Raw genomic sequence first — 144,179 nt, 5'->3', positions numbered from 1 at the left:
CAAGGCCATAAGGAGGCTGAAGAGCAATTTCTGCACACCGGAGTGCCTCGACCTAGCCCCTTCCAAGAGGGACCTGACAAAGTAAACCGGGTGCTACATCATTTTCTTCTTCTGCACCACCTCACTTGACTGCGCGGGTACTGCCTTGGTGGTATCAGACTTTGTCGGGGGCCTCACCTTGCCGGCACCAAGCCATGCTGGGGGAATCTTTGGCTTGCCATCCGCTAGTTCTGCTGCCGCCACTGCCTCCTCGTCAACCTCCCTCTGTGCCACCAATGCGGCGCTGACAACTTGATTCGTCGCCGCCAGATACAGCAGCAACGGCTCTTGTGGTTTAGGCGCAACCAGTATTGGCATGGAGGAAAGGTATTTCTTCAGATCCTGCAACGCTGCCTCGGCTTCTGGGGTCCACTCCATTGCGCTTGCCTTCTTCAAGATTTTGAAAAAGGGAAGGGCACGCTCGGCGGACTTGGAGATGAATCGGCTCATGGCGGCGACGCAGCCAGTGAGCCGACGCACATCTTTGATCCGCTTGGGTGCCTCAATCTGCTCAATAGCCTTGATTTTGTCTGGGTTTGCCTCGATCCCACGCTGCGACACAAAGAATCCGAGAAGCTTGCCGGACGGAACGCCGAAGACACACTTCTCAGGGTTCAGCTTAAGGTTGATCTTGCGCAGGGTGGCAAACGTCTCTTCTAGATCTTGCACAAGAGTTGCCCCGTCCTTGGTTTTGACCACTATGTCATCCATGTATGCTTCCATATTTCTATGGAGCTGGGGTTCAAAACAAATTTGGACTGCTCTCGCAAACGTCGAGCCAACACTCTTCAACCCGAAAGGCATCCGTAAAAACCAATACGTACCACATGTGGTGATGAATGTTGTCTTCTCTTCATCCTCTCTTGTCATGAAGATTTGGTGGTAGCCCGAGTAGGCATCGAGGAATGACAGCAGATCACACCCGGCCCTGGAGTCAACAATCTGGTCAATGCGCGGCAATGGGAAGGGGTCCTTAGGACAAGCCTTATTGATATTTGTGTAGTCAATACACAGCCTCCACTTTCCATTTGCCTTGCGCACCACTACCGGATTGGCCAACCACGTCGGGTGGAGCACTTCTTGACGGGCCGCACATGAGGACAGACAGCTAGGTGGTGCTCAATCACCTCCCGGGCCTGGGCCACACATAAGCGCGACACGTTGTTGGGCCAGGCCCAAAACGGTGCGCGGGCAGTCGGGGCGGGATTTTACCGTAGTAATTTTTCGTCCGCTGCGCTTCCCCATGACTTGCGCGCAAAGTGGAGGATCATGCGTGACATGGGGGTCAAGCGTGGGGCGGTTTCGGCATACATGCGTCACATCATGGTAAAGAGGCGGCTCGCGTCTTCCCCATAAAAAGAGGGAGGCGTGGAGGCGCGGCTCATTTACTGGGTGGACTCGGGTCACCGTCTTCAAGGCGCCCACGCCCCATGATCACGGGGCGGGGAACGGTCGCCTCACCCGTCCTTTTGATCCTGCTCGTTCACCACGCGTCCTCCATGCAAGTGGCGGGCGGTGGAGGCGGGAAACCGGGCCGTCACTGACTGGGGCAGCCGGTCGGTCCTGATTCCCTGCGCCTCCGATGGCTGGATTGGCTGAGTGGGGCGGCCGAACCTCGACCCCGCCCCTTTATATGGAGGGGGAGGTGGGGGGGCGTTATCCCACATTCCTCCAGTCTCCATCCTCCTCCACCTTCGCTCCTTTCTTTCACCTGCCATGGCGAGAGGAGGTGCTGGGCCTTCGACGGTGGCGGCGAGGGTTGCTGCTCGTCAGCGTGTCCCTCCTTCCCACGAGCCCGCGGCGGCGGAGCCGGTCGCGAGAGGAAGGGGGAGGGGGCGTGGCCGAGGTCGCCACGGCAGTCGGGGGAGAGGGGGACGAGCCGGCGCGATGGCCGTGCCTCCGCCAGCGGTGCCTCGCGCGACGGAGGGTCATGTCAGGGACCAGCCCCGTGAGTTCTTCATCAGGCTGCGCTGCCCACCGCATCGTCGTCTCCATCTCCCCACCCCCTTCGCTCGGGATATGGAGCTTGATCCGCCCCAGACCCTCAGGTTGCACATGAGGGGCTGCGGGACCGGCGGCACGTGGGTCGACGTCGACTTCCCCGCTCGTCATGTCATGTACCTCCGTCGCGGATGGAAGACATTTGCTCGCATCCATAGCCTGACGGTGGGGCTCGTCCTCTACTTCAAATTAATGGAGGGCGGCCTGCTCTCCGTCAAGGTCTTCGGAGATCTTTGAACTCGCCTGAAGTGCTGCGTGGAGAGCTCCTCCGACAATGAAGATTCCTCCTCAAGCGGGAGTGACAAGGAGGACAGCGACAGCGACGACGAGGGAGTCGAGCGGCAGGATGCCGACTCCGACTTCGACTGACCGCGCCGCCCCTTCCTCGGCCATGCGCCCTGCCGAGGGCCTTCCTTGTCAAGCTCTCCATCGGGGCACTCCCCGTCGTCTCCTTGGGCGGCTGGCGTAGGAGGGCTGGAGAAGGCGAAGAAGGCGGCCGGCGGCCGTCAAATCGGAGTACGCGGGTACCGACGCCTTCGTCGCGTATTGCCGGTCCGCTGCCTCGTCTTCCAGCTCTTCTCCCGGCACCAAGATGTTCTCTTGGTGCCTTCTGCTCATCGTACCTTGCCTAGGAGCTCTTTTTTCCCTCTTGCTGCCTTGTTCCACCTTCTGTCGAGAGGGACTAGAAAGGGATTATGGGCACCTTATCTTTTTTTAGTTTGTAAGCTTGCGGGCACTTGTTAATTTTAAGACTTGTAATCCCCTTGCTCATGTTTTTAATTCCATATGAACTATACCTGTATGGGATGTTTTTAATGAAAAAGGGTGCTTGCCGGGTTCTTTGTGTGTGAGCGAGGCCCATGCCAAGGATGAATCCTTGTTATTTTTTAAAATAAACATCGTCGCCCGGCAACAGGCCTTGCCGTCTCCCCACTTCAGTCGACCATTTTCGCGCTCTTGGCGGAGGCGGGAGTGAAGTAGAGTTAGGCCTCTCGTTCATCTCCTCGCCACCGCGACTACTACCAAATTCCGACCCAGGAGGTAGCTCTTGGGTACAGGAAAGGGGGAGCATGGTGGTTTTAAGGACATGAACGAGGTTTCACATGTCCCGATTCTATACGGAAACGCATAACAGGGGGATCAAAGAATTATCTGAATCCGCAGCCCCCGGCAACCTTGGCTTGCCGTGGTTGGATCCTTGTATCTTCAGCCCCCGGCATTCTTGGCCTACCGGGGCCGGAGCGCCGGTTCGTTCTCTTTTTCCCAAGCGGCTCAGCAGAAGTGTCCGCGTGCCCTGCGAACCAAAGAGAACAGAAAGACGCACACTCGACCTCTAGGCTGGGGGTTAGTCGCCGCTAAGCATTATCAACCCTAACTGAGGGAGACACTTAACCTAGCATCCATGCTATAACTTAGGGCGCAAGCGCTTCGTTTATTTATGCTCAGGGTCTGCGCCTAGCTTTGTACAGAGGGTTACATGCCTTGTCGGCAAAGCTTGTACAAAAGGTGGCTTGCCGGGAAGCCCGGCAAGCCGCGCCTCATAGGTAAAATTTGCGAAGATGCTCGATGTTCCAGGAGTTGCTCACTGGGACAGCACCTTCGGTCTCCAGGCGGACTGCGCCGGGCCTGGTGACTCGTATTACCCGCTAAGGCCTTCCCGCTTCAGCGTCAACTTGTTGGAATTCTTGGCCGACTGAACGCGCCGAAAAACAAGGTCTCCTTCCTCAAAGCTTCGGGCATGAACCTTGCGGCTATGGTAGCGGCGCAAGGCTTGCTGGTAGCGTGCTGCTCTCACAGCCACCCGAAGACGATCTTCCTCAAGGAGCATTGCGTCATCTTGCCGCAATTGCTCTTGCTCAAGCTCGTCATAAGCGAGCACTCGAGGTGACCCGTATGTGAGTTCTGTGGGGAGCACTGCTTCTGCCCCGTAAACCAGGGCAAAGGGTGTCTGGCCGGTGGCTCGATTTGGTGTCGTTCTGATCGACCAAAGAACCACCGGCAACTCATCAATCCAGCGCCTTCCGCTCTTGTGTAGCCTGTCAAAAGTATTCGTTCTCAGGCCTCGCAATACTTCAGCATTTGCCCTCTCCGCCTGGACATTGCTCCGGGGGTGTGCCACGGAAGCGAAACAGACCTTGCTGCCGAGGTCTTGGATGTATTGCATGAAGGTGTGGCTTGTGAACTGCGTGCCGTTGTCGGTGATGATTCTGTTCGGTACACCAAAATGGCAGACTAGCCCCTTGAAGAACTTGATGGTTGACTGTGTTGTAACCTTCCTCACTGCCTCCACCTCTGGCCACTTTGTGAACTTGTCGATTGCAACGTACAAGTACTCAAAGCCCCCGACAGCGCGAGGGAAAGGGCCCAGTATGTCGAGCCCCCAGGCCAAAAACGGCCAGGAGAGAGGGATTGTTTGTAGGGCTTGAGCTGGTTAATGAAGCTTCTTTGAATGGAACTGGCACGCTTCACACCTGGTTACTAGCACCATCGCATCCTGGAGGGCAGTGGGCCAGAAGAAGCCTTGCCGGAATGCCTTGCCGGCAAGGGCCCTTGGCCCTATGTGGGAGGCACATATGCCTCCATGTATCTCTGCCAACAGCTCCAGTCCTTCCTCCCGGGGGATGCACTTCAATTTCACAACGTTCGGTCTTTTCCTGTACATGATGTCATCGACGAACTGGTACAAGGCAGACCGACGGGCTACTTTTTCCGCTTCTTCCTGCTCCTCAGGAAGTTCCCCTGTCTGGAGGAAACAGACGGTATGTTGTGCCCATGCCGGAGCCTGGGGCTCGACGGCAAGGACCAAAGGCATCTCTTCCACCATGGGGGCAGCCGTCTCTACGGCCAGGGCTTGGCACCCTGCCGGGGTCAGCTGCCCCTTGGCGGGCTCGGAATCCGCGGCAACACCCTTGCCGGCGGCCCCTGGGGGCTCGGCGGGAAAGTACTTGCCGGGGCCTTATTTCCTCTGCTTGTTCTGCTCCGTCGATGGTTCGACGGATGGTTGAGTTAACCGAAGCAAAAAGGTACCTGGTTCCACAGGTAGCTTGAATGCAGCGCGCTTTGAAAGGTAGTCAGCGATGTCGTTCTCTGCTCGGGGAACGTGCTCCGCTTGTATACCGTTGAAGCGCTCCTACAGCTTCCTCACCTCATCTACGTAGGCCTCCATCAATGCACTCTTGTAATCTTTGTTGACTTGCCTGGCGACAACCTGCGAATCACCCCTGACGATGAGCTTCTTCACCCCGAGGTCTGCCGCGATCCTAAGAACGGCAAGCAGCCCCTCGTACTCAGCAGTGTTGTTTGTGGACATCTCCCTGGGAAAGTGCATCTGGATCAGATACTTGAGGTGCTCTCCGGTGGGTGCGACAAGCAGCACACCGGCACCGGCGCCTTGCAGCGAGAAAGCCCCATCGAAGTACATGATCCAGTCACGACTCGCTTCCTTGCCGGGGAGAGCGGTCTCCTGGATTTCTTCGTCGGGCGTTGAGGTCCATTCCGCAATGAACTCCGCCAAGACTCTGCTCTGGATTGTCGAAGTACTTTCAAACTTCAACCCAAAGCTCGACAACTCGAAGGCCCACTCCACAATCCTTCGGGTTGCATCTGCATTGTGCAGTATCCGTTGCAACGGGAGGCGGGTGACGACAGTGATCTCGTGGGCTTGGAAGTAATGACGCAGCTTCCTCGAGGCCATAAGGAGGCCAAAGAGCAATTTCTGCACACCGGAGTAGCTTGACCTAGCACCCTGCAAGAGGGAGCTGACAAAGTAAACCGGGTGCTGCATCATCTTCTTCCTCTGCACCACTTCACTTGGCTGTGCGGGCCCGGTCCAGATGGCGTCAGACTCACCCCGGGGCCTTGCCTTGCCGGCACCAGGCCCTGCCGGGGGAATTTCTGACTTGCCATCCGCCGGTCCTGCCTTTGCCACTGCCTCTTCGTCGACCTCCCTCTGTGCCACTAGTGCGGCGCTGACCACTTGATTCGTTGCCGCCAGGTACAGCAGCAGCGGCTCTCGTGGTTTAGGCGCAACCAATATTGGCGTAGAGGAAAGGTATTTTTCAGATCTTGCAATGCTGCCTCGGCCTCTGTGGTCCAGTCCATTGGGCCTTCCTTCTTCAAGATTTTGAAAAAGGGAAGGGCACGTTCAGCGGACTTGGAGATGAATCTGCTCATGGCGGCAACACAGCCAGTGAGCCGGCGCACATCCTTGATCCGCTTGGGTGCCTCAATCTGCTCAATAGCCTTGATCTTGTCCGGGTTTGCCTCAATCCCACGCTCCGACACAAAGAACCTGAGAAGTTTTCCAGATGGAACGACAAAAACACACTTCTCAGGGTTCAGCTTGTGGTTGATCTTGCGTAGGTTGGTAAACGTCTCTTCTAAGTCTTGTACAAGGGTCGCCTTGTCCTTGGTTTTGACCACTATGTCATCCATATAAGCTTCCATATTTCTATGTACCTGGGGCTCAAAACCAATCTGGACCGCCCTTGCGAATGTTGAGCCAGCACTCTTCAACCTGAAAGGCATCCACAAAAAGCAATACGTACCACATGGGGTGATAAATGTTGTCTTCTCTTCATCTTCTCTTGTCTTGAAGATCTGGTGGTAGCCCGAGTAGGCATCAAGGAATGACAACAGATCACACACGGCCGTGGAATCAACAATCTGGTCGATGCGCGGCAACGGGAAGGGGTCCTTAGGACAAGCCTTATTGATATCTGTGAAGTCAATACATAGCCTCCACTTCCCATTTGCCTTGCGCACCACCACCGGATTGGCCAACCACGTCGGATGGAGCACTCCTCTCACCAAACCCGCCACTTCCAGTTTTCTGATCTCCTCTGTGATGAACTCCTGCCATTCCAAAGCTTCCTTCCTGACCTTCTGCTTGACGGGTCGCGCATGGGGACATGCGGCAAGGTGGTGCTCAATCACTTCCCTGGGAACGCAGGGGATGTCGGATGCTTGCCACGCTAACAGATCGACATTCGCCCGCAGGAAAGTGACGAGCGCGCTTTCCTATTTGCCGTCAAGGGTGGAGCTTATGGTGAAAGCCCCTCCCGTGCCATCCTCCTTGACGGACACCCTCTTGGTCTATGGTGGTGCAGCTCTGGATTTCTTGCTCTTGCCGGTGGAGCTCTCTGGCACGTCCTCGATGGTAGCACAGCACTCCGAACAGGTGCGCTTGCCGGAGTGGGTGCAAGAGGCCTTGCCGGGCTTCTTCTTCCCTCCCGGGGCTTCAGCGGCAAGAGCAAGTGCCTTGGCGGCAGCCGCTGCAACTGCTTCCCGGTAGAGTAGGTCGGCGCAGATCAATGCATCCTTCTTCTCGCAGGGGACGGTGATGACGGTCATCGGCCCAGGCATCTTCAGCGTGTTGTAGGCGTAATGCGACGCCGCCATGAACTTGGCTAGTGCCGGGTGGCCGAGGATTTCGTTGTAGGGCAAGGGGATCTTGGCTACATCAAAGACAATCCTCTCCGTCCTGTAGTTCAACTCGACTACAAACATCACAGGCAAAGTGGTCTTCCCCTTCGGCTGGCTTCTTCTCGGGTTGACCCCTTGAAACGTGCCCATCTCCTCGAGGTCTCCATCTGGAATTTGCAGCCTTTTAATCACGACGGGCGAGATCAAGTTCAGGCCGGCCCCACCGTCAACCAGCATCTTGTTCACCTTGAGGTTGCGTATTGTTGGCTAGACCAACAACGGCAAACACCCGACCGCAATTGTGCGGTCAGGGTGGTCCTCGGTGTCAAAGATGAGGGGCGTGCTGGACCACTTCAGTGGCTTCTGAGCGTCGAACGATGGCTCTGCTACTGTAATCTCACGCGCCCGCTGGCGGCGAGAAGTGTGCAGCGAGGTGCCACCATCGACGCACATGGCCTCTGTACCCTTCTGAAACACTTGCTCACCGGACTCATCATCCTCATCATGATCATCGTCTTCCTGCTTCTTATCGCGGCCCCGAGCGGGCCTCTCTTGGTGGTTATCCTTGCCGCCGTGGCCTCCTTGCCCGCCATGCTTCTTGCCGGATCCTTTGGCACCATCCTGACCCTTCTCCTTGTCCCGCCTCTCATACTCGGCCTTTTGCTATTCGGCAAGCAGCTCGACCTATCGGCAGTTCTGGAGGTCGTGGCACTAGGTGCGATGGATCTTGCAGTACTGCTTGTCGGAGCCCCCTAGCTTGTCGGCAGCCGCCAAGGCCCGGCAGGCGGCGCACCTGGCAATTTCCTTGCCGGGGTCGTCTGCCTTGGCCTTCTTGGTGGCGCCGGTGTCGTCGGATCCCTTGACGGCAAGCACGGTCTTGCCCTTGCGTTTCCTGGTGCGACACCGGCCCTTCTTCGTCGAGGCGGCGGTGTCTTCATCAGTAGAGTCGGTTTCCACACCGGCGTCCTCGTCGGGGTACTTCCGTCCCTCTTCAGCCCGAGCACACCTATCGGCTAGAACATAAAGTTCGGCCACATCCTTAACCTTGTTCATCGCCAGCTCTTCGCGCATCTTGCGGTTGCGCACATTCTGATGGAACGCGCTAATCACGGCGGCGGGATGAACATCGGGGATGTTGTATTGCACCTGGCTGAACCTCTGGATGTGCTTGCGCAGGGTTTCCCCTTCCTTCTTGGGAATGATATGCAAATCACAGGCCTGGCCATGAGCTTGGTGGCCTCCTGTGAAGGCACCAACGAACTCGTGGCATAGATCCGACCAAGAGGAGATGGAATCCGTCGGCAAGTGCATCAACCAAGACATGACGTTGGGTTTCAGTGCCAACAGGAAGTAATTGGCAAGCACCTTGTCGTCGCGAGCTCCAGCAGCTTGCATCGCGATGGTGTAGATGCTAAGGAACTCTGACGGATGGGTCTTGCCGTTGTACTTCTCGCCTACGTCGGGCTTGAACATGTGGTGGGACGGCCACTGGAACTGCCGCAGCTCATGGGTAAAGATTGGGCAACCCACCTCGTAAGGTAGGCGCCGGAGCCCCCCGATGCCGGGTGGTGCATAGCGGGTCCCGCCCGCTTATCCGACTGGTGGCGTGTATCGCGCCGTCGCTCGATAGTGGTTTGAGCATCTTCATGGGCTCGTTCTCGAAGAACTTGGCGCTGGTCGCGGTGGGTCTGTGGGTCGGAGGACGCTATGGAAATGTTATCACATGCGTCGTCACGACGGACAGGCACCGGCGGCAACTGGCGCAGGGGAGGAGAGTGTACTGTGGCTGCAGCTCCCCAGGTTCTCCCACCGCTGACATGTGGTGGCTCGACGGAGCGCCGGCCCGAGGGCCCCGCCGGTTGCGGATCATCTTTATTGGCGACGGCGACGAGGCTCCAGATGGTGGCTCTGCACTCGTCGAGCTTCTCCGTAGCAGGAGGAAAGTCGAGGAGCAGCTGCGCCCGCGCTAAAGCTTCTACTGGCGTGGGTGGTGGCGACAGCTGCGTGGACTGTGGTGCGCTTTGACTTCTAACCACGTTAGAAGGAGCTCTATCACGGCCCAGCGGCTGCGTGCCATTTTCGCCAGCACTTCGGCAGGCATGCCGGACTCCTTCGTCCCGCGGACGATGCACAGGGCTCTTCCCACGGCGCTGTCCAGGGTCACCGGCGTGGTGATGCTACTCGTCTTGCACACCATCTGGAGACGACGGGGAGCGGCCCGATGGAGAGCTTGGCAAGGAAGGCCCTCGGCAGGGCGCGTGGCCGAGGAAGGGGCGGCATGGTCAGTCAAAGTCGGAGTCCGCATCCTGCCGCTTGACTCCCTCGTCGTCGCTGTCGCTGTCCTCCTCGTCACTCCCGCTTGAGGAGGAATCTTCATCGTCGTAGGAGCTCTCCACGCAGCACTTCAGGCAAGTTCCAAGATCTCTGAAGACCTTGACGGACAGCAGGCCGCCCTCCATTAATTTGAAGTAGACGACGAGTCCCACCGTCAGGCTATGGATACGAGCAAATGTCTTCCATCCGCGACGGAGGAACATGACATGAGGAGCGGGCAAGTCGACGTCGACCCGCGTGCCGCCGGTCCCGCAGCCCCTCATGTGCAACCTGAGGGTCTGGGGTGGATCGTGCTCCATCTCCTGAACGAAGGGGTGGGGAGACGGAGATGACGACGCGGTGGCCGGCGCAGCCTGATGAAGAACTCGCGGGGCTGGTCCCCGACGTGACCCTCCGTCACGGGAGGCACCACTGGCGGAGGCACGGTCATCGTGCCGCCTCGTCCCCTCTCCCCCAACCGCCGCGGCGACCTCGGCCACGCCCCCTCCCCCTTCCTCTCGCAGCCGGCTCCGCCGCCGCGGGCTCGTGGGAAGGAGGGACGCACTAACGAGCAGCAACCCTCGCCGCCATCGTCGAAGGCCCAGCACCTCCTCTCTCCATGGTAGGTGAAAGAAAGGAGCGAAGGTGGAGGAGGATGGAGACTGAAGGAATGTGGGATGATGCCCCCTCCCCCTCCATATAAAGGAGCGGGGTCGAGGCTCGGCCGCCCCACTCAGCCAATCCAGCCATCGGAGGCACAGGGAATCAGGACCGACCCGCTGCCCCAATCAGCGACGGCCCGGTTTCCCGCCTCCACCGCCCGCCACTTGCATGGAGGACGCGTGGCGAATGAGCAGGATCGAAAGGACGGGTGAGGCGACCGTTCCCCACCCAGTGATCGTGGGGCGTGGGCGCCTTGAAGACTACGACCCGAGTCCACCCAGTAAATGAGCGGCGCCTCCACTCCTCCCTCTTTTTATGGGGAAGGCGTGAGCCGCCTCTTTACCATGATGTGACGCATGCATGGAACCTCCCCACGCATGACCCCCCATGTCACGCACGACCCTCCATGTCGTGCGTAGGTCGTGGGGAAGCGCAGCGGATGAAAAATTACTGCGGTAAAATCCCACCCCGCCCGTGCACCGTTTTGGGCCTGGCCCAACAACGTGTTGCACTTATGTGTGGCCCAGGCCCGGGGGCTCCTGTCGGTGTACAAAAGTAGGGGCGCTCCTTTTTATCCCTTTACTTGTGCACGGACAGTCGGAGCCGCGCACACGGCCACCCTAAGCAGGGCAGGAGAGGGATGCCGGGAAGAAGCCAAAGGCATAAGGCGATCAGAGGCCACGCCAAGATTAGCAACCATGAAGAGCAAAGGAGGGCAAGGTGGACTCCCCCAGCAGGACCCTTGTCGGGGCAGCCTCCGCGGCCCCGGCAAGAGCCTTGCCGGGGCAACTTGCCCAACGCCAACAGAGTGAGCCACCCTTGAGCCCACGGGTTCCAACCCAACAAACTACATTGGGGCCAGGGCTCGGGAGGCACCTCCATGGTGGCATGCAGATCTTTGTCAAGACCATAGATATATGAGATAAGATGAGGATCAGAAGACGGGGACCCTCGGCGGGATCCTAGCCGAGGAGATCCACAAGACCCCCGGCAAGCGCCTTGCCGGGGGCGACTGCGACGCCACGGCAAGGCCCTTGCCGAGAGGCGCCAGCAGGGCCACTGCCAGGCCCGCACCAACCAAGGCTCCACCACCGTTCGCATACAGCTGCCAGCCCAACCAGCTGGGCAGGCACCTGCGTGGCAACACGCGGCTTCCAGACCAACTCAACAAGCACCTGCGTGGTGGCATGCAGATCTTCGTGAAGACCCTGCCACCGCGCCACCTCAGCAGTCCGCCTGCCTACATGGCACTACATGCATCGCTGGCCTGGGCGCGTGTCGAAGCAAGGAGGAGCGGCGACGGATGGGACGTGCCTCGTTCCCATCCCTGATAAAGCTAATGGACACCTAAGTAACGCATTTAATGCACTTTGTCCCATAATGTTGTGCGATAAGCTCGTGCACTGTAGGCCTTTCCACCTCCTGTGTGCCACTGTGGCAACCCCTTTTCCCTATAAAAGGAGGCCCGAGGCGACCAGGAGAGGGATTAGGCTTTTCGAAGCTACACAACGACCGTAGCTAGTTGGAAAGCTCAAGAACACTCAATACACCCACCAAAGCAGGACTAGGGTTTTACGCATCCTCGCGGCCCGAACCTGGGTAAAAAATCCGTGTGCTTGCTCCTAAACCTGCTCTTCTCACGACCTCGCGCCCGCCGACCGTAGAAGGGATCCCTGTGATCATATAGGTGTCATTCCCACTGACATCTTTGGCGCGCCAGGTAGGGGGCGCAGTTGTGAGAATCTAGTCTAGCAGTTAGCCCAGCAGTTCTTCGTCGCCATGGACGAAGAACTGCTGGGCTAACTGCTAGACTAGATTCTCACAACTGCGCCCCCTACCTGGCGCGCCAAAGATGTAGGTGGGAACGACACCTATGGGATCACAGGGATCCCTTCTACGGTCGGCGAGCGAGGGGTTGTGAGAAAAGCAGGTCTAGGAGCAAGCACACGGATCGTTTAACCAGGTTCGGGTCGCGAGGATGTGTCAAACCCTAGTCCTGCCTAAGTGGATGTATTACGTGTTCTTGAGCTTTCCAACTAGCTACGGTCGCTGTGGAGCTTCAAAAAGCCGAATCCCTCTCCTGGTCGCCTCGGGCCTCCTTTTATAGGTAAAAGGGGTTGCCATAGTGCCACACAGGAGGTGGAAAGGCCTACAGTGCGCGAGCTTATCGCATGGCATTACGGGACAAAGTTCATTAAATGCATGACTTAGGTGTCCATTAGCTTTATCGGGGATGGGAACGAGGCCCGTCCCGTCTGTCACCGCTCCTCCTTGCTTCGACACGCGCCCAGGCCAGCGATGCATGCAGTGCCATGTAGGCAGGCAGACTGCTGAGGTGGCGCGGTGGTAGGGTCTTCATGAATATCTGCATGCCACCACGCAGGTGCTTGCTGAGTTGGTCTGGAAGCCACGTTTTGCCACGCAGGTGCCTGCCCAGCTGGTTGGGCTGGGAGCTGCATGCGAACGGTGGTGGAGCCTTGGTTGGTGCGGGCCTGGCAGTGGCCCTGCTGGTGCCTCTCGGCAAGGGCCTTGCCGGGTACCCGGCAAGGGTCTTGCCGTGGCGTCGCAGTCGCCCCCGGCAAGGCGCTTGCCGGGGGTCTTGTGGATCTCCTCGGCCAGGATCCCGCAGAGGGTCGCCATCTTCTTATCCTCATCTGATCTCATATATCTATGGTCTTGACAAAGATCTGCATGCCACCACGGAGGTGCCTCCCGAGCCCTAGCCCCAACGTAGTTGGTTGTGTTGGAACCCGTGGGCTCAAGGGTGGCTCGGTCTGTTGGCGTTGGGCAAGTTGCCCCGGCAAGGCTCTTGCCGGGGCCGCGGAGGACGCCTCGGCAAGGCTCTTGCCGGGGCCGCAGAGGCCGCCCCGGCAAGGGTCCTGCCGGGGGAGTCCACCTTGCCCTCCTTTGCTCTTCGTGTTTTCTTGTCTTGGCGTGGCCTCTGATCGCCTTATGCCTATGGCTTCTTCCCGGCCTCCCTCTCCTGCCCTGCTTAGTGTGGCCGTGGGCGCGGCTCCGACTGTCCATGCACAAGTAAAGGGGTAAAAAGGAGCGCCCCTACTTTTGTACACCGACACACATCAAAGTTGCATTTGGTATTATGAAAATCAAACCACCCTTTTGATACATAAATTTGGTCCACATGCAAGTGTGTTCATGTTCTGACCCTCTCCCGCGTCATTTTTCGCCAAATTGATGAACATTAGATAAGTCGGATGACACAACACACACGGTTAACTCAAACTAACCATGTGCCGCGCCGGTGCACCTGTCACGCACACATCCGCACAGTACATTGGGCTCCACGAGGCTCCCCCTCTCAAAAATATCTGGCTGCTTTGAGGGTTTTTCTGTTTCATAACACACGGTTGTTATCTCCGGACCGTGTGCGATGTTTCTTGTTCCCAATCCCACCTGCATCGAAAATATCTGCCCGCCTCGAGGGTTTTTCTTTTTCATAACACACGGTTGTTATCTCCGTACCGTGTGCGATGCACTATCATCAAAATTTTCAATAGCCTGGCATTTCACTCCCGCGTTTGACTCCCGCATAGTAAAATTTTCAGTACCCGCGTCATTTCCTCAAACACCCCGCTTCGCCCCCTCCACACACACACACCAAAACCTCCTCGAGCGTGCGCGCGCACACAGACACACACCCCTCCCTCGCTCGAAACCCTAGCAAAGTCCCCGCCGCCGCCGCTGCAAGGCCTCCATTGTCAACATCTGCCGGTTTGCCCGTGCAGCTTACCCACCGATCTCCATACCCAGGCCGCCCTGAGTTTCTTAGATGACGCCTGGCAAACGCCCCCTTTCCCACAGATCCCCATCCCGCACTCTAGAGCGTCGCAGCCTAAGCCGGCTACACTTCCCGTGGAGCTCGAGAAGCGACTGGCCCAAAAGAGGTGTATAGCGGTCTCTTCGTCCGACGTCGCCGAGGAAGCTACCGACCATCACTAGCGGCAGGCACTCAAGCAGCGGGCTAGAGTATGCGGGCATGTCTCGTCCGCCGGCTATGACATCGAGGTCATCGATAGCGACGCCCTGAGGCGGGCTGTGTCACAGGTTAAGTGGCCCACCCCCAACCCCTCGGGTTCAACCGCCGTTGATCTCATCCATGGCCCCGCCGCTGATCTCCTCTGGCTCGTTGTCAACAATTTTCCATTCTACATCGCCATCGAGCCCCCTTGTCATTTCTCAAGGACACGTTCTGCGACGCTGGCTTGGGATCCACAGCTTCCAAGTCAAACCTCATCGATGGCGACCATGAGGAGGGCACCCTCTCTAGCTCTTCCAAGGGGAAAGAGCCCATCTGCTCTTCCAAGGGGAAAGCGCCCGTCTGCGACATCAGGGAGGGCACCCTACTGCCGTGCTCTTCCAAGGGGAAGGAGCCCATCTGCGACAACATGGAGCGCATCCATGGTCCGTGCTCTTCCCACGGGAACGAGCCCATCTGTGACAAGTGAGGAAACCCATGATTTGTTTATTTCAGTTGTTCACAATCTGATGCTCTATATGTGCAATTATTTACTGTGCAGTACATTTCATCAATCCAGTTTTAAACATACCGATAGGAATGCATATATTTGCTTGCTGTTAAGCCTGTTATAGCTAGCATGTGCCTCTTTTAAACTTTTTTGATTGTTCGGTTGTTTGTAGTTAGCATACGTTCAGTTTCAAATGCTATCTTTGGTTGTTCGTAGTATGCCTTGTTTATTCCAGTTATTAACAACGTGATGTTCTTTATGTGAAAGTATGAACTGTGCCGTTCAATTTCATCAGTACCAATTTAAACAATACCACTATGAATGACTACATTTGGTTGCTGGATCTTGTAGTTAACACGCCTTTCCATAACCATAACCAGTGTACTTAGACCGGCACAATACCAGTTTGAATGACCATGTTCGCTTGTTGTTAAATGTTAGGCCTGTTGTAGTTAGTACACCTTTCCACTTGTTTTGCTTTACTAGCATGCTTAAACCTGCACACTAAAGCTATCTTTTGGATATTATTTTGTCTGCCATGTTTAATTTTGGTTGATGTTTAGCCTGTTGTGCTTAACATGCTTCTTGATGTACCTACACAGGACAATTTTGGGAACGACTGATGTTTTCCATCGAGGTTAGTTTCATCCCATGGCTTATATCTACTCACTGTTCAGGATATCTGTAGCTGGTACCATATAGGTCGGCGCCTGATAAGGGACTAATCGGTAAATCAGACTTTTAACTGAATATATCTGTAACCCATTTTTCCTTAGGTTAACTAGGGCCATATGTAATATATCTGAGGCTACATAGCAACATGCACTATACTTAATGTCTAAATATGCAATCCTAGGCTACATAGCAATAAGGAAGAGTGTTACATTAATGTTTTAATGATGTCTAGATATACGTAGAAGAGCAGCAGCAGCAACATCAACAACACAGCCCTGTTTGATACTCAACTTAGCTAGAGGTTAGAGTTAGTTTCTAGCTCATTACTAACCCTGAACTAACTCCATCCAAAGAGTTGTTCTGATGGCAGGGTTAGATTGACAATAAATGCACTAGGAGAACTAGCTCCAATTAGCACCTCTTTGGTTGGATACTAGTTTTTTTGGGTGGGTTATAGATGCAACTAGCTCAAACTAGCCCTCATGTTTAGATATACTTTAGGGCTATTTGAGCCCGAACTAGCTCAAACTAACTGTAACCCGTGGATACAGCAACAGATAATTTTTAAGAATGAACTAAACTCCTTCCGGCCCATAATATAAGATGTTAATTCATCTAATATGTGAGTATATTGGATGTTATAAGATACTCCCTCCGTTCCTAAATATTTTTCTTTTTAGAGATTTCAAATGGACTACCACATACGGATGTATATAGACATATTATAAATGAGTGTTGTACTACATCATTGTGCCATTGCTGTTTAGCTTATAATATTAACTTGGTGCTTTTAGGTACATATGTCATTGGTAAAGATCCGCGTTTCGACCCTTTCTGCGTATGGGGCAATGAGATATCAATGAACCAGCATCAAGTGAGGAAGTTGATAAAGATTCTTAGTAAAATGGGTCCAAAGATGGCAATTAAACTATTTGTTTACACTTTATCCAAGACAACAGTGAACTGCAGGATGGTAAGTAAGAACTCTGCAGCCTTCTTTTTACTACCCATAATGAGTTGTGTTAGATGACAATGTCTGAAATCTTATTCCTTTGCAGTGGTTACCAAAGGAGTTTACTCAAGATTACCTCTCAAACTACATGATTGGTGGGCATGCAAATGTTAAAGTATTTCTACCAGAACACGATGATTATCTAGATATTTTCATGAAGACAGTGAAGGATGGGCGGTTAGCCATCACAAGGGGTTGGACTAGAGTCGTGCGTGCCTTCTATATTGAGGAGGGCACAATATGGGCATTCCGCTTCACCTTGTTCAGCAACCAGAATATATTTTGCCTCTTTCTTTACCGTATTTAATAGTACAAGTATACAATTGTGGTTCATCATTCTTTATTTGGTTCTTATGTAATTCTTGAACGTACCTATGAATCGAATAATGCATTGGTTGTTTGAACCTGATGGATATGAATAAAGCTATAGCATACATTCAAATTGAAATCCAAATCTGGTACAATTTGGAAAAGCAGCAATTAAATTACGGTGCAATTACGCTCTCCAGGTTTTTACAGCACACACGGTTGGTAAAACACAAACGTTTGCGATATGCACCATATTCCAAGATGGTTCACAGAAAGGAAACATGTGCAAGCATGCACACAGTTGCCGTTTGCAAAGCGTGTGCGATGTCAGACAATATCACAAACGGTGCGGGCAAACTTGGGTTAGTTGCCTCATCGTACATGATTCGCAACCATGAGCTGTTCCTGATGAAGTATGCATCATAAACGTTGCACCACAGAATAGCGTGTGCGATAGTTGTCGTGTACGACGATGTTACGACGGTCCGACGTTTTGTAATCCTGTCCGACACTCGTATGACGATTAGCTAATCTTCTTAACGGTGAATCGTTTGTGATGGGCCGCGCATCATACACGTTCTATAATAGTGAACTGTGATGGGTCGTGCATCGTAAACGTAGCACCACATAATACCGACTGCGATGGCAATGCGAGCAGAAACGAGTAGGAGTACTATAGGGGCCCTATCACCGACGGTTTCTGGGTCGTGTGGGAAGGACCCCCCTATCGCCCACACTCACTTGGCGACGGTTCCAAATGCCGTCGCGAAAACGGGTTTTAAGCCGTTTGTTTAGCACCGACGCGCACCAGTGTGGGAAGGGGCGGGGAGACCTATCCCCCGCGCCAGACCGATCTCCTCCGTGTCCTCTCTGATGACGACGACGCCGGCGAACACCCAGTCAGGGAGTCTCCATGCTCCGCTGGGGTCACCATGAGGTCCTGGGGCACCCCTCCAAAGAAGCTGAAGCTGGGGGTCCCGAAGAAGGGTAGGTCGGCGCTGCTCTCCCGAGGTGACGCCTCTGCCTCATCGCCAGCCGCCACCATTTCAGAGTCGGCTGTGCGCCCGTCTGCCCCTGAGGGCATGACGGCTCCCATGCCTGCAAAGCCTGCATGCCTTGCGCTCCTGAAGAGGATGAGGGATTATGTCGCCACGGACCAGTAAGCGCGCCATCTTGTCTTTGCTTCCTGCTCTTGTTGTATTGTCTTGATGTGTGCCTCCTCAACGGCCAGGCCAACGCCGGCGGCGAAGAAGAAGGAGGAGGGGGCCAGGACCACCAAGGCGAAGCAGCTTGCCGCGGCCGCACCACCTCCAGCGCAGAAGGATGGGGCCGGCCCACGCGCTCTCGCGGCTGGGTCGTCCTCCTGAGGCTCGGAGGCCCATCCTCGGGAGGAGGCGATCTCTACAGCCCGGCCGGCTCCGGAGGCGCCCGCCCTCAGCTCGCCTGTCGAGGCTACGAAGGCTTCGGAGCCCCCGACCCTCTCTGTCGCTGCTGCCTCGCCGGTCCTGGCACTGGCGCCGTCTCCTCCCCTGTCCGTCACGCCACTGGGCCGTGATTCTTCCGCCGCACCCAACGTCCTGGAGGAGGCCCTCTCCGCGCTGGATTAGCTTCATGGCGACCTTCAGGGGCCTGGCCGACGTAGGCCGTCGGAGCGCCTAGAGCTGATCTCAGGATGGCTCCGGGCCAACGCGTTCGTGAGGGCGGCCTGGGGCCAGGCCATGGCAGCCTCAGAGGAGGGCGAGTGTCGGTGTCAAAACCGGCGGATCTCGGGTAGGGGTCCCGAACTGTTCGTCTAAGGCGGATGGTAACAGGAGGCGGGGGACACGATGTTTACCCAGGTTCGGGCCCTCTCGATGGAGGTAATACCCTACTTCCTGCTTGATTGATCTTGATGATATGAGTATTACAAGAGTTGATCTACCACGAGATCGTAGAGGCTAAACCCTAGAAGCTAGCCTATTGTATGATTGTTCTTGTCCTACGGACTAAACCCTCCGGTTTATATAGACACCGGAGGGGGCTAGGGTTACACAGAGTTGGTTACAAGGGAGGAGATCTACATATCCGTATTGCCAAGCTTGCCTTCCACGCCAAGGAGAGTCCCATCCGGACACGGGACGAAGTCTTCAATCTTGTATCTTCATAGTCCAACAGTCCGGCTGAAGTATATAGAACGGCCGTCCGAGGACCCCCTAATCCAGGACTCCCTCAGTAGCCCCTGAACCAGGCTTCAATGACGACGAGTCCGGCACGCAGATTTGTCTTCGACATTGCAAGGCGGGTTGTTTCTCCGAATACTCCATAGAAGATCTTGAACACAAGGATAGTGTCCGGCTCTGCAAAACGAATTCCACATACCATCATAGAGAGAATAATATTTCCACAAATCTAATCTGCTGACATGTTCGGCAGCATGACATCATACCACGGCCCAGTCATTATTCGAACTGTTTTTCTCAACCAGCTACTGCACATATTGCGAGGCAGTTTTCTTTGCACGTCTTGTCGAAGCAGAGATCGTGTCCCCTTATCACGGGATTCTCATCAATACGGGTGTGGGTAACCCAATAGTGCCTGTTGGTATGACTCCTCGATTTTAGGCAAGTTCCAAACGGCCACGCGGAGGACGCTTGATATTCACCCTCTTTATAAAGAGGCCAAGGCCTGTCCTTTTCTTCTCGCACTCAATCGAACCCTTCCCCCACCTCGAGTTCCAACACCCAAGGCTCAGGCTAGGCGCTTCGAACCTATAATCATGTCCGGATCCAACCTTCAAGGTCGGTGGATGCCCTCCTCTGTCACAGAGGAGGACATCAAGAAGCTAAGAGAAGCCAGGTATCTGACCACCGAAATCTCGCATAGGCTACCTGCTCGAGGGCAGGTCGTTCCCACTCCCGAACCCGGCGAGAGCGTCGTGTTCGTCTCCCACTTCCTCCGAGGGCTTGGCCTTAGTCTAGATCCATTTGTTAGGGGGCTCATGTTCTATTACGGGCTGGATTTCCATGACCTGGCCCCGGATTCCATCCTTCACATCTCGTTGTTCATCGTCGTGTGTGAGGCCTTCCTCCACGTCACCCCGCACTTCGTCTTGTTGCTCAAGACCTTTAATGTGGAGCCGAAGATGATTGATGGGCGACACGCAGAATGCGGAGGTGCCGTAATAAGCAAAGGCACTGATGTTCCATGGCCAGAGGGTTCCTTCCCGGAGGTCTCCAGCTTATGGCAACGGGAGTGGTTTTACATCACAGCTCCCCGCGGTACTAAGTGGGTAGCCGCCCCTGCCTTCCGCTCGGGCCCCCCGCCACAACTGATGTTGTGGATCAACAAGGGGCTGGACTGGGGGCCAGTAAATGATGTGCCGACATTGCAGAGTCGCATCCGAGATCTCCTCGAGAGAGATGTTAGCCTTGTCAAGGTAATGCAAGTCATGCTAGTTCGTCGAGTCCTACCTTGCAAGCGTCGACCTCTCCGTATGTGGGAGTTCAACCCGGAAGGACCGCGAGCTATTCAGCACTTCTTCGGCATGATGCTCGAAGAGATGTACAAATTGTTCTTTGGATCACAAATAAAGTGTCCGGACACCACCGAGGATGCGGGTCTGAGCTGCAATCGTCCAGATACCCAAGTAATTAGTTCTTTGGCCGAACATGCTGTCTCTTTATTTATCACAACATAATTCTGACCAGGTGTTCGGCCCCCCTTTCCGAAGGCTCTCCGGACCGTGTATTAGCCAGGATGCTTGAGCTTGCGCCTTATCAAGCGCCCTCAGGGGAAGATAAAGGGGGGAATAAAGAGGCTGAAAGCGGGCCTCACTCATTATTCGTCCAAACCGGGGGAATTAGTGCCTCCGCAAAGGAGGATAACCGGGGAGAAAAATCTGAAATTCCCTCTCCTCGGGGAAGGAAGAGGACCGTCTCTGAAGTCTTGGAAACAATGGTTTCCAAACGAGGGAAGAAATCTTCGCCAGAGGGACCTGCCCCGGAGGCTGTCCTTACCGCACAGTGCCCGCAAGGGGACCAGCCCTCCACCGAGCTGTAAGTAAACAAAAGTACTCCATAGTAAAAATATCCTGCTTTATTTCTAAGGACAATAACCGAAGTGTATGTCTTGTAGTTCGGATCGTAGCCCTTCTCGACAGAGTTCGTCTTCGGGAGATATTCTTCCGGAGATGATGGAGAGCGAAACACCTCCCCATGCCTCCCCGCCTCATGAGGCGGGCGACCCTGAGGTGACGTCATGGAGGATTTCTCCTAATCCTCCAAGGCCAGAGGGTAACCCTTCGGCCACCCGAAGTCCGGAGTATTCGGCTCCTAAGGAGAGCAATAGAAAGAGGTCGGGACTGTCCGGTGCGCGACCCGACGCACTGATGAATCTTTTGGGGCAAGCGGCTATCTCAGAAGCGCATCGTACGCTAATGGGTACGGTGGTTGAGAGCATTTCATCCGCTGAAAGCGGGTTGCATGAAGCTTTTATGAGCCTGCTGAGAGGCTTTGAGGTACGCAATGTAATATATATTTTTGACGGTACCGCACACGCTAGGTGTGCCCTATGCAGATAGTAGCCCCTGAGACTCTGGTTGCTGTCGAAAACGGCGGCAAACAGAGGATCCTAGTCCTAGGTAATAATCATGCCGCCTTCATTTGCAGGTGGCTGAAGGTCCGGTGGCTAGCCGGACTGGTGAGTTTGCCGAACTGAAGCGGCAACTTGATGTGGCAGATGCCGACATCGTTCTTGTAAACAGACAGCTTGACGAAGCACATGCTATGTATTCTCCGATGGTCAACATAGATTTAAGAGGAGAATAATGCCAGTATCTATAGTATGCTATGACTGCAGATGGAGCTGCCGCCGTGGAGACCCTTCGGGCGGAACTTGCCCGAGCCAAGTAACAAGCCAGGATAAGTGATGCGGCCGCCCTAAAGGCGGTCGAAGAGTTAAGAGCCGAACAGGCTGCACATTGCGAGAGCAAAGAAAAAATAGCCAAGATGGCTATTGAGTTGAAAGATGCCGCCGACTGTTATGAGCTTCTTGAAAAGGGAAGCCAAATGACGACGGCGGACCTGGAGAAAGCCATGGTGGCAGCCAAGGAAGCCCGGTCGAAAATCAGAGCGGCGAAGGACGAGCTACGTCAAGCGGGAGATATTGCGGGTGGGAAGCACTTTTTGTTGCGGACGAAGTTCGGAGATCCTAAGTATGCCCCTCTTGATCAATTATGGAGTTCTGCAAACGCGTACATGGATTTGGCAGCGAGTGCTGCTGATGCGACCGAGTTTTTCAAGGATCAAAAAGATCATGAAGTGGAAAAGCTGTTCTGGTCGCAGTTCAATGTTCCGGTGCGTCCGCTGCTATTAAATGAGCGAATGGCCGAGTGGGCCGAGCTCCATAGATTGTCCGGGCTTGCCATGAGGTCTGTTGTGGATCACCTTTGGACGGAAGGACCAAGGCCAAATAGTTATTTTGGCTTAGTGCAACGATTCCTTGGTGCTGTGCCGCATATCGAAGCTATGAATAGGTCGGCGTGCATAGAGGGTGCGCGGATGGCTCTTGCTCGTATCAATACATACTGGGCGGAGATGGAGGCCACCGCTATTGCAACCCAGAGTTCGGCGGTAGGCCGAGTATCGGCCGAGCACTATTTTGAAGAAGTCCTCGTAGGCGCTTGTTTGATAGAGGCTCAGTGCTCGAAGAGTGTCATATTCTAGTGACATGTATCCCCATTGTAAGAACAATGTTATTTGAATTATAAACATTGTGTTTATACTTTTGCCTGAAAGTATTATTATGCCTCCTGTGCGGTCGTTTATGTATATATATATATCCTGAAAGTTTGCAGTCGTCGGCTTCAGCCCCCACGAATATAATGTGGGGGTGTTCGCAAAAGCGCGTCTTCACACTTGATCCAACGTCTTGGTCCATTAAGGAGGTGGTAGCGCGGCGAACGAGGCAATCAGACTATATTGCTTTAACACTTTCACTTAACCATAGGAGTTTGACAGTGGGGCTACTATATAGCCCCTGGTATTTCCGTGGCTATCCGAAGACGGTCCGCGTACGTACATGACCGGGAAAACCGGTCCTTCGTTAATGCGGAGGAATCCCGAAGATTCTGATGAGTCTTCGAGTGGTTGACCAGTCTCACGCTTTATCATGACAGTCAGTTTTTGGCTTTCTCTACTAAGGTGCTTGTCCGGATGAACCAGGGCACAATCGCAGTACTTCTCCCGGTGCCACCTTAGCCGATAGAGCGGAACGTAAGGTAGCAAAACATGGGAGCCGGGCAAACCCAACATTTGACCAAACACATGATTCGGAGCTGATGCATATAAGGCTAAACTCACGATGCCGAACACTCCCTAAGGTATTCGGTCTTTATAACATATACCGGGCTGAGCAACGCCCTTGATAATGAACCCCGTGTGTCCAGGTACGTGCAATATTCTGACATGGTGAAATGCCAATAACGTCAGCATCCTTCTCGGTTATACTTAGTATCCGGAGGATGTGAAGCAACAAAAGACAGTAAAAAGGTTTACACAGGGTCTTAATCTAAAAAGAATCCTTTGAGCGGGTCCCTGCTGCACGTCTGCGCCTGTGTCTCTGTTGTGCCGTATTCTGGAAGGGTGTAGCACGATTGTCATTTGTAAAAGAGAAGAACTTAGGTGAAAGTTGTCGTGCGAAAAATTGGTTATTCTCAATAAACCATTAAAATTCAAGATAAGTAAAGTCGAGCCAAACTAGTCCTTTTTACATGCGGGAAGCCCCTGGTACCGCCTATGGGGGTATAATCATCAAACCAATCTCAGGTTTATCTAAGCTGTTACAGCTAGTAATGCGACGAACTCGTCTAGCCTTGTCCGCGGTCTTGACGACGGATCATTTATTCTGGTTGGAGGGGTCGTTTAGTGTTCGGCTGTTAAAGCCGCCACACGTTCTTCCACGTGTAAGGAACGCTCAATATTCCTCTAACTGTAATGATGCCGCGGGGACCGGGCATCTTAAGCTTAAGAGAATCGTAATGCGGCACTGCATGAAAATGAGCGAAAGCTGTTCTTCCGAGTAGTGCTTGATAGCCGCTTCGGAATGGAGCGATGTCAAAGGTTAGTTTTTCATTTCGGAAGTTGTCGGGAGAACCGAATACAACCTCTAGTACTAGAGAGCCCGTACAGCGGGCCTCTGGGCCTGGTATTACCCCTTTAAAGGTAGTAGTACTTTGGTAGATTCTTATCGGGTCTATCCCCATTTTGCGGACTGTGTCCTTATATATCAGATTAAGACTACTGCTGCCGTCCATAAGGACTTGGGTGAGATGGTATCCGTCGATAATTGGGTCTAGCACCAAAGCAGCCAATCCTCCGTGCCGGATACTGCTCAGGTGATCCCTGCGATCGAAGGTGATTGGGCGGGCCGACCAAGGGTTGAACTTAGGGGTGACGGGCTCTACGGCGCATGTGTCTTGGAGTGCATGTTTGCTCCTTCTTTTTGTTATGTGAATCATGTTCACCGTTTTGACCTCTGGTGGGAATTTTTTCTGTCCCCCAGTGCTTTGCTGACGAGGCTCATCCTCATCTTCACTTGGTGTTTCCCTCCCCTTGTGTTCGGCATTTAGCTTGCCGGCCTACTTGAAGACCCAGCATTCTCTATGGGTGTGATTTGCAAGTTTATCGGAGGTGCCGTGAATCTTACATAATTTGTCTAGAATCTTGTTGAGGCTGGACGGTCCATCTCTGTTGCCTTTGAAAGGCTTCTTCCACTGACCAGGTCGAGAGCCCGTGAATCAGGCGTTTACCGCCGTGTTGGCTGGGCTGTCTTCGTTATTTTGATGCTTGCTTTTACTGCGTCGTGGTTTTCCATTACCATCCCTGACTTCAGATGTGCCTGGGTCGCTGGTGCTACTACGGGGCAGCCAACTATCTTCGCCCGCGCAAAAGCGGGTCATGAGGCTTGTTAGGGCTGCCATTGTCCTTGGTTTTTCTTGGCCGAGGTGTCTGGCGAGCCATTCGTCGCGATCGCTGTGTTTGGAAGCTGCTAAGGCTTCGGCATTCGGGCTGTCGACGATTTGGTTCTTCTTAGTGAGAAATCTGTTCCAAAGCTTTCGGGCGGACTCTCTGGGCTGTTGAATTATATGACTTAAATCGTCAGCGTCCGGAGGTCGGACATAAGTCCCTTGAAAATTGGCCCTAAAAGCATCCTCAAGCTCCTCCCAACTTCCAATTGAAATTTCGGGGAGGCTCTTCAGCCAGTGCCGAGCTGGTCCTTTCAGCTTGAGGGGCAGGTATTTAATGGCGTGGAGATCGTCTCCGCGAGCCATATGGATATGGAGGATGAAGTCCTCAATCCAGACCCCAGGGTCTGTCGTTCCGTCGTACGCCTCTATGTTCACGGGCTTGAATCCCTCTGGAAATTCATGATCCAGTACCTCATCGGTGAAGCATAGGGGGTGTGCGGCACCCATGTATTTGGATGTATCGTGGCGTTCGGACGGTTGTAGTATTCAGTTTTTATTTTGTGCCGGAGCGCGCTTCTTAGATCCATAGATGGACCTGGTCATATCGGATTTTTGGCGCAAGTCCTCATGTAAATCGTGTGTTGACTTATGTGCGGCCTCGTTGGCCGCCCTATCGCGGCCATGAGGTTGTCGATCCGGTTGATCGGCCGTTTTATTCTTCGGCTGTGTAGGCTCTACGGCCTCATCATCGAACTCAGGCAATAGCTTGCGCTTTGGTTAGCTCTTTGTATGGCAACTACCACCATACTTTTCTTTAGTGTCGAGCACTTTGTTCCATCTACAGTTGAGTGTATTCTGTGCGGCCTTAAGCCTTTGCTTCTGCTTCTTCAGACTCCTCGTGGTGGCTATAAGCCTTCTATGGAGGTTCTCTTGTTCCAAGTGCCTTTCCGGGATGATGTGTGCGTCGTCGTCCGGACTGTTTTCCTCTCCGGAGAGAGGTTGATGAGCTTTATCCTCGGCGTCGACGTGTTCGGACAGCTCCTCCATACTATGTTTGCCGTTCGCTGGTTCATCTTGCTCTATCGCTGGGTCAATGTTGTCGTCTCCTCTGGAGTCGACCGGGGTGTTATTTTCTCTTGCGCTGTTATCGTTGTTTTTGCCGAGGCGGGAATTGGAGCGGCGCCTACGCCGTCGCTTTGGTTGCTTCTCGAGGGAGCTATCCTTCGCTGCATCCTTCCGTTCCTCGTCATTGTTTTCTTTAGGTGTATCCACCATGTATATATCGTGTGATGAGGTGGCTGTCCAGCGCCCTGTAGGCGGTGGTTCCTGCTCGTCTCCTGCATCGTCGTCCATACCGTTGATGTTTTCGGAGTCGAAATCGAGCATGTCGGTTAAATCGTCGACAGTGGCTACTAAGTGGGTGGTGGGTGGGGAGCGAATTTCTTCGCCGTCCGCATCCCATTCTAGCCGGACATAGTTCGGCCAAGGTTCTCCTGACAAGGAGAGAGACCTTAATGAATTTAGCACATCGCCGAAAGGCGAGTGCTGAAAGATATCCGCGGAGGTAAACTCCATGATCGGTGCCCGATCAGATTCGATAGGCACAGACGTAAGCGGCTCGGAGCCCGTGGCCGGGGACGATTTCAATGGTTCAGCAACGTGGCTCTCGTAGGATGTGAAGTCAGTATTCGGCTCAATCGCCACTAGGAGTGCAGCCTCCGTGGCGGGGTCTATCTACCCGTCCTCATATGGCGCAATTTGTTCCAGATTGAGGGCCAGAGTAGTTGCAGGTGTGATCTCCCGAACACTGTCCGACGGCAGAGTTAAGTCATGCTCGTCGTGATTGTCCGGCGCACTTGACATGGGCTCGGATCCGTCGAAGATCAAGTCTCCGCGGATGTCGGCAGTATAGTTCAAGTTTCCGAACCTGACCTAATGGCCAGGGGCGTAGCTCTCGATCTGCTCCAGATGGCCAAGCGAGTTGGCCCGCAGTACGAAGCCGCCGAATACGAAGATCTGTCCGGGGAGGAAAACATCACCCTGGATCGCATCGTTGCCGATGATCGAAGGAGCCATCAAGCCTTACGGTGACGGCATAGTGGAACTCTCAATGAAAGCACCAATGTCGGTGTCAAAACCGGGGGATCTCGGGTAGGGGGTCCCGAACTTTGCGTCTAAGGCGGATGGTAACAGGAGGCGGGGGACACGATGTTTACCCAGGTTCGGTCCCTCTCGATGGAGGTAATACCCTACTTCCTGCTTGATTGATCTTTATGATATGAGTATTACAAGAGTTGATCTACCACGAGATCGTAGAGGCTAAACCCTAGAAGCTAGCCTATGGTATGATTGTTGTTGTCCTATGGACTAAACCCTCCGGTTTATATAGACACCGGAGGGGGCTAGGGTTACACAGAGTCGGTTACAAGGGAGAAGATCTACATATCCGTATTGCCAAGCTTGCCTTCCACGCCAAGGAGAGTCCCATCCGGACACGGGACGAAGTCTTCAATCTTGTATCTTCATAGTCCAATAGTCCGGCTAAAGTATATAGTCCGGCCGTCCGAGGGCCCCCTAATCCAGGACTCCCTCAGCCAGCATGTAGTCGGCCTAGCCGCGGCCGCCTGTGACATGGCGGTGAAGGACGCCAAGGCCACCGAGGAGCGCTGTTAAACAGTGGAGGCCGAGCTAAAAAGCCTTCGTGACATGCAGGCCACCAAGGCCCGCCAGCTCGAGGTGCGGGAGGGGGAGCTGAAGGCCCTCGAAGTTGGAGTCGCTGATCGGGACACCAAGCTGGAGCAGGCGGCCCAGAAACAGGCCGTGGAGCGCGGCCGCCTGGAGAAGTTGCAGGAGGAGGTGGAGGCGGAGAATGCCCAGCTGAAGACCAAGGCAAAACTTCTTGCCGAGGGGCGTGCCACCTTCGAATCCCTCGAGCAGAGGTCCCGCAAGGCACTGCGGGATCTCTACGGGAGGGGGTTGAAGGAGCCGTTGGTGACTACGGAGGAAGGCCCTGCTGAGCTGCTCCCCCAGCTTGTCATGATGCTCGAGGCGTTATCGTCGGTGTTGGCCACATGGTGGAAGGAGAAGCCCGCACGCTCTCCACCTCGGCTGTGACGCGCGTCTTCAGCCATCTTCATCTTTGCGACCCCAGCTTCGACTTTGGTACCTTGCTTGAGCCTGTGGACCCGGAGCGCTGTGCGGCCCCTACCGAAGCCGTGGAGGACCAGGTGGAGGCCCTGCTGCGAAAGTTCCTCGTTGTCGACCCCGCGACCACGGCTGATGGCGCCACCGACCACCAGACCACGGCGGACGGCACGGGCGACGGCGACGTCGTCGATGACAAGGCTCCCCTCGCAGGCGGTGGCGGTACCCAAGGCTGAAAAAGAGCCTCGATGGTGGCACTCCCCTCCCTTTAACTCCTACAACATGATTCGTGCCTCGTGGAGGCGTAAAGACTTATGTTTGGTACACCTTAAGAGACAGTATGTTTTGTAATAATTTGCTAGGACTCTGTTATTTCCTTCTCGTTTGCTTTAATGTTCTGCGTCGGTAGGGCCCGGCCCCGCGCATGCCTCCACCGCCGTTGGGTCGTCTGGATCACTAGGACGAGACCAAGAGGTGAGGGGCTACATGACTAGTTAGGCTCCTAAGTCGCGATGCTCAGGAGTCCCCCTTGACGTAGGAACAACCCTCGGGAAGGAGATGTGAGAATGGGCCTTAGCGTTCTGCGTCGGTAGGGCCCGGCCCCCCGCATACCTCAGCTGCCGTTGGGTCGTCCGGATCACCAGGACGAGACCAAGGGGTGGGGCTACGTTACCAGTTAGGCTCCTGAGTCGTGATGCTCAGGAGTCCCCCTTGACGCACAAATAGACCTCCATACCTTTCCTCGCCGAGGTCCTGCTCGGGAGGGGCGCGCGAAGACCAGGTCTGAGGGACCTGGCAGGGTGGCATACACTAGGCATAACCTGAGCGTAGCCCCCCGTGCCCAACCCCCTCGCGCGACTCTCCTGAAGGGAAAGTGTTGCGGTGAGGCTCAACACTGAGCCTGGGGCTCCCTGAGGTTATTGCGGCCATTGGGCCGCCCTTAGTTGTTTATCACCAGCGCGGAGCATGGCGCTTCCGCACTTGCATGGCATAGCCGCTCCTCGACCGTGTCGACTGCCAGCGCGGAGCATGGTGCTTCCACTGGTGCGTTGGTGGGGGCTCCCTCTGAGTGGAGCCCCCGCGCCGTGTACAGCCCCGCCCAGACATGTGGCTTCCACGACAGGGCTAGAGGAGGTGTGTCTGGGCACTCGTGAGCTAGCGCGGGACGCACCAGGCCCTACCTCAAGGCAGGTTGTGCCTGAATTTGGTTCGGAACACTTTTGATGGCCCTGCTAGATGGTAAGGCGGCATGCGCCAATGAATCTCCTGAGGTTGTCACATGAGAAGGCCAAACACCAGCGATCCTAGGAGGTGACGTGAAAAGGACCGGCCTGCCAGACAGAGCTCAGTCACTGGTTTTATCGACGCTGCAGGGACGACCTGAGCACAGACGCCGTGCCATGTCTTCTCATGCGAAAATCCTGAAGAAAGACAACCGGCGCACAGCTCCCATGATGACGAGGCACCAGGTCGCGCACCCTAGCTCATCCGCCCGCGATTAGCTCATGCGAGAACAAGGCACCAAGGACCATGGGAGGTGGCGTGCATGGTAGCTAGCCCGCGCGCCAGAATTTAACCTCTTGGGTTTAGCGACGCTGCAGGGATGGACCCGAGCACAGACGCCGTGCCCGCCCTTAATCATGAGGCGGTCGTGGGTGGGTGTACAAGGTCATACGATGTTCATGGCAGCGAAGTGCCTGACAGGCAGATGATAATCATAAAGCAACTCATGGAAGGAGGTAAGCCAGCTCTAAATAGATGCGGAAAACGATACGTGCCACAGGGACAGACCCATGCGACCTGGGGATGATGCAGCCCGAGGGGCGCCCCCAACAGAGTGAATCAAAGACACAAAAGGATACATGCCGTAGGGACAGGCCCATGCGGTCTGGGGATAATGCAGCCCGAGGGGCACCCCCAACTGAACAAACCAACATATATCACCTAGCACCGTTGCTGAAGAGATGTTGAAGTAGCTGAAGACGCTGCTGAAGAAGTCGCTCCTCATGAGCCACCTGGGCCCTGAACCTCATGACGCTCCGGAGACCCGGGAGGCTCGTGAAGAACCGTCACCATCCCGGCCAGGACCGCCTGGTACCTGGCTTCCTGAGCCGCCAGGACGCTCCGAATGTGGTGCCGGGATGCAACAACCATGTTCGGCAAACCAAAAGGCATGCGAACTTAGCTATGGGGGGACCCTCGCACCGGCCGACGCGGGGCGGCCAGAAGCACTCCTGAGATGCGGCTCTGTTGAGCCCAGGGATGTTGACGCAGGCGCGCAGCTCGCTGTCCTCACTAGGACAAGGAGTTGCGCCGGGTGGTGGGCAGCGGTTGCCACGCATGGCTCTCGCCTCTTGAAGCTCCTCGATTGCCTTGGTGATGAACTCCTGAGCACCTAGCACCCCATGCCCTGTGCCTTCCTGGCGGAAGCGCACGCTAAAGCACGCCTCCACATGGTGCCCGAGCACCTTCCTCGTGACGTTGGCTAGGTCAGAGGCCCTCCAGAAGAGAGCCCCCAAGCCCAACCTGAGAGGGGCACCGGGCGCGCCTTCCTATGCAAGAGAGGGAGGCGCCCCATCGGTGGGCGGAGGTCCTAAGGTGGTGCCGCTGGACACCCCGCTCTCCTGACGTTCTTTACAGAGCAGTTGCTTCTTCTTCTTGTGAACAGCCTCAGGAGGGCGGATGGCGCCGTCATCGTATGGATTCTCGAGCGCCGCAGCCTAGTAGGCGTGCTCGAGAGAGCACACTGCGTCCTTCTCCTCACAGGCGACCATGATGACATCGCGGCTCCCTGGCAGCTTGAGGACATTGTAACCATGGTGAGTCACCGTCATGAACTTGGCCAGGGCCGGATATCCAAGGATGGCGTTGTAAGGAAGACAGAGTGGGCGACGTCAAAGTCGATGAGCTCTGTGTGGTAGTCACTACTACAGGATACTGCTAACGCGACACTACGATCAGAGACCCTTCGACGAAACTGTGTGCGATGCAATAATTGCAAATGGTGGTGTAAAATAACCGTCAAAAAAGGTGCAAACCGTTTGCAATGGCGAGCATATCAAACACGGTTCAGATTTTAGTTGCGTGTGCGATGCTGAGCATACGGTTGATCCATATGAACTGTTTACGATTAGTTAGAACAGCAGAAATGGGCAGCCATATCAATGTGTTTGCAACATACAACTTGCTCTGATGAACTGTTTGCGATGATCGAGGTGAACAGAAATGATTCGGCGTAACAAGATGTGTGGGATACCCGGCAAATAGGTCGGTAATTAGAATTGTGTGCGATCATTATAGACAGCACATACGGTCTTTGTTTGTGAATTGTGTGCTCGTCAGGGCACACCGTTCAACAAACCAACCCATGGGCGATAATGTAGAAGATTTCTGCTGAATACTTATTACTAACCGTCTGCGATGAGGCTGATTGGATAAACAGAGATAACAAATTAATATGAGCGAACGGAAATAGATATATGTACAGTCTACTTAATTTAGTCCTTCTTCTTCTTGTTGTTGTTGGATGGCCCCGCGACATCGTCTTGGCGAGGACGCTTCTTGCCGCTGACGGTTGGCTTTTCATCACCGCCACCGCCGTCATCATCGTCATTGTTGTCATCGTCGTCCTCCTCCTTGTTCGGCCATTCCCCCTCATCATCATCATTGTCCTCTTCTCCGTCCTCCGACGGCTCCTCGCCCGTCTGGTTGTCGTCTGACGACTCCGGAGGCGGCGTCCCTTCCATGATCCAGATATAGTCGAGGTCTCGGCTCGACGCCGGACTCATGGAAGATGATCGGGATGATTCCGATGTTGACCTATTACCGGCACCAAACTACTGGCCGAACTGTCGTCCTCGCTGTCGCTCGACATGGTTGCAGAGTGTGTGCCAGTGTGGAGCGCGGCCTGCCGGGGACGATGAAGATGGTGGACACTTAAGCGGGGTATGCAGAGAAGAGGAAATGCCAATTGAAGCGGGGGTTGATGTATTATCTAACGACTGATATAATCAACCACAATTATTTGTACCCAGTCGCTCCAAATTCCCGGGGTTGCGCGGGAATCCTATTGGCTAGTTTATTTTTTAGGACAGAAAGAAGGAACGAGTTTTGGGATTATGCACCGGTACCGGTACGAATGGAGTAGGACAGTTGGCAAGCAATACATTGAGCTCTTCTTATTGATAAAGCTAGTAATAATCAAACTACAAAGCAAAGGAAAAAAGACAAAGGAAAATATCTGCATGAATCTTCGCGTAACATCAATGGCATAGGACCTAAATGTGCATTACTTAGAGCACATCTAGATGTGCTTTAGCAATACTATCAAAAAAAAACCCTAATCATCATTGCAAACAGCGCATAGAACATGGCTAATGCGACAACCAGAACTACACATGCTAGTTCCTTCTTGTCTCTTGATTTCATCTGTTGCGTATGATTGATTCTTTCTTGCTTCATCATACTGATTGTACATTCCAGATCAGCCAGTTTCTTCTTCAGCTTTACGTTATCTTCTGCGAGCTTGGTGATAACACTCCGAGCCCTGCCATGCCATTTTTCATCCAGCCAGTTAACAAAGGCACAAGCCTCATATCCCTGCCAATGTTAAATAGTATTCAGGATGAGCGGTGGCATTAACTGAAGTAAAATGATGAACTTAGCACTAACCTCTAAGGGGGAACTGAGAAACCACCTGAAAATGTCGAATCCATCCGTGCATACACGTCGAGCGGGAGTGTGCCTGTGCACACAACTCAGCTTTTGGTACTTCTCGGCGGCGCAAAACTCGGAGTCGAACTCGTGTTGCGGGAGTCTGGACTCATGCTTTGGATCCGGCGACAGATCGCTTTCCTTTGGGGAGGGGGTGTCATTCAGGACGGATTCACCAAGGAGCTATACTTTGGACATGCTAAAAAAGATCGAGATAGATTGGAACCTGACAGGACAATTCGGATCCGTAGTACACCTACCTTCTGATGACTTTAGGCAAGTGCTCGGCGGCGACCGCCGTCGTAGCGGTGATACGAGCAGGAGCAGCCGCACTGAAACCATCAGCACCACTCGTCCGCATTCCCCCAATGTCAGTGCCACGCGAGGGAATTTGGAGGCTATGTAGGGATCTGGGGGAAATGGGGAAATTGTGGGGATAAGCTAACGGTCGGGAACTACTTATGGCACTATATGTTGTATACGGCACACTGTTTATACATGTCGTTTGTGTTAGGTATTACAACGTCACACACGATTTCCACACCAAACCATGTGAGAAGACAACATAGGTTAGACACGGTTGTCGTTACATAACCGTATGTGATGTACTACCCTGTCCATATAATTGAGTTATAGTGATACCATGTAAACAGCCGCTTTGCATATAGAGATGGTGGCGGCGGCCTAGGCAGTGGCTACCGGAGAAGAGATCAATCCTCGATCGGTGGTCGGTGGCGGCGTCATAGGAGGTCAATCCTCGGTCTACGGCGGGAGATAGGAGGACCTCAACCATCGAGGTCGGCGGCGGGGTGATTCGAGCACATCCATCACGGTTGATGGTGGGATAGTGGAGGTCGAACTTCAGGTAGCAGCCTCACTAAGCTTTGCTCCTCGACCCTGCTGTCTCGGCGCGCCGCTGCATCGCGCTTCTCTGTCTGCTGGGTGGTGGTCGCCGCGCGGCTAATTAATTAAGGTATTCTTTTCATGAGTGGCTTAATTAAGGTATTCAATTCCTAAGGGTTGTGTTGTACTAGTACTCTATGTGTAAATTGACTGGCCATTAATTTTTGTCATTGCACGTCTGGATAACAAAATGGAGTGCCCTCAGTAATTATGAAAATAAAACCTTGTGATTTATGCACGCATCTTTGGGCAGCAGTTAATCCATGTATTAATGTTGTTGTTTTGTTTTTAATTACCATTTGTGTGGTGCAGATGGAACGATGTCGATGGATGAAGAATCGGAAAACCGCATATTTATCAGTGGCGTGACAGAGTTCATGAATTTGGCTGAAAGTACAAAGAGGAGAATTGGTGATGCGGATTACATCCTATGTCCATGTACTGATTGTGCCAATACAGAGTCACATGAAGTTGCAGATTTCCAGTTGCACTTAGTCTCTAGGGGATTCATGGATGGATATACACGTTGGACCAGACACGGTGAAGAGGAGGTCATGGATGAAGATACCCAGGGCAGCGAGATGCCAAACCCCGATCAGTGTCACATGGATGTTGAATCTAACATCGGGGCAGAGGCATCAAGCTACCAATGGAACACCGGAAAGCCGAAACGCCCACTGGAAAACCAAGATGTCGATGCAGATGACGACGATCATCATATGCCAGACTTTGCTGCTATGATGGAAGATTTTGAGGGCCCAAAAAAGGATATGATTGGGTACAAGGATCTGCCAACCATTGATGCGGACTCCAAGAAAGAATTGTATCCAGGTTGCAAAAAGAAATATTCCAAGTTGAGTGCCACCCTGGCGCTTCTCGGATTTAAAGCAAAAAATGATCTATCAAACAAGGGCTTTCACAGAGATGTTAGGTCTTTTCAAAGAAATTCTTCCGGAAGATAATGTGCTCCCAGAAGCATGAATGAAGCGAAGAAAATTGTTTGCCCATTGGAACTTGAAGTACAGAAGATACACGCTTGTGTGAATGATTGTATATTGTACCGTGGTGAGTACAAAGATTTGCGTGCATGTCCCACATGCAAGCATGCATGATACAAACGTAGGAGAGCAAAGGACAAGTACAAATTGGAGGATGAGATCAAGACAGGAATCCCGTTCAAGGTTGTTTGGTACTTGCATTTAATTCCAAGGTTGAGGCGTTTGTTTGCAAACCCTAGAGAGACAAAGAGGTTGAGGTGGCATCATGATGAGCGAATTGCGGATAAGCTTATGAGGCACCTGAAAGATGGGGTTCAGTGAGAATTAATCGACAACAAGTATTTACACTTTGCCAAGGATCCTAGAAGTATAAGGCTCGGGAAGTGTACTGATAGGATGAATCCTTTAGGCGATATGAGCACCAATCACAGCACATGGCCGGTGCTTCTGTGCATATATAACCTAGCTCCTTGGTTGTGTATGAAGAAAAAATACATTATGATGTCAATGATTATCCAAGGCCCGAAGCAACCTGGAAATGACATCAACATTTACTTTCAGATACTGATAGAAGAACTACTGACAGTGTGGATAGATGCGCCTGCTGTAAAATGTTATGATGCTTACAGAAAGGAGATTTTCAATCTACATGCGATGTTGGTGCACACCATTCAAGATATGTCAGCATTAGGCAACACATCGGGGCAGAAAACAAAGGGAGATGTAGGGTGTGTCACATGCATGGATAGGACAGCTAGCACAAGACTGCCCAACTTGCACAAAACCGTGTATTTGCGTCATCGTAGGTTCTTACGGAAAACTCACCCATACCAAAAGGTGAAAGCTGAATTTGATGGTACGGCAGAGGCAGGTGTGGGCCCAAGACCCTATGAAGGGGAGGTGGTCCACAACATGGCTAAAAAAATTAATGTGGTGCTTGGCAAGAACCACCCTTTGACGGTGAAACAAACACCCAAGGGTCAAGTGTTTAAGAAGAAATCGGTGTTCTAGAAATTACCTTACTGGGAGATTCTACATGTACGTCACTACATCGATGTCATGCACATATATAGAGAAGAACGTATGTGAAAGCATCCTTGGTACTCTGCTCGAGATTAAAGGTAAAAGAAAGGTTGGTGACAATTCACGGCTCGATATACTTGCTGATCAATCAAAACACAAGAGTAAAGCAGAGGATGATGACAAATTCATCAAAGCTCGCCAGAGTTACAATTTTAGTACAAAAGAAGCAACACAGTTCTTCACCTATTTGTTGTCAGTTAAGACACCCTCTTCCTACTGCGCAAACATCATAAGTCTCATGGATGTGAGCTCAGGTAAAATGAAGTTGGGACACATGAAGTCAAATGATTGCCACGTAATGTTGACACAAATCCTCCCGGTGGCCATCAGGAATCTGGTGGACAAAGATATAAGAAACACACTCATTGACCTCTGTGATTTCTTCAACCAAGTATGGCAGAAAGTTGTAGATCCTGAAGAGTTGGATCATATGCAAGATTATATTGCAAGAATATTGTCCAACTTAGAGATGTTTTTTCCATCGTCATTCTTTGATGTCATGGTCCATCTCATTGTGCACCTTCTTGACGAGATAAAGTATTGTGGTCCTGTGTTTCTTCGCAACATGTATCCCTTCGAGCAGTTCATGGGAATACTGAAGCGCTTTTGTCCGAACCAAAACCATCCAGAGGCAAGCATCCCACAAGGTTATACCGCGGAGGAGGTGGTTGAGTTTTGCACCAAATACATGAAACAAAGACCTATAGGTTTGCCCTCTCTCGCCACGAGGGAAGGTTGAAAGGTAAGCCGGTCCTTGCTGGCACGCAAATGGCTGCACCCGGAGAATTGGCAGAGAAAGCCCATTTGACGGTACTGCTTAACAGCCCGGTTCTCAGCGCTTATGCCGAAGAACACTTGGCAGAGATACGCAAAAGCTTCTTACCAATGGTGCCGTCATCAGATGTGGAGATGAAGGAGCACACTAAGAACTACGTCGAATGGCTGAAGAATCATTTGGCACAAGGATCCATCAATGACATTGCTTGTGGTTGGCAGAAAAGCCATCACCTACGGTGTTGACGTACCAAGCATATGACATAAATGGATACACGTTCTACACCGAGGAAGATGATCAGAAGACCTCATATCAGAACAACTCTGTTCGAATAGAATGCATGACTATAAATGAAGCAGATAAAAGGGTATATATGGAACCATCAAAGATATTTGGGAGCTTGACTATGTGAAAGTTAAGGTTGCATTATTCAGGTGCGCATGGATCCCTCTTGGTCAGGTAAGGATTGATGAGTACAGAAAGACCAGTGTTAACAGGATAACAATTGCATATCACGCGGACCCATTCATTCTTGCCAGCGATGCTACCCAGATTTTCTTTGTGGAAGACCCCTTGCATAAGAATTGCCAGGTAGTGATGCATGGGAAGAGAAGGGTACTGGGTGTCGACGATGTTGCCGATGAGGACGAGTACGATGAATTTGATGAGTTGCCAGCCAAGAGATCACGCATCCTGTCATAGACAAGCGTAAAATCATCAGAAAACTCAAGTACATTCGGGGTCAACGTAATGATCCTAGTTCCCACATGTACATGGGAATTAAGCCGTAAGACTAGTCTTTATGCCTACCCTACAACTTAATTCATTCAATTTAGAACTGTCGCGAGTACTGAATTTGTGAGTTATGCCCAGTTTTCTGTTGATGTAAGAACCGTTAATATCTTTGCCTTAATATGCTGTCAGCTCAGGCAATGAATATGAACTTATTATTATTATTAATATTATTATTATTATGATTATATCATAGAGCTAGCACACTCAATTGATCTCACTACAGTATGTGTGAACAAAAATATGCAATCTAGTTTGCGAATGGTACACGGTTCGTTGATGAAAGCCGTGTGCCGACCAAACCCCGCCCATGATCTGAGTCGTGCTTTCTGATTGTCCACAACCCAAACCCCATGGATCGTACGTCGGCACCATTGGACGCTCCCAGATCGAACGACGGTCCTCATCCCTTTTGACAGCACATGCAGTCCCGGTTGTAATTTTATTTTTATACACAAAATGCACGTAAATCCTAAAAATGTCTTAAATATAGCTAACGATACCTGAAATGCGCCAGAAAATCAAATCCGTGGTATAATGGTGATTGCGTACCGTGGAAATTTTTATGAGGCCAAACGATGAAGCCACCGGCCACAGGAATTTGAATTGACACATCTCCTTTTGGAAACCATGATCCTTCATGTGAGATGCTCCGGTTTGGAAGGAGCGGTCATCAAAACTTGTGCCAAACTTTACCATTTTTTTCCATGGGGTCATGAGAGCATGCCAGGGCACACATCAATTTTGATGATGTCCGAACTCCATCTGAATTTCCTGGAATTAAAATACCAACTAGGCCTACGCCAGTGGCCGCACCTCGCGGTCGAAATGTTTGAAACTTCTCCCCGGTTCTCGAACAAACGGATGAAAAGACACAAAGTGACGCACAAATGATCTGTACACCTTCTTTGCTAGGCTGATAGTAAGGGGGTATGATAGCTAGTATCATGCATGACAACTAGGCAATTTTGATGAGTTGTCATAGAATTAAATGAAAGAGAGGGTTAAGTATCATATCATGAAACTGTATCATAATAAATGCTATGCTACTATGTGTCATGCATGACAATAAATGAAGTACTACATATGATACTACTCTATGATACTATGCATTAAGACTAGCCATAGTGGGAGTAACTTCAGCAGTAACATCGAGTCCAGCTCAACAAATTTGCTTATGTGGGAATGAGTTAATGAGGAGAGAGGTAGTTTGAGTAACTTAGCTAGTTACTGTAACATCAAATGTCCCAATGCAATATGAGTCTACAACCTAATAAATGAGGCTTTGCATGTTACCATACTTATGTTACTACCCACTATGAAAGGTAGTAATATAGTCTAGGGATATGCGTATGTTACTAGTGTATGTTACTCTCCATTGTGGCTAGTCTTAGAGCAAGTACAATAGAGTGACATAAGCAGGCTATAAGGAATAGAATAATATATATGTGCTTATTAGTTGGAGGAAAGAGAAGAGTAGAGAGAAGAGAAGCGGGCTCTTGGTTAGTAGAGCCAGCTGGAACACGAGACCCAAGACACTTTGTGAGGATGTAATGTGGGCCAACTATTGACAAACTAGTACGTATTTAAAACTTATTATTGTACATGCCGACTAAGAGGTTGGCTGTATATGACATGGCAACTTCTTATAGCCGACCGTTGGGTGTATTATTAACCATGCTCTTAGTGAGGTAGCTAGTATATCATAGACTAGCTAGTATCATACTCCCTCCTTTCCGGTTTATAGGGCTCAATTCAAAAATCTCACCAACCAAGGTAGATGGTGAGTGGTGGAATACTTGTTGTAGTTTGCAAAAACACCCAATTAATGCTTTTGTTCCTCAAAAACTTATGTTTACCAATGTATTAATTGCAATACATGCATGCATAAAGTACATGCATTGGTCAATTTTCTCTTAATAATTGCATGCAATGATTTAATGCACCTTGGAATCTGAACATGTGATGGGGAACAACCAAATTGAGCCTTATAAAATGGAAAAGCTAAAATTTTGAGATAAGCCTATAAACCGGAAAGGAGGGCGTATATATGCATGATACTAGTATACGACCGGTAATACCTCCGTAATGCGCGCATGCATAGTATCATAAGTATATCTTAGGTTGCCTTATTAATTGCCATGCATTACACAAAGTAGTACAACCTTTAATATGATACGGTATCATGATATGATACCACACCCTCTCTTTCCTCATTTAACTGTGTGCCACATCATCCAAAAAGTCTAGTTGGCATGCATGATACACCCTCCCATATTATGACCAGCCTAAGGGTGGCCATAGTGGGGGTATCATAGCCGGTATCATGCACTCGGGAATAGCAAATATGGTGATGTGGCAAAGAAGCAGTAACATAGGTAGATACCGTAACATATATAATAAATGCTATACTACTTTGTGTCATGCATGGCCATAAATACGGTCATCTCTGATATATACTACGTACTCTATGATACTATATATGCACTATGAAGGTACGTACGTAGTATCATACACTAGTATCATATGCATGATACTATATATAGTATATGATACTCCCCACTATATAAGGCTGGCCATAGTGGTGGTATCATGGCCGACGATATAATGCACTCGGAAATAGCATGTATGCTGATGTGGCAAAGAATTAAATATATATAGAGAGGGTTAGAGCAACATATAGGTAGATACCGTATCATGTTAAATGCGATGCTAATTTGTGTCATGCATGGCAATAAATATGATCTATGATACTATACTCTATGTATTATACTATGCGCTATAATTAATTAAAGGTAGTATCATACACTAGTATCATATATATATATATATATATGCATGATATATACTAGTATATGACACTCTCCACTATGAGTAGCCTAAGTATATATAGCCTAACTAAAACACCCACATGTAGTTGTAGTAGGGTTTTTGACTTTAATTAATTATATGCACTAAAATGCAATGCAAGGTAAGTGCAAAGAATGACTTAAACATAGCAGACGACCTGAAATGGCCGGCACGATGTAGCTAGTAACTAACGATTTGTAGTCCGAAGTGCCGCATCTCCTTTTGGAAACTATGATCCTTCTTGTGAGATGCTCCGGTATGGAAGGTTGATACGTATCCAACGTATATATAATTTTTTTATTGTTCCATCCTATTATATTATCCATCTTGGATGTTTTATATGCATTTATATGTTGTTTTATATAATTTTTGGGGCTAGCCTATTAACCTAGAGCCCAGTGCCAGTTTTGGTTTTTTTCCTTGTTTTTGAGTTTTACAAAAAAGGAATACCAAACGGAGTCCAATTGATGTGCCAATTTTTGATGATTTTTTATGGACCAAAAGAAGCCCCCGTAGTAAAAGGGCTGGGCCAGAAGAGTCCCGAGCCATCCACGAGGGTGGAGGGCGCGCCCTACCCCCCTGGGCGTGCCCCCTATCTCGTGGATGACTTGGAGACCCCCCCTGACATGAGACCGACGCCAAAATTACAATAAATACAGAAACCCCCGAAAAGAAACCTAGATGGGGAATTTCGCCGCCGCAAGCCTCTGTAGCCACCAAAAACCAATCAAGACCTTGTTCTGGCACCCTTCCGGAGGGGGGAATCATCACCGGTGGCCATCTTCATCATCCCGGCGCTCTCCATGACGAGGAGGGAGTAGTTCACCCTCGGGGTTGAGGGTATGTACTAGTAGCTATGTGTTTGATCTCTCTCTCTCTCGTGTTCTTGATATGGCATGATCTTGATGTATCGCGAGCTTTGCTATTATAGTTGGATCTTATGATGTTTCTCCCCTCTACTCTCTTGTAATGGATTGAGTTTTCCCTTTGAAGTTATCTTATCGGATTGAGTCTTTAAGGATTTGAGAACACTTGATGTATGTTTTGGTGATCAACTTGTGAGTTCCGCGACCTTGGGAATCTATGCATAGGGGTTGGCACACGTTTTCGCCTTGACTCTCCGGTAGAAACTTGGGGGCACTCCTTGAAGTTCTTTGTGTTGGTTGAATAGATGAATCTGAGATTGTGTGATGCATATCGTATAATCATACCCACAGATACTTGAGGTGACATTGGAGTATCTAGGTGACATTAGGGTTTTGGTTGAATTGTGTCTTAAGGTGTTATTTTACTACGAACTCTAGGGCTGTTTGTGACACTTATAGGAATAGCCCAATGGATTGATCGGAAAGAATAACTTTGAGGTGGTTTCCTACCCTACAATAATCTCTTCGTTTGTTCTCCGCTATTATTGACTTTGGAGTGACTCTTTGTTGCATGTTGAGGGATTGTTATATGATATAATTATGTTATCATTGTTGAGAGAACTTGCACTAGTGAAAGTATGAACCCTAGGCCTTGTTTCCTAGCATTGCAATACTGTTTACGCTCACTTTTACCACTTGCTACCTTGCTGTTTTTATATTTTCAGATTACAAAAACCTATATCTACCATCCATATTGCACTTGTATCACCATCTCTTCGCCGAACTAGTGCACCTATACAATTTACCATTGTATGGTGTGTTGGGGACACAAGAGACTCTTTGTTATTTGGTTGCAGGGTTGCTTGAGAGAGACCATCTTCATCCTATGCCTCCCACGGATTGATAAACCTTAAGTCATCCACTTGATGGAAATTTGCTACTGTCCTACAAACCTCTGCACTTGGAGGCCCAACAACGTCTACAAGAAGAAGGTTGTGTAGTAGACATCAAAGGTGCGAGCACCAAAACTTGTTTCAAACTTTACCAAAAAATTTCCATGCGATCGTGAGAGCACGCGACAGTGACACAATGATTTTTGTTATTATCCGGACTCTATATGCATTTCTTGGAATTAAAATACCAACAAGTCCTACACCTCTAGCCGCACCCTGCAGCCAAACTGTTTGAAGTTTTTTCCCATTTCTCGCACAATGAATGAAAACTCGCAAAGCGACACACAGATGATCTTGCTAACACGCACGTGTAGTTGCAACTATATACATACATACATACATAAATAAATACATACATGCATGCATACATACATACAAACGAGATCTATTTTTTTGCATATTCAAAGTTTGAGATTACTAGCGAGGCATGCCGCCTGGTAAAATGTACAAGAAAATCAAACCATAGGGTACAATCGTGATTTCTTACCGTGGAAAATAATTGGAGGCGAAACGATGAACTCATGTTTTCATTCAAACAAAAATATGATGTTAGTTAATGTAAATGTTTTCAAATAGCACACGGTTCACTCACGAAATCCGTGTGTCCACTAAACCATGGCTCATGCCCCCCCCCTGCCACGTGCGCGATCTGAGTCGTGCGTTCTGATTGGCCAGAACCCAAACCCCACGGATCGTACGTCTGCACCGTTGGATTCTCCTGGATCGAACGGCGATCCTCATCCCTTTCGACACCACATGTAAATGTTTTCAAATAGCCCCTCACAAAAAAATGTTTTCAAATAGCACACGGTTAACTCACAAAAGCCATGTGCCTACGAAACCGTGGCCGATGCCCCCCCTTTGCTGCGCGCACGATCTGAGTCATGCGTTCTGATTGGCTAGAACCCAAACCCCACGGATCATATGTCTGCACAATTGGATGCTCCCAGATCGAACGGCAATCCTCATCCCTTTCGACAGGAAATACAGTCCGGCTAGGAATTGATTTATATGCCAAAATGCACAGTAAATGCCAAAAAATGTCTTACATATAGCACACGAGACCTGAAATGCACCAGCAAATCAAACCCGTGGTATAATTGTGATTGCTTTACGTGGGAAAAATTTAGAGGCGAAACGATGAACTCACGTCTTCATTTCAAAATTAGTATGTCTTCATTTCAAACGAAATTATTCTCTTTGTGCGCACGAGCGCTTAGAGGCAACCATTTGCATAGGCCTTTCCGCGCGGCGACCGAGGATATTTTTCGCCCTTTTCACCTAGGCCGCCAAAACACCCCCCACCATCCGCCCGCGTTTCACTCAACTAGTCCACCCAATCTCTATCGCTAGCTCCCGCCTCCCCCAGATCCACAGCAGAACCCTCTCCGGCGCCGCCGTGCTCACCCCGGCCGTGTGCCTGCTCTTCGGAGTCAAGCCTACCTCCACTTCCGTTCCCAACACGCGGTGGCCCGTGCCTCGCCGTCTTCGTTTGCTCGCCCGCCACCCTCGATCATATCGATGCAGTAACCCTCGCCTGTCCTCTGGTCCGGCTGGGTTTGCATTAAGAAGCCTATTAGTTACTGATCTCCATCGCGGTGAGGCATATTTCCTCGCAATCCCTCTTCCTATTTCATTCCGTATGTTCCCAAATTGGCTATAAAATAACGGAGAGTGTATATATGTTCATTATCTACCTTCCTTACTACATATAAGTTGTATTTGTTCCAATAAGTTACTGCCTATTTACAGATCACGGGCGCCCGAGTCACGCAAACTTAACAAATTAGCCGTACAATTTCTAAATTATTGCATGGCATGTTTAGAAAGCTTGATACCAAGTTGTTACTTTTATGCTTATCCTCCTTTCCTGAGTTTCGCATGTGTTCTCTGTGGATGCCGAGTTGCAGCGACCACACTCATGCTTCAGGCGATGTATCTTAATCTGATTCGGACAACCCTAGGTCTTCAGCAGATTGTGAGGGATCAAGTAATCTTGAACGGGAAAGAGCTACAGCAATTACCCTTCCGGTCAGGACACGGAGGAACGCTCCAAGGAAGCCCACACACCAGCCTAATGGTGTATATGAAGTAACCGAGATTGATTTAAAGTCTTGCGCTCCAACTAAACCAGATAAAGCACGCACGAGGTTCAGGAGTGTGTGTGGATTTGTTGGCTGGGAAAGGCTCAACATTAATCTGCCGGGGTTTCGGAAGGCTGACACATAAACACGGCGAAGGATAGTCCGGGAGATCATGGATCACATCAACGTTCCAGAGCAGTGGAGAATGCAGGTCGAACACACTGCACTGAAGAAGGCTAGGGATGCTTGGAGAAACTGGAAGCACGTGTTGTACAAGGAGTACTTGAGTGAAGGCAAGGACCCAATCCCCGCATACCCCCAAATTAAAGGTAGACTGGGCAGAATTCCAAAGGGTCAGGGCAACTAAAGAGTTTGTTGAGAAGAGTTTCAAGCAATCAGAACATCAGAATAAGAACATACACCCCCACTGTATGGGTGTGGCAGGATACTACGGCATGAAACTGATATGGGACCAGGAGGACAAAGAAGCAGTAGCGGCGGGTGGGAATCCGGCCTTTAGTGAAATCAGGGGTGTCGGTGGGAACGACACCTATGGGATCACAGGGATCCCTTCTACGGTCAGCGGGCGCGCGGTCGTGAGAAGAGCAGGTTTAGGAGCAAGCACGCGGATTATTTACCCAGGTTCGGGCTGCGAGGATGCGTCAAACCCTAGTCCTGCTTTGATGGATGTATTGAGTGTTCTTGAGCTTTCCAACTAGCTACGGTCACTGTGTAGCTTCAAAAAGCCGAATCCCTCTCCTGGTCACCTCGGGCCTCCTTTTATAGGGAAAAGGGGTTGCCACAGTGGCACACAAGAGGTGGAAAGGCCTACAGTGCGCGAGCTTATCGCACGACATTATGGGACAAAGTGCATTAAATGCATGACTTAGGTGTCCATTAGCTTTATCGGGGACGGGAACGAGGCCCGTCTCGTCCGTCGCCGCTCCTCCTTGCTTCGACACGCGCCCAGGCCAGTAATGCATGCAGCGGCATGTAGGCAGGCAGACTGCTAAGGTGGCGCGGTGGCAAGGTCTTCACGAAGATCTGCATGCCACCACGCAGGTTCTTGCTGAGTTGGTCTAGAAGCCGCGTGTTGCCACAGAGGTACCTGCCCACTTGGTTGGGCTGGCAGCTGCATGCGAACGGTGGTGGAGCCTTGGTTGGTGCGGGCCTGGCAGTGGCCCTGCTGGCGCCTCTCGGCAAGGGCCTTGCCCGGGGCCCGGCAAGGGTCTTGCCGTGGCGTCGCAGTCTCCCCTGGCAAGGCGCTTGCCGGGGGTCTTGTGGATCTCCTCGGCTAGGATCCCGCCGAGGATCGCCGTCTTCTGATCCTCATATGATCTCATATATCTATGGTCTTGACAAAGATCTGCATGCCACCACGGAGGTGCCTCCCGAGCCCTGGCCCCAACGTCGTTAGTTGGATTGGAACCCGTGGGCTCAAGGGTGGCTCGGTGTGTTGGCGTTGGGCAAGTTGCCCCGGCAAGGCTCTTGCCGGGGCCGTGGAGGCCGCCCCGGCAAGGGTCCTGCCAGGGTAGTCCACCTTGCCTTCCTTTGCTCTTCATGTTTTCTGGTCTTGGCGTGGCCTCTGATCGCCTTATGCCATTGGCTTCTTCCCGGCCTCCCTCTCCTGCCCTGCTTAGTGTGGCTGTGGGCGCGGCTCCGACTGTCCGTGCACAAGTAAAGGGGTAAAAAGGAGCGCCCCTACTTTTGTACACTGACAGGAGCCCCCGGGCCTGGGCCACACATAAGCGCGACACGTTGTTGGGCCAGGCCCAAAACGATGCGCGGGCAGTCGGGGCGGGATTTTACCGCAGTAATTTTTCGTCCGCTATGCTTCCCCACGACCTGCGCGCAACGTGGAGGGTCGTGCGTGACGTGGGGGTCATGCGTGGGGCGGTTTCCGCATGCATGCATCACATCGTGGTAAAGAGGCGGCTCGCGCCTTCCCCATAAAAAGAGGGAGGCATGGATGTCGGTGTCAAAACCGGCGGATCTCGGGTAGGGGGTCCCGAACTATGCGTCTAGGGTCGAGGGTTACAGGAGACAGGGGACATGATGTTTACCCAGGTTCGGGCCCTCTCTATGGTGCTAATACCCTACTTCCTGCTTGATTGATCTTGATGAATATGAGTATTACAAGAGTTGATCTACCACGAGATCGTAATTGCTAAACCCTAGAAGTCTAGCCTGTATGACTATGGTAATGAGTATCTGCCATCCGGACTATGCCCTCCGGTTTATATAGACACCGGAGGGATCTAGGGTTCCATAGAGTCAGTTACATAAGAAGGAATCTTCACGGCTGGTCGCCAAGCTTGCCTTCCACGCCAAGGAGAGTCCAATCCGGACACGGGTACAGTCTTCGGCCTTCATGTCTTCACAGCCCATCAGTCCGGCCCATGGATAACAGGCCGGACGCCCGAGGACCCCTTAGTCCAGGACTCCCTCAGTAGCCCCTGAACCTTGCTTCAATGACAAGGAGTCCGGCGCGCAGATTGTCTTCGGCATTGCAAGGCGGGTTCCCTTCTTTCCGAACTCCAAGATAGTCTTCAGATGTAATGATTGTATCCGGACTTGTATACACAACTACAGAGGATATAATATTTCATGAGTTCAATCCGCTGACAACTTTTTGGTAATATAACATCACGCCTGCTCGGCCATTATTTTCGAACCGTTAGCTGGCCCGTCGTCCCACGTCTCAAGATGTGGTTTTATTGGCACGTCTTATCCAAGCGGAGATCGTGTCTCCCATTTTTGAAGGGATTCTTGTCAACCCGGACATGGGTAACCCAACCATCGTTTGGGTACAACTCCTTCGGAATAGGCAAGTTTTGACGCCCATGAGGAGACGTTTGATATTCGCACCATTTATATAGGGGTACAGACCCGACTTTTTCTTTCACGCTTGCTTCCTCCTCAACCCTTACTCCCCTGAGTTCCAACACCCGGGTCTCAGTTGCCACAAACCCCAATCATGTCCGGATCCAGCGGTCAAGGCCGGTGGGTAGCTTCTTCTGTCTCGGAGGGAGATATTGCAAAGCTTCGGGCGGCGAGGTATCTGACCGAAGAAATCCATCATCGGCTTCCTGCCGAGGGGCAGGTTATTCCCACCCCCAGATTCGGCGAGAGGGTCGTGTTCGTGTCCCACTTCCTCCGCGGGTTAGGCTTTGCACTTAACCCCTTCGTCTGAGGGCTCATGTTCTATTACGGGCTAGATTTTCACGATCTGGCCCCGGACTCTATTCTTCTTATCTCAGCGTTTATTGTCACGTGCGAAGCCTTCCTCCGAACTCCTCCGCACTTCGGCTTGTGGCTCAAGACCTTCGATGAGAAGCCGCAAGTGATAGAGGGGGAGCAAGCTGAGTGCGGTGGTGCTACAGTGAGAAAGCTTGCTAGCGCTGTTTGGCTGAAAGGATCCTTCGCCAAATCTTCCGATTTGTGCCAGCAGGGGTGGTTCTATATCACCACGCCCCGTGGCTACAAGTGGGCAGCTGCGCCTTCATTTCGATCCAGTCCCCCAATTTAGCTTGCATCGTGGATTAATAAGGGGCTGGACAGGGGATCAACGGACGAGGTGCGAACTCTGCAAAGTCGCATCCGAAGCCTCATTGAGAGGAACATCAATATCGTCAATGTTGTTCAAGTAATGCTAGTTCGTCGGACCCTGCCGTGCCAGCGACGGCCTCTCCGTCTGTGGGAGTTCAATCCAGAAGGGACGCGAACTCTTCAGCACTTCTTCGGCATTACACACGAAGGAATGTGGAGATTATTCTTCGGGAAACGAAGGCAATGGCCGGACACCACCGAAGATGTCGGCCTAGACTGTAACCATCCGGATACCCTGGTAAGTACCCGTTTGCTGAATACCTCATAATCAGATACCCAGTGGCAAGATACTGACAGAATCATCCTTTTCAGGGCTGGATAAAGAAGGTAGAACGGATTAGGTGTCCGGCTCCCCTTCCCGAAGACTCAACTATTCCTGTGCTAACAAGGATGCTGGCCTCGGCACCATATCAGGCGCTGGTAAGGGAGGGCAAAGAGGAGAGCGAGAAGACCCGGGTTGACCTTTGTTCCGGAAGTAAGTCGGATATTGAGTCTGGAGAAAGCGACCTTTCCTCGCCAGAAGATAGAGGCGAAAGAGGAGCCAGCATCCCTTCTTCGAGTAGGAGGAAAAGGGCTGCCTCCAAAGGTTGGGAGGGGCGATCCCCCAAAAGGGGCAAGATGCCACCGTTGAGCGGCTTGGGTTTGGAGAGCGACGCTGTTGAACAGCTCCGACAAGGGGACAAGCCCTCAACCAAACCGTAAGTGAATCCGGAATACTTTGATAGCATCCCGCTCCTTTGCAATTACCGAAAATATACGTAACACGTCCACGAATTTTTACAGGTCGGCGCAGAATGTTTCTGGGCAATCCTCTTCTTCGGGAGGTCTCCTCCCCGAGATGATGGAGAGCGAGACGCCTCCCCCAACCTCCTCACCCAATAAGGCGGACGACTCTGAAGTCTCGTCGCGGAGGGTTCTTCTTGATCAACAAGCTACACAGGGGATAAAAGAGATAGTACCCGAAGGTGGATCTCTGACCGTCCGAGATTCTGGGGCTGATAATAAAGGCCCCGAACTGTCTAGCTCGCAGCCGACGGTGATTTTGGGGACGGGTGAACAGATTCATTCAAAGGATGGTGGTGCTCCTAGAGCTGCTTCCGGAGATCCGGAGGCTCCGGATATATTGCGGGACATGTTGCGAAAAGCATCTATCTCGGGGGAACAGCGTACCTTGATGGGTATAGTGGTTGAGAAGATTTTGTCCGCGAAGAGCGGATTGAATGAAACCTTCTTGAGCCTGCTAAAAGGCTTCGAGGTTTGTGATATAGTATTTTTAGCTATGTTTTATTTGCAAATATGCACCTGTGTATAGGTAGTAGCCCCTGAGACTCGGGTTGGCTTCCACTGGGAAGCGAATCGGAGGATCAAAAAGGATTACTCAAGGACTGATCTGATGAACTTGAACGCAGGCTGTTTCCCCCTTAGCTACTTCCCAGACTATGGATATTGCCGAGCTGCAGCGGAAGCTTGATGTAGCAGGGGATGACCTTGTGTTAATCAATATGCGTCTTGACGAGTCGCAAGGTATGTAATTGGGGCAATCCCCATACATTTTTTGTGGTATAAGCATGATACTAAAATCTATATGCTGGAATATGCGTGGCTGCAGATAGTGTTGCCGCCGTTGAAGTTCTTCGAGCGGAGCTGGCCCGGGCCAAGGAGCTGGCCCGGTGTAGCGATGTGTCTGCCGAAAAGGCATCGGCTGAGTTAAAATCCGAACAAGCTGCACGGCACCAAGACAAGAAGAAGATATCCACGATGATGCTCGAACTGGAGAATGCTACTGGCCGCTGTGAATTTCTAGAGAAGAAGAATAAAGCCTTAACGGCTGAACTGGACAAGACCTTACAAGAGGCGAGAGAAGCGCAGTCGGAATCCAGAGTAGCCCGTGAGGAGGTTCGGCAGGTGAGGGAGATTGCGGCTGGAAAGCCCTTTCTGCTGCAAACTAAGTTCGGTGACCCGAACTATGCTCAGCTTAACCAAGTGTGGAGTCCTCCAGACGAGTTCTTGGACTTGCCAAAGAGTTCTTCCGATGTGGCGCGGTATTACCAGGTGCGAGATGGGTATGCAACGGAGAAGCTTTTTTGGTCGCAGTTTGGCGCATCAAAGCGCCCTCTGTTGCTCAACGAACAGATGTCCCAATGGGCCGAACTTCATAGGATATGCGGCACTGCCATGAAGGATGTCATAATCCGGTTGTGGCCAACCCAGCCTGTTCCGAATAGCTATTTCGTTTTGGTGCAGAGGCTTGTTGACGCGGTGCCGCGTATCGATGCTGTGAAGTGGTTAGCGTGCATTGAGGGTGCACGGATGGCTTTTGCCCGAGTCAAGACATTCTGGGGGAAGATGAAGGCCATCGATGTTGCGACGAAGAGTCCACCCAAAGGCAAGGATCTTCCAGAACAGGGGCATTATTTTGAAGACGTCCTAGCAGCCGCCCGCTTGATAGAGGGTCAGTGCTCGAAAGACATAATGTTCAAGTGAGGTGTATGAGAATTGTAAAAGACAATTTTATAGTTAATCTATTTTTATGTTTTGCTCGAAAGCTTGAATTCCTCCTGTGCGGCCGTTTTAATATAATCTGAAAGATTTCCAGTCGTCGGCTTCAGCCCCCTCGTAGGAAGTATGGGGGTGTTCGGAAAAGCATTTAATCACTCTTTATCCAACGTCTTGGTCCATGAAGGAGGTGATAATGCGGCGAACCAGGCAATCGGACTATAGGACGTTAACACTTTCACTTAGCCATAGGAGTTTTATGGTGGGACTACGACATAGCCCCTGGTATGTATGCGGCGTATGGTGCCTTGCATATTTGATCTGAAAAAGATCCCTCGTGTGACACGGAGAATCGCTAAAGATTCCAGTAAGTCGTCAAGTGGTTGACCAGCTCACGCCGCATCATGACAGTCAGTTTTCGGCTTTCTCTACCGAGGTACTTGACCAGATGAACAGGAAGCACAATCGCAGTAGTTCTCCCTTTACTACCCTAGCCGATAAAGCGGAACGTAGGGTAGCAAGCACAGGAGCCAGGCAACCCAACTATTGACCCAAGACAATGATTCGGAGCTGATGCATATAAGGCCAAACATGCGACGCCGAAGTACGCTGTAGAGCTGTTCGGGCTTTTGCTGGCAACTCATTTGTTCCCATACCGAGCCCTTGGCAGGTTATGCCAAGGTATATCTGTGAAACAACCATGGGAGCCGTTTTTAATGGCGAAACAACACGGATGATTAATTCAGATATTGTTTACTGGGAGCTGAGCGATATGCCAATGATTACTTATTATATATAAAAGCCGCCCTCCCAGCTATTTGACATGCTCGGGGTCGAGGGCGGAGGAACAGGCATAGTACAGGCTCAAAATAGAGAGTGCCGTCTACAAAAAGTTATTTTCGACCTCCTGTCACACGTCTGCGCCGCCAGTCCTCGGCGGGGGGAATCCTTGATGGAAATAGCCCCTTAGGTGAGTGTACGGATCCAAACTCCGATAGAGCCAGTTTCAGATGTTTGTCCTGTTCGTCACCTATTTCTAAGGGATAGTGAAGGAAGAAATAAAAAGAAAATGGATAAAAAAATGTTACGGGGATGCTTGCAGGTTTGTCCATAGTGTGCTTCCGCCAATGCCCATGGTATTTTGAGTGCGTAGTGATGTATGCGCGGCACAAATTTTGCAGGTGTACGAGGTGGGCGGCGGAAGCCGGACTGCTATTTTCGCTCCGGGAGTAGTTGATCCTTGTGTGGAAATTGCTTCTGACCCCCGGTATTTCGTTGGTGAATCTCTCCGTCATCCATGTCGCCTGGCAGCTTCCTCCCCTTGTGTTCGGCGTTGAGCTTGCCGGCCTGTTTAAAGACCCAGCAGTTTCTGTTAGTATGATTAGCTGGTTTATTGGGGTGGCCGTGAATCTGACAGGGTCGGTCCAATATCCTGTCTAGGTTGGATGGTTCGTCTCGTTTCGCCATGAATGGCTTCTTCCGTTGGCCGGGCTTGAGATTGCTGAATCCGGCGTTGACCGCTGTGTCGCGTGATCTTTCATTATCATTGCGACTGTTGTATTTGCTTCGTCGTGGCTTGTCGTTGTCGTCTCGGATTTCGGAAGTGCCCGGGTCGCTGGCGCTGTTGGTTCTACGAGCGAGCCAGCTCTCTTCTCCCGCGCAAAAGTGGGTCATCAGAGCAGTGAGGGTTGTCATGGATTTAGGTCCTTCTTGGCCAAGGTGGCGTGCAAGCCATTCGTCCCGGACACTGTGTCTGAAAGCCGCAAGGGCTTCCGCGTCCGGACAGTCGACGATTTGGTTCTTTTTGACTAAGAACCGAGTCTAGAGCTTCCTGGCTGACTCTCCGGGCTGCTGGACAATGTGACTTAGGTCATCGGCATCTGGTGGCCGGACATATGTTCCTCGGAAGTTATCGAGGAAGGACTCTTCCAAGTCCTCCCAGCTGCCTATGGAATTTTCAGGCAGGCTGTTTAACCAGTGCCGAGCTGGCCCTTTTAGCTTTAGTGGGAGGTATTTAATGGCGTGGAGGTCGTCCCCATGGGCCATATGGATTTGGTGGATAAAATCTTCTATCCATACCGCGGTATCGGTTGTTCCGTCATATGATTCAATATTGACGGGTTTGAATCCTTCGGGGAATTCATGATCCATTACTTCATCGGTGAAGCAAAGCGGGTGTGCGGTGCCTCTATGTTGGGCCACACTGCGACGTAACTCCGAAGGAGCCCATTTGCAGTTTTCGGCTCGGGCGTGGCTAGGTTTGTCACGTCCGAATAGGTAGCCATCGTCGCGTGTCGAGGCATGCCTTCGCGATCTGTAGATCGATCTTGCGTGTCCTGCTCTATTGTCCAAGTCCCGCTTCAGGTCATCTGGACAATCGTGAGTTGTGTTATTCTTGCCTTTACGGCGAGGTGGGGTGGTCTGGTGTTCGGCTTGAGTTGCCTCTTTATCCGGACAGAGTTGTCGGCGACCTGCCGCATTGTGTGATGATGGTATGGGCTCCAACGCCTCGTCGTCGAACTAATGTAGCAATCTATGCTTCAGGTAGCTTTTGGCTAAGCCGCTAAGGCTGTATTCTTCGGCGACCATGACTTCGTTCCATCTATCGTTGAGTAGGTCTTGGTCAGCTTGAAGCTGCTGCTGCTTCTTTTTCAGGATCCTTGTAGTAGCTATTAGCCTTCGCTTGAAGCGCTCCTGCTCGAGGGCCTCTTCGGGTATGATGAAGTCTTCGTCGCCGAGGCTTACCTCATCTTCGGAGAGCGGAAGGTAGTTGTCGTCCTCCGAATTGTCGCTGGGCAGGGCCTGTTCATCGGGGCTGGCTTGCCCGTTTTCCTGTTCCTCCTGTTCGGATCTTGCTCCAACAGGGTCTTCATTGTTTTCGGCGTCGTCCGGAGTACTATTTTCTCCGGTGCCAGCGTTGCTGCTATGTGACTTGGAGCGGTGTTTAGGACGCCGGTACTTAGATTGTGTCTCAGGAGGTTTATTCTCAACCGGATCTCCTTTGTCATCGTCGCGAGCTTTTTTAAGCGTATCGACCATGTACACGTCGTCCGAATGGGTGGCCGTCCCACGTCCGGTGACTGGCGGGTCTTGGCCTTGCTCCTTGTCAGCATCGTCGTCTATACCGTCAATGTCTTCGGAGCCATAACCAGGCATGTCGGTTAAGTCCTCAATAGTGGCTATGAAGTGGGTGGCGAGTGGGAAGCGAAATTCTCCATTATCAGCCTCTAGCCCGAACCGGACATAGTTCGGCTGTGAGTCTTGGCCCGTACTTCTCTGCTTGTCCGGCTGCGAGTCCCTCGCCAGGGACAGGTTTTTTTAATGGATTTAGCACATCGTCGAAGGGGGAGAGTTGGAAGATATCTGCGGCGCTGAACTCGAAGATCGATAACCGATCCAACTCGATGTCCGCGGGCGTGCGCGGTTTGGAACTTATAGCCGGAGACGAGTCCGGAATTCTGTTGACGCTGATCTTGCGAGGTGCTGAGTCCGTGTGCGGCTCCAACGCCGCAGATTCTGTGGTTTCGGATGGTGCGATCTGCCCCGGATCTAAGGCCGTGGCAGTTACAGAAACCATCTCCTGAATCAGGTCCGATGAATGATTTACGTCATGTTCATCGGTGTCACATCCCTAGCTTCTCGTATTCCACTAGGCTAGCCTCATGTGTGCATCATGTTTGAATTTTGCAGAAAATTGAAATGGGGATTGCCTAAACCCTAGCATCAAAGGAATTCACTAGGTTCAACTAAAATATTCTCGGTGTTTCCAAATGGCTTTTAAAAATGTTCATCCTTTCTGGAAAATGCTGGAAACAATAACCAGAGGTGCTGCACATTTTTCCATGACATATTTGGGCTCTGAATTAAATCATATAGTATTTGAATTTGGGCATTTAAATGCTCAAATAATCATAAACTAAAATGTTTACTGTTGGATATATTCTAAACAGTAGCCATGATTAGTTTCATGATTTTTGGAAATGCCCTGGCATTTTTAATAAAGCCCAGAACAAAATAACAAAATAGAAAACAGGAATTAAAAGAGAACAAAAAAAGCGAGGACTTACCTGCACCCATCTGTGGCCTGCTACTCTAGCCACCTGGCTGGCCCAAGAGCTGGCCCAGCCCACCACAGCCAGCCCACCGCAGCCGCCACCGTCTTCAACCTCCTGCCAGTAGGCAGGAGGGTGTGTGCCCGACCCACGCGTGCATGCGTCGGCCACCTCCTGCTTGCCTGCTCGCCCTGGATCTCTCCCTCGTTGCCACGCACCCCCCTGGACCGCTCTCACTCTCTCCCGTGCTTCTCCCCTCCTCTGCTCTCTCTCCCTCTCGCCACCGAACGCGCCCGTCGCCGCCGCTCGCCACCACCGCGGCCACCGCCATCCCGACGACACCCCGAGCAGTCTACGTGCTCCGCCCCGATGCCCTCTTCCTCCTCACCAATCCTCACGACGCCGGAAGCCCCTGGACGCCGCCAACACCGCCGTTTCCCTCGTCGGCCACCGGAGATCGCCGGCGACCTCCCGTCGTCACCAGCCCCTCCCCGACCACGCCGAGGCCTCCGTTCAACTTGTTGTGAGCTCCTCTACCCAACCCCTCTCTCCCCGCCGTCGATTTCTTCCTCTAGCCCCACTAACCACCGCGGCTGAAGCTCGCCGCCGCCGTGCCTCATCGCCGACGTGGCTAGAGCCACAGTGGCTCGAAGCCAAGCTCACCACTGTGCTCAACGCAGCACCAGGAGCCCCGTAGCCACCACCATGTCCTCCTCCCGTGCACCGTCGCGTCGAACCCAACCCCGTCCGAACTCCAGCCGCCGCCACGAGCTCGACTCCGGCAAGCTCGCTCCACCCCAGCACCTCCCGCTTGCCCTACCAGATGCGCGCGAGCCCCAGATACGCATAGGACCAAACCACGGTCGATTTGGTCGACCGTGGGCAAAACCCGAGCGCCTCCGCCGTCCCTGGCCTCGCCGGCGACGAGCCGCGGGTCAACTCCGGTGAGTTGGACCCGGGGTTGACCACAGTTTGACCGCCTGAGTCACTGACGTGTGGGGGCCACCTTTTTAACTAATCTGGCTTAGTGCTAATTAACTCGGTTAACTAGTGTTGTCACTGACCAAAGGGTCCCCCAGGTCAGGTTTGACCTGGCCGACCCAGTTGACCTGCTACAGCCCGGATTCCCGGAGTCCTGTTAGCCCAGTGCTACAGCCCGGATTCACACGCTGCTGACCGACATGCTCGATGTTGATTCATGTATGCCTGTCCCCGTAAGTTAGTGCCACTTTGGGTTCACGACTAGCCATGTCGGCCCGGGTTCTCTATCATATGGATGCTAGTGACACTATCATATACGTGAGCCAAAAGGCGCAAACGGTCTCGGGCCATGGTAAGGCGACACCCGTGGGAATACCGTGCGTGAGGCCGCAAAGTGATATGAGGTGTTACAGGCTAGATCGGTGTGACTTAGAATCGGGGTCCTGACAGCGTTGGTATCACAGCCTGACTGCCTGTAGGATTACCAAGCCAAACTGGTCGAAGTTGTGTCTAGAAATGCTTTAGTTATATAAGGCAATTGATTGCGGGAGGGAACGTAGGGCTCTTTTTACTCCTTATACCTCATGCCCTCTGATCCGAGTCATCTTATCTTTCCTACGAGGATTTAGAACTAGGCCTTCTCATCTATCTATCAGGATGACGTGTTACTAATCCCGAGGCTTAGAAGATTGTTGGATTTAAGCTCCAGTTCAGTTTCTACTACTTCTATGTGTTCATAGTTGGTCTCGGAACCTTGATATTGTGCTTCTGAGTGGTTATGCCACCATTTCTTGCAGGATGTCTCAAATCCATGAGCATTTACAGCCGTTATGCTGTCTGAGTCATCCCAGGTTTCTAAATAGTCTGATGCATTTGCAAATCCCTTCTTTCCATTTCCGATGTTCCTTTGGGCCAAATTAACCACACTAATCGCTGAGTTGAGGTACTCCATTGCCTCGACATATATGTTGGAGCTAGTATTATGACCCTAGGTGTCTTAGAAGATTACCTAGTAATATAGCCATGTCTTGTGTTTCCAGTGTGATGATTCTGGCCACCATTCTTGAAAGCATCCCGTGATGCCATTTAGTAGTAGGTATTCTAGTCCTGGGTTCTTGACCCAAGATTCGTTCTACTTAACTCGTGTAGCTAGTGTTTGCTCGTTCCTTTAGGATATTAGTGACCTTTGTGATAGTCTTCGAGGTCCGTGGTATATCACTCTTCCAAATACCATGAACCATCCTTGGCAGAAGTTCCTCGTTGAACTAAAGGATCACAATAAGAGTGCTCTTAATGGGTTCTCCCTTGAAGAATTGTGAATGTGCCGGTCCTTCCTCTTCTGCATGGGTTATCCGGAAGAAACATGTTGAACTTGGTTCGAAATACTAATCCATGCATCCACAACTCAAAATTTTATATGTTCCTTGAGTTTACCCTCCTCAGTTGTATTCTGACCCCAGTCTATCAATTGATAGTCAGGAATAGTTGGCATTCATGTTCATCGATGCGTATTATTCTTGTGGTCCGTCAAGCCGTTCTATTCAGAATGACTAGGAGAAACAAACTCCAGTACCTCGTCCATCTATGGGATTGGGTCAAAGTAGTTGTATTCCGCAGATCAAATGCCTAACCAGCTTTTGTTCTGTTCTAGAATTGCACCACCTTTTGTGAATTCTTGACGCGGTGATACTCCTCGCCATCATCATTCATTTCTCGGTCCCGTGTTATTGTAACCGGAACACCGACAGGTGATCTATGATGTGTGAAATCTATACTCCTAGCAAATCTGTTGCTTGGTAGTTAAAGGACAATAATTTCATCCTTAGCATGTTGGTTACTGAATCACATCCTAAGGTTGATCGTGCTACCCAGTCCTTATTTCTGGTGCACTCTTCGATCAATGAGTTAGGATTATTCAATCCCTTGCTTATTTGATCATATCGTCTTGCCCTGAAAAGCAAGATTGTTCTCGAGCTTAGCAACATATCGGTGGTACGTGATTTTCCGAATATCTTCTCGGAAGTATCACCAGGTTGTCACCTGACCGCTATGTTGAATTCGTGATCAAGTTGGTTTCCAATAAACCACTCTTTCTCCAAGAATTTGTCTTGGATACCCCTGAGCTAGTTGGTTAAGCCAAACGACAACTTGGAGAGTTGGAAGATAAAAGCTTGCCTGGCTTAGTTCATTTTAAGGGATATCTTTTGTGTGTGTGTGTGTGTTGAAGAAAGATGATATCTCCATCGATTGGTCCTCGTGATCAGTTGTTGGATCTATTGCCTTTTCAAAACTTTGACTTGAGTATGGGCTATCGTCAAGTCAAATCAGAACCAACGATATTCGTAATGTTGTCTTACTCGTGGTTGAACCCTCGAGCATACACCATTACATCTTTTGGTCTGACCAGTGCTATCACCGTGTTCACATGATGGTGGAAGTCCAGTGATATGAAAATTCCGTTGAGTTGTTGTTGAGCCCATCAGCAGCATTTTGTCTCCCCCATGTTTCATGTGGAACATTAAAGCTAGCATTGGAAACTTTGTAAGCATTGCCTTCATGTTCCGATCATGAGGTATACGTTTGGATGAAAGAAGTGACTTCCTCTAACTCACGTGCATTTGATGTAAGTTGTCGCCGTGGATCCGAGAAAGTTTGTTTTTGCTTCCTCTGGAATCATCCCAAGCCATTCATGCATATGTGCGAAGTATCATGTGGTTTGGAGACTTGCAACCTTCATTCCATATGTTCCCTAGCACCCTAAGCCACTGATTGACTTGTTCAAGGAAAAGAAGTCTAGCGCGCGTAAAGACTTCGAAATCCTTGATGATGGATCCTAACCTGAACACGATAGTGTTTTATTATAAGACTACTATGTGGTCATTCTTGTCTTGGACAACATGTTCACATGTATGTAGCAGAACCAGCTCATATTTTGGAGCTTGCTATCGTAGTTCACTCCCCGAGAATCTCGCAACGTCATCTCGTCGATTTGTGTTGCAAACTTTCATTTTTCTTTCTAGACTTGATGAGTCTGGAATATCCTGACACCAACCAGATCTGAATCTCAGGCAGATATGATGGTTGGAACATTCCCGACATTTGCATTTTGTTCCTAGCTTGCGCCACCTTGTGCCAATTTCCCATGGGCTGCCCTTCTCAGCCATTGCTGCTCAGGATCTTCTTCAAAAGTGGTCCTACCATGGGTCCCATCCATTTCTGATGATAAGCAAAAATCATTCCTTACGTTGTCTTCAACAAGGTAGTCCACATCATCCATTTTAATCCGGATATGCCATTCCATTGGACTCCACCAAACGATCGATTGTGATTGCCTTAGGCTGGTATAAAGAGTTTCAATGATCTTTGTATCAAAAGTAATTCTTTTTGCCACTTAAGGGAAGAATTCTACGAGTCACCTTTCCTAAGGTGCCCCGTTATGGAGTCATGGCAATTAACTCCTCGCTGCTTTGGAACCCATGCACCATATTATCTAAGCGTGGGATTGTTGCCCACCAAATCAAACCTCATCGTTTGTTCTTCCATCCCTCTCGATGTGTTTTGTGTCTCAACTCGAGATGTTTCAACATCTCATTCCGTGAGTTGATCGTGAGTTGCTCGATCTTTAAGAAGATCGATTCCTATAGAGTTTCTTCTGTCGTCATCATGTTGGATGAAGATCCCGAAAGCAAAGACGACAAGATCAATTTGAAGCAATGAGTCAACATCTTCGATGAGGGTATTGGATCGAGAAGATTGTGTTAGATTTTGTGTCCCCCTTTCCTCTTACCCTACGCTTGAATCTCGGGACGAGATTCTTGTTTAGTGGGGGCGAGTTGTCACATCCCTAGCTTCTCGTATTGCACTAGGCTAGCCTCATGTGTGCATCATGTTTAAATTTTGCAGAAAATTGAAATGGGGATTGCCTAAACCCTAGCATCAAAGGAATTCACTAGGTTCAACTAAAATATTCTCGGTGTTTCCAAATGGCTTTTAAAAATGTTCATCCTTTCTGGAAAATGCTGGAAACAATAACCAGAGGTGCTGCACATTTTTCCATGACATATCTGGGCTCTGAATTAAATCATATAGTATTTGCATTTGGGCATTTAAATGCTATTAAATATTTTAAATGCTCAACTAATCATAAACTAAAATGTTTACAGTTGGATATATTCTAAACAGTAGCCATGATTAGTTTCATGATTTTTGGAAATACCCTGGCATTTTTAATAAAGCCCAGAACAAAATAACAAAATAGAAAACAGGAATTAAAAGAGAAGAAAAAAAGCGAGGACTTACCTGCACCCACCTGTGGCCTGCTACTGTAGCCACCTGGCTGGCCCAGGAGCTGGCCCGGCCCACCAGAGCCAGCCCACCGCAGCCGCCACCGTCTTCAACCTCCTGCGAGTAGGCAGGAGGGCGTGTGCCCGACCCGCGCGTGCACGCGCCGGCCACCTCCTGCTTGCCTGCTCGCCCTGGATCTCTCCCTCGTCGCCACGCACCCCCTGGACCGCTCTCACTCTCTCCCGTGCTTCTCTCCTCCTCTGCTCTCTCTCCCTCTCGCCACCGAATGCGCCCGTCGCCGCCGCTCGCCACCACCGCGGCCACCGCCGTCCCGATGACACCCCGAGCAGTCTACGAGCTCCGCCCCGATGCCCTCTTCCTCCTCACCAATCCTCACGATGCCGAAAGCCCCTGGACGCCGCCAACACCACCGTTTCCCTCGTCGGCCACCGGAGATCGCTGGCGACCTCCCGTCGTCACCAGCCCCTCCCCGAGCACGCCGAGGCCTCCGTTCAACTCGTTGTGAGCTCCTCTACCCAACCCCTCTCTCCCCGCCCTCGATTTCATCCTCTAGCCCCACTAACCACCGCGGCCGAAGCTCGCCGCCGCCGTGCCTCGTCGCCGACGTGGCTAGAGCCACAGTGGCTCAAAGCCAAGCTCACCGCTGTGCTCAACGCAGCACCAGGAGCCCCGTAGGCACCACCATGTCCTCCTCCTGTGCACCATAGTGCCGAACCCAACCCCGTCCGAACTCCGGCCGCCGCCACGAGCTCGACTCCGGCGAGCTCGCTCCACCCCAGCCCCTCCCGCTTGCCCTACCAAATGCGTGCGAGCCCCAGATACGCGTAGGACCAAACCACGGTCGACCGTGGGCAAAACCCGAGCGCCTCCGCTGTCCCTGGCCTCGCCGGCGACGAGCCGCGGGTCAACTCCGGTGAGTTGGACCCGGAGTTGACCACAGTTTGACCGCCTGAGTCACTGACGTGTGGGGGCCACCTCGCTAACTAATCTGGCTTAGTGCTAATTAACTCGGTTAACTAGTGTTGTCACTGACCAGTGGGTCCCCCAGGTCAGGTTTGACCTGGCAGACCCAGTTGACCTGCTGACATCATACCGATGTCATGCTGACGCAGTAAATAGTTTATGTATTTAAAACAATTCAGAAAATCCAGAAAAAGGCTTAAACTTCTAAAAAATCATATAAATTCAACCGTAGCTCCAAATGAAACAAATTATATATGAAAAATGATCAGAAAAATCCAATCTATCCATCTGCACTGGTTTCATGCATGATAAAGCAACTTAAACCTTCTGTTTATATCAAAACATGTTAATGCACTTTATAAACCCTTAACTTGAGTTTGTATTTGAATCTTTGATTCAAATGAGCTCAAACCACCCTGGTTGTAGATGCATTATCCCAACACACTCATCTCGCCATGTAATATTCATGCATCATATTGTTGCATTGCATTGATTGTGTTTTCTCTCTGTTGCCGGTAATTGTCCCCTCCCGATAGACGTGATTCCGACGATGAGTTCGATGACACCGATGAAGAACTATAATATCTTCAGAAGTGCCAGGCAAGCAAAAACCCCTTGTTCATTCCGATACAATCCCATTCTCTCGCTCCTTCTCTCTTCTACTGCATTAGGACAACATCGATTCAACTGTTACATGTTGTGGTAGTTGAACCCCTTTTCCTCTGCATGACCTGTCATTGCCACAGTAAATAGATGAAACCCACTAGCATGAGTAGGAGTTGTTTGAGCCCTGATGTGCCTACTCATTCATGCTTGTTTGTCATGCCTGCTACTGCTTAGAGTTGAGTCGGGTCTGACTCATCAGGGATGAATTGGAATGGTGATGAACATGTCCTACTGTGTGTGTGAGCTAAGTGTGTGAACACGATTTGGTAAAGGTAGCGGTGAGAGGCCATGTAGGAGTACATGGTGGGTTGTCTCATTGCAGCCGTCCTCAGGAACTGAGTTCTGTGTTTGTGATCCATGAAACAGTTACTACCACGCATTGGGCCCGAAACCAATGGACCCTCTCGGCTTCTTAATCACCCGTGTCCTCTGTCCAGGAGTTGCAAGTAGTTTCTGGTGTTTGTAGTATGCTGGAGGCCGTGGACAGCGCTGACCCGAGGGGTGGGCTGTGATGCGGTAGGCACGTGGCACGGTGTACCGGGCGCCCGTTTGGTGTCTTGGGAACCCTGCACACATCGTTCGGAGCCGTATGTGGAAACCTCGGCCGGACTCCCTGCGGATGGAACCTGAATAGGCGATAAACCTGGACTAGAGACTTGAGTATTTAGGTAGGCTGTGGCCGACACCCTCGCTGGGCTTCCGCTTGAAGGTTGCCGAGTACATGCTGTGTAAACGGCGGTAAGTGGTGAGAGCGTGTGTGATGAAGTACACCCCTGCAGGGTTAATATGATCTATTCGAATAGCCGTGTCCGCGGTAAAGGACTTCTGGGTTGCCTATAACAGTTCATAGTCAAGTGAAAGTGGATACTCTAAAATACGCGAGATAAGCGTGAGTGCTATGGATGGCGTTCTCGTAGGGAAACGGGAGCGAATCCATAGTGGTGTATTGGTATGGTGAAAATGTGGACTCGTGTGCGCCACCTCAAAAGAGCTACTTGCAGTCGTAGTTAGGATAGCCACCAAGTCAAAGCTGGCTTGCTGTAGTTAAACTCCACCACCCCCTTTGTTGATACCGATGCATATGTAGATAGTTCTGATGTAAGTCTTGCTGGGTACATTTGTACTCACGTTTGCTTATTTTATGTTTTGCAGAGAGACGTCAGTCTCGCTAGTAGTTCCGTGTGGACTTCGATGTTTAGCTTGATACCTCAGCTACGATCTTGTGCCCTCGGCAGGATCTAGTAAATAGTCAGGCTTCTCAGCCTTTTTTATTTGTAGATGTCTGTACTCAGACATGTTAAGCTTCCGCATGTGTTTGACTTGTATGCTCTGAATGTTGGGTCATGAGACCTATGTTTGTAATATCTCGCTCCTCGGAGCCTAATGAATAAATACTTGAGTCGTAGAGTTATGTTGTGATGCCATGTTGTATTTACACATATCGGGCATATTGTGTGTATGATTGAAATGCTTGGTATGTGTGGGATCCGACAACCTAGTTGTTTATCCTTGGTAGCCTCTCTTATGGGGAAATGTAGTCTTGTGCTTCCATGAGCCATAGTAGTCCGCTACTGCCCGGTTCACCGGAGTCCTGCTAGCCCAGCACTACTGCTCCGGAAGACTTGACTGGCCGGCATGTGTTTCACTTCGCTCCTGTGTCTGTCCCTTCGGGGAAATGTCACACGGTGACATCCGGAGTCCTGCCTAGCCTGCTACAGCCCGGATTTCCCGGAGTCCTGTTAGCCCAGTGCTACAGCCCGGATTCACACGCTGCTGACCGACATGCTCGATGTTGATTCATGTATGCCTGTCCCCGTAAGTTAATGCCACTTTGGGTTCACGACTAGCCATGTCGGCCCGGGTTCTCTGTCATATGGATGCTAGCGACACTATCATATACGTGAGCCAAAAGGCACAAACGGTCCCAGGCCATGGTAAGGCGACACCCGTGGGAATACCGTGCGTGAGGCCGCAAAGTGATATGAGGTGTTACAGGCTAGATCGGTGTGACTTAGAATCGGGGTCCTGACAATCGGAGTGAGGGGAGCGATCGCCGCGGTCTCAAATCCATTGAAGATCAAGTCTCCACGGATATCCGCGACATAGTTCAAGCTTCCAAATCTAACCTGGTGGCCAGGGGCGTAGCTATCGATCTGCTCTTGATGGCCAAGCGAGTTGGCCTGCAGTACGAAGCCGCCGAACACGAAGATCTATCCGGGGAGGAAGGTTTCTCCTTGGACAGCGTCATTATAGACGATTGAAGGGGCCATCGAACCTTTCGTCGACGACACAGTGGAACTTTCAATGAAAGCACCAATGTCAGTGTCAAAACTGGGGGATCTCGGGTAGGGGGTCCCGAACTGTGTGTCTAGGATCGATGGGTACAGGAGACAGGGGACATGATGTTTACCCAGGTTCGGGCCCTCTCTATGGAGGTAATACCCTATTTTCTGCTTGATTGATCTTGATGAATATGAGTATTAAAAGTGTTGATGTACCACGAGATCGTAATGGCTAAACCCTAGAAGTCTAGCCTGTATGACTATGGTAATGAGTATCTGCCATCCGGACTACGCCCTCCTGTTTATATAGACACCGGAGGGATCTAGGGTTACATAGAGTCGGTTAAATAAGAAGGAATCTTCACGGCTGGTCGCCAAGCTTTCCTTCCACGCCAAGGAGAGTCCAATCCGGACACGGGTACAGACTTCGGCCTTCATGTCTTCATAGCCCATCAATCCGGCCCATGGATAACAGGTCGGACGCCTAAGGACCCCTTAGTCCAGGACTCCCTCAGTGGAGGCGCGACTCATTTACTGGGTGGACTCGGGTCGCGGTCTTCAAGGCGCCCACGCCCCACGATCACGGGGCGGGGAACAGTCCTCCATGCAAGTGGCGGGCGGTAGAGGTGGGAAACCGGGCCATCGCTGATTGGGGCAGCGGTTCGGTCCTGATTCCCTGCGCCTCCGATGGCTGGATTGGCTGAGTGGGGCGGCCGAGCCTCGACCCCGCCCCTTTATATGGAGGGGGAGGGGAGCGTCATCCCACATTCCTTCAGTCTCCATCCTCCTCCACCTTCGCTCCTTTCTTTCACCTGCCATGGCGAGAGGAGGTGCTGGGCCTTCGACGGTGGCGGCAAGGGTTGCTGCTCGTCAGCGCGTCCTTCCTTCCCACTAGCCCAAGGCGGTGGAGCCGGCCGCGAGAGGAAGGGGGAGGGGGCGTGCCCGAGGTCGCCGCGGCGGTCGGGGGAGAGGGGGACGAGGCGGCGCGATGGCCGTGCCTCCGCCAGCGATGCCTCCCGCGACGGAGGGTCACGTCGGGAACCAGCCCCGCGAGTTCTTCATCAGGGTGCGCCGGCCACCGTGTCGTTGTCTCCGTCTCCCCACCCCCCTTCGCTCAGGAGGCGGAGCTCAATCCGCCCCAGACCCTCAGGTTGCACATGAGGGGATGCGGGACCGGCGGCACGCGGGTTGACATCGACTTCCCCACTCTGCATGTCATGTACCTCCGTCGCGGATGGAAGACATTTGCTCGCATCCATAGCCTGATGGTGGGGCTAGTCCTCTACTTCAAATTAATGGAGGGCGGCCTGCTCTCCGTCAAGGTCTTTGGACATCTTGGAACTCGCCTGAAGTGCTGCATGGAGAGCTCCTCCGATGATGAAGATTCCTCCGCAAGCGGGAGTGACGAGGAGGACAGCGACAGCGACGATGAGGGAGTCGAGCTGGAGGATGCCGACTCCGACTGACCGTGCCGCCCCTTCCTTGGCCACGCGCCCCGCCGAGGGCCTTCCTTGCCAAGCTCTCCATCAGGGCACTCCCTGTCGACTCCTTCGGCGGCTGGCGTAGGAGGGCCGGAGAAGGCGAAGAAGGCGGGCGGCGGCCATCAAATCGGAGTACGCGGGTACCGACGCCTTCATCGCGTATTGTCGGTCCGCTGCCTCGTCTTCCAGGTCTGCTCCCGGCACCAAGATGTTCTGTTTGTGCCTTCTGCTCCTCGTACCTTGCCTAGGCGCTCTTTTTGCCCTCCCGTTGCCTTGTTCCACCATCTGTGGAGAGGGACAAGAAAGGGATTATGGGCACCTTATCTTTTTTTAGTCTGTAAGCCTACGGGCACTTGTTAATTTTAAGACTTGTAATCCCCTTGCTCATGTTTTTAATTCCGTATGAACTGTACCTGTATGGGATGTTTTTAATGAAAAAGGGTGCTAGCCGGGTTCTTTGTGCATGAGCGAGGCCCATGCCAAGGATGAATCCTTGTTATTTTTTAAAATAAACATCGTCGCACGGTAACTGGCCTTGCCGTCTCCCCACTTCAGTCGACCATTCTCGCGCTCTTGGTGGAGGCGGGAGCGAAGTAGAGTTAGGCCTCTCGTTCATCTCCTCACCACCGCGACTACTACCAAATTCTGACCCAGGAGGTAGCTCTTGGGTACAGGAAAGGGGGAGCACGGTGGTTTTAAGGACATGGACGAGGTTTCACATGTCCCAGTTCTACACAGAAACGCATAACAGGGGGATGAAAGACTTCTCTGAATCCGCAGCCCTCGGCAACCTTGGCTTGCCGTGGTTGGATCCTTGTACCTTCAGCCCCCGGCAGTCTTGGCCTGCCGGGGCCGGAGCGTTGGTTCGTTCTCTTTTTCCCAAGCGGCTCAGCAGAAGTGTCCGCGTGCCCTGTGAACCAAAGAGAACAGAAAGACACACACTCGACCTGTAGGCTAGGGGTTAGTCGCCGCTAAGCACTATCAACCATAACCGAGGGAGAGACTTAACCTAGCATGCATGCTATAACTTAGGGCGCCAGCACTTCGTTTATTTATGCTCAGGGTCTGCGCCTGGCTTTGTATAGAGGGTTACATGCCTTGTCGGCAAAGCTTGTACAAAAGGTGGCTTGCCGGGAAGCCCGGCAAGCCGCGCCTCACGGGTAAAATTTGCGAAGATGCTCGATGTTCCAGGAGTTTCTCACTGGGACAGCATCCTCGGTCTCCCGACGGACTGCGCCGGGCCTGGTGACTCATATTACCCAATAAGGGCCTTCCCACTTCGGCGTCAACTTGTTGGAATTCTTGGCCGACTGAGCGCACGGAATAACAAGGTCACCTTCCTCAAAGCTTCGGGCATGAACCTTGCGGCTATGGTAGCGGCGCAAGGCTTGCTGGTAGCATGCTGCTCTCATAGCCGCCCGAAGACGATCTTCCTCAAGGAGCGTTGCGTCATCTTGCCGCAATTGCTCTTGCTCAAGCTCGTCATATGCGAGCACTCGAGGTGACCCGTATGTGAGTTCTATGGGGAGAACTGCTTCTGCCCCGTAAACCAGGGCAAAGGGTGTCTGGCCGGTGGCTCGATTTGGCGTCGTTCTGATCGACCAAAGAACCACCGGAAACTCATCAATCCAGCACCTTCCGCTCTTGTGCATCCTGTCAAAAGTCTTCGTTCTCAGGCCTCACAATACTTCAACATTTGCCCTCTCCGCCTGGCCATTGCTCCGGGGGTGTGCCACGGAAGCGAAACAGACCTTGCTGCCGAGGTCTTGGATGTATTGGATAAAGGTGTGGCTTGTGAACTGCGTGCCCCTTGAAGAACTTAACGGCTGACTGTGCTGTAACCTTCCTCACTGCCTCCACCTCCGGCCACTTTGTGAACTTGTCGATTGCAACGTACAAGTACTCAAAGCCCCTGACAGCGCGAGGGAAAGGGCCAAGTATGTCGAGCCCCCAGGCCAAAAACGGCCAGGAGAGAGGGATTATTTGAAGGGCTTGAGCTGGTTGATGAAGCTTCTTCGAATGGAACAGGCACGCTTCGCACCTGGTTACTAGCACCGTCGCATCGAGGAGGGCGGTGGGCCAGAAGAAGCCTTGCCCGAATGCCTTGCCGGCAAGGGCCCTCGACCCTATGTGGGAGCCACATATGCCTCCATGTATCTCTGCCAACAGCTCCAGTCCTTCCTCCCGGGGGATGCACTTCAATTTCACACCGTTCGGTCTTTTTCTGTACAGGACGTCATCGACGAACTGGTACAAGGCAGACCGACGGGCTACTTTTGCCGCTTCTTCCTGCTCCTTAGGAAGTTCCCCTGTCTGGAGGAAACGGATGGTATGTTGTGCCCATGCCGGAGCCTGGGGCTAGACGGCAAGGACCAAAGGCATCTCTTCCACCATGGGGGCAGCCGTCTCTACGGCCAGGGCTTGGCGCCCTGCCGGGGTCAGCTACCCCTCGGCAGGCTCGGAATCCGTGGCAACACCCTTGCCGGCGGCCCCTGGGGGCTCGGCGGGAAAGTACTTGCCGGGACCAGATTTCCTCCGCTTGTTCTGCTCCGTTGATGGTTCGGCGGATGGTTGAGTTAACTGAAGCAAGAAGGTACCTGGTTCCACAGGTAGCTTGAGTGCAGCGCGCTTTGACAGGTAGTCAACGATGTCGTTCTCCGCTCGGGGAACATGCTCTGCTTGTATACCGTCGAAGCGCTCCTCCAGATTCCTCACCTCATCTACGTAGGCCTCCATCAACGTACTCTGGTAATCTTTGTTGGCTTGCTTGACGACAAGCTGCAAATCACCCCTGACGATGAACTTCTTCACCCCGAGGTCTGCCGCGATCCTGAGACCGGCAAGCAGCCCCTCGTACTCAGCAGTGTTGTTTGTGGACATCTCCCTGGGAAAGTGCATCTGGATCACATACTTGAGGTGCTCTCCGGTGGGTGCGAAAAGCAACACACCGGCACCGGCGCCTTGCAGCGAGAAAGCCCCATCGAACTACATGATCCAGTCGCGACTCGCTTCCTTGCCGGGGAGAGCGATCTCCTAGATTTCTTCGTCGGGTGTTGAGGTCCATTCTACAATGAACTCCTCCAAGACTCTGCTCTGGATTGTCGAAGTACTTTCAAACTTCAACCCAAAGCTCGACAACTCCAAGCCCCACTCCACAATCCTTTCGGTTGCATCTGGGTTGTGCAGTATCCATTGCAACGGGAGGCGGGTGACGACAGTGATCTTGTGGTCTTGGAAGTAATGACGCAGCTTCCTCGAGGCCATAAGGAGGCCGAAGAGCAATTTTTGCACACCGGAGTACCTTGACCTAGCCCCCTGCAAGAGGGAGCTGACAAAGTAAACCGGGTGCTGCATCATCTTCTTCCTCTGCACCACTTCACTTGGCTGCGAGGGCCGGATCCCGATTGCGTCAGACTCTGCCGGGGGCCTTGCCTGGCTGGCACCAGGCCCTGCCGGGGGAATTTCTGACTTGCCATCCGCCGGTCCTGCTGTTGCCACTGCGTCTTCGTCGACCTTCCTCTGTGCCACTAGTGCGGCGCTGACCACTTGATTCGTTGCCGCCAGGTATAGCAGCAGTGGCTCTTCTGGTTTAGGCGCAACAAGTATTGGCGTAGAGGAAAGGTATTTCTTCAAATCCTGCAACGCTGCCTCGGCCTCTGGGGTCCACTCCATTGGGCCTACCTTCTTCAAGATTTTGAAAAAGGGAAGGGCGCGTTCAGCGGACTTGGAGATGAATCTGCTCATGGCGGCAACGCAGCCAGTGAGCCAGCGCACATCCTTGATCCGCTTGGGTGCCTCAATCTTCCCAATAGCCTTGATCTTGTCCAGGTTTGCCTCAATCCATGCTGCGACACAAATAACCCGAGAAGTTTTCCAGATGGAATGCCAAAGACACACTTCTCAGGGTTCAGCTTGAGGTTGATCTTGCTTAGGTTGGCAAACGTCTCTTCTAAGTCTTGTACAAGGGTCGCCTTGTCCTTGGTTTTGACCACTATGTCATCCATATAAGCTTCCATATTTCTATGTAGCTGGGGCTCAAAACCAATCTAGACCGTCCTTGCGAATGTTGAGCCAGCACTCTTCAACCCGAAAGGCATCCGTAAAAAGCAATACGTACCACATGGGGTGATAAATGTTCTCTTCTCTTCATCTTGTCTTGTCATCAAGATCTGGTGGTTGCCCGAGTAGGCATCGAGGAATGACAACAGATCACACCCGGCCGTGGAATCAACAATCTGGTCGATGCGCGGCAACGGGAAGGGGTCCTTAGGACAAGCCTTATTGATATCTGTGTAGTCAATACACGGCCTCCACTTCCCAGTTTCCTTGCGCACCACCACCGGATTGGCCAACCATGTCGGATGAAGCAGTCCTCTCACCAAACCTGCCGCTTCCAATTTTCTGATCTCCTTTGTGATGAACTCCTACCGTTCCAAAGCTTGCTTCCTGACCTTCTGCTTGACGGGTCGCGCATGGGGACAGACGGCAAGGTGGTGCTCAATCACTTCCCTGGGAAAGCCGGGGATGTCGGATGCTTGCCACGCAAACACATCGACATTCGCCCGCAGCAAAGTGACGAGCGTGCTTTCCTATTTGCTGTCGAGGGTGGAGCTTATGGTGAAAACCCCTCCCGTGCCATCCTCCTTGACGGACACCCTCTTGGTATCTGGTGGTGCAGCTCTGGATTTCTTGCTCTTGCCGGTGGAGCTCTCTGGCACGTCCTCGACGGTAGCACAGCACTCCGAAGAGGTGCGCTTGCCAGAGTGGGTGCGAGAGGCCTTGCCGGGCTTCTTCTTCCCTCCCGGGGCTTCAGCGGAGGAGCAAGTGCCTTGGCGGCAGCCGCTGCAACTCCTTCTCGGTAGAGTAGGTCGGCGCAGATCAGCGCATCTTTCTTGTCGCAGGGGATGGTGATGACGGTCATCGGCCCAGGCATCTTCAACGTGTTGTAGGCGTAATGCGACGCCGCCATGAACTTGGCTAGTGCCGGGCGGCCGAGGATCCCGTTGTAGGGCAAGGGGATCTCGGCTACATCAAAGACAATCCTCTCCGTTCTGTAGTTCAACTCGCCTCCGAACGTCACAGGCAAAGTGATCTTCCCCTTCGGCTGGCTTCTTCCCGGGTTGACCCCTTGAAACGTGCCCGTCTCCTCGAGGTCTCCGTCAAGAATTTGCAGCCTTTTGATCACGATGGGTGAGATCAAGTTCAGGCCGGCCCCGCCGTCAACCAGCATCTTGTTCACCTTGAGGTTGTCTATCGTTGGCGAGACCAACAACGTTAAACACCCGACCGCAGTTGTGCGGTCAGGGTGGTCCTCAGCGTCAAAGATGAGGGGCGTGCTGGACCACTTCAGTGGCTTCTGAGCATCAAACGATGGCTCTGCTGTTGTAATCTCACGCGCCCACTGCTTGAGCTGGCGGTGAGAAGTGTGCAGCGAGGCGCCGCCATCGATGCACATGGCCTCCGTAGCCTTTTGAAACTCTTGCCCGCCGGACTCGTCATCCTCATCATGATCATCGTCTTCCTGCTTCTTGTCGCGGCCCCGAGCGGGCATCTCTTGCTGGTTATCCTTGCCGCCGCGGCATCCTTGCCTACCATGCTTCTTGCCAGATCCTTCGGCACCATCTTGACCCTTCTCCTTGTCCCGCCTCTCATACTCGGCCTTTTGCTTTTCGGCAAGCAGCTCGACCTGTCGGCAGTTCAGCATGTCATGGCCCTTGGTGGGATGGATCTTGCAATACTGCTTGTCGGAGCCCCCTGGCTTGTCGACAGCCGCCAAGGCTCGACAGGCGGCGCACCCGTCAATTTCCTTGCCGGGGTCGTCTGCCTTGGCCTTCTTGGCGGCGCCGGTGTCGTCGGATCCCTCGACAGAAAGCACGGTCTTGCCCTTGCGTTTCCTGTTGCGACGCCGGCCCTTCTTCGTCGGGGCGGCGGTGTCTTCATTAGTAGAGTCGGTTTCCACGCCGGCGTCCTCGCCGGGGTACATCCTTCCCTCTTCAGCCCGAGCGCACCTATCAGCCAGAACATAAAGTTCGGCCACATCCTTAACCTTGTTCATCGCCAGCTCTTCGCGCATCTTGCGGATGCGCATGTTCTGATGGAACGCGCTAATCACGACGGCGGGATGAACGTCGGGGATGTTGTATTGCACCCGGCTGAACCTCTGGATGTACTTGCACAGGGTTTCCCCTTCCTTTTGGGGAATGATATGCAAATCATTGGCCTGGCCATGAGCTTGGTGGCCTCCTATGAAGGCACCAACGAACTCGTGGCACAGATCTGACCAAGAGGAAATGGAATCTGCCGGCAAGTGCATCAACCAAGACATGACGTTTGCCTTCAGTGCCAACGGGAAGTAATTGGCGAGCACCTTGTCGTCGCGAGCTCCAGAAGCTTGCATCACGATGGTGTAGATGCTGAGGAACTCTGACAGATGGGTCTTGCCATTGTACTTCTCGCCGACGTCGGGCTTGAACGTGCGGTGGGACGGCCACTGGAACTGCCGCAGCTCACGGGTAAAGGCTGGGCAACCCACCTCGTAAGGTAGGCCGCCGGAGCCCCCCGTGCCGGGTGGTCCATAGCGGGTCCCGCCCGCTTATCCGACTGGTGGCATGTATCGCGCCGGCGCTCGATAGTGGTTCGAGCATCTTCATGGGCTCGTTCTCGAAGAACTTGGCGCTGGTCGCGGTGGGTCCGTGGGTCTGACGACGCTATGGAAATGTTATCACATGGATCGTCACGACGGACCGGCACCGGCGGCAACTGGTGCGGGGGGGGGGAGAGTGTACTGTGGCTGCACCTCCCCCGGTTCTCCCACTGCTGACATGTGGTGGCTCGACGGAGCGCCGGCCCAAGGGCCGCACCGGTTGCGGATCATCTTTATTGCCGACGGTGACGAGGCTCCGGATGGTGGCTCTCCACTCGTCGAGCTTCTCCGCAGCAGGAGGAAAGTCGAGGAGCAGCTGCGCGCGCGCCAAAGCTTCTGCTTGCGTGGGTGGTGGCGACAGCTGCGTGGACCGTGGCGCGCTTCGACATCTAACCATGTTAAAAGGAGCTCTATCACGGCCCAGCGGCTGCGTGCCATTTTCGCGAGCACTTCGGCGGGCATGCTGGACTCCTTCGTCCCGCGGATGATGCACAGGGCTCTTCTCACGGCTGTGTCCAGGGTCACCAGCGTGGTGACGCTGCTCGTCTCCCACACCATGGGAAAAGCGCACTGTGGGCGCCGGGGTGGGCGTCTTGGAGGTCGCTGCACCGCCCATAGGGGGTACAGCGACGCCCCTGGAGGGCCGCGCGCCACCCGCGGGGGGCCCAGCCCCGTCTTTGGACCTGGCGGCGTGCGGCTCATCGTCTGGCGCTCAAACGATACCGCTCGCCAGGCTCTGACTGTCGGGGCGATGCTGGTGCTCGCGGGACACGGCTCGGGTTCTATCCGCGACCGGCCCGCTGTTCGCCCGCACTGGCGCGAGCCGATCGCCGTGATCGTCTTATTCTTGGGAGCCATGGCGACGAAGAACTACTGGGCTAACTGCTAGACCAGATTCTCACAACCCAGCCCCTACCTGGCGCGCCAAAGATGTCGGTGGGAACGGCACCTATGGGATCTCAGGGATCCCTTCTACGGTCGGCGGGCGCGGGGTCGTCAGAAGAGCAGGTTTGGGAGCAAGCATGCGGATCGTTTACCCAGGTTCAGGCTGCGAGGATGCATAAAACCCTATTCCCGCTTTGGTGGATGTATTGAGTGTTCTTGAGCTTTCCAACTAGCTACGGTCGCTGTGTAGCTTCAAAAATCCTAATCCCTCTCCTGGTCGCCTCGGGCCTCCTTTTATAGGGAAAAGGGGTTGCCACAGTGGCACACAGGAGGTGGAAAGGCCTACAGTGCGCGAGCTTATCGCACGGCATTACGGGACAAAGTGCATTAAATGTGTGACTTAGGTGTCCATTAGCTTTATCGGGGATGGGAACGAGGCATGTCCCATCCGTCGCCGCTCCTCCTTGCTTCGACATGCGCCCAGGCTAGTAATGCATGTAGTGCCATGTAGGCAGGCAGACTGCTGAGGTGGTGCGGCGGAAGGGTCTTCACGAAGATCTGCATGCCACCACGCAGGTGCTTGCTGAGTTGGTCTGGAAGCCGCGTGTTGCCACGCAGGTGCCTGCCCAGCTGGTTGGGCTGGCAGCTGCATGCGAACGGTGGTGGAGCCTTGGTTGGTGCGGGCCTGGTAGTGGCCCTACTGGCGCCTCTCAGCAAGGGCCTTGCCGGGGGCCCGGCAAGGGTCTTGCCGTGGCGTCGCAGTCGCCCCCGGCAAGGCGCTTGTCGGGGGTCTTGTGGATCTCCTCGGCTAGGATCCCGCCTAGGATCGCCGTCTTCTGATCCTCATCTGATCTCATATATCTATGGTCTTGACAAAGATCTGCATGCCACCATGGAGGTGCCTCCCGAGTCCTGTTCCCAATGTAGTTGGTTGGGTTGGAACCCGTGGGCTCAAGGGTGGCTCGCTCTGTTGGCGTTGGGCAAGTTGCCCCAGCAAGGCTCTTGCCGGGGCTGTGGAGGCCACCCCGGCAAGGGTCCTGCCAGGGGAGTCCACCTTGCCCTCCTTTGCTCTTCGTGTTTTCTGGTCTTGGCGTGGCCTCTGATCACCTTATGCCTTGGCTTCTTCCCGGCCTCCCTCTCCTTCCCTGCTTAGTGTGGCTGTGGGCGCGGCTCCGACTATCCGTGCACAAGTAAAGGGGTAAAAAGGAGCGCCCCTACTTTTGTACATCGACAAGGGGCCAACTCCCTAGAGACTACTTGTGGGCACGTGCAAAGAGGTGTGATGACGAAACTTATTACTTTGAAAACTCACGTGACACTGAACTGTATCAAGTGATGTTAGAGGCTTCCAAGATCCCTGGAAGGTTCTACAAGAACTCAGTGCCATGTGACATTCTGTTTGTTGCTCTAGAAACAAAATAGCCCCCTGGTCGTGCAAGTGGTATAGGTGTTAATGTCCCGCACAAGAGGGCTTTCACACTCAGCAAATAAGAGAGGTTCGGCATGAAAAAAGTGAGGAGTGAAATGAAGCAGAATGCATTGTATGAAAGGTTGAGGAAGGAGATTTATCCGGCTATTCGAAAGGATGTTGAGGAGTCAATCATGATGCAGAAGACTCTAACACTAACAGATAGCCAGCTGATGGGAGGGGAGGCAGGCATGGAGGATGCTGCTTATTGTGCAACAACACTGCACAAGAGTAGCTGTGCATCAGCTAACCCCAGCGACACTGAGACTGCAGCTGCTCGTGATGATGCTATATCTGATCTATCTGGAATGAAAAATAGACTAAAGGGCATGCTTACACATTATGAAGGTACATTAAAATGTGCAATAGCTTGGGTTTGCCCACCCTTCTTGAAAGATGGCCTCTTGTTGGACAATGTGCCATTGAAGCCGGGCTATGTGAAGTGCTACGTGATTGAAGTAAAGCCCGGATTCAATGAATTTGCCCTGAAAAATGTCCTAGGAGACTTCGATGAGCAAAGGACCTTGGGAGAAACACTGTTACATCACATCCGGTGGCCATGAAAGGAAATAGAGTTCATCGATGAGATCCCTGAAGCCCCACAAAGACCAACCACTGTCGCCCCTCAACCAGTGACGCTCTCCTTGCCACAGCAGCTCTCGCGGGGTGATGCATCAACCTGTGATTAGCCGTCCCGACTTTGTGGCGTACAGGCCATGTCATCCTCCACCCCAAAGCAGCCGGTGACAAGGCCTACAGCTGGTAAGGATGCACCACCGGTTCAGATGCCGGCCGTTGAAGCAGCGGGGGGAGACCCTGCTGCAGCACATGCTCAGCAGACCAACCTGGTGGAACGGACTGCTAAGCCGTCTGATGCTTCGGAACCGCCTGCTAAGCAGTCTGTAGGTCCAGAACCGACTGCTCATCAGTCCATCGGTCCGTAGTCGCGTGATCAGCATACCAATACGTCAGCACTTCCTGCTCAGCAAACCAACGCGTTGGCACGATCTCCTCAGCACACCGACAAGTTGGCACCACCTGCGTAGAAACCCGACATAACTTCAATGCATGGTCAGCAGTCTGGTGCCTCTGCTCCTACAGCCCAGTTGTCCGTCACAGTAGCACCGCCAGCTCAGCAGTCCGGCATAGATAAACCCTCTGCTAAGCAGTCCGTCCAAGCTTCACCGTCTACTCGGCAGTCTACCTTGCAGGCAACCAGACGTTCTGCCAGAAATGCTTCAAGTACCAAGAACTAAGTGGCCAAAGAGGCTTCACCACCGAGGAAGCGCAGCGGGAAAGTGAAGAGGAAAGAGAACGATTGCCTCTTACTTAAAGCACACATTGCCCAGAACCAAATTAATAGTAGGTTGTTCGAATCTGGGAGTAATATTATTTCTGACGGCATGGATGATGAAGAAGTACGTTTGTTGCTTGCTAAAAGTAAAGCAGGCGTACTTGAAGCACGCAATTACGTCCATGGCTAGCCATTTCTTGTTGGCGAATACTTTAATGAGTGCAGCTCCAGTTGACGCGAGTTACATGAATATTGCATGGATCAAATGTCAGCAGGTCTTCATGGTTTGCTAGTCCACTACAATAGAGATCATTTCCAACATGATGCTGGTCCCATCAATGTGAGTTTCGAGGACTTACATCTCTTCTTCAACTTCAACATGCTCGATGCCACTCTTGTTAGATGCCTGATTTTGTAAGTACTTAACAAACTCCGATCAACTTCTCCATACAAGGTTGTAAATGATAAACAGCTAACTGCATTTTATTCCTATCAGGGGATTGAACAAGCAGAGAAGAAGAAGGGAGAGTGTGTATTTCATAGATCCTGAATTAGCAAATGGCACAACAATACATGGTAAGGACCTACGGGACTGGGCCGTTAACACGGTCGTCCGTCTCTTCAAAAACACGTCCCGTGCGGAATCATTTCTCTGGGCATATCATGAATGGTAAGTCAAGTAAGCAACCACGCATACACTGATTGTCTTTCATATTTTGACATAATTCATAAGTTCATAGATTTCTTAATACGTAGCAATCACTGGATATTGGTATTCATTGTTCCAAACAAGAACATAGTTTACTACATCGATTCTCTTAGAGAGTCAACAAACGCTCAGGATCTGACGCATCTAAAGCAATTCATGGATATGTATTGAATTCTATTATGTTGAAATTAATTTGCATTCATATTTGGGTCAATAATTGACGTTGTCAAAATTCATCATCATTCGCAGTGTACTCGCATTGTGGAAAACTAAACCAGGGAACCTGTTCAAGAGGGAACTACCTCTACAGCACGAGATCGTTTCTCCGATAACACACCGAAATCCGTTATTTTCAAAAAAAATATCCAACAGTCTGCAAATACCTTTTCTTACGCTAGTCAAATGTTCAAGCTTCTTAATAAACCTCTTTCTATTTTTTCCAATAAAAAAAATACATCTAACACCGGTTAGCTTGTTCCTAACAGGACAAATACATGACTAATTCTATACAAAAAAATTAGTGCCTCAGCAAGAAGCAGGGACCAACCTTTGCGGATACTATGTTTGCAGACACATGATCTCCATCTGCAAATCTGCTGATAGTTGTGACGATCCTCGCGAGTTAGTACTAGTAAGTCTATCTTAATTAATATCTTCTACTTCACTCATATGGCACATTTTGATCTTAAAAATACTGCAGCTCATCTTAAAACTGAGGACCCCTGAACGACTCCCGGCTGGTAAATTGCTGATGGTTTGGAGATTTATCAGCGACTTCTTCCTGGATCACTAGATCTATCCCACTGGTGATAATGTAGATTTTAGCATGCCTTCTCCTGAAACATTGATTAAGAGTTAGCCGCTAAACATATACGCATGGAACCATTGTTTTCCATCTGATGAGGTCTTCGTATTTCGTACACTTTGATTAATTATGTAATGCATATATGTGTGGACAAATCATTGGAATTTAACTACCATATGTTCAATTGCAAATGTTGCGAAATCTGATGAACGTTCTTCCTGTGGACACTATTTGTTCAATTGAATATTGTGGCGAATTTGCTTTTGCGTGTTGATTCAAAATGGGATATTTGTGTTTATTTGTTCAATTGAATATTGTGGCGAATTTGCTTTTTGCGTGCCGAGTCAAAATGTGATATTTTTTTTATTTGTTCAATTGAATATTGTGGTGAATTTGCTTTTTGCATGCCGATTCAAAATGGGATATTTTTGTTTTAACCTGGCAATTGCTCCGCACACGGTTCAACTAAATGAGTGTGTGCGATCCACATCGGAAAGCATACGTTAATCGTAGCAGAACCGTCGGTGATACACAGTAGATCGCAAACAATTTGCAGCGCTACTACGTGTGCGTAGGGTCTCCGGAATCATTTGTGATATCGCGTTATCGCACACGAGAACTCAGAGTAAACCGTGCCCAAGGTAAAATACAATCCTAGTCGTAATTTTTCAGGAAACGTGCAGGATCCCAAAAGAAAAGCACATGTCACTCTTGCGGCAACCGTCGGTGATACCCAACAAATTACAAACGGTCTGCAGCACTTGTATGTGTGTGAAGGGGCTCCTGACCCGTTTGTGATAGAACATTATCGCAGACAGTAATTGTTGGGAAACGTGTGTGATGGAGTCTTGCATGGCAAACGGGTTATGCAGAAAACTCGTGTGCGATGGGGCACAAATCGCACATAGTTCATATGTTGGCCCGTGTGCCTTACATAGTGTTTCCCAAACGGTTCATTACGGCAGACCGTATGGTTTCACTTCATCATTAGGAACATTTAATCACCGATACCACACGTGCGAAAGAATTTAGTGTGTGCTGCATCGCACACGATTACATTTTGGAAGGCCTCTGGATCATTGCTCCATATCCCCGACGGTTTCTGGGTCGTGTGGGACGGACACCCTATCGCCCACTCACTTGGCGACGGTCCCAAATGCCATCGCGGAAAGTGGTTAAAAACCGTTTGTATAGCACCGACGCGTACCAGTGAGTTGTCGCACTAGCCGAAGGTGACAGGGAGGCGGATCTACCCTATCGGCGTGGTGGAGCCGTCGGTCACTCCTGAGAAGGGCTTGGTGGGCTACAGCTGGTCATAGGGCACTTGGAGGCGGTCGAACGTCTCGATGGACAGAACATTGAGCCCCGCACCGCCATCGATGAGGGTCTTGGTGACGAGGACGTTGCTGACGATGGGTGAGCATAGCATGGGGACGGCACCGGCAGTTTCCACGCACTTGAGCTGGTCGGATGAGCTGAAGGTGATGGTGCACTTGGACCACCTGAGTGGACGCGTGGCCCCGAGCTTGGGGAGGGCCGCGTTCACCTCGCGGGAAAATTGCTTGAAGATGCAATAAGAGGCCGGGGCCTGAGCACCGCCCAGGATGCAGGCAATGGCCCGAGGCTCCTGGAAGCCCGCAGCCCCCTCGTCCTGGTGGTGGTCGTCGTTCCTTGGTGGTGGTGGTGGCAGCGGAGGGAGGCCGGCATTGCCCTGAGGACGATCCTCACGAGGCTGGTCCCTCCAGGGGCCCTCGCGACGCTGGCCCAACAAGCGCTCCTCACGAGGCTGATCGCGCCAGACGGTTATGGCAGACTGGTTTCCCAGAGCCCCCAGCGGCGCTGACAAGCTCGGTGATGCGGTCCAGCCAGTCTTTGTAGAGGTCGTCGACGGTCGGTAGTGCAGGCCATGAGCAGCGCAGCCTGCGCGTCCACCGGGCCTTGACGAGCGTGGGAGGATGAACCAGCCAGAGTTAGCGATGGGGTGGCGGTGCGCCCATCACGCCGCACGGAGGGGTGCAGCGACGAAGCTTGCTGCTCGTGCCCCGCCGGGCCGGTGCAGCGTTGGCGACATGCGATAGGGAACGATGGGGAGGCCCACCAGCAGGCGTCGTCTGGGCGCCGCGAGCGGCGAGGGCGGCCCGACGCTCAGCACGGGCTCGACGGGCGTCAGCCATGGAAGCGGTGGAGCGGTGGCGAGTCATCCAGCGGAAGAGAGGCTCTGACGCACCCCTACCCGGTGTGCCAAATGTGGGATCTCAGGTTCCGCAAACCCTTGAGAGGTTCGAACTCTAGGGTGCGTGTGAAGAACTCGTCCTCCCCAGTCTGCCTGCTTGCTAATCTCACGGCCTAGCTCGATGAACCGAATGGAAGAGAGACACAACAGTTTACCCTGGTTCGGGCCACCTTGCGGTGTAAAACCCTACTCCTGCTTTGTGGTGGATTGGCCTCAATGGGCTGAGGATGAACTAGTACAGGGGGAGAATAACCTCAAGAGGAGGAGTGTTCTTGTGCTCGATGAGGTGGTGGGTGTGAGGATGATGTAAATGATCCCCCTACTACGGTGGTGGTCCAGCTCTATTTATAGTGGCCTTGGCCTACTCCCAAACATAGGCGGGAAGGGATCCCACAACGACCAAATTTGAAGGGAGACAACTATTACATACTCCCTCCGTTCCAAATTAGTCGTCGTGGTTTTAGTTCTTGAACTAAAACCACGACGAGTAATTTGGAACAGAGGGAGTACTATCCTGACAAAAGTAGTCTTCGCCTGCAAAAGCCTCTAGTGGTGATGCCGTGGTGGGCTCGGCGATGACCTCCGTCCTACTGTCCTGGCGGTCTTGGTCTTGTTGCATCGTAACGACAACCTTTGGTTGATTCCTCTAGACCCCGTGCCTGCGCTTGCCTCCTTAGCACCAAAGAGGAAACTACTACACTGCGCCCGCTGGCGCCCTCCTGCCTTGGTCGTCATGGCTCATGCTACCTCTTGAGCACTGCGTTGGTTTTCCCTTGAAGAGGAATGGGTGATGCAGCAAAGTAGCGTAAGTATTTCCCTCAGTTTTGAGAACCAAGGTATCAATCCAGTAGGAGACTACACGCAAATCACCTCGTACCCACACAAACAAATAAGAACCTTGCAACCAACGCGATAAAGGGGTTGTCAATCCCTTCAAGGTCATTTGCAAAAGTGAGATCTGATAGAGATAATAAGATAAATATTTTTGGTATTTTTATGATATAGATTTAAAGTAGAGATTGCAAAATAATAGAAGGCAGAAATAGCACGTTGGCGGGAGATTAATATAATGGAAAATAGACCTGGGGCCATAGGTTTCACTAGTGACTTCTCTCAAGATAGCATAAGTATTACGTTGGGTGAACGAATTATTGTTGAGCAATTGATAGAAAAGTGCATAATTATGATAATATCTAGGCATGATCATGTATATAGGCATCATGTCCGCGACAAGTAGACCGAAACGATTCTGCATCTACTACTATTACTCCACACATCGACCGCTATCCAGCATGCATCTAAAGTATTAAGTTCATAAGAACGGAGTAACGCATTAAGCAAGATGACATGATGTAGAGGGATAAACTCAAGCAATATGATATAAACCCCATATTTTTATCCTCGATGGCAACAATACAATACGTGCCTTGATGCCCCTGATGTCACTGGGAAAAGACACCGCAAGATTGAACCCAAAGCTAAGCACTTCTCCCATTGCAAGAAAGATCAATCTAGTAGGCCAAACCAAACTGATAATTCGAAGAGACTTGCAAAGATAACCAATCATACATAAAAGAATTCAGAGGAGATTGAAATATCGTTCATAGATAATCTTGATCATAAACCCACAATTCATGGGATCTCGACAAACACACTGCAAATAGAATTACATCGAATAGATCTCCAAGAAGATCAAGGAGAACTTTGTATTGAGATCCAAAGAGAGAGAAGAAGCCATCTAGCTAATAACTATGGACCCGAAGGTCTGTGGTAAACTACTCACACATCATCGGAGAGGCTATGGTGTTGATGTAGAAGCCCTCCATGATCGATTCCCCCTCCGGCGGAGCGCCGGAGCTCCAAGATTGGATCTCACGGGTACGGAAGGTTCCAGCGGTGGAAATAGGGTTTCGTGGTGCTCCTGGATGTTTTCGGGGTATATGGGTATATATAGGAGGAAGGAGTAGGTCGGTGGAGCTGTGGGGGGCCCACGAGGGTGGGGGCGCGCCCAAGGGGGGCAGGCGCGCCTCCCAGCCTCGCGGCCTCCTCGCTTCTTTCTTGACGTCCACTCCAAGTCCTCTGGATCACGTTTGTTCCAAAAATAACTGTCCCGAAGGTTTCATTCCGTTTGGACTCCGTTTGATATTCCTTTTCTGCGAAACACTGAAATAGGCAAAAAAAATAGCAATTTGCACTGGGCCTTCGGTTAGTAGGTTATTCCCAAAAATAATATAAAAGTGGTTAGTAAAGCCCATTAAACATCCAAAACAGATAATATAATAGCAAGGAACAATCAAAAATTATAGATACGTTGGAGACGTATCAAGCATCCCCAAGCTTAATTCCTGCTCGTCCTCGAGTAGGTAAATGATAAAAACCGAATTTTTGATGTGGAATGCTACCTAGCATATTTCTCAATGTAATTTCCTTTATTGTGGCATGAATGTTCAGATCCAAAAGATTCAAGACAAAAGTTTAATATTGACATGAAAATAATAATACTTCAAGCATACTAACATGGCAATCATGTCTTCTCAAAATAACATGGCCAAAGAAAGTTATACCTACAAAATCATATAGTCTGGCTATGCTCTATCTTCATGACACAAAGTATTTAATCATGACAACCCCGATGACAAGCCAAGCAATTGTTTCATACTTTTGATGTTCTCAAACTTTTTCAGTCTTCACGCAATACATGAGCGTGAGCCATGGACATAGCACTATATGTGGAATAGAATGGTGGTTGTGGAGAAGACAAAAAGGAGAAGATAGTCTCACGTCAACTAGGCATATCAACGGGCTATGGAGATGCCCATTAATAGATATCAATGTGAGTGAGTAGGTATTGCCATGCAACAGATGCACTAGAGCTATAAGTGTATGAAAGCTCAACAAAAGAAACTAAGTGGGTGTGCATCCAACTCGCTTGCTCACGAAGACCTAGGGCATTTTGAGGAAGCCCATCATTGGAATATACAAGCCAAGTTCTATAATGTAAAATTCCCACTAGTATATGAAAGTGACAACATAGGAGACTCTCTATCATGAAGATCATGGTGCTACTTTGAAGCACAAGTGTGGTAAAAGGATAGTAACATTGTCCCTTCTCTCTTTTTCTCTCATTTTTTTATTTGGGCCTTTTTCTCTCTCTTTTTTATGGCCTCTTTTTCTTCTTCTTTTTTTCTTTTCGTCCGGAGTCTCATCCCGACTTGTGGGGGAATCATAGTCTCCATCATCCTTTCCACACTTGGGACAATGCTCTAATAATGATGATCATCACACTTTTATTTACTTACAACTCAAAAATTACAACTCAATACTTAGAACAAAATATGACTCTATGTGAATTCCTTCGGCGGTGTACCGGGATATGCAATGAATCAAGAGTGACATGTATGGAAGAATTATAAAGGTGGCTTTGCCACAAATACGATGTCAACTACATGATCATGCAAAGCAATACAATGATGAAGTGTGTCATAATAAACGGAACGGTGGTAAGTTGTATGGCAATATATCTCGGAATGGCTATGGAAATGCCATAATAGGTAGGTATGGTGGCTGTTTTGAGGAAGGTATATGGTGGGTGTATGATACGGGCGAAAGGTGCGCGGTATTAGAGAGGCTAGCAATGGTGGAAGGGTGAGAGTGCGTATAATCCATGGTCTCAACATTAGTCATAAAGAACTCACATACTTATTGCAAAAATCTATTAGTTATCGAAAGAAGTACTACGCGCATGCTCCTATCGGGATAGATTGGTAGGAAAATACCATCGCTCGTCCCCGACCACCACTCATAAGGAAGACAATGAATAAATAAATCATGCTCTGACTTCATCACATAACGGTTCACCATACGTGCATGCTACGGGAATCACAAACTTTAGAACAAGTATTTCTCAAATTCACAACTACTGAACTAGCATGACTCTAATATCACCATCTTCATATCTCAAAACAATTATCAAGTATCAAACTTCTCATAGTATTCGATGCACTTTATATGATAGTTTTTATTATACCCATCTTGGATGCTCATCATATTAGGACTAATTTTATAGCCAAAGAAAACTACCATGCTGTTCTAAAAGACTCTCAAAATAATATAAGTGGATCATGATAGATCGATAATTTCTATAAAATAAAACCACCACCGTGCTCTAAAAGATATAAGTGAAGCACTAGAGCAAAAATATCTAACTCAAATGATATAAGTGAAGCACTTAGAGTATTCTAATAAATTCCAATTCATGTGTGCCTCTCCCAAAAGGTTTGTACAGCAAGGATGATTGTGGTAAAGTAAAAGCAAAATACTCAAATCATACAAGACGCTCCAAGCAAAACACATATCATGTGGTGAATAAAAATATAGCCTCAAGTAAAGTTACCGATAGACGAAGACGAAAGAGGGGATGCCTTCTGGGGCATCCCCAAGCTTAGGCTTTTGGTTGTCCTTGAATTTTAACCTGGGGTGCCTTGGGCATCCCCAAGCTTAGGCTCTTGCCACTCCTTATTCCATAATCCATCAAATCTTTACCCAAAACTTGAAAACTTCACAACACAAAACATAACAGAAAAATCTCATGAGCTCCGTTAGCGAATGAAAACAAACCACCACTTCAAGGTACTGTAATGAACTCATTATTTATTTATATTGGTGTTAAACTTACTGTATTCCAACTTCTCTATGGTTCATACCCTCCGATACTAGTCATGGATTCATCAAAATAAGCAAACAACACACGAAAAACAGAATCTGTCAAAAACAGAACAGTCTGTAGCAATCAGATTTGTTCGAATACTTACGAGACTCCAAAAATTCTGAAATAAATTGGTGGACGTGAGGAATTTATCTATTAATCATCTGCAAAAATAATCAACTAAATAGAACTCTCCAGTAAAAAATGGAAGCTAATCTCGTGAGCGCCTAAGTTTCTGTTTTTTACAGCAAGATGAAAAAGACTTCACCCAAGTCTTCCCAAAGGTTCTACTTGGCACAAACACTAATTAAAACATGAAAACACATCTAAACAGAGGCTAGATGAATTATTTATTACTAAACAGAACCAAAAAGCAAGAAACAAAAATAAAACTGGGTTGTCTCCCAGCAAGCGCTGTCGTTTAACGCCCCTAGCTAGGCATAAAGGCAAGAATAGATCTAGGTATTGTCATCTTTGGTAGGCAATTCTTCAATTGAACACTTATAACCCTTAGGAGTTTCCTTATTTCTATTAATAATCAAACTCCTAGGAAAGAAATCAAGAAAATCATTTTTAGCAAAAGGTTCCTTAATGATAGCGAGAAAGTTGGGGTGAACACTTACGGATTTGAGATCCGCATTTCCCCTACTAGAAGTTTCACCCTTATTCTTAGGAACATACATAAATTTGGTTATTTTAGCATGAAGAGGTTTTGGAGTATTTTTCATGGAAGAAAAGGCAGACCCTAAGTTGGTAATAATATCCTCAATTTTATCAATTCTTGTGGAATCTTGATCTATCTTTTCGTTAACTATGGGTTCCTTTTCTTTAAAAAATTTAAGAGCAACTCCTACCTTAGATCCGTATTGGGTGATTGGTTATGGATCTTTTTATCCTAATTTTCAATCAACTCTACGGTAGCAACTTTATTTTCAATAATTTCAAGTCTTTGCATCACATGTTCCAAAGTTAAAATAGTTCCATTAACCAAAAGAGGTGGTGGGCCAAACAAATCTATCATAGCATTATAAGAATCAAAGGTATGGCTACCCAAGAAATTCCCTCCGGTAATGGTATCAAGAATATATCTATTCCAAGGAGTGATGCCTACATAAAAATTGCAAAGAAGAACAGAAGTAGATTGCTTCCTAGTAGGTCTATTTTGAGCATTGCAAATTCTATGCCAAGCATCTTTTAGATATTCTCCCTCCCTTTGTTTGAAATTAAGAACTTCATGATCGGGAGTACTGACAATGATAGAAGGACTAGCCATGACGACACACGGTGACACAGGAAGCAAGCGGAGAAGAGGCGAACGAAAGAGAGGGCGAATAAAACGGCAAGGGTGAAGTGTGGGAGAGGAAAACGAGAGGCAAATGGCAAATAATGTAATGCGAGGGATAAGAGTTGTCATGGGTACTTGGTATGTCTTGACTTGGCGTAGATCTCCCTGGCAACGGCGAAAGAAATCCTTCTTGCTACCTCTTGAGCATTGCGTTGGTTTTCCCTTGAAGAAGAAAGGGTGATGCAGCAAAGTAGCGTAAGTATTTCCCTCAGTTTTGAGAACCAAGGTATCAATCCAGTAGGAGACTACACGCAAGTCACCTCGTACCTACACAAACAAATAAGAACCTTGCAACCAACGCGATAAAGGGGTTGTCAATCCCTTCACGGCCGCTCGCAAAAGTGAGATCTGATAGAGATAATAAGATAAATATTTTTGCTATTTTTATGATATAGATTGAAAGTAAAGATTGCAAAATAAAAGAAGGCAGAAATAGCATGTTTGCGGAAGATTAATATAATGGAAAATAGACCCGGGGCCCATAGGTTTCACTAGTGGCTTCTCTCAAGATAGCATAAGTATTACGGTGGGTGAACGAATTATTGTCGAGCAATTGATAGAAAAGTGCATAATTATGAGAATATCTAGGCATGATCATGTATATAGGCATCACGTCTGCGACAAGTAGACCGAAATGATTCTGCATCTACTACTATTACTCCACACATAGACCGCTATCTAGCATGCATCTAGAGTATTATGTCTATAAGACCGGAGTAACACATTAAGCAAGATGACATGATGTAGAGGGATAAACTCAAGCAATATGATATAAACCCCATATTTTATCCTCGATGGCAACAATACAATACGTGCCTTGCTGCCCCTGCTGTCACTGGGAAAGGACACCGCAAGATTGAACCCACAGCTAAGCACTTCTCCCATTGCAAGAAAGATCAATCTAGTAGGCCAAACCAAACTGATTTTCGAAGAGACTTGCAAACATAACCAATCATACATAAAAGAATTCAGAGGAGATTCAAATATTGTTCATAGATAATCTTGATCATAAACCCAAAATTCATGGGATCTCAACAAACACACCGCAAAAAGAATTACATCGAATAGATCTCCAAGAAGACCGAGAACTTTGTATTGAGATCCAAAGAGAGAGAAGAAGCGATCTAGCTAATAACTATGGACCCGAAGGTCTGTGGTAAACTACTCACACATCATCAGAGAGGCTATGGTGTTGATGTAGAAGCCCTCTGTGATCGATTCCCCCTCCAGCGGAGCTCCGGAAAAGGCTCCAAGATGGGATCTCACGGGTACAGAAGGTTGCGGAAGTGGAAATAGGGTTTCGTGGTGCTCCTGGATGTTTTCGGGGTATATGGGTATATATAGGAGGAAGAAGTAGGTCGGTGGAGCTGCGAGGGGCCCACGAGGGTGGGGGGCGCGCCCAGGGGGGCAGGGGCGCCTCCCTGCCTCGTGGCCTCCTTGCTTCTTTCTTGACGTCCACTCCAAGTCCTCTGGATCACGTTTGTTCCAAAAATAACTCTCTCGAAGGTTTCATTCCGTTTGGACTCCGTTTGATATTCCTTTTCTGCGAAACACTAAAATAGGCAAAAAAAACAGCAATTTGCACTGGCCCTTCGGTTAGTAGGTTAGTCCCAAAAATAATATAAAAGTGCTTAGTAAAGCCCATTAAACATCGCAAACAGATAATATAATAGCATGGAACAATCAAAAATTATAGATACATTGGAGACTTATCAGCTCACGTCATCCGATTCTCGCGAGGTGAGCCTTGCATAGATATCTCCGCTCCTCGGGAGTCAGCCTGAGGATGCCGCCCCATGCGGAGGTCTTGGTGTCGTCCACCTCGCGAGGCTTGGCCCCTCGCGAGGGTCTTGGGTTGTTGATGTTGAAGCTGGGTCTTACCAGGCCGTTGATGGGGCCACGCCGTGGGCCGCAGGCATGCAAGTCTTGGTACCCCCATTCCCAGAACACCGACAAAAATTATCATCACGGAAGTGTCCACTTCCATGATAATAAATGGCCCGTCATGGAAGTGTTTTCTTCAAGGGTAACCGACACGTGGCATCCACCGTAATGGGTCGCCGTTAAGCTATCGGGTCCGGTTTTCGATCCGATAACCCGTTAACACCCCGGACCAATGAGGATTTTCCACGTGAAAAATTCTCATTGGTCGGAGGAAACACGTGTTGGCTCACCGTTGGGACAGATGTCATCCACTCATTGGACAGGAGGCGCCTATGATACGTCGACACGTGGCATGGCCCAAGGGAGACCCATTCTGGTGAAAAGGCCAGCCCATTTGACTTGGTGAAAAGGTAACGGGCCGGCCCACGGAAAGCCTGTTAACGGCATGTTCGTGTATAGCCCATCTACGGCCCGCTAACTCACGGCCCGTTATGTCCTATCAAAATAAAGCCTAGTAGCTTTATCTAGGCCGTCCAATATGATTCCACCCCGTTGTAACTTCCGGCCCATGTATGGCCCATGATGTCTTTCGGCCCATATGAAGCCCTTTGTAACTCTTGGCCCATTAACGGCCCGTGGTGAATCTGGCCCGTAATGAATAGTGTACCGCTTTATACCCATTAACGGCCCATTATTCCATTGGGCCATTTCCAACCCGTGTTATCTTTCGGCCTTCTCAGGGCCCATTTACTCTTGGGCTCATTTCCAGCATTCGGTTACTTACGGCCCATTACTGGCTTTTTCTGCTTGTGGGCCAAATTCAGCCCGTGGTTACAATTGGCCCGTTTGCGGCCCATTAATCCGTTGGGCCATTTTCATAGCATCATCAAATATGGTCGATTAACGATGGCCCGTTATGGTCGACCCATGAATGGATGATTCAAATCTAGCTTGTTTATGGCCCATAATGCGGTTTGTTATTGGCCCATGTTTGGCCGATCGATCATACGGCCCGTAGAAGGCCCATTGATGCTACAGCCCGTAGAAGGCCCATTGATTCTACGGCCCGTAGAAGGCCCAGTGTTTCTATGGCCCTTAGAAGGCCCATTGTTTCTATGGCCCGTAGGAGGCCCATGGTAACTACAGTAAATATGTAGCCCATGGTTATTGTGGCCTAGTTTAAAAAAATAGGTTATTGCGGCCACTAGCAAACCACGGAAAAAGAACTGCACTGACTACAAGCAAACAAATAAACAAGACAACAAGGAAATAAATAAGCAAGCAACTTGCGCTAGGCTATCACAACTATTACACATATTACATTGATTGGGCATCAAAGTTCGCCACCAGTGCAAATATAGGGAACAAAGCAGCATATCATATACACTGGTTGTCAAAGTTGGCGACCAGTGCAAATAAACGCCGCAGCAAAACAAGTCCCGAACTGAAACCACTTCAGAAGAGCTCAAGAAACAATATCCTGGGTACCCATAATGCTGGCAAGATGCTTAGCAAGCTTATTAACTTTCTCTTGTTTGGCGCTTAAATTCTCCAGCGCTTGTTGTTGCACCAGAAATATGCATCTAAATTCTGCAGGGACTTCCTTAGTCCTTCAACTTCCTGTCGCAGCACATCTGATTGATGTCTTTCAACTTGAAGTTGAGACTCAAGAAGATGAACTGATTTAGGCAGCAAGTTCGAAGAGCTTGTGCTAGCAGTTGTGGCCAGTAACTCGAACACTACATCAAGACAGGACTTTTGGGTTCTCTATCTGTCGTCAAGATAGTTTTTATCAGCTTTCTTGGAGACCAAAAGGGATGTCTCACTATCTTGAACCTTATCTGCATTACTTCCTTTACCATTGCATAACGGGGTACTGTTCTCCAATATTTTGTCCGCATTCTAAAAGAGAAACAAGCAGACACATCACATGTTTACCATGTTGTATATGAAACTCATTTTGGTAAATCAATTCAGTAGTAAAGTGGACAGGATAACAGCACGAAACAAACATATATCTATGTACCGTGGTCACTTTATGGTCTATATCATTCTAGTTTTTGTTGCCAAATCAAGATAGAAACACAGTTCAAATAATATTTGTTCAAGACAAAGCAGAATAGACAGAATATAAGTGTGGGAAACTACAGAGCAATAATAACACTTGTAATATGCATGACATGAGAACATAACTGTTTATTCAGTTGAAACTAAAATCAACATAGAGCAAGTTACAACAGCAAACCAGTTAAAGAAACAGGTTCAAAACATACCTGTTGCACCATTGGAGTTTCAATTCCATCCTTCAAATTTGAAAATAGTTGGTATGAGTAAATACAGTGATGCAAGAGCAAAGGAGTATGAACCATAGCGACATAACCTGACCTAAGAACAATTCTTCTTCTGCTTTAAGCGTTGAGTTGGGATTCGGAGTGGTGGTCCTCATGCTTTGTGCACTGCAGTTCCCTTACTAACTGCTCATGTTTGGATGCTCTGCGGTGGAGACAGTGATGTGTCAACTGGAGCTAGGTTACTATCTGTTGGGGTTAGTGTTAGAAGGGGTGTAGCTGGTTCTTTGTCCAACTGGGTAGGGGTACAATCTGCGAGAGTCTGGGTTATCTGTGGTGGGGCTGGTTCTTGGGCAAGTACAACCGTGGTTCTATCTGCATCAACTGGTAGCACTATCTTTTCTGAAGACCGTGTTGTTACTCCCTTAGATACTGCCATCACCCTCTCTAATTCAAATGGCTGATAAACAAGAAAAGTAATTGAATGTACAGACATTGTATGATAGACAGGTGCAATGGATAGTGGGGAATAAAAGAGGCCATGAAATAATTCACATTTATGTTGTCTAACCAAACAGGATAGCATGACACAGTTTCACGCATATGATGGCTAGCTAAACAGGATAGCATGACACAATTTCACATATATGATGGCTAACTAAAAAAGATGGAAAGACATAGTTCAAAATATGATGACTATGTAAACTGGATGACATGATATAACTATATAATGTGTTTGTTAAATAGGTTAGCATGCCATAATTCACATACATGTCACCTATGGAAACATGATAGCATGATATAATTCACGAATAGTTGGCATAATTCAAAATATGATGACTGTAAACACTAAACAAGATGAGATGATATAACTATATGATGTCTTTATTAAATGGGTTGGCATGCCATAATTCAGATAGATGTTGTGTATGTAAACATGATGGCATGATATAATTCAAATATATGATTTATATAGTAAGCAACTAAGCAGATGGTAATCGCATATATGATGTAAAAACTAAGCAATGCAAGAAAACATGCATGACATGAGTAATATAACCCTGGCAAGTTTGAGCATAGACCTCGGGGGGAATAGGAATGGTCATCAGTCTCTGAATCCTCCTCTGAGGAGCTCTTTGTAACCAGCAAGATGTCTGCTTCAGCAGGTAACATTGTCTGCTCTGAATACCTTGTTTTCACTCTAGATACTTCCATCACCGCTTCAAATGGATGATGCACAGGAAGCGTAGTTGAATATACAAACGTTGTCGACAAATGGAACACGTAATACAAAAAAAGGATAGCATGATATAATTCACATACATGATGATTGGCTAAACAGCATGGCATTGCATAATTCACATATATAATGCCTTCCAACAAGATAGCATTGCATAATTCACATATATAATGTCTTGCAACAAGATGGCTTTGCATTATTCACATATATGGTAATTAGACACTAAACAGGTGGCATTCACACAAAGCATGTCTAAACTAATCAAATGACATAGCAATGCAAGACACCATATGCATTATATGAGCAACATAACCCTGCAAAGTTAGAGCATACACCTCGAGGGGGAAATAGGACTGGTCATCTGTCTCTGAATCCACCTCTGAGGACCTATCTGTAACCAGCGAGATATGCGTTTCGTCAGATAGCATAGTATGCTCTGAAGACCTTGTTTTCACTCCAGAATTTTCCATCACCATGTCAAATGGCTGATGCACACGAAGAGTAGTTGAATGTACTAACATTGTTGACAAATGTAATATGTAATAAAAAAAGGATGGCCTGATATAATTCACACATAAGATTACTGGCTAAGCATGATGGTATTGCAAAATTCATGATGTAGGGTGAGACCCTAAACGGCCGATCTTTCACGAAAGGAGCGGATCCCGTCCAAGAACATGAAGAACACGAGGGGGAAACGAGGGAAAACACAAGAGAAATCACTAAACCAACAAGATATAGTCACACATATGCTAGATCCTCGAAATACAAGTGCGGATACACGATCTGAAGTCAACAACGGACGATACAAAGGGTAACCAGTTCCTCTCCGTAAGGAGGTCTTGATGAGGCCACCCAAGAGGGGGGGTCTTGAATCCAAGGGGATCTTCTCTATAGAGGGACCGCGGTCTCTCTCGGGGAGATGATCCGTATGGATGAGCAAAAGATATCCTCACATATGAGCTAAACCAATGCTAACCCTAGAAAGAGTTGGAGGAGTCATATATATAGAGTTTGGGGTGTGAAGGGGTACATGGGCCTCGGCCCAACATCATGCACGCAGGCACTGTCCGGATGATCCGGATGTTGGTCCGGATGATCCGGCCTTCGGGAGTCCGGAATGATCCGGGTCGGCGTCTGGATGGTCCGGCCGTGTCGTGGTCGCCGCGGGAGGTCCAGATGTCCAGGTCCTGGTCCGGACGTCCGGGTGTGGCCAGATGATCCGGGGCTGGGTCCGGATGATCCGGCTTCGGGGTGAAGCTTCGGGTGTCCCTGGGCGTGGTAGCCGGATCGTCCGGGCCGGGGTCTGGATCATCCGTGCTGGGGCCGGATCATCCGGACGGTGGTCCGGATCATCCGGCTTCTGCTGACTTTGCCCTTCTTCTTCTGCGTCTTCACGTCCATCTTCCTCTTCGGATTCTCCTTGCTCCTTAGCGTCTCCATAGCTAACTCCTTGATACCTGAGCATGCACAACGTCTCCATTTGAGGTAGTAGCCACGTCTCATGTTCATCGAAGTGGAATTGTGAGAGGAGAGATGTCACCTCGGTTTCGAGAGCTCTTGCACGTGCTCGATTCATGGGTCCATTAGGCACTTGGTGAGACGATGGTAGGTCCATGGGGATGACCTTGGGATGCTCCGCATCATCTCCCCTCCCTTGGGAAAGATCCGAACTCGGATCAAAATCTTCATCACCATGGTAGGGCGAGAGATCCTTGACGTTGAAGATGTCGCTCACGGCATACTTGTCGCGTGGGATGTCGATCTTGTAGGCGTTGTTGTTGTAGCGTGCAAGCACCTTGAAGGGTCCATCGGCTCGTGGTAGAAGTTTGGATTTGCATTCGTGGCGGAAGCGGTCCTTGCGAAGGTGTAGCCACACAAGATCTCCAATGTTGAATATCATGGGTCGCTTGTTGACGTTGAGCTTTGTCTCGAGCCGTTGTACTTGGCGCTCGATGGTGTGCCTTGTATCTTCATGCATCTTCTTGAGGTGGTTGACTCTGGCACTCACGTCCATGTTTGTGCGCTCTTGTAGTGGTAGAGGTAGAATATCCAATGGAGACAATGGGTTGAAGTCGTAGACGACCTCGAAGGGGGACTTGTCGGTAGTCTTATGTCTGGCACGGTTGTAGGCGTACTCTACGATAGGTAGGCACTCCTCCCACTCCTTGATGTTCTTCTTTATCAACACGCGTATTAGAGTGGAGAGCGTACGATTTGTCACCTCTGTTTGGCCGTCGGTTTGTGGATGATATGCCGTGGAGAATAGTAGCTTGATTCCGAGCTTGGCGCATAAGGTCTTCCAAAAGTAACTCAAGAACTTGACGTCGCGGTCCGAGACAATCGTCTTTGGCACTCCATGTGGATGCAATATTTCCCTACAAAAGAGGTTGGCAACATGTGAAGCATCGTCTATCTTGTTGCAAGGAATGAAATGAGCCATTTTGGAGAATCGGTCCATAACAACAAAAATGGAATCCTTGCCATTTCTAGTTCTAGGCAAACCAAGCACAAAATCCATGCTAATATCTTCCCATGGTTGATACGGAATTGGAAGAGGCATATATAGTCCATGAGATTGAGCTTTAGACTTAGCTTTGCGACATGTAGAGCATCGGTTGGTGAAGCGGTTGACGTCGCAGAACATCTTAGGCCAAAAGTAGTTCTTGGAGAGCGTAGCAAGGGTCTTGTCGCGTCCAAAATGTCCCATTAGTCCTCCTCCATGAGATTCTTGCAAAAGCAACAAACGTAGACAAGACTCGGGAATGCAAAGTTTGTTAGCTCTCATAAGATATCCATCTTTGTTGTAATAGCGTTCCCAAGATGTGTGCATCAAACATTTGGCATAAGGGATGGCAGAAGTAGGATCATGCTCATACAAGTCTTTTATGTGCTCAAAGCCAATGACATTCAATTCAAGTTGAGTGACAAGCATGCATATACAGGAAAGCACATCTGCGACAACATTTTCCTTACCTTTAATATACTTGATGACATAAGGAAAAGACTCAATAAATTCACTCCACTTAGCATGACGCTTGTTCAACTTAGTTTGACCCTTAAGATATTTAAGTGTTTCATGATCGGTGTGGATGATGAATTCATGAGGGCGGAGGTAATGTTCCCATTCATGCAAAACTCGCACTAAAGCATATAGCTCGTTGTCATAGATGGGGTAATTGAGTTGCGCGCCGGAAAGTTTCTCACTAAAATATGCTATGGGGCGCTTCTCTTGCGTTAACACACCTCCTATGCCATTACCACTAGCATCGCAATGAATTTCAAAAGGTTTGTCAAAGTTGGGTAATGCAAGCACGGGAGCATGAGTAAGAAAATTCTTAAGCTCATTGAATGCGCTATCTTGAGATGGTCCCCAAACAAAGGGTGCATTCTTCTTGCTCAAAGCATGTAAAGGTGGAGAAATGGTGCTAAAATTCTTCACAAATCTACGGTAGAAACCGGCTAAACCAAGAAAACTACGCACTTGTTGCAAAAAATTTGGTTGGGGCCAAGTTTTAATAGCATTGATCTTAGATTCATCAACATGAACACCCTTAGAAGATACTACAAAACCCAAGAAAACAAGCTTATCAACACCAAAAAGGCATTTTTCCATATTAGCATAAAGTTTCTCTTTTCGAAGAGTTTGTAGCATGGTGCGAAGGTGGGTGACATGCTCTTTGAGGGATTTGCTAAAAACAAGGATATCGTCGAAGTAGACAACAACAAATTCACCAATATAAGGGCAAAACACATAATGCATAAGACGCATGAAAGTACCGGGTGCTTCCGATAAACCCATAGGCATGACTAACCACTCATACAAACCAAACTTTGTTTTGAAAGCGGTTTTCCATTCATCACCCTCTTGTATGCGTATTTGATAGTAACCACTCTTAAGATCATTTTCGGAGAAGATAGTGGCACCGCTAAGTTCATCTAGCATATCGTCAAGGCATGGAATGGGGTACCTATAGCAAACGGTGATAGCATTGATGGGTCTACAATCGTAACACATGCGAAAACTACCATCTCTTTTTGGCACAAGAATGACCGGTACGGCACAAGAACTCAAACTTTCGCGCACATGTCCATGGTCTATGAGATGCTTTACTTGCCTTTGTATTTCTTTAGTTTCTTCGGGGTTGACTCGGTAGGGAGCCTTGTTTGGAAGTGGCGCTCCGGGGATGAGGTCGATGCGGTGCTCGATGCCTCGTTGTGGAGGTAGACCCGGAGGTAGCTCGTCGGGGAAAACATCTTGGAATTCATGGAATAAAGAACATAACACCAAAGGTATATTGTGAGAGGTGTTAGATTTTGGTGCCTCGTCCCTGCACAATAGGACATAGTGTAGGACACTTGATGGGTTCTCACACACTTCTCTCATCTCACATTTGGTGGCAAATAGAACTAAGTTTTTCTTTTCGCTCATCATGGAGGCACTCAATTTGGGCTTGTGGCGCTCACTCTCTTTTTGGTGGCTCACTCTCTCACTATTCTCTCCACGATGGGTTTCTTGCTTGTCGGCGATCACTTGGCTTCGAGACATAGGTCGTAGCACATACTCCTTTCCTTTCATCTTGAAGCTATAGTGGTTTGTACGCCCGTTGTGGATGACACCTCGGTCAAATTGCCATGGCCGTCCAAGAAAGAGGTGGCAAACGGTCATCGGGATGACATCACACTCCAAAGTGTCTTTGTAAGCTCCAATCTTAAAAGAAACTTGTACTCTATGCTCGACTTGGATTGTGCCGGTGTTGCTTAGCCATTGAACCTTGTATGGGTGCGGGTGCTTCATCTTGACCAATTGGAGCTTGGAGCATACTTCTTCACTCACGAGGTTATGGCAACTCCCTCCATCGATGATGACCTTGACGGACCTTCCATTGATGCCGGCCTTTGTGTGGAAGATATGGCATCTTTGGTCTTCGTCTTGTTGATGTTGAAGAGTCAAGACCTTGGAGACAACAAGAGATTTGAGAGCGGGGCTTGAATCTTTGTCACAAAAGATTTGATCATCTTCATCTTCGTTGTTCACGTGCCGGTGCATGGCCACTTGCTCAAGGGCTTCCATTTCTCCTTCACTCATGGAGTCATAGGTTCCGTCGTCGTTGAGGATCATGGTGCGCTTGTTGGTGCACTCAAAGGACTTGTGGCCTCGGCCGCTGCATGTGAAGCATTTGAAGGAACTTGTCTTGATGGTCTCATTGGTTGGGGTAGAGGATGATGAAGCTCTCGGCTTGAAGGTTCTTGTAGTAGGAGGACGACTTAAGGTTGTCAAAGTTTTCTTGTAACTTGACTTGTTGCCGTTGCTTGTAGATGGCTTGGTTGAGGTAGAAGTTGTTGGAGTCGTTGACTCTTGGGTGGTTGAGAAGCCGTAGGACTTGGATGAGAACTTGGCATATATGAAGTTGTCTTGTACTTGCCGTTCCACTTAGGTTGCTTGATGCACTAGCTCGATGAGGTTCGAGTATGGTTGGAAGTCGGCAATCTTCTTGATAGGGTGATTGAGTCCATTCAAGAAACGTGACATAGTTTGCTCATCATCTTCCGTGACATTGGCTCTTATGATGGCAATCTCCATTTCCTTGTAGTACTCTTCAACGCTCTTGGTTCCTTGCTTGAGGAGTTGGAGTTTCTTGAAGAGGTCGTGGTTGTAGTAGTTTGGCACGAATCATGCTCTCATGACATCTTTCATTTGCGCCCAAGTAGTGATGGGTGGTTCACCTCTTGCCCCTCGGCGCTCAATGACTTGTTCCCACCAAATGAGGACGTAGTCTTGGAATTCAAGGGATGCCATTGCGATCTTCTTCTCTTCTTCATAGTGGTGCAAGCGGAAGATTTTGTCAACCTTCAATGCCCATGATATGTACTCTTTGGGGTCATTGCTTCCGGTGAACTTGGGCATGGTGAAGTTTAGCTTGCCGTATCGTTGCTCTTCATTGTGTTGGGGTCGAGGATGATGACTCCCATGTCGTTGAGGATTGACAAACTCATGTTGCTCTAGGCGAGGAGGGTTGTCGACCTCAAGTTGCTCTTGGAGGAGGGCCATTGTCTTCATTCTCTCGATGAACTTGATGTTATTGTCTAGCTTGTGGAGGAGCTTGTCGAGCTTGAGGAGGAGCTTGTCGATGCACACGTTCTTGGAAAATCCTCTCTTGAGTTTCATCGCGAAGCGCTTCTTGGTGGAGACGAGCTTGTCGGCCTCGGTTGGCTACGGCATAACTTGAATCTAGAAGGGCACGTTGTGCCTCAAGTGCTTGAGCTTCACAGAGTTGTTGTTCTTGTCGTTGTGCCTCGGCATCTTGTGCATCTTGGTGTTGTCGCGCTCGTTCCTCTTGTTCTTGTTGTCGTTGGCGTTGCCGTTCTCGTGCTTGTGCGAATGTAGCTTGGTTTTGACGATGCCGATGCTCTTGAGAGTCGGTGTCGTGTAGAGGATTGCAGTTGGCTTGACGATCTTGATGCGCGGCACGACAAAGAGTATTTGATGTCAGGGTACTTGAGCCGGAGATGGTGTCGTCGGAGTGTCGACTCGAGTGGCTCCTTCTTGTGTAGTACGAAGTGGTAGAAGAGCGGTTGACCAACAAGGCACGAATCTCGTCCATTCTTGCGTCATTCGCGTGCTTGTGCTCGTCGAGCTTGTTGTCGAAGTAGTCCCTTGTGCGTTGCTCGGAGAGTCGCAAGTCGGTGGCGAGGTTGTCGATGCGGTCGCTCATTGCTAGTTGCTCTTCATGCAAAGCTCTTTGCGTTCCAAATAGGTGTAGCTTGGTGACGTAGTTGTTTGGATCGTTGTCTTGCTCGAGGAAGAGTGGGTTGGTAGAAGTACTTGGCCTATCCATCAATGCAACAAAATATGTGAGTGGGAGAAAGAGAAGAACTTATACCAAATGTACCTTGACCGATGTTGAAGATGGATCAATGATCACTCAATGTGTAACAAGGAAATAGCACAATTGTTACCAATTCTTGTCAGTTTCTCACACCTACACAAGTAAAAGCTTATGGTGGAGCTTGGTTAGGAAGGTGGCACAAATTTTTTGATGTGATAGTAAGCAAGACTCAATAATGTTGGAAAAGATTCGCAAGTTGTAAATGCAACAAGTAGACCAATAGCAAGATATGGTACACGGAAACACACACGCAAATAGATAAATAGGGTCGTGCAACCAAGGGTGAGCCAAAATGTGGAATCCACGAAAATGCTCTTGTTGCACAACACCAGAGAGATGCTAGCACGATTGCACAATAGGCGGATACGAACTTGTGCACAACCTACTAAGCAAAAATGCAACGACTTCTATCCCAAGTATGCTCTATGTATGATGTTCCGATGATATGATCCAAGATGATCGAGTATGACAATCTTAATGTTGTATGACGCTATGGTTCTTGCTTATAAGCTCTTTGCTTATCTTTCCCTTTTGCTTAAAAGCTTGTTTGGCTCTTTGTTGTTTGAGGTCTTTTCTCATGCAATGCTTGACGAACCAAGATAGCAATTGTGTATGCGATGACAACTTTGTGACACAAGAGATGATACCAAGATATGCAACACGATGATATTGTATGTATGCTATGGGAAGTATGATCACTAATGTGCACAAGTCACGTTGCCGGCAATACTCAAAGGCTAGTCTCGATAGGTAAGTGACGCGAAAGTAAGGCTATGGGGTTATGAATGCAAATGAAAGAAAGTATGGTGATATCACGATACCAAGATGATACCAATGTGAGGTTGATACCACAATGGTGTAGTCGTTTGTAGTAGTCCTTAGCGGAGATGAGCGGTGGTGATGTTGATGTCGAACCATCCCTAAGTAGCCGAAACACGTTAGGAAACGGTGAGCCACAACTCAAATTCTCAAAACCAAATGCGACAAAAAGTGTTGGAGTAGGTAGCGGTCAAGTGGTGGTAGGGTTTGGGTTTGCGGAAGTTAGGTGTAGGGATGGCAATGGGGACAATCCCCTATGGGGATACCTACAACATCCCCATCCCCATATACTCCCTATCATCCCATCCCCATCCCCGTTTACATGACTGGGGATGAAATTTCCCCATACCCATTCCCCACTGGGGAACGGGGCGCCATTAGGGTCCCCATCCCCATAAACAAATACTCATATATATAATATGACACCCTATAATCAACATACATAAATGGTGTTGTCCTTCTCCTGCTAATGCATATCTAGGTCATACTGACTTCGTGGTCATGGTGGCAGCTGAGGTGGGGACGTGAGATAGGTTTAAGGTTTTTTTAGAAAAAAATTCTGTCTTCGCAAGTTTGTTTGTGAATATTTTAAGGTTGACCGCAGTGTCACAGTTACTAACCAGGTCCCCGATGGGTATTGGGTCTGGGGAATAGGATATCGTCCCCATCCCCATTGTAGCCTATGGGGAATAAATTAGTTTGGTAAATATCCCCATGGGGATGTTTTTCGCCCATCCCCACCCCCTAATAGATGAAATCCCCATGGTTTTGGCGGGTATGGGGCCCCGTTGCCCTCCCTAGTTAGGTGATGGTGGTCAAAGGGGGGTATGTGGAGGCGTGGGTAGCGATCGGTAAAAATTGCAGAAAATGCAGTTTCGTCAGAGGAAGCCGGATGATCCGGGCCAGGAGCTGGATGATCCGGGTGAGAAGCCAGATAATCCGGGCGGGTCCACTGCGCTTGGGGATGGCTCGGGATGAACTCGAAAACGGGGTCAAATTCGACGATTTCGCGGATTTTGGATGGATGGCGAGGTGGAGATGGTGGGGGAAGCTAAGATCCACTTGCAACACAACAAATTCACGGATCAAAACCAACAAAACATCATCAAAACTCACAAATCAAAAGAATTTTTTTTGGGGCTATTCTTGTGGGGATTTTCGGATTAGGACGAAAAACAACAAAATCAAGCTAGAAAACTAAGAGGGGAGGCTCCGAAATCGTAATCAACGTGGCTCATGATACCAAGATGATGTAGGGTGAGACCCTAAACGGCCGATCTTTCACGAAAGGAGCAGATCCCGTCCAAGAACACGAAGAACACGAGGGGGAAACGAGGGAAAACACAAGAGAAATCACTAAACCAACAAGATATAGTCACACATATGCTAGATCCTCAAAACACAAGTGCAGATACACAATACAAAGTCAACAACGGACGATACAAAGGGTAACCGGTTCTTCTCCGTAAGGAGGTCTTGATGGGGCCACCCAAGAGGGGGATCTTCTCCGTAGAGGGGCCGCGATCTCTCTCGAGGAGATGATCCGTATGGATGAGCAAAAGCTATCCTCACATATGGGCTAAAGCAATGCTAATCCTAGAAAGAGGTGGAGGAGTCATACATATAGAGTTTGGGGGGCAAAGGGGTACATGGGCCTCGGCCCAACATCATGCACGCAGGCACTGTCCGGATGATCCGGATGTTGGTCCGGATGATCCGGCCTTCGGGAGACCGAAATGATCCGGTCGGCGACCGGATGATCCGACCGTGCCGTGGTCGCCGCGGGAGGTCCGGATGTCCGGGTCTTGGTCCGGACGTCCGGGTGTGGCCGGTTGATCCGGGGCTGGGTCCGGATGATCCGGCTTCGGGGTGAAGCTTCGGGTGTCCCTGGGCATGGTAGCCGGATCATCCGCGCCGGGGTCCGGATCATCCGGGCTGGGGCCGGATCGTCCGAACGGCGGTCCGGATCGTCCGGGCTTCTGCTGACTTTGCCCTTCTTCTTCTCCGTCTTCACGTCCATCTTCCTCTTCGAATTCTCCTTGCTCCTTAGCGTCTCCATGGCTTACTCCTTGATACTTGAGCATGCACAACGTCTCCGTTTGAGGTAGTAGCCATGTCTCATGTTCATCGAAGTGGAATTGTGAGAGGAGAGATGTCACCGCGGTTTCAAGAGCTCTTGCACGTGCTCGACTCATGGGTCCATTAGGCACTTGGTGAGACGATGGTAGGACCATGGGGATGACCTTGGGATGCTCCGCATCAATTTACATATATGATGCCTCGCTAAACAAGATGGCATTGCATAATTCACATATACGATGAAGAAACTAAACAGATGGCATTCACACAAAGCATGTCTAAACTAAGAAGATGACATATTTGATGTATAAAGTAAGCAATGCAAGGCACCATATGCATGATATTACCAACATCAGCATGCCATGTTAGAGCGAAGACCTCAGGGGGTAAATAGGAGTGGTCTTCTCCTTCTGAATCCCCATGAGAAGAGTTATCTTCCTGTTGATTACAATCTGAAATGGGTGGAGGGGGCTGCCTTTTGCCTACCATGGAGCGACGTATGCATGAAATTTTGTTGCCACGCAAGGCTCGTCTCTTTTGCTCTACATGTTCAGTTCCAATGTGTACAATAACTGACATGCATAGGAATAAAACATAGTGAGATTATGTAAGGAGTGAATGCAGAAATCCAGAGTGATGGTAGCAACCTGTGGATAGACCCAAAACCAATGATAGTAGGCAAATAATGGCTTCAGTTAGAAAATATAGATAATGGCTTCTTTACTGTTTGTTTCGCACCCAACATGCAACTCATAGTAGACACCCGAGATTAACCAGATAGTAGATAGATATTATTGATTGCGGCCCCGATATGTACCCCACAACCATTTAAAAACGCAAGTTTGACCATTAGTTTGGACCTGACTCAGAGCCTAATCGGTGAACATGACGATAAAGTAGCATGTAATAGTAAGCGATGCATAATCTAAGCAGACACGAAAGAGTGCGACCTCTCTTGTGGACTCGTGTAGTCCTCGAGGTCATCGCTTGGTTGATGATGGTAATGCAGTTGTCATGGCTGCCGGCGACGGGGAAGAAGATCTGAGGCGGCGAAAGACAGTCTGGAGGCCGGACCCCTGTTGTGCTGGACCGTTCTATCATTGGAGCAGCTGAGCTGGGGTGGACAAGAGCGCAGCAGGAGCGGGACAAACCACACAAGGTTTTCTTTGACTACTATCTGTAAGAAAAGTAATTCTGTAAGGGCTCATTTGAATTGGAGGATTCTAACAATGCAGGGATAGGAAATACACAGTAATAGGATAGGAATGCACTAGCAAAATAGAGAATTTAAAAACACAGGATTTCTGCCAATCTGGGTGTTTGGTTCACAAGAATTAGAAGATCACAGGATGCAAAGAAGCATGGTGAGATTAAGTCAAACCACAAGAAAATGTATGGTTATAATGCTATTATGCTACTATCTCTTAGTCTTGTGCTTCATGAATAGGAATTTGAAAAGGAGGACAAGTGGATATTAAAATTCCTATGGTTTTTATTTCAAGGAGACACTAAAGGAACAAATCCTACAGTCTTCCTTTGCTCCATTCCTTTGAACCAAATGCATGGATAGTAGTACCATAGGAAACTTTCCAATTCCTATGTTTTTCCTTCAGTTTTCCTGTCAGGACCCCGATTCTAAGTCACACTGATCTAGCATGTAACACATCCTATCACTTTGCGGCCTCACGCACGGTATTCCCACGGGTGCCACCTTACCTGGCCCGGGACCATTTCGCCTTTTGGCTCACGTATATGATAGTGTCGCTAGTATCCATATGACAGAGAACCCGGGCCGACATGACTAGTCATGAACCCAAAGTGGCGCTAACTTACGGGGACAGGCATACATGAACCAGCATCGAACGTGTCGGTCATCAGCGTGTGAATCCGGGCTATAGCAACTGGGCTAACAGGACTCGGGAACCCGGGCTGTAGCAGGCTAGCAGGACTCCGGAAGTCACCGCGTGACATTTCCCCAAAGGGACAGACACAGGAACGAAGTGGATCACATGCCGGCCAGTCTAAGTGTTTCGGAGCAGTAGTAACTGGGCTAGCAGGACTCCGGTAAACCGGGCTGTAACAGACTACCATGGCTCAGTGGAAGCACTAGACTACATTTCCCCATAAGAGAGGCTACCAAGGATAAACAACTAGATTGTCGGATCCCACACATACCAAGCATTTCAATCATACACACAATATGCCTGATATGTGTAAATACAACATGGCATCACAACAAAACTCTATAACTCAAAGTATTTATTCATTATGCTCCGAAGAGCCAGATATTACAAACATGGGTCTGATGACCCAACATACAGAGCATACAAGCAACAAGTGGAAGCATAAACATGTCTGAGTACAGACAACTACAAATGAAAAAGGCTGAGAAGCCTGACTATCTACAAGACCCACCCAAGGGTACAAGATCGTAGTTGAGGTAACAAGCTAAACGTCGAAGTCCACGCGGAATTACTAGTGAGACTGAAATCCCTCTGCAAAAACATAAATTAAGCAAACGTGAGTACAAATGTACCCAGCAAGACTTACATCAGAACTAGCTACATATGCATCAGTATCAACAAAGGGGGTGGTGGAGTTTAACTGCAGCAAGCCAACTTTGACTCGGTGGCTATCCTGAACTACGACTGCAAGTAACTCTTTTCAGGTGGCACACAGGAGTCCACATATTCACCATATCAATACACCACTATGGATCCGCTCCCGTCACCCTACGAGAAGGCCATCCATAGCACTCACACTTATCTTGCGCATTTTAGAGGATCCATTTCACTTGTCTATGAACTGTACAGGCAACCCAGAAGTCCTTTACCGCCGACACGGCTATTCGAATAGATCATTTATAACCCTGCCGGGGTGTACTTCTTCACACACACTGTCCCCACTTACCACCATGTACACGTCGTGTATCACGGCAACCTTCAAGCGGAAGCCTGGCGAGGGAGTCGGCCACGACCTGACTAACCACACAAGTCTTTAGTCCAGGTTTATCGCCTATTCGGGTTCCATCCGCGAGGAGATCCGGTCGGGGTTTCGCTCATAGCCCCAAACGATGTGTGCAAGGTTCCCGAGACACCAAACTGGCGCCCGGTACACCGGGCCACGGTGTATCTACCGCATCATAGCCCATCCCTAGGGTCAGCGCTACGCACGGCCTCCAACACATATCCTACAAACACCAGAAACTAGTTGCAACTCCTAGACAAAGATCGAGTTGGTTAATAAGCCGAGAGGGGTCGAGTTACCGGAACCCAATGTGTGGTAGTAACTGTTCATGGATCACAAACACAGAACTCAGTCCCTGAGGACGGTTTCAATGAGACAACCCACCATGTACTCCTACATGGCCTCTCACCGCTACCTTTACCAAATCGTGCTCATACACTTAGCTCTCAACAGTAGGACATGTTCACCACATTCCAATTCATCCCCGATGAATCAGACCTGACTCAACTCTAAGCAGTAGCAGGCATGACAACAAGCATGAATGAGTAGGCACATCAAGGCTCAAACAACTCCTACTCATGCTAGTGGGTTTCATCTATTTACTGTGGCAATGACAGGTCATGCACAGGAAAGGGGTTCAACTACCGCAACATGTAACAGTTGAATCGTTGTTGTCCTAATGTAGTAAAAGAGAGCAGAAGCGAGAGAGTGGGATTGTATCGGAATGAACAAGGGGGTTTTGCTTGCCTGGCACTTCTGAAGATAGCATTGAGTCTTCATCAGTGTCAACGATCATAGCGTCGGAACAACGTCTACCGAGGGGCAACAACACCGGCAAACTGAGAAGAAACACGATCAATGCAATGCACAATATGATGCATGATCAAGACATGGAAAAATGAGTGTGTTGGGCTAATGCAACTACAACCAGCTGGGTTTGAGTCATTTTGAACCAAAGGTTCAATCCCAAACTCAACTTATGAATTTAAATAGTGCCTTATCATGTTTTGCACTAAACAGCAAGGTTAAGTTGCCTAAACATGCATGAAACCAGTACAAATGGATAGATTGGATTTTTCTGATCATTTTTCATATATAATTTATCTTATTTGGAGTTATAGATAATTTTCAATGAATTTTAGAAGTTTTGGGCATTTTCTGGAATTTTCTGAATTATTTTAAATCCAGAAAATTATTAACTGCCTCAGCATTGCGTCACTGTGACGTCAGCAAGTCAACTGCGGCTGACCAGGTCAAACCTGACCAGTGGGGTCCACTGGTGGGTCACACGGTGCTGTCTGGGTCACAGACAGGTGAGGTCAGGTCAACACCCATGTCAGCAAGTCAACGCTGACGTGTGGGGTCGGTCAACAGGTGATGTGGCTAGGTCAAACTGACCTGTGGGCCCTGCGGGGTTACTCTAATCTAAACAAAACTAAACCAGGGTTAATTAGGTAGTGGGGCCCGTCTATAAGTGGCTCTAGGGTTAATTAGCGATGTCATTAGCTGCTAATGATGGGGCCACGTCGACCTCGACGGAGTTCAGCCGGCGGCGACCACAGAACACGGCGGGGCGCGCTGGATTTGTGCTCGAGGCGTCGGCTTAGCGCACCGAGGGCACCAGGGCATAGCCCTTGCTCGCCCGCATCAAGAGGAGACGGAGTTGGGCGCGGGGGTCGCTGGAATCATGCGGGCGATGAGCTTTGGCGGCGGTCGGCGTTCGGGTGGATGTGGGGTTGGCGCTGCGATGCGCAGATGAGCGAGCCGAAGGTCTAGCGGGTCAGTACGGGTCGCGGGGAGCAAGTTGGACTCGCCGGGGTGACCATTTGGTCACCGGAGCTGCGTCGGCGACGAGCTCAAGCGGCGGCGGCTACGGTCATCAAGGGGGCGACGTCTACGGCTCGAAATCGAAGGGGGGAAGGAGGGGTTCCATGCAGGAGCTAACAGCGGTTCGTTCGGTGGCCTCAGCGAGCTCGGGGAAGCGTCGGAGCGGGCGCACGGTCGCCGCCGATCTCGGTGGCCCGAAGTTGAAGAAGACGGCGGTGAGGGCGTTCGGGGGCGTCCGGCGTCGCTTGGCTTGGTGAGGAGGTCGAGGACGAGGTAGCCGAGCTACTGGGCACGCCGAGGGGTCGAGGGGGAGGCTCTTGGTGCGGCAACGGCGAGCGGTGGCGATGAGCTTGGCTCGGGTTGCGCGCGAGAGAGAGAGCAGAGGATGGGGAAGGGGTCCAGGGAGAGTGAGAGGGGGTCGGGGGGGCGCCGAGGAGGCTCTTCGAGGCGCTGCGCTGGCGCGGGCGAGGGCAGGCAGGCAGGGTGGTGGCGTGGCGAGCTCGGCGGCGTCGCGATGTCCCTCTTCTGTCTACTAGCAGAGGTAGGCGATGACTGGCACCAGGCCAGTGGGCTGGGCTAGCTAGGTAAGAGGCCCAGGTAACTCTCTCTCTCTTTTATTTTTGTTTTTCTATTTTCTGTAATTGTGTTTGGCTTTATTAAAAATGCCAGAGCATTTCCAAAAATCATGCAACTGACTATGGCCACTGTTTGGAATATTTGCAACAGTAAACATTTCAGTTTGTGATTATTTGGGCATTTAATATATTTTATAGGATTTAAATGCCCAAATGGAAATTCTATATGATTTAATTCAGTGACCCCCAATTGACCTAGGAAAATGTGCAATATTTTTTGGCAGAGGTTCAAGACCAATCCAAAGTTGATGAACATTCTTGGAAGGCATTTTTGGGTTCATCGAAAATATTTTTATTAGAACCTAGTTGAATTCTTTCTGATGCTAAGGTTTGGTCAATCCCCATTTCAACTTATATAGAATTTAAGCATGATGCAACAAGATGCAAAACACCAGGCAGTACCAGAAGCTAGGGATGTGACAACTCACCCCCACTAAACAAGAATCTCGTCCCGAGATTCAAGACGTGAGGTAAGAAGTCAGAGGGGTCACAAGCTAACACGATCTTCATGATCCAATAGCCCTTCTCGAAGATGTTGATTTATTTCTCCAATTGATTTTGACGTCTTTGCTTTCGAGATCTTCATCCAGCACAACGATGACAGAAAGCGACTCTATAAGGATCGATCTTCTCGAGGATCGCACAACTGACGATCAACTCACGGAGTGAGACATAACAATATCTCTCGAGTTGAGATGCAAAACACATATCAGTAGCAATGGAAACAAGCGGATGACAAGGGTTCAATTTGGTAGGCAACAATCCCACACTGAGTAGGATGGTGCATGGTTTCAAAGTAGCGAGCAGATAATTGCCATGATTCCACAACGGGGCACCTTGGGAGAGGTGACTCGTAGAATTATTACCTTAAGTGGCAAAAAGAATTACTTTTGATCCATAGATCATTGAAACTCTTCATACCAGCCTGAGGCAAATCACAATTGATCGTTTTGAAAGAATTCGAGAGGATGGTATACTCAGTTTGGAAAGGAAACTACAGTTATAGAACAACTCGTCAAATGGAAGGCACATTCCAGTTGATCCAAGGATATAACCTAGTGACTGAGCGTTCTTTCAAGAACTTGAGCATTTCCATATTCATCAAGGTTTTACCAACATCTATGCCAAGATCCTGGTGACACCTCGTACTACCATGATGAATAACAATGGAGGATGCAGGTGCAGAGGAGGACAACACTTTCTCAGATTTTACCTTGACGACGCCAAGGAAACAAAATCTGGATGATGGACCGAGAGACATTTAGCACTCCGCTTCTAATGTTCTCCTTGATGTACTAGCTTAACTCAATATCATTCGGTATCTGGAACATCAAATAAAGGTCTGACTTCGGAGGCACAAACACCCATAAGGATCAACGTTTAGTATAAATCATACAAAATCCTCATGGAGAAGATGGTCAAATTGCTTAATCAAGAAGCTACAATAATAGATCTTCCGGCTAGGTGTGTCGGCCAACATCAACCTTGTCGGGACCTACATCATAGATCTTGGAAAAGTTCCAACCATCATATCTGCCTGAGATTCAGATCCGGTTGGTAACGGAATATTTCAGACAGCATGTCTGGAAAAGAAAGTTTGCAACACAAATCGACGAGATGACGTTGCGAGATTCTCGGGAATGAACTACGATAGCAAGCTCCAAAACACGAGCTGGTTCTGCTACATACACGTGAGCATGTTGTCCAAGCCAAGAATGACTACATAGTAGTCTTATAATAAAACACTATCGAGTTCAGGTTAGGTTTCATCATCAAGGATTTCGAAGTCTTTACGCGCGCTAGACTTCTTTTCCTTGAACAAGTCAATCAGTGGCTTGTTGTGCTAGGGAATACATATGGAGTGGAGGTAATTAATCTACCAAACCATAGAATACATTCGCACATGCATAACTGACTTGGGATGGTACCAGAGGAAACAAAAACAATCTTTCTCGAACTCACGGCGACAACTTGCACCAAATGCACATGAATTCGAGGAAGTCACTTCTTCCATACAAGCATAAGATTCATGAACGGAACACGAAGGCATTGCTTACAAAGTTTCCAACACTAGGTTGATGTTCAACATGAATCATGGAGGAGATAAAATGCTGCTGATGGGCTCAACAGCAACTCATCGGAATTTTCCATATCACTGGAATTCCACCATTATGTGAACAATGTGATAGTATTGGTCAGACCAAAAGATATAACGGTGTATGCTCGAGGAAACAACCATGAGTAAGACAACATTACGAACATCGTTGGTTCTGATTTGGTTGACGATAGCCCACACTCAAATCAAAGTTTTGACAAGACAATAGGTCCAACAATTGATCACGGAGATCAACCGATGAAGATATCATGTTTCTTCAACACACACAAAAGATTTCCCCTGGAATGAACTAAGTCAGGAAAAGCTTCTATCTTCCAACTCTCCAAGTTGTTGTTCAGCTTAACCAACTAGCTCAGGGATATCCAACACAGATTCTTGGAGAAGGGGTGGTTTATAGGAAAACATCCTGATCACAAACTTAACATAACGGTCAGGGGACAGCCTGGTGATACTTCCAAGAAGATATTCGGAAAATCACGGGCCACCGATATGTTATGAAGCTCGAAAACAATCTTGCTTTTCAAGGCAAGACGATATGATCTAAAGAGCGAGGGATTGACACAATCCTAACTCATTGATCGAGGAGTGCACCAGGAAAAATGGACTAGGTAACACGATCAATCTCAGGATGATGATTGAATAACCAACACGCTAAGAATGAGAAAGTTGTCCATTAACTACCAAGCAACTGGGTTGCTAGGAGTATTGATTTCACACATCACGGTTCACTTGTCGGCATTCCGGTCACAACAACACAGAGACCGACGAATGAATAATGATGGCGAGAAGTATCACTATACCAAGAATTCATAAGATGGTGTGCAATTCCCATGACATTCTTGATATAAAGATGGTAATAATCCAAGGTAGAACACAACAAAAACTGGATTGGCATTTTGATCTGTGGAATACAACTACTTTGACCCAATCCTAGAAATGGATGAGGTACTAGAGTTTGTTTCTCCTAGTCATTCTGGAATAGAATGGCTTGACAGACCACAAGAATATGAGGTATCGATGAGCATGAATGCATGACATGCTCTTGATTATCGAATGATAGACGGAGATCAGGATTCAACTAAAGAGAGGGACAACTAAAAGGAACATATACCTTTCTGAGTTGTGGATGCATAGATTAGTATGTCGAGCAAAGCTCAACATTTCTTCCGGATAACCCATGCAGAAAGGTAGAACTGGCAGATTCACAATGTAGAATGGAGAACTCATCAAGTGCACTCTGGTTGTGATATTTTGGTTCAAAAGAACTTCTGCCATAAGCAGTTCATGGTATTTGGAAGAAGGAAATACCACGGACCTCGAGGACTATCGCAAAGGTTACTAATATCCTAAAGGTACGAGCAACACTGTCAACACGAGGGAAGTAGAGTGAATCTTGGGCTTAAGAACCCAGAAATAGAAGGCCTACTAACTAAATGGCATCACGGGATGCTTTCGAGAATGATGGCCAAAATCATCACACTGGGATACAAAGCATTGCTATATTACTGGGTGGTTCTCTAAGACACCTAGGGTCATAATAATAGCTCCAACATATATGTGGAGGCAATGGAGTACGTCAACTCAGCAATTAGTGTGGTTAATCTGGACCAAAAGGATATCGGGATCGGAAAGAAGGAATTTGCAAATGCATCAGACTATTTAGAAACCTGGGATGACTCGGACAGCATAACGGCTGTAAATGCTCAAAAAGATTTGAGACATCTTGCAAAATGGTGGCATAACCACTCAACATCACAATATCAAGGTTCCGAGACTAGCTGTTATCACACGGAGGTAGTAGAAAGTGAACTGAGACTTGGAACCAAACAAGCCTATAGCGGTCTATGGATTAGTAACACATGATCCTGATAGAAAGAAGAGAAGCCTTGTTCGTAATCCCCGTAGAAAAAAAGAGGATGACTCGGATCAGAAGGACATAAGGTAAAGGAGTAAAAAGAGCCTTACGTTCCCTTCCACAATCAACTCCCTTACATAACTAAAGAATTTCTAGACTCAACTTCGACCAGTTTAGCTTGGTAATCCTACAGGTAGTCAGTCTCTGATACCAAAGCTGTCAGGACCCCGATTCTAAGTCACACCGATATAGCATGTAACACATCATATCACTTTGCGGCCTCACTCATGGTATTCCCACGGGTGCCACCTTACCTGGCCCGGGACCGTTTGCGCCTTTTGGCTCACGTATATGATAGTGTCGCTAGTATCCATATGATAGAGAACCCGGGCGGACATGACTAGTCGTGAACCCAAAGTGGCGCTAACTTACGGGGAAAGGCATACATGAACTAGCATCTAACGTGTCGGTCATCAGCATGTGAATCCAGGCTGTAGCAACTGGGCTAACAGGACTCCGGGAACCCGGGCTGTAGCAAGCTAGCAGGACTCCGGAGGTCACCGCGTGACATTTCCCCGAAGGGACAGACACATGAACGAAGTGGATCACATGCCGGCCAGTCTAAGTGTTCCGGAGCAGTAGTAACTGGGCTAGCAGGACTGCGGTAAACCGGGCTGTAACAGACTACCATGGCTCAGTGGAAGCACTAGACTACATTTCCCCATAAGAGAGGCTACCAAGGATAAACAACTAGATTCTCGGATCCCACGCATACCAAGCATTTCAATCATAAACACAATATGCCTGATATGTGTAAATACAACATGCCATCACAACAAAACTCAATAGCTCAAAGTATTTATTCATTAGGCTCCGAAGAGCCAGATATTACAAACACGGGTCTGATGACCCAACATACAGAGCATACAAGCAACAAGCGGTAGCATAAACATGTCTGAGTACAGACAACTACAAATGAAAAAGGCTGAGAAGCCTGACTATCTACAAGACCCTCCCAAGGGTACAAGATCGTAGCTGAGGTAACAAGCTAAACGTCGAAGTCCACGCGGAATTACTAGTGATACTGAAGTCTCTCTGCAAAAACATAAGCAAACGTGAGTACAAATGTACCCAGCAAGACTTACATCAGAACTAGCTACATATGCATCAGTATCAACAAAGGGGGTGGTGGAGTTTAACTCCAGCAAGCTAGCTTTGACTCTATGTCTATCCTGAACTACGACTGCAAGTAACTCTTTTGAGGTGGCGCACACGAGTCCACATATTCACCATATCAATACACCACTATGGATCCGCTCCCGTCACCCTACGAGAAGGCCATCCATAGCACTCACGCTTATCTTGCACATTTTAGAGTATCCACTTTCACTTGTCTATGAACTATACAGGCAACCCAGAAGTCCTTTACCGCGGACATGGCTATTCGAATAGATCATTTATAACCCTGCAGGGGTGTACTTCTTCACACACGCTCTCACCACTTACCACCATGTACACGTCGTGTATCTCGGCAACCTTCAAGCGGAAGCCTGACGAGGGAGTCGGCCACGACCTGACTAACCACAACAGTCTCTAGTCTAGGTTTATCGCCTATTCGGGTTCCATCCGCGAGGAGATCCGGCCGGGGTTTCGCTCACAGCCACAAACGATGTGTGCAGGTTGTAACGCCCACGATGCGGCTATATCTCCCACGTGTCGAGGCACGACTTAGAGGCATAACCGCATTGTGGTTTTGTCGCAAGAAGGGTCATCTTCACACAATCCCATGTAATGAACAAGAATGGGATAAAGAGTTGGCTTACAATCGCCACTTCACACAATACATAAATGAAACATACATCATTTAGAGATACACACATAGGTCCGACTACGGAACCAAAATAAAAGAAGACAACCCAACTGCTAGATCCCTGTTCGTCCCAACTGGGCACCACTACTGATCAACATGAAAAGAAACAACACAACGAACAAGATCGTCATCGAGCTCCCACTCGAGCTCGGTTGCGTCACCTACACTGGTATCGTCGGCACCTGCAACTGTTTGGAAGTATCTGTGAGTCACGAGGACTCAGCAATCTCACACCCGCGAGATCAAGACTATTTAGGCTTATAGGAAGGAAAGGGTAAAGAGGTGGAGCTGCAGCAAGCACTAAGCATATATGGTGGCTAACATATGCAAATGAGAGCGAGAAGAGAAGCAACGGAACGGTCGTGAACTAGCAATGATCATGAAGTGATCCTGAACTCCTACTTACGTCAAACATAACCCAGAAACCGTGTTCACTTCCCGGACTCCGCCGAGAAGAGACCATCACGGCTACACACGCGGTGGATGCGTTTTAATTAAGGTCAAGTGTCAAGTTCTCTACAACCGGATATTAACAAATTCCCATCTGCCACATAACCGCGGGCACGGCTTCCGAAAGATAATACCCTGCAGGGGTGTCCCAACTTAGCCCATTATAAGCTCTCACGGTCATTAAAGGATATTCCTTCTCCCAGGAAGACCCGATCAGTCTCGGAATCCCGGTTACAAGACATTTCGACAATGGTAAAACAAGACCAGCAAAGCCGCCCGAATGTGCCGACAAATCCCGATAGGAGCTGCACATATCTCATTCTCAGGGCACACCGGATGAGCCAGTCGTCGGGTTGACATAGACCCTGGTTGCCCAGGGGGCGCCGGACATCGCTCGGTTTGGACCAGCACTCGAAGGAGAACTGGCCCGGGGGGGTAAATAAAGATGACCCTTGAGTCTGCAGAACCCAAGGGAAAAAGGCTTAGGTAGGCAAATGGTAAAACCAAGGTTGGGCCTTGCTGGAGGAGTTTTATTCAAGGCGAACTGTCAAGGGGGTCCCATAAATCACCCAACCGCGTAAGGAATGCAAAATCAAGGAACATAACACCGGTATGACGGAAACTAGGGCGGCAAGAGTGGAACAAAACACCAGGCATAAGGCCGAGCCTTCCACCCTTTACCAAGTATATAGATGCATTAATTAAGATAAGAGATATTGTGATATCCCAACATAAACATAATCCAACATGGAGAAAACTTCCTCTTCACCTGCAACTAGCAACGCTATAAGAAGGGGCTGAGCAAAGCGGTATCATAGCCAAACAACGGTTTGCTAGGAAGGGTGAAAAGGTTAGGGGCTGACATGGTAGTATGGGAGGCAAGATATAGCAAGTGGTAGGTAGCGCAGCATGGCAATAGAACGAGCAACTAGCAAAGCAAAGATAGAAATGATTTCGAGGGGTGGTCATCTTGCCTGAGATCCCACAAAGAAGAAGAACGAGTCCATGAAGAAGACAAACGGATGTAGTCGAACGAATCCTCACAACTCCGGAACGAAACCGAAGCTAACGGGAGAAGCAAACCGGAAAGAAACAAACACCATAGTAAACAACCACCACATACACATGGCATGATGCACAAACAAATATGATGCATGTCCGGTTTAATGAGGCATGGCATGGCAAAGTGCAACAAACAAAACTACAAATTAAGTGGAGCTCAATATGCAACGAGTTGCATATTGACGAAACACCACAATAATTATTTAGTTCTCTCTCATTTATGTACCCAACAATATTAAATGTTGATTAACATGGCAAGAGGTGAGACATAAGTAAACTACACATTTTAGGCAATTTAAATGAGGCCGGAACAACAAACAACAATTTCCGGAAAATCCTCATGTCCATAATTTAGATTTGGTAATGTTCTACCATAAACGCAATTTCAATATTGTTAAACAGCAAAATGAAGTGCAACATGTTAATCTATTCATTTTTCTACCCCATTTACATATGAAGTTTATTAAAATCCGAGTTACGGTTATTTAGTTATGAATTAAAGCATTTTAGTATGGCATTATGCAAAAAAAACACAAACAGCATGTTAAACATTTTATCATGGGATGAAAGTGGCATATTATTAATCTACACAAAATTCTAAGTATTTTAAATATTAAAATCATTTTAATCCGATGCACGGTTGTGAAGTTATTATATGCATGATGTATGAGCTGCGGTGGAGGACGAAGATGCAGGAGACGCGCATGGGCAGGCGGCTGCTGCTCGGCGGCTCGGCGAGGTCGGAGGGGAACGAGGCCGCAAGGAGATTAGGAGGCCGGTGCCTCACGGGCTGCGCGGGGACGAGCCGTCATGGAGCGGCCGCAGCGGGTACGGGGCGAGAAGGAGCAGCTGGTTGGGTGCTCGGGCAGGAGGTTGGAGGGGGGGAATCGATGTATCTGGGAGGATCCCGAGGGAGATTTTTGGAGTGGCGGAGGCCGAATGGGGATGGGACAAGGCTCCTAACTTCTATGGTTGGACCTCGAGTATAAATAGCAGGGGATTAGGTGAGGGATTACTCGATCCGTCCGATTATAATCGGGCGGTCGTAAATAAATAGGCTAGAGCGTCCAACAAAGAAAACGGTGATGTTTTGTAGATGTTTGGGGATGATCCGAATCCAACGGTAACAACAAACCGGGTCGGGTACGGGACAACTTTCGGACGCGCGGGAGGGGATCGGTGGTTGTGTAGAGAGGGTCAAACGGTCAGACAAGAGAGAATCGAAAATCCGGTTAGACTCAGAACGGTCAACGAACGCAAGGGGGGACGCGGCAACTACGAGCGGATGCAAGTTTGAAAAACAATGACGGCAACAGAGTGCCGATGCAATGCGAATGATGTGATGAAGAATGCAACAACAAAATAAATAATAGAGCTGACACGCAAAACATGGAATGCATCTGGAGCGTCGGTCTCGGGGCGTTACAACACTCCACCACTACAAGAGGATCTCGTCCCGAGATCTAGGATGGCACCGGAGAGAAGCAGAAAAGGAAGAGGAGAGGTAAAACAAATTGCTTCTTGACAAACGAGTGAAACCAAAGAACCTTGAGAGGTCGCAAAGCTTGAAGAAATGACACGACGGAGGTGAACAAAATTGAGAAGACTCCGGTAGAAAAGAGAGACAAGGAACACCATGTGAACCTTGAGGTTAATTGACACAATAGATATTTAAACCACTCTGGTTAAAACAAGATAGGGAAGGAATAAGAATGATATAATTTGGGCAGCACTCCGACTGTAAATGGAAGGAATTGAACATGAATTTGACAAGATGAGAGGATACTCGATGAAATTAACAACACATTGCCTCCGGAACTAAAGAAAGAATGGCACAAGGGGTAAGAAAGATTTCAGACAGCACTCCGGTTGAGAAGGGAGGCAAAACTTGCCAGAATGGGAAGAACTTGAAAAGAGGGCACGACACTCGGGTTGGAAATGGATAGGCACGAAAAGAACATAGTCCTCACAACCCGAGAAGATGAGTGAAGAGAGCAACATCACAATGCCTCCGAAAGAAAAATAGAAGATAGAACATTGGAATAAAGAATGGAGAATAAAATGCCAACTTCTGCCACAAATGAGCTTGGAAAGCACCCTTCCAAGAAGGTAAGAACCGAGTTGTTGGAAAACCAACAACGAAAAGAGTAAGGCTTGTAGTGGGCGTATGGAAAACTTCTCAAAATTATGAGGTGAAATTATGCCACTAACGAAAAACAATTGCTTGCTTGAGATCAACGAAGAGATGAAATCTTCTCTTGCCGAGAGGATAGGAGGAAACTTTGATCATTATTAGACACCACAATTTAGCAACATTCCTTAGGGAAGGCTTTAGGTGAAACATGACACAAGACAGATCCAATGAAGAGATTGGTGGATTTAAAATATCTCATTCTTGACAACATGTGAATCATGAAACGCGAACTCAAATTGTCAAAAATGACATAACACCACCTCAAAAGATAAGAGAAAGAATTGCACTTTGGAATGCAAGATAAAGAATGCTTGAACTTCCCAAAACAAACATGTGTTGAGCACCATGTTTATTTTAGAGTATAGCTTGACGGATCTTAACTCCGAGAGAAATCTTGAAGAACAATTGAAGAATGAAAGGAATCCTTGACGAATCACCATGTAGAGCCTCCATGAAGAACTCCGGTAATAAAAGAATGATCAAACGAAATGGAAAGTTGAAAAGAACTCTGGGAGAAGCCTTGCAATGATTAGATGAAGCTTTGAAATGATATAATTGAAATAACTTGGAACTCCGGAAAGAAAGATGAACAAATGAAATCAAGAATTTGATATCATGAACGATCTCCGGAAGAAGGAATTAATCACTTGGAGGAAACAAGAATAAGAATTACATTATGCTTAGCCTGCACCAATTTAGATTGATGACAAACAACGGATTTGGCATACTACTTATTCTCGTAGAAAGGATTAAGATAGATAGAGCGCAAACTTGGGAAGGTCTTGATGGAACCACCGGTGGGATTTGGAAACAACGAATGAATTAAAATGATAACCAAGAAAGAGAACTCTTGAACGAACCACCGTAAGAATTGAAAATGAAAATAGCAAAGGCACAATTCACCGGGAAGAATTAGGGAAAAAAATTGAATAAAGATACTTGACGGAATATAAATATATGAGAACGAAGAGATCACGAACTGACAAGAGAATACTTGCACCGGAATAATATGGGGATGAGCGAAGAGACATCACTTTAGAATAGTTGGAGAACGAGACTGAAAACTTAGAATGAAGAAAATTTCTGAAATGATGGCCTTTGGATGAACAAGAAACGAAAACAACTCTGAAATAATCCGGAAGGGTGAAAAGAATTCTCACAATCAAAAACAATTATGAGAGGGTGGCATCAAGCTAGAACCATGAATCTTCAAGAGAACGGACCCAGATTTAGGAGAAATCCTTCTTCGGTCTTCAAATGTTGAGAATGATGATGAGAAACACCACCATGAATTGTTGAGATACTCCGGGATGAAAATTAGAAAGGTTGAACCAACGATGAAAAGAATTTGAAAGATCTTGGAGAAAGACATTTGACTGATGATAATTCATTCTTACGTCAAACTTTGCAATGAATTTTAGAAACTCCGGGAAAATTAGAAGAGTCAGGTAAGATCCTGGAAAAGACCTGTGGGTTAGGGCCCACTAAAGAGAATTTTGAGTTATAGATAATTTTGTATGAATTTTAGTAGTTTGGCCATTTTCTGGAATTTTTTGAATTATTGTAAATCCAGAAAATTATTAACTGCGTCAGCATTGCATCACTGTGATGTCAGCAAGTCAACTACGGTTGACCAGGTCAAACCTGACCAGTGGGGTCCACTGGTCGGTCACACACTGCTGTTTGGGTCACCGATAGGTGGGGTCAGGTCAACAGCCACGTCAGCAAGTCAACGCTGACATGTGGGGTCGGTCAACAGGTGACGTAGCCAGGTCAAACTGACCTGTGGGCCCTGCGGGGTTAGTTTAATCTAAACAAAACTAAACCAGGGTTAATTAGGCAGTGGGGCCCGTCTGTTAGTGGCTCTAGGGTTAATTAGCAATGTCATTAGCTACTAATGATGGGGCCACATCGACCTCGCCGGAGTTCAGCCGGCGGCGACCACAGAACACGGCGGGGCGCGCCGGATTTGCGCTAGAGGCGTCGGCTTAGTGCGCCGAGGGCACCAGGGCAGAGCCCTTGCTCGCCCGCATCAAGAGGAGGCGGAGTTGGGCGCGGGGGTCGCCGGAATCATGCCGGCGATGAGCTTTGGTGGCGGCTGGAGATCAGGTGGGTGTGGGGTTGGCGCTGCGATGCGCAAACGAGCGATGCGAAGGTCTAGCGGGTCAGTACGCGTTGCGGGGAGCAAGTTGGACTCACCGGGGTGACCATTTTGTCAACGGAGCTGCGTCGGTAACGAGCTCAAGCAGCGGCGGCTACAGTCGACAAGGGGGCGATGTCTACGGCTCGAAATCAAAGGGGAGGAAGGAGGGGATCCATGCAGGAGCTCACAGCGGTTCGTTCGGTGGCCTCAACGAGCTCGGGGAAGCGTCGGAGCGGGCGCACGGTCCCCGGCGATCTCGGTGGCCCGAAGTTGAAGAAGACAGCGGTGAGGGTGTTCGGGGGCATCCGGCGTCGCTTGGCTTGGTGAGGAGGTTGAGGACGAGGTAGCCGAGCTACTGGGCACGCCGAGGAGTCGAGGGGGAGGCTCTGGGTGCGGCAACAGCGAGCGGTGGCGACGAGCTTCGCTCGCGCTACGCGGGAGACAGAGCAGAGGAGGTGGAAGGGGTCCAAGGAGAGTGAGAGGTGGTCGGGGAGGCACCGAGGAGGCTCTTCGAGGCGCTGCGCTCGCGCGGGCGAGGGCAGGCAGGTAGGGAGGTGGCATGGCGAGCTTGGCGGCGTCGCGGTGTCCCTCTTCTGCCTACTGGCAGAGGTAGGCGATGACTGGCACCAGGCCAGTGGGCTGGGCTGGCCAGGTAAGAGGCCCAGGTAACTCTCTCTCTCTCTCTCTTTTATTTATGTTTTTCTATTTTCTGTAATTGTGTTTGGCTTTATTAAAAATGCCAGAGCATTTCTGAAAATCATGCAACTGACTGTGGCCACTGTTTGGAATATTTCCAACAGTAAACATTTCAGTTTGTGATTATTTGGGCATTTAATATATTTTATAGGATTTAAATGCCCAAATGCAAATACTATATGATTTAATTCAGTGACCCCCAATTGACCTAGGAAAATGTGCAATATTTTTTGCAGAGGTTCGACACCAATCCAAAGATAATGACCATTTTTGGGAAGCCATTTTTGGGTTCATTGAAAATATTTTTATTAGAACCTAGTTCAATTCTTTCCGATGCTAGGGTTTGGTCAATCCCCATTTCAACTTAAATAGAATTTAAACATGATGCAACAAGATGCAAAACACCAGGCAGTACCAGAAGCTAGGGATGTGACATTTCCTTTCAAGCACTGGCGACTCTAGTAGGCAGTCATGAGCAGGGAAACGCCTACACTCCAAAAATGTTTCTGTGATACTTCTACTACTTTGGACCCAGGCCACTGCCCTGCTAGCTCAACTCCCAGGCCCATCTACAAATGCACAGCTCAAACGCGCAGAGATAAATAATGATGGCGTTCAAGAGAGTCCATCACGGAGAGCTAAGTTGCCTGGAACGTCACTGATTGTCATATAGTAGGAGAAACTAATCGTATTTCATGTTACTACATGTAGAGTAGAAAAGCGATGCAACAAGTGTACAACTTCTTTGTCGAAGCCATGTCGATCTCAGCGTGATTGGGTTGGTCGGTGAGGATGCTCCAGCTGGTTTGGCCGTCGGAGGAGGGGAAGAAGATCTTTGGAGTTTGGAGATGGAGCCCGGGGTACTGCTCCGCTGTGATGGAGGGTTTCATCATTGGAGCAGCTCTGCTGAGTTGTACGACATCGAGGCTGAAGCAGGACACGAGAGACAATGTTAACCTGAGTGGAATTCTAATAGCATCTCCAATATATGACGTAAAATACATAACCACAAAGTGCTAGATGTAAAATACATCAGCCGCTCATCTCTGAACTTAACTGTCAAAACCGAATTTAACTGTCGAATTGAATTTAACTTTCAAAACTGAATTTAAATGTCGAAACTGAATTTTGCTGTCGAAACTGAATTTTACTGTCAAAACTGAATGCACTAGTAGCAGAAAAGCAGTAGCAGCGCCCGGAGCAGTAGCGCGTGCGAGAGCCGGGGCAGCTAGTCGTGTCGCAGCATCTCGGGTAACAGCTGTAGGGGCTCGAGGGAGAGCATGATCTGCTGCTCGTGCAGCAGCAGCACGTGCAAGAGTAGAGCAGCAGTAGCACGTGCAAGAGTAGAGCAGCAGCAAAAGCAAGAGCAAGAGCAGCAGCGCAAGCAAGAGCAAGAGCGAGACCAGCAGTGCGAGAAAGAGCAAGAGCAGACCAAGCAGGGGACCGAGAGTAAGAGCAGCGCAGCAGCGCGAGTGAGAGCCAAAGCAGCAGCAGCTCCTACTAATGTGGACATTGCCGCTGAGGGACCGACGCCATGGAGGAAGTGGCTGGCAACACCGCTGTGGATGGAGCCGCGCCATGTCCGCTCGGGACCGAGCGCCGGTAGAACCGTGAGATCGAATCAAGAAGAAAATGTGGCGATTAGTGAAGAACCTCTTTGGTGGCGCCGATTAGGCCTCAGGTTCATCTGAGGAAACAGTGATGACACTGCTCTTCCGGTGGTGCAGGTGAAGACTACGGTGTGGGAATGGAGGTGGCGCGAAAGACGAGGGGAGCGTAAGGGAAGCTCCTTCGAGGTGGAGGACGGGGTGGCTGAACCGGCGGGACGATGAGATCAACGGCGGATCCTCATCCGGTGCGGTGGATGAGGGACGTCGAGGTGTTGTTGTGGACGATGTCGTTGGGGAAGAGGCTCCGGCTGGGTGGCGGACGGAGGAGGGTGTGGGGCTTCGCGGGTTTTCGCGGCCTCGGTGTACGAATGGGTGGGCGGATGGGATGGGAGGAGGGAACCATGGTTTAGGGATGCGCTTGTCCGAAATGTGGGGTAAGTTACGAATGTACCCCCACCGATTTGAGCTAGGCGGTTCTTTCAGTTCAGGGGTATCACGGGCATTTCGCGTGTCAGGATTTTGCAGGAGGTGGGAGTTTTCGCGCGCGTTGTGATTTTGGGATAGCAAGGTGCGGGTTGAGATAGAGGGAGTTTTCGGAGCACAGCGAGACAAAGATATATCTTAAATATTTCAGGGTAACAAGACGCGGGTTGAAATTTCCGGACAAGCCTAACTTGTACTATACCAAATCAATTCGCACTTCTGTCGACGAAAAAACAAAAAGAAATCAATTAGCACCACACAAGAGAGTCTAGTCCCGTGTACTGTACCAAATCAATTCGCACTACAAATGCCATTCAAAACTTTGAATTCATGTTATGTTCAATTAAAATATTTCGCTACGTGTATAATGCATGCAACCTGATACTCAAATGAATGTTTTAGTGCATTTCAAACGTATATACTAACGCTTCAAGATGAACTAAATTTGAATTTGTTTCTCTATTTGAATAAGATCTACAATCATGATTGTTTGAACTTAAACCATTTGAATTTGTTTCTCTATTTTAATAAGATCTACAATCATCATTATTGTCAAGTTAAACCATCATTTGTGTATTATCTTCATAGCACACAACATGATTACTGTCGAGTTAGATATGAACTATGTGTCCTATATGACTCGAACTCGGTTCTTTAAATCCACTTTATGTTGATTTCAAATCACAGTACATTTCAAGCACTAGATAGATCTTCATAATCTAAACCATGTCTCATATGTATAATGTTTTTATCACATAATGTATGGTGCCCCACCCCCTATGCCTACAAGTATTTAGATGTTAGTTGCAAACGCAACACATTACCACAAATTCAAATAAAATGTGAGATTGTTCGATATATAGTATGGTTTAGATTGTTCGATATTTAGTTGTGAGCTGCAAACGCCACAAATTATCACAAATTCAAATAAAATGTGAGATTGTTCGATGTATAGTATGGTTTAGATTGTTCGATATTTAGCTGTGAGTTGCAAACACCACGCATTATCACATTATGGCATAACATGTCCAAAACCACAGCACGCGTATCACAACTATATTCATGCATGCATATGTTTATAACACTATGATCTCCTATTCAAATATATGAATCCACGTTCATATCGAATTATGATCTTTGTTTGTCTCTTACGCCCACACAATCCTCTAACCTTTGTAGCTAGCACTAACTTTCTCTCGTGCATGCACACGCCCTCCTCGCCGCCTCCCTCGGTATTCTATCCATCGCGCACATTCATTTATATCTTTAGGTCGTTTTCCCACGGTCTCCACAACTCTTTTCCGACACACACCGATCGATAAACCTCTCCAATGATGTTTGCCTACAACATACACACGCACCTTCCATCTCCTCTTTTCTGTGTCCATGCCTCGTGTCTCTCATACGGTCCCACACACGTGTAAACTCCCACCCCTCTTTTCACCGATCTCACAATCGCACACTCCTCCCCCTATCTAGTCAGTAGCTAGGCCTCTCGCACCACCTCCTAGCTCCATGCTCTCTGTCTATCCGTCTCGCTGGGCCTTATTTTCCTCTAACAAATGGATGTACACCGACCGATCTCCCGCTATACATATAGCTAGCTAGGTCGTTATAACTCGTTTTCCCCACGCGCCGATGGATCTACCTCATTAGTTATATCTTTCCCTTCCTCCAACAAACAACAATTGATCTACTGATCTAGTTAGGTCTGCTTACCAAAGACATTGTCCCCCTTCATCATCCATGCATGCGTCCCGATACACCTATCACTCACACGCACACACAGAAACACATCCCCACTCTTATTGATAATATTGCAGTTCTACCCTCAATTTGTCTAGTAGGCCTCTCCCACCATCTTCGAGAAGCAACTCCATCACCCATCCAACACTCTACCCATCTCCCTCTCTCTCTCTATCTCTCTCTCTCTCCTCTCTCGCTCTGTCCCAACCTATTTCCCGTCCTTCAATTATGCATGGATGTCGACCGATCTCCCTCAAGACATAGTTGGGTCTCTCCTTCTCAACACATATACGAGTCGATCTACCTCTCTAGTTAGGTCTCTGTCTCCCCCATCGCCCCCCCCCCCCCCGCACACACACACACCAATACATCGAGCGCTCTAGTCATGTCTCCCTGCCACACACAAACTTGCCCTTTGCCTTCTGACGTTCCGGTAGGTCGGTCACCCTATATCTTTGACTTGCTCACACACAATTTCGATGGCTCTCTTCATCGATCTCGCACGCACCCACTTGATCCTCACTTCGACTCTATCGATATCTATGACCCCTCCCTCTCTTCTCGTGGATCGCCCCCTCTATATATGATATAGATAGGCCTCTATTTAACACACATTGCATGTGTCAATTTTTTTTGAGATATCATCGACACATATTCCCACAAATACATTCACGAAATCACACACCCCCAACAAAAAACACTCATGAACGCACACACCATATGTCTAGGTTTGTATCTCTCTCACACACACCCACGTATGTGGGGGACATGCACGAAGAGAAGAGGTGCACGCACGGCGCATGTACTCCCGTCTCTTTCCCAACCACACCCGCGCGGGTACACGGTGGAGCTCATTTCTTTACGAAGAGGCAGCCCACGTGGTAATTTGACACGTGTACTGGTTGTCCACTTGATGGAGGATCGTGTACCACGGGTGAACAAAAAAATTGCAACTTGACGCGTTATGTTAAAAAAGAGGCAAACCATGTGGGGCCTACCTCAGAGGCAAGGCTCTATACACTTGAGATGCTCTGTACATATTACTTTTGATGTGTCCCGTCAACTCACAGAACGAGGAGAAGCTTGCTCATTGCTACCTCTTGAGCACTGTGTTGGTTTTCCCTTGAAGAGGAAAGGGTGATGCAGTAAAGTAGCGTAAGTATTTCCCTCAGTTTTTGAGAACCAAGGTATCAATCCAGTAGGAGGTCATGCTCAAGTCCCTTGCACCTACACAAACAAATAAGAACCTCGCAACCAACGCAATAAAGGGGTTGTCAATCCCTTCATGGTCACTTACGAGAGTGAGATCTGATAGAGATGATAAGATAATATTTTTGGTATTTTTATGATAAAGAGTAAAAGTAAAGAAAGCAAAGTAAATATTAATGGAAATAACTGGAGATTAATATGATGGAAAATAGACCCAGGGGCCATAGATTTCACTAGTGGCTTCTCTCAAGAGCATAAGTATTACGGTGGGTGAACGAATTACTATTGAGCAATTGATATAATTGAGCATTGTTATGAGAATATCTAGGTATGATCATGTATATAGGCATCACCTCCGTGTCAAGTAGACCGACTCCAGCCTGCATCTACTACTATTACTCCACACATCGACCGCTATCCAGCATGCATCTAGAGTATTAAGTTCATAAGAACGGAGTAACACTTTAAGCAAGATGACATGGTGTAGAGGGATAAACTCATGCAATATGATATAAACCCCATCTTTTTATCCTCGATGGCAACAATACAATACGTGTCATTTCCCCTACTGTCACTGGGATCGAGCACCGCAAGATTGAACCCAAAGCTAAGCACTTCTCCCATTGCAAGAAAGATCAATCTAATAGGCCAAACCAAACTGATAATTCGAAGAGACTTGAAAAGATAACCAATCATACATAAAAGAATTCAGAGAAGATTCAAATATTGTTCATAGATAATCTTGATCATTAACCCACAATTCATTGGATCTCGACAAACACACCGCAAAAAAGATTACATCGAATAGATCTCCAAGAGAATCGAGGAGAACTTTGTATTGAGATCCAAAGAGAGAGAAGAAGCCATCTAGATAATAACTATGGACCCGAAGGTCTGAGGTAAACTACTCACACATCATCGGAGAGGCTATGGTGTTGATGTAGAAGCCCTCCGTGATCGATGTCCCCTCCGGAGGACGCCGGAAAAGGCCCCAAGATGGGATCTCACGGGTACAGAAGGTTGCGGCGGTGGAATTAGGTTTTCGTGGTCGCTTCTGATGGTTGGGGGTACGTAGGTATATATAGGAGGAAAAGGTAGGTCGGTGGAGCCACAAGGGGCCCACGAGGGTGGAGGGCGTGCCTGGGGGGGTAGGCGCGCCCCCTGCCTCGTGGCCGCCTCGTTGGTTGCTTGACGTCCAGTCCAAGTCCTCTGGATCACCTTTGTTCCAAAAATCACGCTCCCGAAGGTTCCATTTCATCTGGACTCCGTTAGATATCCTTTTTCTGCGAAACACTGAAATAGGCAAAAAACTGCAATTTGGGCTGGGCCTCCAGTTTATAGGTTGGTCCCAAAAATAATATAAAAGTGTATAAATAAGCCCATTAAACATCCAAAACAGAATATATAATAGCATGGAACAATCAAAAATTATAGATACGTTGGAGACGTATCAAGCATCCCCAAGCTTAATTCCAGCTCATCCTCGAGTAGGTAAATGATAAAAACAGAATTTTTGATGTGGAATGCTTCTTAGCATAATTCTCAATGTAAATCTTTTTATTGTGGCATGAATATTGAGATCCGAAAGATTCAAGATAAAAGTTTAATGTTGACATAAAAACAATAATACTTCAAACATGCCAACCAAGCAATTATGTCTTATCAAAATAACATAGCCAAAGAAAGCTTATCCCTACAAAATCATATAGTTAGGCCATGTTTCAATATTGTCACACAAACGTTCTCATCATGCATAACCCCGATGACAAGCCGAGCAATTTGTTCACGCAAGCCATGGATATAGCACTATGGGTGGAGTAAAGTATAATGATGGGGGTTATGAGAGAAGACAAAAAAGGTACAAAGTCTCACATTGACGCGGCTAATCAATAGGCTATGGAGATGCCCATCAATTGATGTCAATGAGAGGAGTAGGGATTGCCATGCAACAGATGCACTAGAGCTATAAATATATGAAAGCTCAACAAAAGAAACTAAGTGGGGTGTGCATCCAACTTTCTTGCTCACAAAGACCTAGGGCATTTTGAGGAAGCCCATCATTGGAATATACAAGCCAAGTTCTATAATGAAAAATTCCCACTAGTATATGAAAGTGACAACATAGGAGACTCTCTATCATGAAGATCACGGTACTACTTTGAAGCACAAGTGTGGAAAAAGGAGAGTAACATTGTCCCTTCTCTCTTTTTCTCTCATTTTTTTTCTTTGGGCCTTCTTTTTTCTTTTTTTCCTTGGCCTCTTTTTTTTAGTCCGGAATCTCATCCCGACTTGTGGGGGAATCATAGTCTCCATCATCCTTTCCTCACATGGGACAATGCTCTAATAATTATGATCATCACACTTTTATTATTTACAACTCAACAATTACAACTCAATACTTAAAACAAAATATGGCTCTATGTGAATGCCACCGGCGGTGTACCGGGATATGCGATGAATCAAGAGTGACATGTATGAAAAATTATGAATGGTGGCTTTGCCACAAAATACGATGTCAACTACATGATCATGCAAAGCAATATGGCAATGATAAAGCGTGTCATAATAAAAGGAACGGTGGAAAGTTGCATGGCAATATATCTTGGAATGGCTATGGAAATGCCATGATAGGTAGGTATGGTGGCTATTTTGAGGAAGATATAAGGAGGCTTATGTGTGATAGAGCGTATCATATCACGGGGTTTGGATGCACCGGCGAAGTTTGCACCAACTCTCAAGGTGAGAAAGGGCAATGCGCGGTACTGTAGAGGCTAGAAAATTGTGGAAGGTTGAGAGTGCGTATAATCCATGGACTCACATTAGTCATAAAGAACTCATATACTTATTGCAAGAGTTTATTAGCCCTCGAAGCAAAGTACTAATACGCATGCCCCTAGAGGGATAGATTGGTAGGAAAAGACCATCGCTCGTCCCCGACCGCCACTCATAAGGAAAGCAATAAAAGAACACCTATGTGTCAAAATTGTTACACAACTTTTACCATACGTGCATGCTACGGGACTTGCCAACTTCAACACAAGTATTTCTCAATTTCACAATTACTCAACTAGCACACTCTAATATTACGACCTTTATATCTCAAAACACTTATCAAGCATCTAACTTCTCATGATATCCAATGAACTCAATATGGAAGATTAATTTCACATTTAAAGCAAATTACCATGCTGTTTAAGACTCTCAAAATAATATAAGTGAAGCATGAGAGATCGATAATTTCTATAAAATACAACCACCTCCGTGCTCTAAAAGATATAAGTGAAGCACTAGAGCAAAAACTATATAGCTCAAAAGATATAAGTGAACCACATAGAGTATTCTAACAAATTCCGAATCATGTGTGTCTCTCTCAAAAGGTGTGTACAGAAATGATGTTTGTGGCAAACTAACAAACAAAGACTCAAATCATACAAGACGCTCCAAGCAAAACACATATCATGTGGTGAATAAAAATATAGCTCCAAGTAAAGTTATCGATGGATGAGGACGAAAGAGGGGATGCCTTCCGGGGCATCCCCAAGATTTGGCTTTTTGGTGTCCTTGGATTTACCTTGGGGTTCATTGGGCATCCCCAAGCTTAGGCTCTTACCACTCCTTGTTCCATAGTCCATCAAATCTTCACCCAAAACTTGAAAACTTCACAACACAAAATTTAACAGAAAATCCCGTGAGCTTCGTTAGCGAAAGAAAACAAAACACCACTTCAAGGTACTGTATTGAACTCATTATTTATTTATATTGGTGTTAAACCTAATGTATTCAAACTTCTCTATGGTTTATAAGCTCTTTTACTAGCCATAGATTCATCAAAATAAGCAAACAACACACGAAAAACAGAACAGTCTGTAGTAATCTGTAACTAACGCAAACTTCTGGAACTCGAAAAATTCTGCCAACATAGGACGACCTAAAAATTTTGTTTATTGATTTGCGGCAATTGGAATCAGTATTTTATCACGTTCTGGTGATTTTTAACAGTTGTTTTCGTGAACTGAAAGTTCCTGGAATTTTCAGCAAGATCAAATAATTATCATCCAAGAAGATCCTATAGGTTTAAGTTGGCACAAACACTAATTAAAACACAAAACCACATCTAAAAAGAGGCTAGATGGATTATTTATTCCTACACAGAACCAAAAAGCAAAAAAACTAAAAATAAAATTTGGTTGCCTCTCAACAAGCGCTATCGTTTAACGCCCCTAGCTAGGCATAAAAACAAGGATAGATCTAGGTATTGCCATAATAATGGTAAGGTAAATCATGAAAACTCCTTTCATATTCTCTACGTTCAGCAGCAAGTTCCTTTGTGGCAAGCAAAAGTAATCGAAGGGGTTAAATTTAATAGGACAAAAGTCCCCAAGATCAAGCTCGGGAGGTATGGGTTCCTCCCTTGGCCCCTTATATGTGGCACCCCGGCTCAGAGATCGAGGTCAAGTCTTCTAGCATACGGCACTGGTTAGTATAGAACCAACCAGCTCTCTATTACAACACGAATATGAACACAATGGTTCCAATATTACAATGAATAACATCGGTACGGCGACACTACGCCAACCACGGTTGCGCTATACAAGCAGCATAACAACTCGAAGCAGCGGAACAACTACTGGCAGCGGAACAACGAACGGCGATGATGGACCCCAATCCGCAGGGACTCTGGCTGGAACGCTTATCCTAGGTCGCGAACACAGGAACAACACCAAACAGGCAAGCAATCTAGGCACGACCTGCAAGCTGGCATGACACGCCAGGTCAGTACATTGAATGTACTTGCAAGCTCACAATAACCAGACGCATTCAAGACAAACAACAATATGGCAATTATAGGTTAATCAGGGATTATCATGAGATCATCAGGATAACATGGCATGAACAATATGAACATAATATCGCTCGGACAATATATGATCATGGCATGAACATATAAGTCTGATGATACTAGCATGCAACATGATGACGCTACATGCACCATTTATTCTGTTCGGGTTACCTCGTAACCATCACATGCATCACTTACCAACCTCAGACATCACATGATCATCTCAGGATCAAATCAAGCTTGGTATAAACAATACCGTAGTAATCATTAAATGACCACAAGGAGCTTGATTTTTACCCACGATTCTCGCACAACATCACGAATGTACAACAACTTGGTATCCTCGATACCACGGTGATCTTTCCGGCGATCACAACCATGACCAACACTTGGTCTTACACGGTGATCTTTCCGGCGATCACAACCAACTTATCTCATCGTCGAACCGGGGTTGTCATTAATCAAGTTATTATTAATATTGTTGACTCACAGTGGGACCGACTACGAACTGGGCCCTTATCCGCGGGCGCGGCTATCGATAGATTTAATACACTCTGCAGAGGTTAGTACACTGTACCCACACCACAAAACCCATGGCCTCGCACTCCCATTCGGGTGGACCAACGGCGTTCCGACAAAACCGATCTACTGCCATGACACTCTCCCGGCCACTCTGACTCACTCCTTATTGGGCTAGTCCTGGGTGGCCCCGTGTCTACCAAAGACACAACGACCACCGTCGTGGTCCATCCCAAACAGGGACAAAAGCGCATATCATCCAACTACCGGCACACAAGGTTATGTCTGCTTACCTGATCAGGGTACGCATGCCCATAACCTTCCCTAGATGGAGGCACCGGTGAGAGGCACGACAATAGACCCAGTTAGGACCCCCCCATAAAGCAAGTGTGGTTGCACTGGTCAGCTCGATTTGGTGGCACCATGACTCAGCCAACAGTTGTTCAAATTAAATTAAATTCGGTTAAACTTGAATGCAATATGCTGAGCCATGATAAAATAACATGATGCAATAATGCATAAACATGATATCAACATAAGCACGGGGTGCAACATAACTATCCACCATATCCACAATGAATCATATCCAACTGAGCATAGTATAATGACGAGCATGAATATCACAAGTACAACACTACTCATAGAAACCTATCATGACTACTAGCATCAACAATAAATATCATGCAAGACATATCAACAATGCTACCATGCAATCATTTAACCAACTGGATGCAATGGAACATGCATAACAACGGTACTCGGGACCGACGGCAGTCATGCACCAAAGACCATTACCAACATCAACATGTACTACTAGCAAGCATAAACATATGAAAGGAATACTATCAGTAGCACGGCCTGATAACTAGGTGCATAACAACATAGTAAGAAAGTAAGCACTAACTGAGAAGCATTACCGAAACAACGATAAACATATTTTAAATAAGCAATCATTTAATAAATATTCAAGTTGAAAACCATGGCTACTGCATGACTATCATGCAAGTGGGTATTGTGGCTTGACTGGGGATGAAGAAGGCACCGGGGAGAAGTGCGGTGAAGCCGCGGAAAGATTTGCCGAAAACAGTTCTCTCTCGGAGGGGCTGTTTACGTGCAAGGGCATAAAGGTCATTTTCAGAGTGTCAAACCATAGTAAAAATGAAACCAACAGAACAGGCTCGACAAGACGAAGAAGTGGGCTTTGGATTCACCTCATTTGGAGTTGGGAGTGAAAAGATATGATAGTTTTTCTGTCAGGGACCTATTTGTAATAAAATCATCACAAACAGGCCCTCAGCCGGAAAAACAGAAAGCGTACACCGGTAAATACGTTTTCACTGAAATGAAAACGCATTCTGTGCTGACGTAGAAGAAGAATAAGCTTTGGACAAGCGAAGACGTAATGCATCGGATTACGCCTCCACTTATCCACCGTGGCAAAGGCGGGGCCGGTGGCTGGCTCACTGACGCGCGGGACCCGCAGGGCCCACGGCCAGCTAGCAGGGAGGGGACGCCATCTCCTTCTTCTCCTCGCGCCTGCCCGACGGAGCAGAGCAGGAGCTCGTCGCCGGCGCTCGTCCGGTCGACTTCGAGCACCGTATGCCGTGCTCCGACCACCGGCGTGCTCGGGGGAACGAGGCGCGCCCGCCGGTGCGCAGAACGGCCGTCGAGGGACTCCGGGGTGAGAGGGGACGGGGCCATGGCGGACGGCATCTTCAGGCGGCGATGGAGCTCATGGCCAGAGGCCATTGGAGGAGGACGCGAATGGGTGGGGAGGCTCGCCGGGGTCTGATGGTTTGCCTGGAGGTGGAGAAAGAGGGAGAGGAGGTCGGGGCTGCTCGAATTTGAGCCGAGCACCGTGGCGGCTACGGCGGCCATGGAGGGGCAGGGGAGCAGGTCGAGCTCATTTGAGAGGCTGGGCGGGGCAAGTGGAGGTGTAGGAGACGAGTGGTGAGCTCGGACGAGGCCGGGGATGGCTATTTATAGCCGCGGGGCGAGGAGGCCGAGCTGTCGTCGCCGTGGATACGTGTCCAGCGCCACGGAGGCGTTTGCCCATTTATGGGCTCGACGAATGGCGACAGAGAGGCACAGGGAGGAGCCCACGGGGAAGAGGAGGCCAGGGAGCACGGGAAGGAAGGCGACGACGATGAACTGAGCCAAAACGCCACTGTGCGTCCGTGGGCACGCGGCGACTTGCGTCGGTGAGAAAGCTGTTGGAGGGGGAGCGGGGTCCAGGGGAACGGCGACGGCGAGATGCAGCCACTGGACATGCTCACGAGCTCTAAGACGACGAGAGGGAGCGATGCCAAAGCACAAACGGTGCTCTGGACACGCCACAGCGCACAGAGCGCGTGCACAGGCACGCCATTGTCGTGGTCACCGCGTGCACTGGCATGCTGCTGGGGAGAGGGGCTGGAACTTGTTGTCTAGTGGTAAGTCTTTCCAGGGGAGGTCTCAACTATGGTGGTAGTACGGTGAAAACTTCTACGGTTAACTGGTAATTAACCTCTGAAGTTTACTGCAGTAAACTTGGATGAGAACTGCTGATCAACAGGAAGGAGTTTGGAAGCAATGGAGTTGTCTGGTAGGTCTAGGGTAAGAAGGACTTTCACCCTGGTAGCTTGGAGAGGATTAGGATCAAGATTTAATGTAGTTGCTTAACAACCACATAAACTGGTCCAGAAACTAGATTAGGATGATGCACTCTGATGGAGTGTCAAATTGAGATCAAATTGGGCAAGGCAGAGTCATTTGGTCCTATGAAGATGCTCAAAAAGTCTCACAGGAATTGGGCAAGCCAAACTGGTACTTGCTTCACAAACATTTCCTCTGGACAGAAACTTGCAAAAATTCTAGAGGAATAATGGCTTCATGAACGATGCCCAAAATGGGTGGAGCTAGGTTATATGGATAATAGAAGGCCTAGAAAAATTGGCAGCCATAATGGAGCAAGATAAAATATACTTGCTTCACAAACTGAAATTTTGGACAGAATCAAAGAATTGAAGACGAGCTCACATGGAGGCATGACATGAGCTCTACTTTTGTGGAGGGCTATGATATGATGATATGAGGGACCATGCAAAATTGCAACTCATTTGGATATGCCTAGCTTGCACCTCCTTCACAAAGCTTCTTTCTGGATAGAAACTTTGGAAAATCATAATTAAATAATTATTAGGCAAATAAGGTTGCATTTTGGCATGTGGCAATGATATGGACAGGAAAAGGTGTCCAAGGAGTTTGAGGTCAATTGGGAAAAGGAAAATAGCACTTGCTTCACAATGTGCCATTTAGGGCAGAATAGGAAATGAATTATTTGAGCATGATGATAAACATGACAAATGAAATATTTTGCCATATTTGAGAATGATATGACGCAAACAATTTATGAGAATTATTTGGGAATTTTAGGAGTGATGGAAATAAAGGTTGCTGCACAACCTAGGGTAATTTGAGTTATTCCTTTAATAGAAAAGGAATATTCCCAATAAAAAGAATATTGGGATTTGGGCTAGGATGAAAATGACAGGGTCTAGGGAAGGATTTGGGTATGACAAGCCACTCTGGAAGCAAAGAAGAGTTCATCTTCTTCACTTTCAAGAAAACAAAGCCACGGAAAAAGAAAACTCAAGCAAAAACCTCAGAAAAAGAAAGGGCCAAAAATCAGGCTGTCACAAACCTTACCCCCTTAAAGAAATCTCGTCCTCGAGATTTGGTTGCTCAGGGAACAAGTATGAAGATACTGACTTAAGGAAACCGTTTCCAACTCGGGGCTTATTTTTGTTCCCACTAAATTATTATCTGACTGGCCCTGGGGTGGTTCGCTTTAATATACCCATATTCTGACAGATCTTACGTTGCTTGTTCATGCTTATACAGGCTCCAATTTCATTTTAGATCTGCTAACTTAGCTGACTGTGATGGATTCTCACGACTGAAATATATGTCGGTCTCACAAATCCAACAGTGATGTCCTATCAGTGTACAAAAAGAGGGGTGCATTTTTGTACCCCTATACCTGTGCACGGGCAGTCGGAGCCGCACCTATGGTCACGCCAAGCAGAACAGGGGAGGTGAGCCAAGGTAAGACCGAAGCCCAAGATAACAAGAGCAACGCCAAGACCAAGACCACGAAGAGCAGGGGCACGAAGCAGGTTCCCCCGGCAAGACCCTTGCCGGGGCAGCTCGCCCCACACCAACAGAGCGAGCCACCCTTGAGCCCTCGGTCCCCAACGCCATCGTCCATGTGGGGCCAGGGCTCGGGAAGGCAACTCTGTGGTGGCATGCAGATCTTTGTGAAGACATATTCAAGATCAGATGAGGATTAGAAGACGACGATCCTCGGCAAGATCCTTGCCGAGGAAGGCCACTAGACCCCCGGCAAGGTCCTTGCCGGGGACGACAACGCGCCACGGCAAGACCCTTGCCGAGCCACACGGCAAGACCCTTGCGAGGCCACCTGGCAAGGCCCTCACCAAGGACGCTAGCGGGGCCACCGCCAAGCCCGCGCCAACCAAGCTTCCACCGCCGTTCACATGCAGCTGCCAGCCCAACCAACTGGGCAGGCACCTGCGTGGCAACATGCATCTCCGAGGCCAACTCATCGAGCGCCTGCGTGGCGGCATGCAGATCTTCGTGAAGGCTCCGCCACTGCGCCACCTCAGCTGCCTACCTGCCTACATGGTACCACGCACCTAACTGGCCAGGGCGTGTGTCAAGGCGACGGACGGGACGGGCCTCGCCCCCGTCCCCAATAAAGCAAGGGGACACCTAAGCTACACATTAAATGTGTCTTGTCCTGCAATACGAGCGATAAGCTCAGGGCACTGTACGCCTTTCCACCTCCTGTGTGCCACTGTGGCAGCCCCTTCCGACTATAAAAGGAGGCCCATGGCATACTGGAGGAGGATTCAACTCTTTTGAACCACGCACTCACCACAGCTAGTTCGAGAGCTCAAGAACTCTCTGAAATACACCCACCAAAAGCAGGACTAGGGTTTTACGCATCCCCGTGGCCCGAACCTGGGTAAATGATCCTTGTGCTGTCTACTAGCCCTGCTCTTCTTGCAACCCCGCGCCCCGGCAACCGTAGTAGGGATTCTTGTGATCCCATAGGTGTCGTTCCACACCGACATCTTTGGCGCGCCAGGTAGGGGGGCGCAATTGTGAGAATCTGGTCTAGTAGTTAGCCTAGCAGTTCTTCGTCGCCATGGCTCCTAAGAAGAAGGCGGCCATGCCGATCGGCTCGATGGGAGCCGAACGGCCCGTGCCGGTGCGGACAAGCAGTGGACCGGTCGCAGACAGGACCAGGGCCGCGGTCCGTGAGCACCGGCATCGCCCAGGCAGTCGGAGCCTGGCAAGCGGCGTCGTTCGCGCGCCAGACGGCCGGCTACATGTCCCTTATCCAAAGACGGAGCTGGAGCCCCCGCAGGCGGCGCGGGGCCCTCCAGGGGTGTCGTTGTGCCACCCCCCGGGCGGTGCAGCGACCTCCAGGACGCCCACACCAGCGACCACCGTGCGCTCTTCCCATGGTGTGCGCGCCGAGCAGCGTCACCACGTTGGTGACCCTGGGCACCGCCGTGGGAAGAGCCTTGTGCGTCATCCGGAAGATGAAGGGGTTCAGCACGCTCGCCGAAGCACTGGCGAAAATGGCACGCAGCCGCTGGGTCGTAACAAAGCTCCTTCTAACGTAGTTAGAAGTCGAAGCGCACCGCGATCCACACAGCTGTCGCCGCCGCCCATGCCAGTGGAAGCTTTGGCGGGCGCGCAGCTGCAACTCGACTTCCCTCCTGCTGCGGAGAAGCTCGACGAGTGGAGGGCCACCATTTGGAGCCTCGTCGCCGTCGCCAACAAAGATGATCCGCGACCGACGGGGCCCTCAGGTCGGCGCTCCACCAAGCCACCACATGCTGGCGCCGGGAGGACTGGGGGAGCTACGGCCACGGTGCACTCTCCTCCTCCTCGCCAGCTGCCGCGGGCGTCGGCCCGTGGTGACGGCGATTGTGATAACATCTCCATAGCGTCTTCCGACCCGCGGACCCTCCGCGACCAGCGCCAGGTCCTTCGGGAACGAGCTCACGAAGACGCTCGAACCACCGTCGAGTGTCGGCGCGAAACGCGCCGCCAGTTGGACAAGCGGGTGGGACCCGCTATGGACCACCCGACACCGGGGGGCTCCGGCGGCCTACCTTACGAGGTGGGCTGCCCGGCCTTTACCCGTGAGCTGCGGCAGTTCCAGTGGCCGTCCCACCGCACGTTCAAGACCAGCGTCGGCGAGAAGTACACTGGCAAGACCCATCCGTCCGAGTTCCTTAGCATCTACACCATCGTGATGCAGGCTGCTGGGGCTCGCGACGACAAGGTGCTTGCCAACTATTTCCCGCTGGCGCTCAAGCCCAATGTGATGTCTTGGTTGATGCACTTGCCGGTGGATTCCATTTCTTCTTGGTCGGATCTGTGCCATGAGTTCGTTGGCGCCTTCACAGGAGGCCACCAAGCTCATGGCCAGGCCAGTGATCTACATATCATTCCCCAGAAGGAAGGGGAGACCCTGCACAAGTACATCCAGAGATTCAGCCGAGTGCAGTACAACATCCCCGACGTTCATCCTGCCGCTGTGATTAGCACGTTCCACCAGAACGTGCGCAATCGCAAGATGCGCGAAGAGCTGGCAATGACCAAAGTTAAGGATGTGGCCGAGCTCTACGTTCTGGCCGATAGGTGCGCCCGGGCTGAAGAGGGAAGGAAGTACCCCGGCGAAGACGCCGGCGCGGAAACCGACTCTACCGATGAAAACGCCGCTACCCCGGCGAAGAAGGGTCGGCGTCGCAACAGGAAACGCAAAGGCAAGGCCGTGCTTGCCGTTGAGGGATCTGATGACACCGATGCCGGCAAGAAGGTCAAGGCAGAGGCCCCCGGCAAGGTTATTGCCGGGTACGCCACCTGTCGGGCCATGGCGGCTACCGACAAGCCAGGAAGCTCTAGCAAGCAATACTGCAAGATCCACCGCACCAAGGGCCACGACCTCCAGAACTGCCGACAAGTCGAGCTGCTTGCTGAGAAGCAAAAGGCTGAGTACGAGAGGCAGGACAAGGAGAAGGACCAGGATGGTGCTGAGGGATCCGACAAGAAGCGTGGCGGCCAAGGAGGCCGCCTCGGCAAGGACAACCAGCAAGAGAGGCCCGCCCGGGGCCGCGACAAGAAACAAGAAGACGATGATCATGTGCGACGTGTCTGGTGAGCAAGGGTTCCAGAAGGCTACGGAGGCCATGTGCGTCGATGGCGGCGCCTCGCTGCATACCTCTCACCGCCAGCTCAAGAAGTGGGCGCGTGAGATTACAGCAGCACAGCCGTCGTTCGACGCTCAGAAGCCGCTGAGGTGGTCCAGCACGCCCCTCATCTTTGATGCCGAGGACCACCCTGACCGCACTACCGCGGTCAGGTGTTTGCCATTGTTGGTCTCACCAACGATACGCAACCTCAGGGTGAACAAGATGTTGGTTGACGGTGGGGCCGGCCTGGACCTGATCTCGCCTGTTGTGATCAAAAGGTTGCAAATCCCTGATGGAGACCTCGAGGAAACGGGCACGTTTCAAGGGGTCAATACGGGGAGGAGCCAGCCGAAGGGAAAGGTCACACTGCCCATGACATTTGGAGGAGAGTTGAACTACAGGATGGAGAGGATCGTCTTCGACGTGCCCGAGATCCCCTTGCCCTACAACGGGATCCTTGGCCGCCCGGCACTAGCCAAGTTCATGGCGGCGTCACACTACGCCTACAACATGCTAAAGATGCCCGTGCCGTTGACCATCATCTTCGTCCCCTCCGACAAGAAGGACGCGCTGATTTGCGCCGACCAGCTCTACCGGGAGGCAGTTGCAGCAGCTGCCGCCAAGGCACCTGCTCCTACCGTTGAAGCCCCGGAAGGGAGGAAGAAGCCCGGCAAGACCTCTCACACCCACTCCGGCAAGCGCACCTCTTCGGAGTGTTGTGCTGCCGTCGAGGACGTGCCAGAGAGCTCCACCGACAAGAGCAAGAGATCCAGAGCCGAGCCACCACAAACAAAGAAGGTGTCCGCCAGGGAGGATGGCACTGGAGGGGCCTTCACCATAGGCTCCACCCTCGACAGCAAATAGGAAGGCACGCACGTCACCTTCCTGCGGGCGAATGTCGTCGTGTTTGCATGGCAAGCATCCGACATCCCCGGTGTTCCCAGGGAGGTGATTGAGCACCACCTAGCTGTCTGCCCCCATGCGCGGCCCGTCAAGCAGAAGGTGAGAAAGCAGGCTCTGGAACGGCAGGAGTTCATCACAGAGGAGATCAGGAAATTGGAAGCGGCAGGTTTGGTGAGAGGAGTGCTCCACCCGACGTGGTTGGCCAATCCGGTAGTGGTGCGCAAGGCGAATGGGAAGTGGAGACTGTGTATTGATTACACAGATATCAATAAGGCTTGTCCTAAGGACCCCTTCCCGTCGCCGCGCATCGACCAGATTGTTGACTCCACAGCCGGGTGTGATCTGTTATCATTCCTTGACGCCTACTCAGGCTACCACCAGATCTTCGTGACGAGAGAGGATGAAGAAAAGACAGCATTCATCACCCCATGTGGTACGTATTGCTTTTTATGGATGCCTTTCGGGTTGAAGAGTGCTGGCTCAACGTTCGCAAGAGCAGTCCAAATTGGTTTTGAACCTCAGCTCCATAGAAATATGGAGGCCTACATGGATGACATAGTTTTCAAAACCAAGGACGGGCCAACTCTTGTGCAAGATCTGGAAGAGACATTTGCTAACCTGCGCAAGATCAACCTCAAGCTGAACCCTAAGAAGTGTGTCTTCGGCGTTCCATCCGGCAAGCTTCTCGGGTTCTTTGTGTCGCAGTGCGGGATCGAGGCAAACCCAGACAAGATCAAGGCTGTTGAGTAGATTGAGGCGCCCAAGCGGATCAAGGATGTGCGTCAGCTCACCGGCTGCATTGCCGCCATGAGCCGATTCATCTCCAAGTCCGCCGAGCGCGCCCTTCCCTTCTTCAAAATCTTGAAAAAGGCAGGCCCAATAGAGTGGACCCCAGAAGCCGAGGCAGCATTGCAGGATCTGAAGAAATACCTTTCCTCCACGCCAATACTGATTGCGCCTAAACCACAAGAGCCGTTGCTGCTGTATCTGGCGGCGACGAATCAAGTGGTCAGCGCTGCGCTGGTGGCACAGAGGGAGGTCAACAAGGAGGCAGTGACGGCGGCGGAACCAGCGGGTGGCAAGCCCAAAATTCAACCGGCAGGTCCTGGTGCCGGCAAGGCGAGGCCCCCGGCAGAGTCTGATGCCGCCGAGGCAGTGCCCGCGCAGTCAAGTGAGGTGGTGCAGAAGAAGAAGATGATGCAGCACCCGGTTTACTTTGTCAGCTCCCTCTTGCAGGGAGCTAGATCGAGGTACTCCGGTGTGCAGAAATTGCTCTTCGGCCTCCTTATGGCCTCGAGGAAGCTGCATCATTACTTCCAAGCCCACGAGATCACTGTCGTCACCTGCCTACCATTACAACGGATACTACATAACCCAGATGCAACTGGAAGGATTGTGGAATGGGCCTTGGAGTTGTCAAGCTTTGGTTTAAAGTTTGAAAGTACCTCGACAATTCAGAGCAGAGTCTTGCGGAGTTCATTGCAGAATGGACCTCGACGCCTGACGAAGAAATCCAGGAGACCACTCTCCCCGGCAAGGAAGAAGACCACGACTGGATCATGTTCTTTGATGGGGCTTTCTCGCTGCTCGTCGCCGGTGCTGGTGTGCTGCTCGTCGCACCCACCGGAGAGCACCTCAAGTACGTGATTCAGATGCACTTCCCCAGGGAGATGTCCACGAACAACACTGCTGAGTACGAGGGATTTCTTGCCGGTCTCAGGATCGCGGCAGACCTCGGGGTTAAGAAGCTCATCGTTAGGGGTGACTCGCAGCTCGTTGCAGATAGGTCAACAAGGATTATCAGAGCCCATTGATGGAAGCTTACGTAGATGAGGTGAGAAAGCTGGAGGAATGCTTTGACGGTATCCGGGCAGAGCACGTCCCCCGAGCGGAGAACGACATCGCCGATTACCTGTCAAAGCGTGCCGCATTCAAGCTACCTGTGGAACCAGGTACCTTTTTGCTCCGGTTAACTCAACCATCCGTCGAACCATCAGCGGGGCAGAACAAGCGGAGGAAATCAAGTCTCGGCAAGTACTTTCCTACCGAGACCCCTGGGGCTGCCGGCAAGGGTGATGCCGCAGACGCTGAGCCTGCCCAAGAGCAACTGGCTCCGGCAGGGCGTCAAGCCTTGGCCGTAGAGACAGTCGCTCCCATGGCGGAAGAAATGCCTTTGGTCCTTGCCATCGAGCCCCAGGCTCCGGCATGGGCGCCGCATACCGTCCAATTTCTTCAAACAGGGGAGCTTCCTGAGGAGCAGGAAGAAGCGGAAAAAGTAGCCCGTCGGTCCGCCCTGTACCAGTTCGTCGATGACATCCTGTACAGGAGAAGGCCAAACGGCGTGAAATTGAAGTGCATCCCCGGGAGGAAGGACTGGAGCTGTTGGCGGAGATACATGGAGGCATATGTGGCTCCCACATAGGGTCAAGGGCCCTTGCCGGGAAGGCGTTCCGGCCAGGTTTCTTCTGGCCCACCGCCCTCCAGGATGCAACGGCACTAGTAACCATGTGTGAAGCGTGTCAGTTCCATTCAAAGAAGCTTCATCAACCAGCCCAAGCCCTTCAAAGAATCCCTCTCTCCTGGCCATTCTCGGTCTGGGGGCTCGACATACTAGGCCCTTTCTCCCGCACTGTCGGGGGCTTTGAGTAATTGTACGTTGCGATCGACAAGTTCACAAAGTGGCCGGAGGTGGAAGCAGTGGGAAAGGTGACTGCTCAATCAGTTGCCAAGTTTTTCAAGGGACTGGTCTGCCGTTTTGGTCTACCAAACGGAGTCATCACCGACAACGGCACGCAGTTCATGAGCCGCGCCTTCATGCAATACATTCAAGTCCTCGGCAGCAAGGTCTGTTTTGCTTCCGTGGCACACCCACGGAGCAACGGCCAAGCGGAGAGGGCGAGTGCTGAAGTGTTGCGAGGCCTAAGGACAAAGACTTTCGACAAGCTGCGCAAGAGCGGAAGGCGCTGGATTGATGAACTGCTGGGGGTTCTTTGGTCGACCAGGACGACGCCAAATCGAGCCACCAGCCAGACACCTTTTGCCCTGGTCTACGGGGCAGAAGCAGTTCTCCCCACAGAACTCATATACGGGTCACCTCGAGTGCTCGCTTATGATGAGCTTGAGCAAGAGTAGTTGCGTCAAGATGACGCGACACTCCTTGAGGAAGATCGTCTTTGGGCGGCTGTGAGAGCAGCGCGCTACCAGCAAGCCTTGCGCCGCTACCATCGCCGCAAGGTTCATGCCCGAAGCTTTGAGGAAGGCGACCTTGTTCTTCGGCGCGTTCAGTCGGCCAAGAATACCAACAAGTTGACACCGATGTGGGAAGGCCCTTATCGGGTAGTACGAGTCACCAGGCCCGGCGCAGTCCGCCTGGAGACCGAAGATGCCGTCCCAGTGAGCAACTCCTGGAACATCGAGCATCTTCGCAAGTTTTACCCATAAGGCGCGGCTTGCCGGGCCTCCCGGCAAGCCACCTTTTGTACAAGCTTTGCCGACAAGGCATGTAACCCTTCGTACAAAGCTAGGCGCAGACCCTGAGCATAAATAAATGAAGCGATGGTGCCCTAAGTTATAGCATGCATGCTAGGTCGAGTCTCTTCCTTAGTTAGGGTTGATAGTGCTCAGCAGTGACTAACCCCTAGCTTAGAGGTCGAGTGCGCGTCTATTTGTTTCTCTTCTGTTCTCCTTTGGTTCGTAGGGCACATGAGCACTTCTACCGGGCTACTTGCAAGAAAGAAAACGGACCGGCGTCCTGACCCCGGCAAACCAGAGTTGCCGGGGGCTGCAAGCACAAGGATCCAACCATGGCAAGATGAGATTGCCGGGGGCTGCAGATCCAGATAAGTCTTTTATCCTCTGTCATGCATTTCGGAACAGGACTGGGGCATGTGGAACCTCGTTTTTACCTCTAGGCTGCCGTGCTCCCCTTTTCCCTATACCTAAGGATTATTTCCTGTGTCCGGATTAGGTTGTAGCCGCGGCGGCAAGGGGGTAGAACAAGGAGCCTGAAGCCCACTTCATCCCTGCCTCCGCCAAGAGCGCGGGAGCGGTCGAGTGGATTGGGGGGACGGCAAGGCCTGTTGCCAGGCGAAAAACGTTTATCTTAAACAATAACAAGGATTCGCTCCTTGTCGCGGGATTTACCCACGAATGAAAAACCCGGCAAGCATACTTTTTTCATTAAAAACATCCCATACAGGTACAGTTCGTACGAAATGAAAAACATGAACAAAGGGGATTACAAGCTTTAAATTTAACAAGGCCTGAAGGCTTACATATTAAAAAAGAGATAAGGTGCCCGTGATTCCTTTCTTGTCCCTCTCCTCAGGAGGCAGGTCAAGGAGGCGAGAGGACAAAAGGGGCACCTAGGCGAGCTACGAGCAGCAGAATCACGGGGTCGGGGCTCGGCCGCCCCGCTCGGCCAATCCAGCCATCGGAGGCGCAGGGAATCAGGACCGACCCGCTGCCCCAACTAGCGACGGCCCGGTTTCCCGCCTCCACCGCTTGCCACCCCAGGCGCATGAAGGACGCGTGGTGGACATGCAGAACTGAGGGGACGGGTGAAGCGACCTCTCCCCACCCCGTGATCGTGGGGAGTGGACGCCTTGAAGACCGTGACCCGACCCCGTTCAATAAATGAGCCGCGCCTCCACGCCTCCCTCTTTTACGGGGAAGGCGCGAGCCGCCTCTTTACTGCGATATGATGCATGCGTGTGGAAACCGCCCCACGCATGCCGCCCACGTCACGCACACCCCTCCACGCTGCACCGTGCGTGCGGGTCGTGGGAAGCGCCACGCGCGAAACGTCTTACCACGGTAAAAACCGCCCCGCCTGCCCGCGCACCGATTTGGGCCTGGCCCAACAACGTGTTGCGCTTATGTGTGGCCCAGGCCCGGGGGCTCCTGTCGGTGTACAAAAAGAGGGGTGCGTTTTTGTACCCCTATACCTGTGCACGGGCAGTCGGAGCCGCACCTACGGTCACGCCAAGCAGAACAGGGGAGGTGAGCCAAGGTAATACCGAAGCCCAAGATAACAAGAGCAACGCCAAGACCAAGACCACAAAGAGCAGAGGGACGAAGCAGGTTCCCCCAGCAAGACCCTTGCCGGGGCAGCTCGCCCCACACCAACAGAGCGAGCCACCCTTGAGCCCACGGTCCCCAACGCCATCGTCCACGTGGGGCCAGGGCTCGGGAAGGCACCTCTGTGGTGGCATGCAGATCTTTGTGAAGACATATTCAAGATCAGATGAGGATTAGAAGACGATGATACTCGGCAAGATCCTTGCCGAGGAAGGCCACCAGACCCCCGGCAAGGTCCTTGCCGGGGACGACAACGCACCGCGGCAAGACCCTTGCCGAGCCACATGGCAAGACCCTTGCCGAGCCACATGGCAAGACCCTTGCCGGGCCAACCGGCAAGGCCCTCACCAAGGACGCCAGCGGGGCCACCCCCAAGCCCGCGCCAACCAAGCTTCCACCGCCGTTCACATGCAGCTGCCAGCCCAACCAGCTGGGCAGGCACCTGCGTGGCAACATGCAGCTCCCAGGCTAACTCATCGAGCGCCTGCGTGGCGGCATGCAGATCTTCGTGAATGCTCCGCCACTGCGCCACCTCAGCTGCCTGCCTGCCTACATGGCACCATGCACCTCACTGGCCAGGGTGCATGTCAAGGCGAGGAGGAGCGGCGACGGACGGGACGGGCCTCGCCCCCGTCCCCAATAAAGCAAGGGGACACCTAAGCTACGCATTAAATGCGTCTTGTCCTGTAATACGAGCGATAAGCTCAGGGCACTGTATGCCTTTCCACCTCCTGTGTGCCACTGTGGCAGCCCCTTCCGACTATAAAAGGAGGCCCATGGCATACTGGAGGAGGATTCGGCTCTTTTGAACCACGCACTGACCACAGCTAGTTCGAGAGCTCAAGAACTCTCTGAAATACACCCACCAAAAGCAGGACTATGGTTTTACGCATCCCCGCGGCCCGAACCTGGGTAAACGATCCTTGTGCTGTCTACTAGCCCTGCACTTCTCGCAACCCCGCACCCTGGCAACCGTTGTAGGGATTCTTGTGATCCCATAGGTGTCGTTCCACACCGACATTTCCGCTGGGTGTGTCATCCGGCACTAACAATCTTTCATGAAGTGGTGATCAGATTTTTCTAGTGGACACCCAAGCTCTAACTCCTTGCATTGGGTTTCTCCACTAAATGCAGGTCCTTCGGGTTCCAAACAGTGAGATGGGTCATAACCGCTTTCCTGACAGATTCTGGCTTATTGCAGAAGTTTCTGATTCATCTTATCTGGTTCCACTGTCTTGAATATCGGATCCGTACCAAATATTTGATTGTCGCCTGTCGTGGCTAGCAAAAGAGTTTGACCTGTAGGATAATATCTGCAGACTTGACTGACGGTGGTTCTGCACCACGCGGGTCTTGCAACAATTTTCATACCCACATCACTGGTCTTGCTCCTTCATTATCGTTTTCTTGGTCTGGATCCTTTGCTGAAAGAGCTGGGTCATATTGCTTCTTCGTATCACCATAGGTACTGTCGGCACAATTTTTCGGCAAACATAGCCTGTCCTCCTTTTTCTGACAAGGTACCCCATTTAAATGGCAGGTTCAACACCCCTCAAGTTCGGACCGCAGGAAAATGATCATCCGAACCTTTGAAAGAAATCAGCAAATATATCAGTAGCCACATGAACGGTCTTTACAACTCAGATCTGGGACATTACTGAAATAACTCAACCATGGCTCAAGATGGCCGAAAAGCAGCTCAGAACATGAGACCGGGTTGATAAGAAGAAGGTGGCAGCTCCCTAAAATAGCCAAAAAGCAGCTATAGGGCTACTGTCACAAAAAGAAACTCAACAGTTGTACGAGACGGCCGAAAAGCAGCTCAGAACTCGTAACAGTCGTTGAAGAGAGAAATAAAAATCGGCATCCACCCCGGATAGCTAAAAACAGCTTAGATCACGGGCGTGGTGCCGTCATTGGAGAAAAAGGGGACAAGGGCTCATCAGGATCATTTTCGAGGTTCACAGGTACTTGCATTGAGCTCATTGATATCATCAATCCTCATAATCCTTTGTCACACTGCGGTGTATACTGGCTTTCTTCTCTTAACCATCCTCACGTGGTTGTCAGATCCTCATCCGAGTGACTTGTAAGATCTTGGCGGTATGCTCACCGCATATATATGAGAATCTGATTCCCGAGACAGACGTGTATTCTGACTGATTCTTGATTCTGACCAAAATGTTGCGGATCTGATTCTTGGGATTCACTACCATATGCTATCAATTCACAGTGTACTACCTTGTACCAATGTCTTACTGAGGAAGATTGGCTGGCTTGTGCTCGAAACTTTCATCGGACAGCTTGCTGAAGAAGACTGGGTATCGTTCTTCATAAGCTTACCCCCTTAAAGACTTTGCTGGGGAAGGAATCAGTACCTTATGTCGGAAGCTTTTGCGGTTGCTTACTGAAGAAGGCAGAGTACCTTGTACGGGAAATCATCCATATATCGTACTGAGGAAGATAGATGAATCTTGCCATGGAAGCTTCTCGGGTATCTTGCGAGGGAAGATTGGGTTGCTTACACCAGAAGCTTCTTATTGTGATATG

The sequence above is a fragment of the Aegilops tauschii genome, chromosome 6 (assembly GCF_002575655.3).
Source record: "Aegilops tauschii subsp. strangulata cultivar AL8/78 chromosome 6, Aet v6.0, whole genome shotgun sequence".
Lineage (NCBI taxonomy): Eukaryota > Viridiplantae > Streptophyta > Magnoliopsida > Poales > Poaceae > Aegilops > Aegilops tauschii.
Note: the sequence above shows the minus strand (reverse complement) of the source record.